A 125,331-nucleotide genomic window follows, 5' to 3' on the forward strand; every position below is an offset into this window, starting at 1 on the left:
TTAAAAAACATGTCCTTTACACTGGGGACAGAGGTGAAATCACAGAGCCTGGCTCTCCCATCGCTGCAAACGACATTTTGGATGAATCTTCCTTTGTCACTTTAAAAGTAGCAGCAGCAGGAAGCAAACCCAGGGTGCTAGAGATGAAAACCGCCTGAGCAATGGTAGCGCTTAAGAGACTCAGAGAAAATAATAATGATCTGGTTTTGTGTCAAGTTTAACCTTAACATTTTTGAGAAACCTAGTTATTGGGGATTTTGAGGAAATAAAGGAAATTTGACTTGGTGTCAGGTTGAACCCTAATCATTTTGAAAAACCCAGCACTTAAAAAACTGAGTAACCCGTGTGACACACCCTGCAGACCTGTGGATACCAAGCTGCTTTATAAGTGGTAGCCCACTTCTGAACTTCCAAAAGGTCCCTTTTGTAAACGAATAAGTGCCAGGATAGCTACCCGGCATGCTCTGAACACACTGTGAGATACTGACCATCTGGCCGGCATATTGGAAAAGCTGCTAATGGTATTCCATAGCCGGTTCTGACAAATCTGTTTAAAGCACCTCAATACATTTGTACTAGGGACATGGACTACTTTATAAATTGTTTGCAAAAGGTAGCCGAAAATGTGAGAACAGGTAAGGGTGAGAGACATAGTGGTAGCGACCCGGACCAAGATAGGTGATCAGTGCTGAGTCACACCCTAGAACTTCTGTATATTAAGACTGATAGAGAGTTGTCCAGGATTTTTCCTCCTGGCTATGACATTGAAACCGTTTGGGTCGACCGGGAGAGTAGTTGCATGGTGTCTGAACTTCACCGAACAACCTCTGACATTCCGAGCCGGCACCACGATTGGAAAACAAATATTTGCTATACACATAAATCTCAACACATCGCATGTATAACAACTATAGTATAATATAAAAAATAAAGAGCACTTAGTTGTGAGTCAATCGCTACAATATTTTATGCAGATAGAGATCTGCTTTCAAAAGCTGATTGCCTTTAATTTTGTAACTGTTGTAACCCATTATTATCACTGCTTGGATACGGTTATATTCTAAACTTAAACTGTTTAGCTCTCTCAAGAGTGTAAAAGTAAAGGGTGGAAAGCAGATACTTTACACCGCTAACACTTTTTCTGATGTAGTACTCACTTAGGTAAAACCTGTGTTATGGCTCTATGTCTAGAGTGCTTTTCTGTAGCTTCAGCACTCTAGAATGGCATTTGACTAGTATTTTGACTTGCCATAACGTTAGCCTGCCCTCTTAAAACTCTCTTCATAAGCCAACTCTATTTGACTATTACACATTAGATATGCAACTACTCCATAGAACATTTGATGTTGTATAAAAGTTAGCAGGTATACAACTGCAAATTAGTTTTTAAATTGAACTTACCGAGGAAAAGCAGCCTAGAAGCTTCTTGAAGGTATTCTTTTCTACATCAGAATATGACTCAGGAAGTCAGTTCAGCTCAAGGAGGCGATGCATGAATGCGATCAGCTCTTCTGCTGCGCATTTATGTTTAGTAAATTGTTGTTGCAAAAATCAATTTTTATAAGTTGTTGTCAAGTGTCTAAATGATGAACTGCATTGTGTGTCAGGAAAAAATCGAACTTTCAATTTATTCTTGAGATAATGTCTTATAAAGTAATATCATAAAACAATTTCAGCATTTTCAATAAACCATTGATGTGGTATCCAGCCAGTTTCAATGAAAAAAGCCAACATGGCGGATAACTATTTCAGCTTGATTGAAAGATTGTAGTAGTTTGATAATGCTCAACCGGTTCATTCAAAATTTTTTAATTCTCTTTGAAATAGAATGAATGCGACTGATGAGACTGTCAGCATGAAAAAACTTGTGACAGTTTCACATTCAAGTAATAAGAGGAAACAGTCAATTAGTCCAAAAAATTACTTTCTATATATTTAAAGTCATCAGCTAGCCTAAGTTATTATCTGCTAGTAAGAACATAACACATGCTTTTAGATGGCTACTTGAAAACCTAATTAAAACTACATATTATGAATATCAAGCAGTTGTACAAAGTTGAGAATTGTTATTCAAGTTGGTAAGGTTCATCTACCTAGTTTTAGATCAGTAAATTTTTAAGGGTTTCAAATTACTGAATTTGTAAGATAAATGAGGGTAAAAAATATTAGTGTCCGTTTGAACTAGTTTGAAGTGTTTGATCTTTTTAAAATGATGTTAAAGCAATATAATAGTAAGATATTGCTATATTGAGAGGTTGTAAAGTGATAATGCCAAATTTTGAGACGAACAATTTTTAAAAAAATCAATAAAAAAAACTATTACATGGCAAGTTATAACAGTTAAAGCACATTTAGTATGAAAATTTGGTAATGATGAAAATAAGTAAAAACTCATTTACTTTAAATAGTTCAAGTAAACATGCTAAAATAACAAAAATAAAAAAAAACACAAAATATTTGCAAAAGGCGTGTCAAATAAAAGTACTACTGAAAGAAAAGCAGGAATAAAAGTACTACTGAAAGAAAAGCAGGAATAAAAGTACTACTGAAAGAAAAGCAGGAATAAAAGTACTACTGAAAGAAAAGCAGGAATAAAAGTACTACTGAAAGAAAAGCAGGAATAAAAGAATAAAAGTGAAAAATACTGGGCTAAGTAAGAAAATAGGGAAATAAATGAGCTTAACGAGGCAGAGACAACTTAACAAGGCAAAGACAACTTAACAAGGCAGAGACAACTTAACAAGGCAGAGACAACTTAACAAAGCAGAGACAACTTAACAAAGCAGAGACAACTTAACAAGGCAGAGACAACTTAACAAGGCAGAGACAACTTAACAAGGCAGAGACAACTTAACAAGGCAGAGACAACTTAACAAGGCAGAGACAACTTAACAAAGCAGAGACAACTTAACAAAGCAGAGACAACTTAACAAGGCAGAGACAGCTTAACAAGGCAGAGACAACTTAACAAGGCAGAGACAACTTAACAAGGCAGAGACAACTTAACAAGGCAAAGACAACTTAACAAGGCAGAGACAACTTAACAAGGCAGAGACAACTTAATAAGGCAGAGACAACTTAACAAGGCAGAGACAACTTAACAAGGCAGAGACAACTTAACAAGGCAGAGACAGCTTAACAAGGCAGAGACAACTTAACAAGGCAGAGACAACTTAACAAGGCAGAGACAACTTAACAAGGCAGAGACAACTTAGCAAGGCAGAGACAACTTAACAAGGCAGAGACAACTTAACAAAGCAGAGACAACTTAGCAAGGCAGAGACAACTCAGCAAGGCAGAGACAACTTAACAAGGCAGAGACAACTTAACAAGGCAGAGACAACTTAGCAAGGCAGAGACAACTTAACAAGGCAGAGACAACTTAACAAGGCAGAGACAACTTAACAAGGCAGAGACAACTTAACAAAGCAGAGACAACTTAACAAGGCAGAGACAGCTTAACAAGGCAGAGACAACTTAACAAGGCAGAGACAACTTAACAAGGCAGAGACAACTTAACAAGGCAGAGACAACTTAACAAGGCAGAGACAACTTAACAAGGCAGAGACAACTTAACAAGGCAGAGACAACTTAACAAAGCAGAGACAACTTAGCAAGGCAGAGACAACTTAGCAAGGCAGAGACAACTTAACAAGGCAGAGACAACTTAACAAGGCAGAGACAACTTAGCAAGGCGGAGACAACTTAACAAGGCAGAGACAACTTAACAAGGCAGAGACAACTTAACAAGGCAGAGACAACTTAACAAGGCAGAGACAACTTAACAAGGCAGAGACAACTTAGCAAGGCAGAGACAACTTAACAAGGCAGAGACAACTTAACAAAGCAGAGACAACTTAGCAAGGCAGAGACAACTTAGCAAGGCAGAGACAACTTAACAAGGCAGAGACAACTTAACAAGGCAGAGACAACTTAGCAAGGCAGAGACAACTTAACAAAGCAGAGACAACTTAACAAAGCAGAGACAACTTAGCAAGGCAGAGACAACTTAACAAAGCAGAGACAACTTAACAAAGCAGAGACAACTTGACCGTCGTACAAAACAATTTCTTGTTTGACAGTATAATAACTAGAATAAAAAACTGTGATAGAGCATGCTACAGTTAATAATGAATATATATACATATATATATATATTCATTATTAACTATAATGGACTATTATTAACTAATTGTATATATATATGAATATATATATATAAATATATATATAAATATATATATATAAAATATATATATATATATATATATATATATATATATATATATACATATATACATATATATATGTATATATATATATATATATACATATATGCGTGTGGGGATGCGTGTGAGACTTTTTTTGCCCCGAGTGCGGCAGGAGTCTCCAGACGCGGCGCTCCGGATGAACGAGTTGACGAGTGCGAGGCGATTAATTGTGAAGCGATTGAAAGCTAGGCAATTGATTGCAAGGCAAGTGCGAGGCAATTGACTGCAGGACAAGTGCGAGGTGATTGAAAATGTGAAATGGTCATTTGAGGATATCTGGATTTGTGATTCATGTCTACAGATGCACTAAAGTGACAGTGACAGTTCACTGAGACTATTGAAGTGAAAGAAAAAGCCAAAGTTTTCTATAAGGCTGTCATTAACGAGGATCTACCGATACATTGTGTTTCATTCTAGATGACCTGCAAGGGATGAGATAAGTTAGAAAAATGGTAGATGCCTCTGCGATTTGGTTTAAATGAGTTACAAGTTGTGTGCATGTTTTTATGAATTAGAAAACTTTCATTTTATACAATTGCTAATTAGAACCTCTTACTTCTTACTTAACTTTTCTTATCGCTGATTTCTTGCTTACCCTTCCCATATTCTCTGAAAGAAAAATTTGATTCATTTTTTAAAGCAGTATTATTATTACTGGTGATATAAACAAATTTAGATGTAGAAATATATGTTTTCTAAAAGGAAATATGCTCAAAATTATCAACAATTGACAAAAACATATAGAACAACTGTCTTTCAAAGTTTGAGAGTAAGTAAAGAGCATAAAAAGCTGTTTCTAATATAATAACAGCAATGAAAAATATAACTTGAACAAATTCAGAGGAAACTCAAAATGGTATCACTCATGTATATATAAATTGCATGTTGTTATATACTGAGAAGTGTATAAAACAGCATCTTGATAGTCTAGTAAAAGATAGTCAATATTACCATCAAATATGGTACTAACTTTGGAACTATGCAAGGAGCAAAAATAAATGTAACATATAGCAAATTTACAGTTCCTAAAACATGGCTCCTTATAATCTCCACAATATTAGCTGTGTACAAAAACCACTTGCATAATGTGAGAGATATTAGAAATGGTACCAATTAACAATGTACAAAAGCTTCTCCCCTTTGCATAGATGGTGTTCTAAAATAAAGGTAGTTGATCTTTCAAACATGCATTTTAGTTACTATTTTGCAAGTCTAAAGTAAACCTTAAAGTAAAAGTAAACACATAATTTTAACATCGTTTTATCTGATTGGTAATGCATGATACTATGTTAATTGAATGAGAAAACAAAATTTTAGCCAATATTTCTACTAGTTTAGCAAGTTAAAAGTTGAAAATATATTTTAGTGCATTTACGTCGGACTATCACTGAATCGTAATAAAGCCGTTACCGGTAAAGATTTCTTTACTTATTCGTTAGTAATTCAACGCATTTTATTTTCTTTTAACCACAGTCAGTTAATTATGATGGGTAGATGTCTCTTTTCTAGTTGTGAATCTGACACTAGAAGTCGCAGCATAGCCTTTTTTAGAGTTCATGTCTCTCAGTCGCCAAATTTAGCAAAACTACGGCGGTCTAAGGCAAAGCGTGCCGACTTAACTTTTCGCAGACTACCTGCTAGTGCGGTCGTGTGCATTAGGCACTTCCATAAAAGCTAGCTTTATTCAGAGCAATTTGGGACGACTACAAGATTAGGAGTGAAAGAGGGAGAGGTTCCATTCCCTAATGGTGTTGTACCATACAGCAAGAGAGCATCGTCAAACAGGAAAATCTCAACCGTAAGTAATTTATGAAGGCTTTTAAATAAATATTAATAACAAATATAGTTATTTTATAGTATAAATATAGTAAGTCAAAATATGTAGTACTGTACATTAGTACAAAGAAATGATTTGATATGACTGGGTGACAATGAAACTCGGGCTGAGTTCCATAGGCTACGTTTGATGTTAACCTGATTTACTTGAATTAACTTGGCTAACTGAGTAAAAGTTAGTAAGGGAATTTAAACTTTCTGTTCGGTATGAATTGTCAGAAATGCTTTAATTGTTCATAGAATATATGAATAACATTATCATAAAATTTGGATTTCATTATTATTTTTATATTCATGCTACCATTTCTAATATAGGCTTTACAGATCACTTGAAGCGATTAGCCCTCATGATTATATTTGTAGTTTTTGCGTTGTTTTGTAATGTTGTTTCATCAAAAGAAAACCTAATTTTTACGATCTAATTATATAATAATAAATTGCAGATTTAAATTAGGCCTCAGTTTGTTATTGTTTGTGTTGGTATTTATTTTTTCCTCTATTATTTTAGCAATCATTTCATGCAAGTATACAAACCATGTCGCTAATATTCACAAAAGCTTTCCAAGACACAACAAGTTCATCCAGTGCTCTCAAGAACCAATTGATCCATGAGTGATGAAAAAATATATTATTTATACCCAATGTTGGCATGAAAGCTGTATGTTGAATCTAATAATATATTCAGAAATATCAAAGCACAGGGAGATGTGTAATATAATATTTTATATATCACTTAGAATGCCTTTGGTTTGTGATATAAGAATATTTAGTCATTTGTTGCATAATATTAAACAGAAATTGTACAAAGGGTTAAATATTCTGCAGCTGGTTGACATTTGAATAAACAAAAACTTTACAGATTTATAATATCTTGAAAAATTACAACAAATAATTTGATGTTTACAGAGAAATGAAAAAAAGGTGAAATGGTTAATTCCAGGAAGTGCAGGGCACAAAGTCCTTTGTGATGCGTTAGGGCAAACGAGACTGTTAAACACATTGCGTCTGTTGAACCATGATCAACACATGGGTGCTTTATAAAACCTCCACAGCCTCATATTAAGTTATGCACCAGAGTGAATAGACTTTGATCCCCCAGGATATTTTACAAGAATTAAACTAGCAGTGATAGATCACAACGCGAATGTGGGAAGAGAAGTTCTGACTGGTAAGCTGTATCTGCAATAAAATCATACATGGATTATACTACTCTTCAGTAAAAATACAACTTTCACAGAGTTCAACTTATTCAAATTATAAATATTATGCAGTTCTTCGTATAACACGATTTAGATTTATGCATCGTAAGCTGTTAAATGCGGTGTTTTTATGTCATGGCGCAAGTCAAATGATTGAAATATAATTATTTCTCAAACTATACATTATTCACTTATTCACTGTATAAGTCATGAAGATCAGCTAAGTAACGTTGCTGTCAGATTCAGTTAAAAGATTAATAAAAACCATATTTTGCTCAACCCACAACTGAACTTGAGTTCAGTTGTTCAGTTAATGTTCAAACATTAATTTCCTTCATCCATAATAAGAAGCTCCACTTCATCTGCGTCATTCTGATCTTCATCTTCCGATTCCACATTTTTGAAGCCTACATAACTCTCATTTGAATCAGGTCACATTGTGCGTATGTAGGCAACAACGCATGAAGGAATAACTTTCCGGTTTCTTCTTCCAAGGTATCCATAGACGAAATCTATATAGTTTTTATAAGCATGGTGCCTGTAGTTTAAATTAGTCATGTTAGTAAACAGAAAAGCATCTTCTCTGAAGCCAAGATACTTTTGATGCTTGAACCATGAGAGTTGTATGGCAACTTTCCCCAATATCTGATGTATTAGTAAATTAGATCGCAGGATGCAGCTATTTATACCGGGGATATACTGACCATCCTGAAAGTTTGTATTAGCCAAATTTTCAGTGTAGCAACATACTTTTTCAATAGCTGTCGGCAAGTCAGAACAATTGCCACACTTGCAAAAGTTTTCTGGAGTTGGTAAGACATCAGTGGAGGTAGTTGTAGGCAAAGCAGTTGTAGTTGAAGCAGTAGTAGTAATAGTAGTGCTCATGGTCGTTGCTATACTAATCGTTGTTGAACATGACGATGACGAATCTGACTGTCTGTTTTACTTGCGCTCATTGAATAGTTCACCACTGATATATTTATATCTTTGCCCATCTTCAACTTCATTATCAATTGGGTAGCTTCTATAAGAAGTGGTTATTTTAGCTGTGAGTCATTTAGTCATTGTATTGTGAACGTAATAGAACAACGACAGGAATAAATTTAAGTTGAAATATTTTAGCGATACGTGTATTAGCAAAGGGGATCCGTTAAGAGCAGCACTCTGAGGTAATTCAATTAGAAGTTTTACGATGTTTTACGGTACATTGTATATCACTATATCACTCACGCTTTTTGAATGGATACTTATTGAATGTACATGTATTCTGTGTTTAGGTCAAACGATTAATAGTTTCTCTGCATGACACGATAGTGTTTTAGCTAGGACAACGTATACGTTTAATTACAACAACTTTTAAGAGGCTTTAAACATGAGTGATATACAATGTACCGTAAAACCTCGTAAAACTTCTAGTTGAACTACCTCGGAGTGCTGCACTTAACGAATCCCTTAGCAAAGACGATCAAAGACGTGTTCTAAATGTGCACTTGTTTCCGGATTGTCACAACTGCGGGAGGCGTGCGATGTCCATCATATTAGATCACGATTCAAGTTAAACGCTACGTGTCTCGTAATTGGATGATTGATTAAGATTTAGTGTTCCCAGTGGCGAGTCCGTTTCACACTCCTTTTCGCAATGGCGTTATCTATCCGATTTTTGCAAAACATGCCGTTGAAAAAAGACTCTGTACTCAATTATAAGTGAATGCATGGGCATTTTTTGTTTTTAAAATATTATTCCGAGTATTTATCTGTTGTAATAAACAATTTATATTCTGCTAAACGCAGTAAATTACACAAAACAAATAGAGTAAAAGTTGGCCTTCATCAGTAAATTGTGTTATTTTCTCTCCACTGCTTTCATAAAATAAACCGTTCAATACAACCTTTATCCAACAACTTCATTGCTTAAGATTTTAATAGGATACTGTTTAGCTAAACTGATTTAAATAGGTATTGAACCAGAATGGGTCAAACAATTATATTTGTTGATTAAATGTAATAAAGAATTTAACTTATATTACCTCGTGTAACCTCACCACTGACTAAAAAGCAACACAGAGAGGTCATGCCTTTGTCTGGTCAATATATTATACAAATATTACAAAGATTTAAAAATAGGTAAACATTTAGGTGAAAAACATTTCTTCTTTTTTATGTTACATAAAGATTAATTATGTTACACTCAAGATTTAAAATAGCTTATAAACAGTGAATAGTAATATAGTGGCCACTGGCTAAGTTTATGTAGCCACTGAACTTGAGAAACCAAAGCTAGTAACTTAGAATAATATTTAATCTGTAAATGTAAAACTGAGCGTTTGTCTGTCGTTGTTTGTATGTCCAGTAAATAGCTATTGGTTGAAACTTTTCATTTGCAGTTCAGTACTTCATAAGAGATCATATGTAATGACTATGTGCACACTTATTATAAATTTGGCATGGTGTGGGTATATGGTTTAGGAGTAGTGTGCTTGGCTTTGCATGAGCGCATCTAAATCTATGTGTTAGATTCCTGTGAGATGAAATATTTTTCTAACCCCATTAGTTCCCTCCGAACAAATCGGCGCTTTAATAGTAAAGATTAAAATATTTGTTCAAAGATTTACTGGCACAAAATTTTTATTTTATTTTTTCATAAAGTGTAGATAATATTATAACATTTGCAAATATTTTTAGCATTTGAGGTGATATAACTGCTAATATGTTTCAAAGTTTGGGATGTTTAAAGTGGGGTATGGGAAAGAGTCATCGAGCAATAAATATACAGTCTCTTCTGTAGCCAATCGTCAGTACAAATCTTTTATTTAGGTTGTAATAAATTTTATCGTTAACAAACTAGTTGTCTATTATCTTGAAGATTCTCGCTGTTGAAGAATTCACTACATGCGGTTAGACTTAGAAAAGTATGGCATTAGCAAAAGCAAAGATGATCTCTCAAGATGGAGGGTGTTTTAGTTTACTATCCTGTCAATACTTGAGGAACAGATGTAGTAATACTACAGAGTCATGGAATATTATAGGATAATTTACTGATTTACTGAATAACACTCTACTTCAATCCAAATCTCCTTCGATCACTCATCGGCATGATCTTTTCAATAACAACATAATGACAATCTGACCTCTAGTTCCAGCAGAGATGCCTCAGAATTTTTTAAGTGTTTTGTTATGAAATATTAGGTCAGACAGCAAATGGGTAAAGCTAGCCGGCGTTTTTGTTAATTTTTCAAACAGTTTTTGAATTTTTATCGTTTCATCGAGCTATAATAAATTATCATGAACATGTTAAAGGGATGTAGTAACAAAAATCTAAAGACTTTTGCTTAATATTAATAATGATTGTCTTTAGTATCAATTGATGTGTAAGATTTTATGCAACTATTAATCAAATATTGTTGGACCTCATTTTATGTCTAAAGACTCGATTTCAACTTTAATGAGCTGACAGCTTCAACTCTTGGCTATGGAGCTAGTTTAGATCATTGTTAAAACTCAGGCTAACTTCTCACTTATAAAAGTTTGAGGAAGATGTATTGATAAATGCTCACTTTTGAATCTCAAAATCATAGCATCCAACTATTGGCTTGAACTGCTTATGTTTTTGTTAAACATGTGTACATTTTGTAATTTTTCACTATCAATCTATCTAACTCCTAAATTGAAAGCTTACAGTAAATACACGTTAGAATAAAAACTAAGAATCAGTAGATTTCAGTTCCATGAGTGAGCCTTCATCAAAGTACATGTAGGTTTTTGTAAAATACAGTATGCATATATTGCGTTTGTATTTTAATAAAATATGTTTATGTTTTTCCATCTGCAGAGCTGTGGTGCCAATGTGGAAACTTCATGTACCTTGTATGGATATAGAAAGAGAGGAATGTATGATGTGCAACCAAGATAGTAGTGGCTATCTGTTTTTTCAGATAGGTCTCAAGTCTTTTACAGAAGTTGGGGAGCTTAAAAACCTTATAACTTTTAAAATCAGGTTCATTGAGAGTGACCTATTATAACTACCGACACTAAATGGTAAGTTTTGTAATTATATAAAATTGTATTGCAACTGTTTTCACTAGATGTTATATAAAGTCCAAACAACACCCAATAAGTTATCAAAAGGATGTAGAAATTTAATATTTTGTTGTCACCCTTGTATCCAGATGCGTGAGCCTGAAGCCAGGGAAAAGACCGAAGAAAATTTGATGTACAACATGGTGTTTAAAACAGAAGAAATCATGCACCTGCAGGACATTGGCATTTTAGACAGACACAAAAGGATTTACAAGAGCAGACTGGTGGCCACTGCCAACTTGGGTATACAACATTGTGAGAGCTACTTATCCTAGGATCAAAGATGAAGAATATATAGATACAACACAAATAAAATTTGAATTTACTTTCATAGAGTAATTTTTCTTATTGTATGATCTTAAATTATGTCAATGGCCATGACTTGGATACATTTTTTTAAATGAAAATCTTTTTTCTGAGATAAAACCAGTTTGCTTGGTAAAAATTATCTAATGAAATAATAATGTTAAAAATAATGTCAAACATAATCTTTAAATTATCAGGCAAAATATCAGTTGCTCAACCATGAGTGAAAAATGACTTTCAAAATTATCAAATGCATTTTTGTCCCGTTGCCACCTGTGCCCAAAACTTGTCTGATAGATAGGTTTAGGAAATGTAATCAGAGCTGTATTGGCAAATACTTTTGCATAGCTCAACTCAATTTCAACCAACCAAATATTAAGAGCTACTAGAAAAATTCTATGCTTCACATTGCTAAGTGAAAACTAGCAAGTCCGCACCACAAAACCCTAACTAGGGGCAAGAAGAGCTTTATTAACCTTTCACCAAACAAATCTATTTTCAGAGTTGAATTGGTGAGAAAATTGATTTAAAAGAAAGTGACGTTGTTTTCTGTGTTCACTATTATGCTCAACTCTGAAAAAATATTTGTTTTGTACTTTATCAACTAATCAAAAGGGATAAGTGGACATTTTTCAACAAATTGACACTAACAATGACAAAATAACTTTGATTATACGTGACTTTTCAGGGATGCAGATGGTTTCACCATAAATTCGAACATATTCTTTTTGAAAGCGTAGCTTGTTAATTTTTATTTAGTAGTTAGTTTCTTGTGTTGGGAGCAACTGAGAACTTCACTGATACAAAGGATGAAGTAAGTTTACTCAATGACCTAATCACCATTGACGGACAGAATCGAAGTCTGATACTGATATGTTTACACAGTATTTAGAAGAAACTTAAGGGACATATTTTAATTAAATTATTTGAGACATTTTAGATAGCTATAGAAATATATATTTAGCTAGATTTAAAGTTATTTCAAATCTTTAACAAATGTGTAGCATAAGAAGTGAAAACTGTGTTTCAACGATTTGCTTTAGTTTAACTCGAGCTTTAAAGTATTTTAATTATGCTTTGGTTGGACAGACACCAAAATAAATAAATATCTTGACTTGACTATTGGAATGTTAAATGTTGTGTATGTTAATTAAAATTAAACTTTTTCTGCAAAACCATTTTGTATTACCCGTGAAACTCAGGTATTTCCTTAGTTTTTACTATAATAACAGTTGTGTATGTTTGAAGCCAGTCAAGACTGTTATGAAGAAAATTCAGCTCACTTTAATCAAAACCGTACATTTAGATGCACAGATGTGAAACCAAGCGCACTTCTAGTAAGTAATGCAGGCCCCTTGAAACACATAGGAATATCTGTACATATAATCATCACATGAAATCATATTTCACGGCGCACTAGTCTGCAAGCCTACAAGCAGGCGTATGTCGTAGTCGTTATTAACTGAGCATAGGAGCATAGACAGACAAACACTTGGTTTTGTATATGTAGATTTGCTTACAAAACTCATAGAGAAGTGCCTGATATTACACCAATGTACTCTGAGACTATCAGAGTACTATCTGTACTATAGAGACAGACTGAGTACAGCTAGTAACATAGATGTTTTTGGTGAATGCACTGCATACTTTGCAAGTACAAACAAGCCTTTGCTTACGACTTCATCAACTTAATTGATAAATAATATAGCTGCAGTTTCAGAGCATCAGCTTACACGCATATAGGACAAGTAAGAAGATTAGTAGCAAAAGCAGTTATCTTCTCTTACAGTTGCAAGGTTAAAACAACTCTCGAGGTAATCATTTTGTTATATTCCTTTGAATACTGACTGCATTATTTCTAACAATGTTCATTATTCTTTCTACTGCAAGTAGTAATTAAATACTATGTGCACACGCTGGTGAAAAAACAAGGGTTTCACTAAGGTCTCTGCTGTTCCATACTGTAGGAACATTGTTGGCAAATTATGCACTCTATGAAAGTAGAGGCACTAGCATATTTTAGATTTCATTTATTAGCAATAAAACAGAAGATTTTTAATCTTGATTAGTACTCTAAAATTGCCAACTTATGTATTGCCAACTTATGTAACTCGTGTATATATATATATATATACATGTATATATATATATATATATATATATCTCAAAGTTTGTCTTCTGTCGTCCTTTGGTATGTCTACCTATAGTTATTAAAACTTGGAGTTAAAATTCTGCATTGTGAAGAAAATGAACTCACAGAAATCACTACCGCAAGTTTAATATCTAGACGTTTTATTACTGAGTCATACAAGACATAATGATTCGTGATGTTATCATATTCGATATATCGTATCCACATGATAATTATTTCAGCACTGCGCCCACACGTTACGATGCCCCTGTTAATAAGTTTTTTTTATATGGCTTAATTACTATATCTGGGGTCAAGACCAATTCCGCTCACCCAAACAATTATATTATCTCTGTAAGAGAAGCCTCGACATTCTTTCTCCACTCGGTCAGACAAAGACAGTACGATATCTCATTTTTATCTTTGTACCAGTATCGTCGTATTCTAAATTTTGATGGATAGCTTCTGGTGGAACAGTAACATTTTTATACACAGACATTTCTATGCAAGAATTGTTATTATTAATTCAACATATTCAGGATTTGATTTTTTTTCTCAGTTCATATTAAATGTATCATTACCGAATCATCTTTTATTGTAATCATAGCAAAACAGACTTAATTTAGCTATTACTTGCTAAGTATTTTACTATTATATCTATACTCTTTTATAATTGTTTTATTTTTTTTAATTTATTTGACATGCACAAAACAGGTTCTTCTTGATATGAACTTTGAAAGTTGCAGTTGTTTGACAAAGCTTGAAAACCTTTACAGTTGTTTTTTTTCTTATATTATTTCAAGTATGCAACACACTTTTCTCATGATATGTAGTTTTAAAGTTAAAATGGCAAATGTTGTTTCATGTTAAATACAAATCAATTTGTTGTGCAAAAACTTTTTTATTACCCAGGCAACGCCGGGTGGTACAACTAGTGTGATTATATTTTACATGTAAGTTTGGTCATTGCCAGATATAAGTATCGACACTCTGCCTTATCATACAGTGTCAAGATAAACAGTAGTTGTGTTCTCCTGTAATAGAATGAGTTTTAATGCAAGCAGCATTCACTTGTTAGTTATAAAATTAGAGTGCTGTTTAACAACTGTTTTACTAAGTACAATATTATCTTTGCAGTAAGTTGAAGTGGACAGCATAGCTAATTCCTCAATACTATAGCTTGCACTTGCGTAACAAATGTTTAAATATTACTTCACATACAAAATAATGATCTCATAATATTTATCATACCAACAAGGCTATTAAGTTAGCATTGTGTAACTGATCTTTGAATATTTTTGCTAGCTTAGCAGAATATGTTTATTTCTCCATTCACAAACATTGGCTGACATCTAATCAATTCAGAGAAAAGCAGTTGCTCACATTTAACAATTGATAGTAGATCACTTTTCTATTCACAACTGTGTACTCAAATACTATAAAATCAGGAATCTCATTGATCAGGTCACAGCATGGATGTATTGAGTACTAACTGACTAGTAATACTGGAAAAAAAATTTCCGACATGCAACATCAACAAAAATTTCTCTCGAAATTAAAATTTGACGGTGTGTGCACTGATTGCGACAAAATAACAAAAACGTTAGTATCCTATTTGCCAAAATACCTCCCAAAACCCCTGAAAAAGATGTATGCTGCTTGCTATCTTAGTTCATCATTATCATTTTAGTAATATTGGGATTTTTACAGCACTCTCTTCAGATGAACAAGAAAACGAAAGAGCTGAGATGCTAAACAAAGCTTTAACATATGACAAAAGTCACTAAAAACCAAAGCCAGCCAAGTAGAATGGTGACCAAACCTTTGTGCTGAGGTAGTCATGTAAAATTGAGTCAATAAATACTATGAAGAACACAAAGGTAAAGTAGACAGCTATGGGGAGCAAATGGATCAACCGGACAAGTTGTTTCTTGATGGTAAGGATTTTGTGACTTGCGAAAAAAAGCAGCAATATATCTTACCTAAGGCAGACCACACCACTAAACAGTAAATTTACCCGATCTACTATTAGCGTTATATAACGGATAAGTGATCAAATTTTTAATTTAAAGTTTGAAGTTTAGTAAAATACAGTCTAAAACTCCCTTTAAGTATGTGTTCAGTAGTCTAAACTCATTTAAATTGGATTCAGCCTTCATGTTACACGCCTGTCTTTTAATTAATTAATTAAGGTAGGTACTCCCCATGGTATGTACTGCACATAGTGCAGTGTAATGTTACATTATTTTGCAGATCCTAACCACAAAATGCACTAAAGTTATTATAGGAAACTTTTGACATATTGTTTTGTTACAAATTTTTAATGATGATGATTTGATGATTTTTACCAGGAGGTGTTTGAATTAGATAATTACCATGTGTTTCTATACCACTCTATACAATATTTTTGCTTTTTGAAGCCAACACTGAAACGAATTAAAATTAAATGATTGTGTACTAAATAATTTTTCAACGTAATCATAGCAAAACAGACTTTATTTAGCCGTCACTTGCTAACGGTTTTACATTTACAGTTAAAAACCTTTACATTTTTTTTTTTCAATTTATTTTAATAAAACACTTCTTTCATGATATTAAATTCAAAAGTTACAGTTGTTTGAAAAAGTTTGAAAACTCTTACAGTTGTTTTATTCTTTCTCTTAATTCATTTGAACTGCACAAAATGCTTTTTTCATGATATGAAGTTTAAAAGTTAGAATGGTAGGTGTTTTACATGTTAAATAAAAATAAAATTTTTGTTCAAAGAATTTTTTGTTACTTGAGCAGTGCCGGGCATTCAGCCAGTAACTGATTAGTAGTGAATAGTAATTGAGTACTCAAATCATTATTCAAAATCAGGATTTTCAGTAATCAGCGGCATGAATGTAGTGATGTACTTGCTTGCCAGCTAAAATAATAAAAATAGAAAAAAAGTTGCTATTACAGTTAGGTTTTAACTACTTATAACAAACTTGATGTACAATTGTATTAAAAAAGTGAAACAAGTTACTTTAAATTTTGCGAAACAATATATAATTTTAGATAACCTCAGAAGTGACAAGCATTACATTGTTTACAATCATTAGCTTAAAATATTTCAACTTTGGTTAATTTCAAAAAGTTTTAAAAATAATGGTAGTACTCTATGTAAATTAGATAAAAGGTTATATTCTAATAAAAAATTTCTAAGTTGGCGATAATAGAAACTGCCAATTAAACCTTTTAGTATGAAGGTCTTTCAAAAATTGCAGAGCATTTATTTTAAGATGCTAAGTGCATTTGCCAAAATAGAGCAAATTTCTAAAGTAAATTTTTACGAATTGTGTATTGTGAACAACATATTTTACATTAGTGTACAAACAACTTGAGATGCACAAAAAGTAACGTACCGCAAGCTACACTTTCACGCTATAACAATAGAAATTATAGTTTGCTATATTCAAGTTTGAGGCATAAAAATATCAAAATCACTGTATAGATTAGTTTTTCCTGACCATCTGTATTCTAGCTAACTTTTCAACCAGTTTTATGGCACTGCTAAGAGTGTATTTGGATTTGCATGTGAAAATTGCATGAGTAATGAGTAAGGATGTGATTTTTATATTCGCATAACATATTAATTGCAAAAAGTGGCAGCAATCTTCATGAATAGTGAAGTATATGAGATGATATGATGATATGGGATAACTGCATCGCTGCCCTTTTTCTGGGTGAGTGTAAAGAGTTTGATGCATCAGTAAAATGGTGATTCCAAAACAGTCAGTCTTTCTGAATTTTGGCCATTAATTAACCATTTGTATGAAAAGAATGTTCTATATATGCTAAACAGTTTTGCTACATTTGGTGGTGAAGCATTCTCTAACTGAATGCTCTTTGTCTTAGGTCGAAAACCTATTTTTGGGTATTTTTAGATGTCTGAAAAAGTTAAAAAAATTTAAGAAAAACAAACAGAGTATTCCTTGACTATTGAAACTGGTATGTGACACTTTTACATACTGCTTTTATTCAACCACTAAAGGAGGTACGAGCATGTCGACCCAGTACTATTATCTACAACACCATAGTTCTTTCTCCAACACCAAAAACAGCCGTGTTACCTCAATAGTCTTTTGACTCCATTGCAAAACTTCTGGTTTAACACCATTTGGGCAAGTTTTATCTTTTATTAACAACTAGATTATATACATGTAATTGGTTATTTATGTTCGGTTGATGGGACAATATTAATATGGTAGCAGAGTGGCATTTAATTACATTTTGTGAATATGAGAGTTTAGCGTCCGATTAATCTTCTGTGAAGCCTTGTCTTTGATTCTTTGATCTCATAATTTTGCAAATCCTTCAAGTATTACTTGGCTGACTTGATGAAATTATATCCTTCAATTGTGACTACTTTGACTTTATTAGTTGATTCTCTACATTTTAACTAGTTTATGATTAAAAGGGTCATAATACCTTTAGAGACTGCGTACAGTATATAACTGCCATCAAAATCTGTTTGTTAGCATATTTTAACGTTGTTAGCAACTGGACTAACTATATCCTATATAGTAGAATAACTGAATTAAAGTTTAAAAACAAATTTGCTAAGAAATATCACAAGCAGCCTGTCTGCACAATCTCATGCAAAACAATTTCAGTAAACATAGCTTAGAATCAATTTAAGATGCAAAACTTTTTTTAGGTTTTTTTGGAAATGATCAATTTTTAACTACTTATAGGGGACTTACAATGTTGTTTTCACAAAATCTATTTCCTCTGATGTTTAGTTGATAAGGGCAAGTGTACACACACTTGCTGTACCGTGTGACAGCAAGCTGTTTTACTGATTATCGATTCCGGAACATTTATTCTTATCTCAGACTCTCTTAATGTCATAAAACATTTGTTCAGACTCTTATCATTGTTGACAGTTGTCATGACACAGCTACAATAGCAAACAGTATTGCTGATATATGCAACATGATAACACTAATTTAAATACATATTTAAAACCATTTGGCAAAAACACCTTTAGTTTGTGATTTATGACAGCTAAACTCCTAAGTCTATATCATGATAATGAACTATGACCACAGGGCAGCTTCCACAAGAATAGCTTAATTTAGCTATTGGGGTAACAGCAAACAGAAAAAGAATGTCAGGTAAGCAGCGAATAATTTCAGTGATTTATCCTAATTTCTTACAGCAATAATAATTTTTGGTGAACACAAATTTCTTCTGTGGCGGAGTGTAGGGTTGAGATCTTCTTCTTTGTGTCACAGTTTTGTATTCAGTTCATCTTTTGCCAGTGGTATGATCTCCTCAGTCGCTTTTCTATTTTTTTACTTTTAAACACAAACTGGACTGACAAGTGTTAAAAGATCTATCTCTAACTTATCTATTATATTACAACTTTCATTCCTTTAACCACAAACAGCTCTTCTTGTGCTGTTTAGATGGAATTAGTTTTGTGTGGTAGGACTGACTCACATGCGCAGTTGAGAAAGCCAAAGAACTTGAAAAATATCTTTGTTAATCATTTGGCATAATCCACACAACCCTATTTTGTATGTTAATATTTGTTTTAACAAGTGCATAAGCTTGCTTACTGTTAGTCATTAAGAAGGTGATATAATCTAATTTTCATATATATGGCAACAAACACCAGTCCTTCATGCCTAACATGAATAGTGGTCACACGTTAGATAATCCTGTTAAAATTTCATTACTAACTCAAATATAATTATTATAAATCACCAATATTATTAAGTTAAATCTCAGTAAATACACTGAGCATTAGCTAGACTTTTTAGTCTTTATTTTATATACTAGTCTGTATGCAATACCACACAATTTATATATATAACACTGCATTGGTTATTTGTCTAAAGGTGCTCAAGTTAAACTTGGTATTGGTCCTATATCATTTAAAGTTTTTGATTGCTCTACATTGCATTGTTTGTCAAATAAAAAGGGCTGTTCTTGCATACTCACCTTTTCAACATGTGTTGTTCTGTTATTCTCAGTAAATAAAATGAGTCGCTTTACATTGTGTCTTGGCTCAAATAATACGTTCTTTAGAATTTATTAGTTATGGAGAATTGCTTCATTACATTCAGAGATTTCTATTCTTTAGCAATATACTTTCCCAAATTGCAAGAAGATTTCTTTATTATTATTGTAGCTGTATTTGCAGGGGTCTTATCATCTTACAACATCTGCAATAAGTTATCCTGCACCTTGGTCATGATTAGATATGCAAGTCATTGCTTGTTCTAACGGTTCTTACCATTTATATCATTCTTATCTTAGCCATCTCACTGAAAATGATTTATATGCAAGTTATAAATGGGAATGATTGTTTAAGAGCAACTTAACTGTAGTAAACTTTGTTTTCTTGTTTGAGTTTAAAGCCTTTAGCTTGTTTAAGTCTCTCAAAATGTATGGTAAACCCATGCAGCTTTTGTTAAAAATTATAAAAAATCTATTAGTCATAAACAAACTCTATCAATATTTATTGCTTTAACATAGATTTATTGATATAAGCTAGTTTTTGTACTCAAAAATCTATTCATATATGTATAACAACAACTTTCTGTGTATGGTTATGCTTTAAAACATTGATTTCAATAAAAACCAATAGCACAGTTATTCCACAAGTTATTATTATGTGTTCCCTTTGTGACAGTGATCATCTTTGAATTAACAATTATTTCCTCTTTTGAAATATTTTTGGACAGATAGTAACTTTGTTCTACCTATATGTAGCTGTAGAATGTTTCAAGACTATCTTAAATTTGTATTGATGAATTTGTATTAAAGATAATAACTTCTGCTCAAGTGTGGAGGCTCACTAACTCTGTCAGAAATAATTACTAATGCTTTCCATCTGGATCGCGTTTCTGTTTTTCCAATTTTTTTGTTGATTGCAAAACACAATGCACCCTTAAACAATTATTTAATATCATTGAAAGTAAAAAACTGCATTGTAAACAATATTTAGGATTTAATGGCATTGATATCTTTCTCCAATACTACTAGGCGATAACTTTATCAACTTCTGTTAAAAATGACATAATGTCGTTTGCCCACACAGTCTATAAAAACAGTTACGTTATTTTCCCCCATCAATTGGTTAGTAATATTAAAGTATTTCAAAAAACGTGCAAAATCTAGCTTCATTTGCATTGTTCAATAAACATAAAAAAGTGTTAATTTGACCTACGATCAGCTCAAAGTTTCAATAAGATGAAATATCTGTTACAGAGCCAAGAGATTTGAAGATGTTTTTTGAGACATGGAAATACTCGCTGTTTACTGATTTCTCGAAAAAGCAAGTTGAGAGGCTAGGCACAATGCCACTAGATGAAGATATGTGGTACACTGATGCTAACTTTACCACAGCAATATTTATTTTAAAACAAGAATGGGGAGCAAATTTGCAGCAATACATCGACATCGCTCTACAGAAAAACCCAAAAAGTATACACGCATTTTGTAACCAAGGTCTCTTTTTTCTTGCGCAACAACCTCCTCACTGCGGAAAGGCAAGACAAGCTGCAAAGAAGATAAAACAACTTCTCAAAGAAGACAAGCCTGCAAAGGATGCTCAGCTAGAACAGGCTTATTGGCTGCACTCTCATAAAAGGTCTAAAGAGTGGAGAATCAAAGGACTGCAGACATTCAATGAATCACTCTCCGGAATCCCACCTGTTGACTACACACACCACTACTACTATATCAAGATGCTGAGAAGCGAAGAATTGGAGTGGTTCCACGGAGAGAAAAAAACAAAGATTAGACAACTTATCATTGACCAGCTCACCTTACTTCAAGGTGCCGAAGAGCCAGTGTATGAGCTGGAAGTGTGGAGTTGCCTTGCCGAGTTGCTGCGCCATCAAAATGTTTGGGAAGACCTTGAACTTTCAAGCTTGCTGGAAGCACTTGAACTTGAGTCTGTCAGTTCTATTGATCTTCTTCTATGTGCTGATAAGATGATCAAAATTATGGAGAGTGGTGATCAATCTAAAATTTATTCCAACTATTATGCGAAAGTCGGAAAAGCGTTTTTACAGCACTCACTTGGCATGAACAAGAAAGAGGAGCGAGTTGCGATGCTAAACAAAGCCCTAGTGCATGGCAAAAAGTCACTAGAAACCAAATCCAGTCCAATAAAGAGAGGACCAAACCTTTGCGCTGAGGTATTCATGTGGAAATGGGCCATTCGATACTATGAAGAACACAAAGATGAAGTAGAGAGCTACGTAGAGAGAATGGACCAACCGGACAAGTTGGTTCTAGATGGTAAGCAATTTGTGAGTAGTGGAAAATAGCGGCAACATCTATATTAAAACGAAAATGACTACCACACAAATCAGCAAATGTTCAGTATGTACTGGCAGTGGTTAACCATTAGAAATTTCTGTGTCGTATTTGACATCAAAATTTGTTGATCAGCTCTAAGCAATGCTTCTTCTCTCTTCTCAGAACTTAGTATCTGCTTGAGAAACCTTTTACACCAAAACAACTGATTAAATGCATACTCTTGTAGAGGGCGATGCAAGATACTGGAGTTATCTTGTCAAGTGTTTCTATACTTTGACTCCAGATAACTCCCCTACAACAAAACCTTATCTTGAAAAAGCCAAAGAATTTATAGAGGTTGCACAAAGACCGGGTTATAAATTTGCTCCTATGTTTTACCCGAGGATACTAATGCTGCTGGGAAGCAGCCATGAAGAAGTGGATTGGGCTTTTGACGAAGTCTGGGTTCGCAAATCATTTAAACAGTTGCTTCAAAGTGAGAAAGGGCTGTTCTATGAGACAATCGGAGAGAAGGAAAAGGCCAAAATTTGCTATAATGCTGTCATTAAGGCGAATCGACAAGGACATCGTTTTTCATATTGCCCAGCCAGTAATGGAATATTTAGGTTAGAAAACTTGTAGATGCCTAAGCCAATCCATTTGACTGAGCTGAAAGGTTTGTGTCACTTTTAATAAATAGGGAAATGCCTATTTTAGACAATTGCTGATTACAGCTTCTTTTTAACATTAAAAACGTAATAAAGTTTTTATGAAGTGTTATCACTAATTATGATATATACAAGTTTAGATATCCAAATAAATGTGTTCTAAAATTAAATCTTTCCAAAATAGCAGCATTTGGCATATTACAAGGACAACTGTATTCCAATACTTTACAGCAAATCAACAGCAGTAATAGCTGCCTCTCAAATACACAGCAATTGTAAACATAGCCTTGGCACCTTCAGAAGCAACCAAATGTAGTATCGCGCATGTATATATACATATATATATTTATGTATATATATACATATATATAAATATATATATAAATATATATTTTACTATGTAAGGTGTGTATATGTTTTTTGATGTTTTTATTAAATAATTACTATGAGTTTCTATACCCCTGAACACAAAATTTTACCTTAGCATTGCCAAGACTGAAACAAATTAAAATTATGTGGCAATGGTCTACACATGTATTAATCAATATTACTTTTTGCCTATAAAATTTATAGATAGCCCTGTGTGGCTATCTGCCCTTTTCGCTTTGCAAATATTATTGAGCTTGAGCTATTTCTGCTTCAAACAAAAAAAGAACAGACAAGTCAATTTGCAACATGATTGAAAGAGTTATCTCATTTCTAGCATTAGGATTGTCAAGTGCAGACAATCGCTAAGTGTCAAGTCAGTTGCTTCAAGTAAGCATAAGTCTTGCGTAAGTTTACTTCAAGTGCTGACCTATATCACTTGTATGTAACATAAACATTTTAGCAAGTGAATATTAAAAGAGTATAGTCGGCAATCGCCAGGTTATTCTTTAGGAAAGAAATAGTAGTTGTTATTTTGCATGCCACCCTTTAGGGCAACACTGAAGTACTGAAGTACCCCAAATTAATTCACTATACTCAAACTGCATTTAGCATTACTGTGTGGAGTTGGCAAGAGCATCACAGATTGTCTTCTAACGTGAGTTTGCAAGAGCATCTTCTTCATAGACTTCTGGAACATCCTGCCAACTATCATGTGCAAGAATATGTATATTAATAGTAAACTGTGATGCTGATGATTGCATGCCAGTTTTTGTTATAAATCTCTATCAAAAGACAAGACATATGGCCTCTACTTAAAATGGTAAACATAACTGCTAGACCATTAGCAGTTATGTTAGTTAATGCAGTTATGTTAGTCAGAGCAAAAACAACTGAATGAAACTTGTAAAGGTTGCTTAAAATGTAATCAGTCAAAGCAATGAAAGATTTTCCTAATCTATAGTACAGTCAGAAAACAGCTAGTTCATGGCTTTTAACCATTTTTAGTAGAGCAGAAAATACTAAATTCTTTGTAAACTATTTGTGAGACCTATCCTAAATGATGGACTAAAACTTTTGATTAATAATTTATTTCAAAGTCTATAAAAACCGTCTATAACATTATTATGGCATTTCAGCTTTTCAAATCTCATAAAGATTTGTAGACTGGCAAGTTTTGTATGTTTTTATTACCTTTAACTGAAACATGGGTACAACTATCTATCATACCATTTCTTCACTTTTTTGAATAATCTGCAATAATACTTGTGCTCTCTTTGGTTTTGTAAAAAAATCCTCATGGTAGTTGACAAATTAGTTAATGCCTAACCAGTTAACTAGCTAAGTCAGCTCAAATAGCTGGTACGACCAAAGGACAAGCCAGCCTGGACATGAAACTAGTGATGATTAATTTGGGCTCTTACTAGAGAGCGGATCTTAGCAAGTTGGTTGCTAATAAAGCTCAGGTCTTGCTAGTAAGCAGTGTAAGCATTTGTTCTTTTATTCACACCGCCTGTACTGCATTGAGTAATCTACAAATGTATTCTTTGAAGGTTTAATTGAAGTTATTCTAGAGCAATGGTGTAGCCAAGTAAAGAATCATGTTTATTTCTTTAATACTGGTGGCAGAAGTGAATTCGCCTCTTAGTACTAATAGAGGGTTGCTTGGGATGGCCCACCCCTTTTAACCAGTCTGAACTACTCAGAACCAAATGGTCGGGTAATTGCTAAGTGTCTCAACTGCACCTTGTAGCATCTGACAACATCTCTGTTGGGTGGAAAACCAACAGCTGGATGATCCAAGACTGCTACAATAAGATAACAATAAAATTCTGACGTTGAAAGAAGAAGTTAATAAAAATTGCTCCAGCGCTCGCAGGTCTTGTTTCAGGCTGTGCAACCAAATCGCCAGGAATCAAACAAGTCAGAGATTTGCTGACCTACTGAACCAATATGCTCTGTTTTCAGCATAACTGATAACTAAAACAGACCACTAAAATAGAGCAGTCTCAAAATGAGACACAACCGATCTGGCAACCCCATCAGCTCAAACTGGAAAAAGGAACTTGAAGCCACAAAGCAAGTGTAGAAACTTCTGAAAAAAGGCCGTATCAAACCCGCTGGAGGGGCCTAGGTTTTCTTGATAGTACCAGTCTAAAAAAGAACAAAAAAAGAGGTCTGCATTGGCTTTTGACAGCTGAACACTTTCACAGAGAAGGGCGTCTGTCTTCTTCACCAGATAGATGACAGTCTAGATGTATTATCTGACAGAAAGTTTGTCACCATGCTCAATTTGGCAGGTGCTCCTGGACACAGAAACCCAAAATAAGTCGACTTTGAAAAGGGAAGGTCTTTTCATTCAGGCTGAAATTAGCCCTTGCTACCTTCAAAAGGTCACTGAAGTGCTTTTTACTTGGACTCAACTGATGCATTTTCTTATTGTACATATGGATGCTGAATTACAGCATTGTAATTGCACCTGACTTGGAAACACACTTTCATACCCTCAAGGAAATTTTTCAAAAGCTAGAAAGAGTCAAATAAAAGCTGAAACCCACCATGTACGAAATGCTTCAGCTGATGTACTTCAGCTCATGTCATGTGCTTATACCACATCATTATTAAAGACAGAGTATATACCAGCCCTCTAGAGTTGAGGTAGTGCAAGACTAGCTGGTTCTTCAAGAGATATGGGAACTGCAAAAAATTTTGACTACTGTTGGCTATTACCGACTGTAAATCTCTAAGTTTGCTACCATCACCAGACCTTTGCACAAATTAGTGTCAAAAGGAGAGCCCTAGAATTTGTTCAGCAAAAAACAGAGGGCTTTTATGCAACTCAAGAACAGCATCACTTCTACGGAATATTTTGGACACTGATGCAAATAGGTGCAGTAGGGGGGGGGGCAGTGATGTCCTAGGCACACGAGGGCAAAGAGTGAGTAATTGCCTATGTTACCAAAATTTTGGATATTTCTGGAACAACTCTGTTGCATCACGCATAGAGTGTAGCTGATGGTAGTAAAAGCTGTAAAACGCTTCATCCCCTTCCAATATGGCCAGGAGTTAATTTTACAGTCCGATCATCCGTATTTCCTGTAATTTTTTGATATTTTCATGCGTAAGAGAACCCTAGTAACCATTTCTGTCTATTACTAACTCACAAATTTTATTGTTCTTTGTTAATTAAAACATTGTTCTGTTCGGGTTTAAGGTGCCACGAGAGTTGGTTTAATGTGTTGTGTGTTCAGTCAACTGTGCTGGTGGTTTAGAAGTTGAATCAGACTGTCTTCAGTGTGGCCGGCCCTGTGTCTCGATACGTTTTTACTTTTGGTAATTATCCTTCATCCAAGCTTGGCATTATGATTTTAGAATTTCAAAAAGTAACACGCAACTGATGATTTAATAGACAATTTTTCTGTTCAGAACGTTTTAACATTTATTGTAAATTGGTTTCATTGGATTACTTGATTTAGCTCTGTGAGTGTTTTTAAAGACGGCAAAAGGTATGTGTCGATAACTCTCTATGTTTTATAACATCATTATTTTTTGTATTGCCGTGGAAAAACTTGTAAATATGTTGTTCAATTGTAGATTTCACGATTTCAGTGTTGACAGAATAAAACAGCAACGAGTCATCTCCAAATCAGTGAATTAATTCCAGCTCAATACACTTGCAAGCTACAAACCTATTGTAGACCATTATAATGTGCATCTTATCTACAGGTCAATGAACTAGGCATTTAATAAACTTCTATCAGAGACTTTCTAACTATTTGTAAATTTTTAATTTAAAAAGATTTGCCAAACTTTAGAAAATGATGAAATAAAAAATATTAGATGACCGAGTAAAGACAGAAATTTTCTATGTTGATATGTTAACATAAGCAACTGTTTGTATTGGTTATGCTCTTTTTTCAATATTCCAGAAGATTTGCCACACTTTAGAGAGAGCCCTCTACAGTTGACAGAACATGTAAGCCTAAACTGTAAAAAGTTAAACTACAGTTAGAGGTGCAAAGATAGGTGCTGATCCTTTTTTATATTATCATAATGAAAACCAATTAAAACTCATTATGTAATGGCGTATTTGTCAATGACAGCCTACCCAATTTACTCAATGATATTCTAGCACCTTTTTTGTCATGTCAAAGTTAACAATGTTTATAAATTGACAAGTTTTTGAGAGTTTGTTACTGAGCTGCAGTGAGTTATAGTGATTTAGCATTAGAAAGAATTAATAAATTGGTTTTATTGTACTATTTCCTAATAAATTGTTATTATTAGACTACCAGTATGTATGTTATTTCTATTCAGTATCAATCAAAATTATTAAAATAAATACTAGGCGTAACCTACGCTAAAAGATTGAAGACTTACCATCTGTGAAATATAAAATAATTTATTTTGAAGAAAAAATAAAACAATTATTTTTGTATGTTATGGTTTGGTGAACTTTCCACTTCCAACCTACACTTTGAGAAAAATCATGTTGTCTGAAAACATATGATAGTGTTAATTAATTTTAGAAGGACTCGAAGGGAGCGTAGTAATAGTTACACTCATCATAAAACAATTACATAGCTAAGTTAATACAAAGTTGTATTTAATCAAGATGAGAGCCTGGTAATTCACTGAACTTTTCTTTAAAGATTGATTTGCAACAAAGTTTACATTGCAGTTATTTGGTATCAAAAGGTGCACCATGTTTTACTCTGCCGTGTTGTACATAGGCACAAAATATGTGGAAATGTGATTAGAAGCTCTTAAAAGCTTAAAAGCAAACAGTTAATCGTAGCCATCACAAAAACATTGTAGGTTGGAATCTTTCTCCAAAACGGCTCAAATTTGACACTGTTGAACACAATGTGCTTCTGTTTAAACTTTCATGCAAACACCTTCGTCGAAATATTTTCACAAATAAACTTCACGCATTTAATAAAACTATGTCTATAATCCTTACATGTCTGTTTCATTAATTATTGTAATGCTGTCACTTTGGGCACTGATATTAAAAACCTAGCTTGAAAATTAGTTTAAATATTTAACCTTAGGTCGAAGGGATGCATATCATCCTCTAATAAACATGAGAAGCCTGTTGGTCACCTGTGATGGTCGAAAAGTGCTGCTGAAGAATTTGTTCACACCATTTGGCAAAAAATACCGGTCACATGATCAGATTATGACTAAATGATTAGACCAAGCTGAGACATAACTGAAAAGTAGTGAGCATCTATCTTTGAAACAGGTTTTCCAGAAGAACTCGAAGTGTTTGTCATAGACTAGAGCTACTAGAAGTGTTATATTGAGCATTTTATTGACCTTTCATTTCACGTGATAACATTATGTGTCAAAACAATAACCAAGTCGAGTTGAGTTTGTTATCAAAATAAAGGGATTCCAAAATAAAGTCGTGTTTTTAACTGTTCCTTTTATAGCTTTTAAGAGCTTGTAATCACATTTCCACATACTTTGAACCTACAACATAGCAGAGTAAGACATGGTGAATCTTTTGATACCAAATACCTGTGATGTAAACTTTGTTGCAAATCAACCTTTAAACGTGAAAGCAGACTTCTAAACATAATCTTCAGTGGTTGAATTTTGTACCGTCGGACTTGCTATAAGAGTGTCAAATTTTAGCAAATCTGACACGCTTAAGTCGTTTTATTGAATTGGAACAACATAATTAAGCGCATATAAGATGATGCAGCCTAATGACAATAGTTTTATTAAGTGTGACATATCTGGTGCAATATAGGGCACAACTAGGGCCTAATTAATATAAAACAGCATGATGTAATTAAAAGTAAAATACATCAGAAAAAATATTTCAAGACAGTATCAGTAATTGCAAAGTAGTAGAATTGAAGAAATCTGTCTGTAAAAGCTAATTGCAGCATGCAATCAAAAACAAATTTAAAACCAAAGGCGCTTTGCATAGAAATTTTTTTTTATATACTCAAATAGATCAGAGATGCTTGCTATTAGTAAATCTTAGATATCTATCATATCTTATTAAACATGTAAAGATAATTTTAATAGCCCTGCATTTTTTCAAAGAAATTAAAAATTGCAAATTTTTTGCATTGCTCTAAAGTAATGACTAAACAAAATGAAAGATAACCTTAGAAAATGAGTTCATAGTTAGTAAAATGGATAAACACTTTATGATGAAAAAATACCAACTACAGTGACTGAATTTTTAGTTTCTGTGGCCCTTGCAACATTTATAAAAACTTGTTAACATTTTGCTTTCTTTTTCTTGTGCAACGCAACAAACACTTACTTCTTGTACCATTTCTTTTATAGCATTTCCTAACATGCTTCTATTTTCTCTTAAAGTTTTGGAGTTCACTTTCTTCTTTTTAGGAATGAGCTATCTATCTCTATGATGATAGATACCGCATAGCCAACTGTGCCTATGCTGGTCTAGCTGTCTCAAGTAGTGGCTTAAATTCTCACTCAGCTAGCTCTCATCATTTGCAGATGCTGTGTCAAATGAAATAACTTACTATGTTAAACTGTATGGATATGACTGAACTTTTGTCTTCAAAAGACGCTAAAATAAATTGTATAAACCCAAAAAATATATGTGCGGTATTTAACGAAAACAATTAGATCTATATTGAAGAAGCATCAAGCCAAATATAAAGGTCTTGGGTATAACCTTAAACCTGCAAAACAATAGCCAGAAACAAAAAACAAAAAACTACACAATTGTCAGAAACTTACATAAACCTTCGCTCAACAGATTAAAAAATTAGCTATACAAGCCATAAGAAATCTGTTAAATACAGAAGCAAACAAAATTAAACGCAACTCATAAAGCCCTCATAGAAACCTAAATATACATATGTAAAGTATAAACCGGCAAATAATAGCACATGTCCAGCTACGCATCAACAAAATACGGCAGCATCTGCATACTTTAGAAAATTTTCATATTCTACTAACCACAACTGAGCGCAATAAATAAAAAAAGAATTATCTTCTCTCTGCGAGCATGTCAAAAGGTATCTTTTCAGGAAAACTCAAATACAAGCGCATTAGCTGGTCTATTTTGGTCATTTGCACCAAAACAAAATATTAAATTATTTGCCACTTGTTACCAAAAATCATTACCATAGTTAGTGGAGAAACAGTATTGTAGAGACTTTCCGCTAACCATTTGTTTTTTTTACCCATATTGTTGTTAAAGAAATTGCATAGTGTATCTGTTATTAACAGATACACTATGCAACTTTAATAACGAATCTATAAAGACAAACACTGTTCCAAATTTAATGAAAGAGTTTCACCTCTTTTCAAAAATGGTTCTCACGACAAATTTGAAAATTTCAGACCAATTTCAATTCTTCCAGTTTTTAGTAAAGTTTTAGAGAAACTGATAAACCAGCAGATTTTAAACTACTTAAAGACGCATAAATTGCTAACAATCTATCCATACGGCTTTCGAAAAAAATTAACTACTACCGATGCAGTCGTAAATTTCAAAAATCAAACTCTTGAAGCTTCTAACCAAGGATATACTGCACTTGGGATTTTCATTGATTTTAGTAAAGCTTTCGATACTATTGATCATAACATTTTACTGACCAAGATGAAATTGTCGGGTTTTGGCAAAAATTACATTACATGGATAAAGAGTTATTTGACAGATCGCTCCCAAACTACATTGATAAATTCTACTTATTCAAATTGTAGCAATATAACTTATGGAGTACCGCAGGGTTCAATTTTAGGTCCAACGCTGTTTTTATTATATATTAACGACTTATGCTCTAACCTAAAATTCTTAACGCCTATATTGTATGTTGATGATACTAGCTTATTTTACAAATCAAAAAACTTAAATGATGACTGTTATGTTTCTGCACAGAAGCAATTAAATAGAGTATTAAATTAGAGGAATGGTTTATTGCACACTCCAGAGACAACTGATTTGATAACAGAAAACCCAAGTATTTATATGTTTGGTCATAGAAAAGCTTTGTAAAAAGCTACAAGCATTATTAATAGCTATAATGAGACAGTAATATATAATATTAGCTTGTATAAAGCTTTAGCTAAAAAGCATAATGTTTGTTGGCAAAGTACCAGTAATACTTGGCACTTGCATGACACCTCCTCACTAAGCTAAAGGTTCTTTCTGGTTCTCTTAGACCTTCGGGGTTTGTCTCTGCTATACTCATCTCCCTCAGGTAGACGAGGGTTGCGTGGTCTTCTTCTAGACGGAGGTTGCTCTGTTACAGTTGTAGGGGCTGGTAGTTGCCGTTTTGTCTCCTCTGTTATATCAGGTTTATCTCCAGGGTCTAGATCTTCTTCTGTTGAGTATCTTGGTCTGAGTTGTTCAACATGTCTTCTCCAAGTAGGTCCCTTTGGTACCACTTTGACATTGAGACTACGAGTTCCATATATCTTAGTAACAATGGCAGGAACCCATCTAGGTTGTCTGTTGTCTGCTAGAGCTGGAACTCCTTTGGTAGGTCCTAGAAGTGTGAGAAGAGGTCTGTGGTCAGTTACCAAGATAAACCGTCGACCATACAGGTACTGGTGATACTTCTTTAGAGCAAATATGATTGAGAGAGCTTCTTTTTGTATTTGTCCATATTTCCTCTGTGTGCTGGTCAGTGTTTTTGAAACATTGGCTATTGGTCTCTCACTTCCATCAGGATAACGATGAAATAGTACAGCTCCCAGTCCAGTTTCTGAAGCATCACATGAGATTCCAATGTCAAGATCTGGGTTGAAGTGTGCTAAGACACTATCAGTTGATAGCATATCTTTCAGTTTGTTGAAGCTCTTTTCTTGCTCAGTGCCCCACTTCCAGGTCTCTCCTTTGCGTGTCAGTTTGTGCAATGGTCCTGTGAGTTGTGACAGATTGGGTATGAACTTGCTGTAGAATTGTGTAGCTCCTAAGAAAGATCTTAGCTGAGTTAAGTCTGTTGGGACTGGCATCTGTTGTACTGCATCTGCCTTCTTTCCTTTAGTGATTTCCTTTGAAGTGAGTTTGTGTCCCAGATACTCTACTGTAGGTTGAGCAAAACAGCACTTGTCTTTTCTACATCTGAGCCCTCTTTCTTCTAATCTTTGAAGAAGTCGACGTAAGTTTTGTAGATGGCTCTCTGTATTGGCTCCACTCACTAGTATATCATCTAGGTATACTGCTACTCCTGGGAGGTCTTGTGTCAGTTGCTCCATGATTTCTTGAAAATACCCTGGTGCTGAGCTTATGCCAAAGGGCAACCTTTTCTGTAGTAGTACTCCTCGGTGTGTTGATAGTGCTAGTCGTCGTTGACTTTCTGGTGCCAACAATATTTGATTGTAGGCATCTGCTAAATCAATCTTTGTGTAGCAATAGCCTCCACCTAGTTTTCTGATTAGATCTTCTGGTAGTGGGATAGGTTTCCTATGTGTTTCTAGCTGATTATTGATAGTCTTGGAGTAGTCTCCACATACTCTGATCTTCCCTGCAGCTTGTCCTGTTGTAGATTTGCGTACAGGTACAACTGGTGTTCCATACTGGTTGAATTGAGTTGGTTCCCATATGCCTTTAGCTACACCTGCTTCGTATGCTTGGTTGAGCTCTTCTGTCAAGGCAATAGGAACTGGTCTGGGTCGGCAGAAGACTGGCTTTGTTGAAGGTTTGAAGTTTATCTCTAGTTCAAAGTTCTTGAGACATCCTAGCTCGTCTTTGAATATTTCTGGAAATTCTTTGCACATCTCCTTACACTTGATTTGTAACCTCCCATCTGGCTGGTTCTCTGTGATTGTTGATACAAGGTTCTGTTGTAGCTTGTCATCAATAGAGATGCCTAGTTGCTGTATAGCAGTTCTTCCTAGTAGGTTGAGATCTTGTACAGCACTAATCACAAATGGTAGTCTGACTTCTTTCTGTGCATCCAATTGGGCAGTTAGCTCACATCTGCCAAGCGTCTCTATGAGATGTCCTGAGGCTGATTTGTAGTTAACTGTAGTAGGTTTTAGGTTTGGCTTTCCTAGCTTCTCCCATATTGATTTACAGATGAAGTTGTCACATGCTCCAGTGTCCAGTTCAAGTGTGAAGTTGTCTCCCTCCAGTTTGATGTTTTCAGCAAGTTTCACCATCTTGGTTGATGTGCATTCTATCATCTTTACTGGTTTTTCTGCTGCAGATGATTTCTTTTTCTTGCATGCTCTTTCTATGTGACCTTGTTTAGAACAAAAGTTGCAGGTGGCTGCTTTGAATCTGCAGTCATCGGCTGTATGGTTAGTTCGGTCACATCTGTAGCATAGCTTTCCTTCCTTCTGCTTGTCAGGTGTAGAGTTGTTTTTCTGGATTGGTTTGTATCTTGATTTCTGTTGAGCAACCTTGTTGACTTTAGACGAGTTTCCATAAACTGTCTCTTTGGCAACTTTAGCTGCTTCTTCTGTTTCCTGTGCTACCTGTATAGCTTTGTTGAAGTTGAGTTCATTGTCCTTGACCTTGAAGAGAGATTTGAGAACTGCTTCATTGTTTACAGAGCAGATAAATCTTGTTCTGAGAGCCTCATCTAATGGATCTGTAATGTCTATGAAGGCACATGTAGTTGCATCTTGACGAATTCTGGCAGCTAACTCTTGAATAGTTTCTCCAGGTTTCCTCTGCATGTCACTCCAATACTTGTAATGCTCTCTAACAATGAAGCGCTTAGGGTCATACTGGTCTTTGAGAAATTCCAGTATTTCATCCATGTTGAGGTCGTTGATCTGCTTGGGTGTTGAAAGCTGAGCTGCCATATTACTAAGCTGCTTGTAGAGTGTAGGCTGTTGGTTGGTGAGAAAAGTGCCAGCAATCTTGTCTTGATGAATAGAATTTGCTGCAATGAATGTGTTGAATCTGTCTATGTAATCTGTTAGTAGCTCTGCTGTTGGGTCAAAACCTGGGAAGGCTGGAACAGCGGTTGCAGCTGTTTCTTGTTTCCGTTGTAGGTTTTGTAGTAGTAGCTCCATCAGTTTCTTATTCTCCTCCATTCTTTCATCTTGCTGACGTCTGTATTCCTCTTGTTGCTGCTTGAACTCCTCATGCTGCTGTTGTCTATGCTCTTCTTGCTGACGTCTGTATTCCTCTTGTTGCTGCTTGAACTCCTCATGCTGCTGTTGTCTATGCTCTTCTTGCTGCTTTCTCTGCTCCTCTTGCTGCTGTCTCTGGTCCTCCTGCTGCTTCTGCATTAGCTTGATCAGGTCTGCTACTTCTGTCATTGTAGTGGTGCAATTTTGAACAGTTACTCTTGTAATAAACTAGAACTCTTTGTATCGATTTTATCAATGATAAAATCTGAACAAAACTCTTTGTAACTGTTCAAGAGAGAAATCCTTGTCGCCAATTAGCTTCTGTTATGTTTCTGCACAGAAGCAATTAAATAGAGTATTAAATTAGAGGAATGGTTTATTGCACACTCCAGAGACAACTGATTTGATAACAGAAAACCCAAGTATTTATATGTTTGGTCATAGAAAAGCTTTGTAAAAAGCTACAAGCATTATTAATAGCTATAATGAGACAGTAATATATAATATTAGCTTGTATAAAGCTTTAGCTAAAAAGCATAATGTTTGTTGGCAAAGTACCAGTAATACTTGGCACTTGCATGACAATGACATTAACCTTATAAACACTGCTTTGATAGAATATACAAAATGGTGTCAACAAAACAAATTAATTATCAACATTAAGAAGACCAATTACATTTTTTTAAAGAACCATCAGAACAATTTTAAATTAAACGAAAATTCTCTTTTTTTAAATGGTGATACAATTAAGAAAACAGATAGTATTAAATTTCTCGGAACAACTATTGACAACAATTTAAACTGGAAATTAGATATAGAAAGCTTATTAAAACAATTACGTCCACTTAGTGGTCTATTGTACTGATTATCTTGTCATTTACCACAAAATATTCTAATTTTACTTTATAACTCATTGATCAATTCAAAAATTTAATATTGTATTAAAGCCTGGGGGAATGCTCCATTAATTTATCTTGAAAAATTATTTATTTATCAAAAAAGAGTAGTTCGCATTATTAACAAGGAAACTTTTTATTTCTCGACTCGGGATCTATTTAAAAAATGCAACATTTTGAATGTTAGTCAGTTGTTTAAATTTTGGACTTTGCTTAGAGTTCATATATCTTTTTACTCATCATATTCTCATCTCTCACAGCACTATTTCACTCGAAATTCCAAATTCAACTTACCTCTACCTAAATCATCTTCCGCTGCTGGTCACAAAAGAACAATTTATCAAAAAGACAAATTTATCAAGACAGTATGATATCTCATTTGTACCAGCACCAAGAGGTACCGGTATTGTCTTACTCAAAGTTTTGATGGATAAATTCTGGTGAAACAGTAATTTTTTGTATACAAACACACTTTTACGCAAGAATTGTTATTATTAATTCAACATATTGGGGAATTTTATTTTGCGCTCTCAGTCCGTACTAATCTTATCATTACTGAGTCATCTTTTATTGTAATTGCAGCAAAACAGACTTAATTTAGCTATTATTTGCTAATTATTTTACATTTAAATTTATACCCTTTCGTAGTTGTTTTACTTTTTTGTTTATTTATTTGACCTGCACAAAAGAACTTCCTCATGATATCAAGCTTGAAAGTTACAGTTGTTTGACAAGGCCTGAAAACCTTTATAGTTGTGTTTATTTTCTCTCTTAACTTATTTCAGGTTCACAAAACAATTTTCTCATGATTTGTAATTTGAAAGTTAGAATAGCAAATGTTTTATATGTTAAATACAAACCAATCTGTTCGAAGACCAGATTATTGTCCAGGTTTTTTATAACCTGGACAGCTTCTGGTAGATCAGCTAGTATATATATTATGTATTATGCGCATTATATATGTATTATATATATCCTACAGTAGAATTTTTGTTTTCAATTGCTTTGGTTCTCGACCATTTCGGTTTTCAGCCAGAAAAATTGAGATTTGTTTGTCTCGAATCTCAAACATAAATTTGGTTTTCAATCAAACCAGAGCATGCGCCTTAGAATTTAACGTTCAGAACAGCTCCGGAAACAGAATGGAATCATCCGTTAACAAAGGGCGAAGCAAGTTACACTTCACATAAATTCTTCACAAAAGGAAGAAACCATCTGGGATGATGTCCGTTTACCAAAGAGATTTGCTAGAATTGCTAGGGAGACCTCTCCTCCAGTTGAGTTACCCTAAATTGTTTTGTAGGAGAATTCTCCTTCAAAGATGTGAAGCAAACGTGCCATTCTCTATATTTTTTACACGATTCTGATGTGACTGATCTGTTGTATTTTTCTGTTTCATTATCAATTTTTGCAATTTTTGGTATTGTATCGTAATGTGGAATCTTTTCGATGTTTTATGAGCAAAACATACAAAATGTTTACTTTCTGTTTTCATTCTCATACATGTAGATAGAAAATCTTTCATTAAAAATAAACAAGATCTATATCTACCGTTTTTATTTGTAGTATGTAGTAAACAGTATAGTTTATGGTGTAAAATGTTAAAAAAACTACTTTACTGAAATTGATATTTCAGCTTAGAACAGATTAAAGTTTACATACATTAGTTCAAATGGGAATAACTATTTCGGATCTTGAACAACTTGGTTTTCGAACAACTTTGTTGTCGAACAACCTTCTGGAATGAGTTATGTTCGAGAACCGCGATTCCACTGTATATATATTATACATATGTTAGGTATTATATATGTTGTATATAGTATATAAATATATGTATTTTTGTGCGTGCTTATTTGCAGATATTATAGATTAACGGCCTTTAGTTGTGGTAAAAGGTGTCACTACCACAAGCTCTTTGGTCCACGGCACTCTTGAGCCCGGATGGTAAGACCCAGTCGTCACCCAGCAGGTGCTGGCGCCAGCGGTGAAAAGTGTGCCAGATGTGTCCTCCCACTACCCGATCTAGCTGGATGCTCAGTTTTGCCTCTGCTTGGCGGTAGGCTTCTCGGTGCTCGGCAGGCCCAGTCAGGGTAGGCAGTTAATACACTTGCCCTCGAACATTAGGTGCGCAGTGCCAGAGTCTTACGACTCCCATTAGGGGAAATTAACACCTCAATTCGAGCCAGACTCTAGCACAGGAGGGGTGGGGTCTGGCTCGGGTTGTACCCACCCCCCTCCTCCCAACACTGCCTCCTGCAAGTTGGCCGACAGAATAGCACCTACCATAGTCCCGGAACATACGTCATTAGCCCAACCACCGTCAAGCGTGCGACATGATAAGATGTAAAAATCATGGTTAGTAAAACCCAGAGCACGCAAAAAACCTGCGCTAGCCGGGCTCACACCTCTTCTCCAGTTGAGGGTTGCACTGCCAAAAGAGACAGTGACCTCCCCGTTTTCATTCCTTGCCCATTGGGTGACCTCCGCGCAGTCATACTTCCTGTAGTTCTACTCATGTGCTTTATCAGGATCCCATCCATCTCTTGTGATGGCTGTATCCACCACAAATGCTTGTTCATTCTGCCAGGCTACTAGGTCAGGTTGAGGGAAAATTTGGGCAAAGGGGATGATGGACTCCTCTCTGCAGAGGTAGCCCAAATAGTGCAACTTCCAATCGACGTACTCTGTTACGAGATTGTGTCTTCTTACTCGCAACCCATGTGTGAGAGTGCAGTTTTGCATCATATGACCCAGAATGGCTCAATGACCGGGGCTGCAGTGTGGGCAGGTGTCAGAAGGAAAAAAGCCAATACAACACCACCTGGCCGGAGTTGGCACTAGGTTCATCCTTGAAAGGATTCCCCTAATAAAGTGTGCACTACTCTGGCCAACCACACTGTTCAACGACAGCCATTGCTGAGCCTGTGGTACTAGCCTGTGGCATATCATAACTAGCTATACCACCCGACATTGCCCAGCTAATAAAAATGTCTTGGGACAAAAATTGATTTTTATTTAACAACGTTTCCCGTTTTTACTTTCAAACTACATATCATGAGAGAAGAGTCTTGTGTAGTTGAAATAAATTAATAGAAAAATAAAACAACTGTGAAGGTTTTAAAAGTTTGTCAAACAACTGTAACTTCAAGCTATTAGCCTGGCATACTGCCAATAGAAAATTCCACTAAGCTAGTTAATAAGGCTAGGCTTTTAATGAAGGTACTCCATGACGTTACGCCAGCATTGTCCAGCTCTGTTGTTCTAATAATAGCTATAGTCGGAATGACAGACAGACGAACTTTGAAAATATATATATAGAATATATATTCGTAATCTACTATATAAATGGCAAAAAATCTGTCTGTATATTTGTGTGTTTGCAATTGTGTGTGTGTGCGTGTGCGTGTGCGTATGTGTGCGCGTGTGAGAGTGCGTGTGCGCGCATGTGTGTGAGTGTGTATGTGTGTGCATGTGCGAGTGTGAGAAAGTAACCTGTTTTTACACCCTATAGTAAAGCTAATCTTAACAGTTTACATTACCTTGCAGTATTGCTCAAACTATAAAATAATATAAATATGAATATTTGGCTTTTAATTGTCTCATTGTGTTTATAATTAGCAGCAGCTTTATTAAATAAACACAGAAGTTGGCATTTTGAAAAGTTCTTGAAATTTGGTTTTGAGTTCAGGCACCTGCTGAAACCTTTGATTTAGAAGAATAGTCATATACATTACATATATTTTTACCAACATTGTAAAGTTGAACCTACTTGTACATGTACATCATAATATTCCACTGTAACAGTTAGTTTTATCAAACTCGGTGTATGTGTATGTATGTCATTTTTTTGTTATTGACATGAAATATCCATTGATTATGGAGACTTCAGTCAAGGCCCATAAAATCAAATACTTGTAGTTATGGGTGATTTTCTTTGCAATCAGTATAAAAGCTAACAACCTGCTTTTTATCTTAGCATGTTTGGTTTAGTTATATTTTGTTATAGATTTTTGTTAAAATATCGTTTGGTCTGCAGTCAAAATGTGCATTGTGCTAAAAAATGTTAATAGTATTTTATGTTTTTGGCAGACATAAAGGCCTAGACCTAAACTTCTAGTTATAAACTTTAGTATTTGGTTTTGTACCATCGGACTTGGTAAGACAATAGCAATTGCAATATGTATGGTATAAACTAATAGCTTTATTAAACTCAAACAACATATCAGATAATGCCTTCAAATGACAATAAAGAAGTATTTATTAGATATGGTACATTTACTATAATATAGTGTTTAGCTAAGACCTAGTTAACACAAAACAACACGAGACAAATAAAAGTATAACACATATTTTATCTGTTTTGTTCTACTGTTGCACAAATCTTTGCTCCTTGAGAACATATCAGCAAATATAATGTTGTTTGACTCAAAAACCATTCTTAAAGGCAAATTGTGGTTTACTGATACATATAAAAATATAGCAAATGCTAGACATTATAAAAGTATCTATAAATATAAGAAACCATTTAAAATAAAAATAACAATAATAACAGAAATAGGAATAATCGCAATGAATGAATTTAAAGTAGGCATATAAATTAACTGTAACTGAAACAAACTCTCAAAAAATCTTGTTCATGAGTTTTTTTTGCAAACTTTTGAGTTGGTTTCAAATATTACATGAAAAGGTAGTTATTAGACTACTTATCATTTTTTGCAGAATTATCGCAAAAACTAATAAAAATTGCATCAAATTTTCATAATTGGTAAAATTAATTTTACCTGCTCAACATGCAACAACTATTTTATTTACCTAAATTTCTTTAAATGTAGCACTTTAAACATATAAAAATAATAATAACACATTGGAATTATAGATATAGGCTTATTATTTCTCATAAAATTAAACAACACTTTTTAAACCGCTTACTCATGAGGGTTCACTTTTTGCCTACAAATTTTATTGAATGTAGATTTAACTTTCTGCACATATTCAGGGTTTATAATTCCATACAATATAATGTTTCCAATACCATACAACGTGTTGAAGTTTGAACCACACTGAATGAGCACATACAGTATGACTTCTTGTGTCTCATTAGTAACAAACAAGTACAATGGCAGAGCAGCCAGAAAAGGACAAGCTGAAACATAAAACATAATAATAGTTCCAATTACATAACGTGAGTTTTTAACTAATATATTATCTTCCTCTTGTAAACTTTTTTTTTCCATTTTTTTAATTTCTCGATAAACAGCCCCCAACCAAAATGTTGTCAGTGCTAGTGATAATACAATACTTGCAAGGGAAACAACTACAAACACAACACCAGTAACACTAGGAGTATCATGGAGAACAATTCCATGCATCACGCATGAGAAATCTGGCAAAGTTATGGTGATAACGGTTGAAATTACTACAATAAAGAACCAGCCAAGCACCAACTTTTTTCCAATGTTTTTAAAGATGGCAGTCTCACTGTACTCAAAAGGTTTGCAGACTGCGTAGTACCTGTCAAAGCTAGCCAGTGCCAGTAGGTTATACCGACCCAATAGCATAGTTGCCGCTACCACTTGAGTGATAACTTCTTTGATATGTTGTTGGCGCTGAGTGAAGCTTGTTGCTCGTGGACTGTAGTTGCCTATGTAGGCGATGCTGGCAAGAATGTCAGCAAGGGTCAGGTGAATAAGAAGTAGAAAGTATGATTGCTTGTTTTCTTTGCGCATCGATTTTGTGGTAGATAATACGTAGAGGTGCATAATATTTATGAGTAGAACAACTCCGCTTAACAGTATGGCCGGGATAGTGTAAGCAACAGGATGTTCACCTTCACAGAACTCTTTAATGGTTTCATTATTTGCTGACTGCTTGTCTGAAGTATTCATGGTCTACGTACTTTTAACTCTTTGCTTTAGTCACTAGGGAGACCTGGATTCCACTTTTTCTGCATTAAAAAAGCAAGTTGGTAATAGCAGACAGACAGGCAGACTAATGTTTAAATAAAAACTTTCGGTATTTTAGGTATAAACTTTAATATTAGACTTTGTGACTATAAAATATGATACAATAACCAAAATTAATGTCATTTCCTTGTATTAGCATTTATGAACGAACTTAAAGCGACTGTCCAAACATTGAAATAGAGCCGCTACATTCACTATTTTTTGAGAAAGCTCCAAAATTTTACTCTGATAAAATTCAATTGTGAATAAAGCTAGCAAGCTTTTGTTGAGACAATAGGTATGAAAAGCACATGCTAAGTTTTCAAATACTTTTCTTTTTGAGATGTTCTATTTTATGAATGAACCCAAATTTGAACTTAAATTATTGTTATTGCCACTCACTATTGCTAACCTTGGAGTATATAAATATCAAAATTGTCATTTGCAAACTTATCCTTGCTTCTATAAAAGTCTACGAATAGCCGCTAAATGCAAACAACTTTCAATTCAACAATCCTGTTAACATAATTTCACGTTTACCCAAACCTTTACTATTCTAATCTGACTCTGTTTATCGGTTAGAGTTTTTAATATTTTATGTACAATGAATACAGGTACAAGCTGAATGTAGGTGTAAAGTAACCATTTGAGATAAAAGTGATGCTACCTGAATGACCGTGAAACTTAATGAGATTACAAATACAGCTTCTGTTTATAGAATGTTTGTTACTGTAAATACACTTTGTCCCAATGTGATACAAAACTGTCTTTGGTTGTTACTAAACTAGTGAACTTAGTGACTGAACCTTCATCAGTCTCATTTTATGCATCTTAAAAAGTTTGCATAAAATCATAAAATTCTTATTATGTGAATATGAAATTTTTGTCCTATGGAAATTTGAAAAAATTATTATCTGAATTAGATTGTAAAGTAAACCTCTCAAGAAACCAAAACATAAGAACGAACAATATTTACATACTATTAATATACCAAATTATCAAGTTGATAGAATGAAAATATTAGTCAAAATGCATGATTACCATAGATATATATACCTAGATTGGCCAATAATAGCTAGCCCCATTGGTGGCCTTGTCAGACTTAAATGCCATGACGCAACGTAATCATATTGTACCTTACGCTTGACTGACCGCAAGATTCATCATTAGTTTACAATGGCTGAAGCTGAGAAGGGGGTGTCAGCTGCTACTAAGGTGAGTTTTTTACTACTTTTAATATCAAAGATAGGCTTGGAACTCCTAAATATCAGCTTTAAGGCTTTATAGTAAAAACTAGAACAGTTTTCATACCAATAGTGGACATATTTTCCCCATATTTGACACTTTGAAAAAATTATTGAAGACAATCAAATCAGCAGACATCATTGTTTGTCAAGTTACTATCAACTTCAATTTGTTTGATTCATTAACTGATTGACTCTCTCTTGGAAGGTTTCCTTAACTTTGCCCAAGGAGCTGCTTGTGTAATACTGCTACTTTGTGATGCTTGAGTCATTAATTTGGATACCATCTTGCTATAAATCACTAAGTCAGAATGGAATTCATATTCATTGCTATTTTGGCAGCGATCTCACCATTATTCATCAAGCTCACAGTCATCTGAGAGGACTAGTAAGAATTGCTGCGTTGCTTTTGGATGTTCCAATTATCCAAGAAAATGCCCAGAGAAAAGCTTCCACAGGTAGGACAATATAACAAACATTCACCCTGCTAATCGTTGGGAGAATTCATGAACATACTACATGAGCATGGCTTGGAGCATGGTTATCTTTGGCTATAATCAGGCTTAAAAGTTTCCATTATTTGACAAGGTTAATGCTACACTTCTCAAAGGCAAAAAGTCAATAATCCAATGAGCAAAAAACACCACTAATTGTATGTATCTTTTATTACTTGTTAAGTTTTGCTACTGCTGCTGATCGCAAGGATGCCTGGATTAAAGCAGTGAGACGAGAACAGTGGACCCCAAGTAAATCTTCTGTACTTTGTTCAGACCACTTCACTAGTGAAAGCTACCAAGTATCACCTGGTATTGGGAAAAAAGCTAGATTGAAGGCCAATACCATACCAACATTAGAGTTTGTCTTTTAAGACATTGATAAAATTCAAATTTATCAAAGACAACTGTTGTAATGAAGGATAACATATATCTCCCTCTCTCGCAAATGCTAGCATTAGCTGCTATTGTATATATTTAATTTTACATTTTAAATAATCACATTTCCTTGTATTATTTTTTGATTGTTGCTTTTTGAAAGCATGTGGTAAATTATGACAATAACCAACATCTTCTTTCTGTTACAATATCTTGTTTTGAGTGTTTTATTTGCATTTTTAGAGTATGGAAGCCAAGCAATATATATTTAATTGTTTGATATGTAAATAAATTGCACCAACATGCGAGTATATTAACATACGCGCTCAGTCTCGGAACGCATTAAGCTCTTAAGTTGAAGTATGACTGTATAAGTTTTTAGCTTTTAAGAGCTTGTAATCACCTTCTCATATATTTCACACCTACAACACAACAGAGTAAGGCATGGTGAATCTTATGATACCAAATAACTGCAATGTGAATTTTGTTGCAAGTCAACCTTTAACTTGCTTTTGCATACTGTACAAATAACTTGGTATTGCCCTTTCGTGACTGGCTTCTTAGTGGTGGCAATTAGTGCTAGTCTGGCAAAGTTTTTCACCAATCCAGCACTACTAAGCAACACTCTTGTCGCTTTCTCGCTGTGGTTGCAAACCTCAATCACCACAGGCGAAGACAAAGTCAAGCCACCCTGATTCTTAGCTGTAATTAGGGAATTCGTTGCTTGGTTTACATCAACGTTGGTAACATCCACGATGCTAGTGATACAATCATTACACTTCAGCTTTGGTGACCTAGCCAGCTGTAAAATAATCATTCTGTCTCATTTTTGACTTCAGACATACTTGCATACTCGTCATATTTAGTCATGTTTAGTTCAGCATATTAGTCTATTTACCTAGCCAAGGTCTGGCTCTTTGAGTGGGTGGGCTATTTCCCCTCCCCTCTCCATTCCCCTTCTCTCTTTTCCCCTTCTAACTTATTCTTTGGAGAAGGGGAAAAGAGAGAATGGGGATAAGAGAGGGTTGCAAATAAAGCCATGATGGCTCATGATTTGTGTGCAACAATTCATAGCTTTTATAGTTTTAATCTATGGTGGTTATCAGATATTATCACAGAATTGCTTTAGTTTACTGGATTATGTATACAAGAAGGTTTTTATGTGAAAATAAATGTAATTTTGTTACCTTCTTCCCATTAGATTCATTGTAAACAGCAGTGCAGTCAAGCGTGAGGTACAATACAGTGACGTTGCGTCGTGCTATTTTGGTCTGACAGGCTTTTTCCCTATTGGCCAATCTAGGTATATATATCTATGATGATTACACTTGTCAGTGTATGCAGAGTATGTTCTTCTACTTAAATTAATATTTTAACTTTGATACAAGGCAAAAAAATCTAGCTACACAGCTACATGTAATAGCAGTATCCGTTATAAAATAGACTTCAACTGTTTGACAAACATATATTGTAGTTAGTTCTTTGAACAAGTTTGTGAATAAAAAATTTACTAATTGAATCGAAAATGTCGGCTCATGTTTTTTTATGCAATTAATTTTTTGTAGTAGTCAATTGTTTGCTTAAAAGCACAAGTATGTATTTTTGTTCTAGAGAGTAAAGTTTTGCTTTGAGATTTCTTATGGACGAAAAATGTTAAAAATGCAATGATTTTATATCAATGATGAGTTTGAACTATTGAAAAACTCAAACAAAACTTCATGAACTTCATAAACTTCAAATCAAAAGAATTTGCACAATAAAATATTTTAAGAGAGCTCTAGAGAATTCTTGCCTAAATTGGTCTCATATCTGTTGTTATCCATGTATGGATTTATTTCAAAACTTTGATCAACTCATTTAAAGATTTCACAAGCTGAATTTTTCAGAATACAGAGCTTGTTGAGCATTGAATTAATCAAACTTAGTAGTCAGAGACTGCTACTGTTTTTAGCAAAGTGTCAATAGCTGGAACGTAGTAATGTGTTACAATAATTGCTTTGAAAATGAGCTAGCAATGTAATCTGACAATGATAGTAAAATGAGTTTTTTGTGGTATATAAAATAAAAATAATGTGTACTCAATGTCTGCAAATATATTGTACCACTTGTTTAGACATGTAAAAGTTACAATGTTTGTAGATTGACCGGTGCTTGAAAGTTGACAGCTGAGTTGGAGTAGCTGCTGGCACCTTTTATAAAACAGAGCTAACCAATCAATGTTTATTGTACTGTTGTTTTTTTATAAAAGAAAACTGTTATTAATAGACTGCAACTATAAATTTGAGATATTGAATTAAAGTTAGACGTATTTTTATACTCTAAAGCCACCTTTCCTGTGCTTTTAATATACAGGCATTTTACAGTTATTTGTGTCATAACTACTCGACCTATAGCCTCCTTGGTCTCTGGTAATTCTTTTAAAGAACTGACAATCTTATCAATTTTTAACTTTGCTTAATTTATGTAAGTCTTCTAATTCTTTTCATGTATTGAACAACCAAAACACAAATAAAATGAATATTTACCCGCAGAGTGTCAAGAAATTTAAAAAATTGTTTGCTAAAATAAAAGGTTTGCCAAATGGAATCATTTGGTATAATTCCCGCTCGGCTCACTCAGCTCACTTGACGACCAGACAAGTATGGGAAGTAGGCGTGGCTATCAGTGGTGGCAGCTTATACTCTGAGGCACAGGGATGAAAATACAGGAGCCGAGAGGAGAAGGGGAGCTAGTGAGCTTAGTGAGTTATAGCCATTTGCTTCTGCACCCCATAGTGACCCAGTTCTCTCACAGAGGCACAGTGACATTTCTACTAAATTTCTACTACATTTCTACATTTAGCTGACCTGCCAAACCTGTTGTAGTCAGTGGAGACAGGAAAGGGAGAGGTGTTGGTCAGCTTGATGAGCTCAGATAATGCTCTCCATGTGTTAGAGCACAGGCCTGGGTATCTCTGATAGTGCAGCAAGACACCTGACAACCAAAAGGAGTGCTCTGGCCAGGCTGTCTCTCCAAACAAATACATGTATGTTACTCACAGAGATGGTTGAGTCGAGCCACACCTAGTCAGCCCTCTAACTACCATTGACCAGATGATACTTGCCTGTATAGTGGCTTTTAAGACTATGCCAAGTAGCCCGCCAGCCAAGACAACCTTAGAGATTTACAAGCCTCATTGACTGAGTAGGTGCTCATGAATCTTTAATATTTTGCCTGCAAAGCCTGCACAGCCACCTCTGAGAATCTGAGAATAAATCTGGTCAGGCTACCAGCCGAGTCAAAAAAATGGGATTGTATTCAAAAATGCTACATCAGTGGCGACACTGGGAACGAATTGGTGAGTCACTAAAGGAGCCCGGCATGTGTGGCCTGTGGGGTATAACGACAAGTACACATAGGAGCCGGCAGCGCGTAATGCAGCATTTTGCTGTTTACGTCTGTTCCTGCTAGTACCAGCACATATCACGAGATCAGTTGATGAGTCACATGTATACACAGGTATACCTGTGTATACCTGTGTATACTTGTATACTCGCAGGTGAACACCGTATATTGTGATGTAGTGTACTTGATTGCCCAGGCCTTACGGAGGTTCTTTTTGCGTGCTAGAGGGTGGCCAGCCAACCTTGATTTGCGACCCAACAACCCAACGCTGACTGTAGTTGACTGCTTCCCCTGGAGAGCCATTGGCCCAGCTAGCTGTCATGAGCATGATGACCTAAAAAAGGGAGCAACCAGCTAAAGAGATGTCGGAACCCAACTCGACTCAAAGGACCCAAGCTGCTTGCTGTAGCACGACCAAACTTGCACAGATCCTCCAAGTTTAGAGCTGACAGCCCGTTACCCCTGAAGAGACAAGCCTCCTAACAAGAGACAAGCCTCCTAATCAGGAGTCACTTTCACTAGAGCCACAGAGGAGTCGAGCCGCAGAGTATTATGCGCACACTCTCTGCATGCTTGTGAATGGTTTCTTGCTATTACATTCATGTGCCTTGATATATATTTGAGAAATTATACGTAGCTGTGCCTTTTGGTGTGTGCTTATTTCTGTCTTGTGGAGAGTGAAGAAGTAGGCAGATTTCTTTACATGTATATATATATATATATATATGAATATTTATATAAAATATTTAATGTCACCGACTATTGTAAAAACTTGTAACCACAAATGTTCTCTATAAATACATGTATTTCACAAGCAGTCACAAAAATTTATGATATCATATGCTATTTACTCTTCAAGAGATTGAATCTGATTTGTATAATTAAGTTTAAATAATTTCTTCACTCTTTTCACATAATCAGAATTAAAAAACGCATACAGCCCAATGTTACCAACACTTTAGAAAAACTGTAAACAGAGAATGAGTTGTACAAACACATATTTCATAGTTTCCTGGTTATAAGGGGAAACAAAGTAGGCAGGCATTCCAATGCAAATAGAAATCACAGTGATGTAAAGCATTGCAATGGTTCCAATAACATAGTAAAATGTTTTTATCAGCCCTTTGTCTTCCGGGAGCACAGATCTTTCTTTCATTTTTTTAAGTTTTTTTAACACTGCAGTGAGGCACACGATAGTTATAAGTAAAGATCCACAAACATTCAGAATTCCAAAAACTATTGCAGCAATTCCTTCAGAGTTCGGAGAGCCAGGATGATCTTTACCATTTATAAAACATACTATATCTGGAGATAATGATAGAGCTAATGAAAAAAACAATTCAGCTACCCAAATAATCACAGATACTTTCCCGATGTTGTTTAGCAGCTTTGAATCGTCGTACTGAAATGGTTTACAAAGAGTGTGGTACCTGTCAAAACTAGCAAGTGCCAGCAAGTTGTAGCGACACTGGGCAGGTGTAAATCTAACTTCTTGCGTAAAAACAAAAAGGATATCAACCGCTAACATACATAAACTTGGTAGAAGTTGGCTGTAGTAAATTATGTAATGAAAAACTACCGTGATACCACTTATGGTAAAGTTTAAAAGAACAATAAAGTAACTCTGTTTAAGTTGTTTAGCAGTAGTACTCAGGATGTACAGGTGTAATAGATTTAAAAAGATACATATGGCATTGGTTAAATTTGTCATGTAACTATATACAACGTTGTGTTTTGCAACACACTATCTCAGCAATGTAAATTTATCATTCAGAAAGTGGTTGTTTTGATGGTTCATGTCTCAGGTTAGTCTTCCAGGATTTTAATCGAAATAGAGATGAGACTTGCTGAAGCTGTTCTGAAAAACAGAACATACAAAAAGAGAACATTGTTTAGATATATATTACTAAACCAAAGTTTAAGTAGAAATTTATAAGTAATGGAAACTATAGGCTTTAAATTTTATATAAAAGATATGCTTAGATATAAACAGTTAAACGAAGCAAACCAAATTACATTCACAAAATAATTTTTGTCTAGTCCTATTATTTCAAAATTGCCATATATAAAGACAGATTTGAATAAACTGAGATGATACTAGTAATGTGGTTGGAGCTAGCCAGGTGAACCAGCTGAGCTCACTAAAAATTAGCCAGCCAAGTTATTACTAACCAGTCACATGTGTGGTCAGCCAAGTCAGTTATCAAAGCCAAGCCAGCACAGTTATCATTGTACGCCAAATCAGTCCAGTTTGAAGGAGGGAGCCTACTCCAGAGCCAAACACATGAAAAGGAGTGCACCTGATCATTAAATTAAAAGTAGCAATTCTCGTGCATTACACTTTTACTATGTTAGAATTAATATACTTGTGCACAAATATATGTTCTATTATTGCGACGATCAGTTATTATTGCAGAGCTCTAAAAGCTAGTGGCAATTGTAAAGTGTCTAGATTTCCAATTTGGTTACGTTAGAAAGTATGTCTTTTACACTGGTGACAGAGGTGAAATCACAGAGCCTGGCTCTCCCATCGCTGCAAACGACACGTTGGATGAATTTTCCTTTGTCACTTTAAAATTATCAGCAGGAAGCAAACCCAGAGTGCTAGAGATGAAAACCACCTGAACAATGGTAGCGCTTAAGAGACTCAGAGAAAATAATAGCAATCTGGTGTTGTGTGAAGTGTAACCTTAACATTTTTGAGAAACTTAGTTCTTGGGGACTTGGAGGAAATAAAGGGAATCGGACTTGGTGTCATGTTGAACTCATGTTCTTTTGAAAAGCCCAGCCCTTAGAAAGCTGAGTAACCCGCGCGACACACCCTGCAGACCTGTGGATACCAATCTGCTTTATAAATGGCAGCCCACTTCTAAACTTCCAAAAGGCCTCTTTTGTAAACAAGTAAGTGCCTGAATGACTGCCAAGCATGCTCTGAGCACAAAGTGAGACACTGACCATCTGGCCGACACATTGAAAAAGCTGCTGATTGTACCCCATAGCGGATTCTGACCTATTTGCTTAAGGCACCTCAATACATTTGTACCAGAGACATGGAGTACTTTATAATTTGTTTGCAAAAGGTAGTCAGAAATGTGAGAGCAGGTGATGGTGAGAGACATAGTAGTAGCGACCAAGATAGCCAGTCAGTGCTGAGTCACACTCTAGAACCTCTGTCTGTTTAGAGTACTTTAGACTGATAGACAGTTGTCCAGGATTTCTCTTTTTGCTATGACATCGAAACCACTTGGGTCAACTGGGAAAGTAGTTACACGATGTCTGAACTACGTCAAACAACCTCTGACACTGCGAGCCAGCACATTGATTGAAAAAATAAATATTTGCTATACACATAATGCTCAACACACCATGTGCATAACAAATATAGTATAATATAAAATATAAAGAGCACTTAGCTGTGAGTCAATTGCTACAATTTTTTATGCAGATAGAGATCTGTTTTACCAGATGATGACCTTTAAGTTTGTAAATGTTGTAACTCATTATTATCATTGCGTAAATACGGTTATATTCTAACCTTAGTGTGGTTAGCTCTCTCATGTGTGGAGAAGTAAAGGGTCAAAACAAATACTTTACACCGCTAACACTTGCTCTGTTGTAGTACTCTCTTTGGTGAAAACATTTTATGGCTCTATGTCTAGAGTGCGTTTCTGTAGCTTCAGCACTCTAGAATGGCATTTGCCTAGTACTTTGACTCGCCATAATGTTAGCCTGCCCTGTTAAAACTCTCTTCATAAGCCAACTTTATTTGACTATTACACATTAAATACACAACTACTCTATAGAACATTTGACGTTGTATAAAAGTTAGCAGATATATATCTGCAAATTAATTTTTAAATTGAACTTACCGAAGAAAAGCAGTCTAGACGCTGTTTGGAAGTATTCTTTTCTACATCAGAATATGACTCAGGATGTCAGTTCAGCTCAAAGAGATGATGCATGAATGCGGTCAGCTCTTCTGCTGCACATTTATGTTTAGTAAATTGTTGTTGCAAAAATCAATTGTTATAAGTTGTTGTCAAGTGTTTAAATGATGAACTGCATTGTGTGTCAGGGAAAAAATCGAACTTTCAATTTATTCTGAGAAAACGTCTTATGAAGTAATATCATCATAAAACAATTTCAACATTTGCAATAAATGACTGATGTGGTAACCTGCCAGTTTCAATAAAAAGGCCAACATGGTGGCTAACTATTTTAGCTTGATTGGGAGATTGTAGTAGTTTGAAAATGCTCAACTGGTTCATGTAACATTTTTGAATTTTCTTAGAGTCAGAATGAATGCGACTGATGAGACTGGCAGGATGAAAAAACTTGTGACAGTTTCACATGCAAGTGATAAAAGGAAACAGTCGGTCATTACTACAAATTGCTTTCTTTACTTTTTCAAACTATCAGCTAGCCCAAGTTACTATATGCTAGTAAGAACAACACATGCTTTCCGATAATTACTTGTAAACTTAATAAAACTAAATTTTATTAATATCAAACAGTTGTACAAAATTGGAGAATTATTATTCAAGTTGGTAAGATTTCCCTACCTAGTTTTAGATCATTAAATTTTTAAGGCTTTTAAATTACTGAATTTGTAAGATAAATGAGTGTAGAAAATATTAGAGTTTTCTTGAACTAGTTTTAAGTGTTTGATCTTTTTAAAATGATGTTAAAACAATATATTAGTAAGATATTGCTATATTGTGAAGTTGTAAAAGAAAGTTTTGAAGCATGAACATTTTTCAAAAAAATCAATAAAAAAACTATTATATGGTTATAACAGTTAAAGCACATTTAGTATGAGAATGTGTGAGATGTAGTAAGGATAAAAATAAGTAAAACACATTTACTTTAAATAATTCAAGTAAGCATGCTAAAATAACACAAAACAATAAAATTTTTGCAAAAGAAGTATCAAATAAAAGTACTACTGAAAGAAAAGCTCCAAAAAAAGAACTAAAGTGAAAAATACTGGGCTAAGTAGAAAGGCGGAAAATAAATGAGCTTAACAAGGCAGAGACAACGTTATCGACAAAAAAAACATTTCTTGTTTGACGGCATAATAACTAGAATAAAAAATTGTGTTGGAGCATGCTACAATTAACAGTGAATATATATTTATATATATATTTGTTTATATATATAGATATACATATATATATATAGATATACATGTGTATATATATATATATATATATATATATATATATATATATATATATATATATATATATATATATATATATAGCGATGTGAGAGTTGACTAAAAAAGCTTTATTACTATTAGTTTCATATACAAATGTACAATCCTCAGATAAAACTCATTTACTAGTGACAAGCAGGTAAGATGTACCTTGGACAACCCCACTATAGGATTAAAACATAATTATATGAAAGCCATGTTTTTAAGTATATGGCTAGATTATATTACTGGATAATAAGAATTTTCTACCGTGGCGACATGTAGAAGTCAGTTCTTGTCTCTTATTTAGACTGGCCTTATCTGGATGCATAATTATATAACATTTTTTTAACAAGCATATTCTGCATATTTGTGAGGTGTTGTCATATGCTTTCGCTTGCTTTACTGCATTCCATTTGATGGTATACCCTGTGTTGATCCTTTCTTTTTGTGTCGTTTTTGAATGATCCTTTATGATGCCTCAACAACGACAAAAAAAGACACGCAACAACGCTCAGCACTTATATTTGGGAGCTGAAAAGGAGCAACACATGGTATACTATATATGTGCTTCGATTGATCCAGCTATAGCTATTAAACTCTTGAAATTAAAACTTACCAATTTGAATGACTTGACCTTGAGAACATAATTGCAACCGCGAGTTGTAAATAAACACGCTGTACTACTGAGCTATACAAGGCATATTGATCACAGATGTTATCATATAAGATATAGCGTACGCACACGGTCAATCATATAAGGTATAGCGTACGCACACGGTGAATCATATAAGGTATAGCGTACGCACATGGTGAATCATATAAGGTATAGCGTACGCACATGGTGAATCATATAAGGTATAGCGTACGCACATGGTGAATCATATAAGGTATAGCGTACGCACATGGTGAATCATATAAGGTATAGCGTACGCACATGGTGAATCATATAAGGTATAGCGTACGCACACGGTGAATCATATAAGGTATAGCGTACGCACATGGTGAATCATATAAGGTATAGCGTACGCACATGGTGAATCATATAAGGTATAGCGTACGCACATGGTGAATCATATAAGGTATAGCGTACGCACATGGTGAATCATATAAGGTATAGCGTACGCACACGGTGAATCATATAAGGTATAGCGTACGCACATGGTGAATCATATAAGGTATAGCGTACGCACATGGTGAATCATATAAGGTATAGCGTACGCACATGGTGAATCATATAAGGTATAGCGTACGCACATGGTGAATCATATAAGGTATAGCGTACGCACATGGTGAATCATATAAGGTATAGCGTACGCACATGGTGAATCACAAATTATTTGAAACTCTATAAATTTTACTTACTCTATTAACATGATGCCTTTTTGTGTTTTCTTCAACTTCTATTTTTGGTTTTATTCAAAGTTCAATTGCTGGTGGACAACTGTATTATCTCTGTTAAAAGGGCCTAGTTGTTCTCTTTCTGTTTGTACAAAGACAGTACAATATCTCATTGTTACATTTGTACCAGTATTGAAAAGTACCGGTATTGTCTTATTCAAATGTGTCTGCATTTGTGTGCATGTGTGCATACATGCATGCCCGTGCGCATGCCTGTGTGTGTATACATTAAATATTTTTTCACCTGCATTTTAAATTTTACCTGCATTGTAGTATTCCACAATAACACTTAGTTTTGTTCAAACTTCTGTATGTGTATGTCATTTTATTGGTATTAACATGAAATATCCACATATTATCAAGATTCCAGTGACGGCTCATATAATTAAATGCGTGTATTTACAGGCGGGTTTTTTTGCAATCAATAAATGAACTAACTATCCGCTTTTTATCTAAGCATATACGATTTGTATGTCTTTTATTATAGATCTTCTCTGAAATGTTGTTTGGTCTGCAGTCAAACTGTGCTAAAAGATTTTTATTACCATGTTATGTTTTCTGCAGACATAAAGGCCTAGACCTAAACTTCTAGTTATAAACTTTAGTTGTTGGTTTTGTGCCATCGGACTTGGTAAGACAATGGCAACTGCAATATATATGGTATAAACCAATAGTTTTAACCAAAAGTACACACATATCTGATAATGCAGTCTAATAATAATAAATAATTATATTAAATGTGGTTTTCCGTAATAATTATAGTGTTTAGCTAGTTAATATAAAACAACATGCTATAAATAAAAGTATAACACATTTTTTCATCTTTTTTGTTCTACTGTTGGAAAATTCTTTGTTCCGTGAAAACATATCAGCAAATAGAAGGTTGTTTGACTCAAAAAACTATCCATAAAAGCAAACAGTGGCTTACAGAGATGAATAAAAATATAACCCATAAATTAAAATATATCTATAAATATAAGAGGACATCTGAAATGACAAATAATAATAATGACAATAGTAATAATAACAATGACTGAATTTAAAGTAAGCAAATAGATGTAAAACACTCTCATTACAAAAATCTTGTTTATGATTTTTCAGGCAGAGTTTTTATGATGGTTCCGAATATGACATGGAAAGGTTGTTATTAACCTGCTTACAATTCCAGTTGCTGAACTTTCATTTTTTACAGTGATATCACAGAAATTAATAAACAATGCTTCAAATTTTTTATAATTGACAAAATAAATTTCACCTGCACAACATGAAACTACCAATTTATTTACTGTAATTTATTTAAAATAAAACACTTTACATACATAAATGTAATAATCACACATTTGAAACATCAGTATAGGCTTATTCTTTCTTAGAAAATCAAACTTGTACCTAATTTTAAACCGCTTACTCATGATTGTTCACTTTCTGTCCACAAAATGTCTTAAACGTAGATTTAACTGTCTGCACATATTCATGGTTTATAATTCCATATAATATACTGTTTCAATACTATACAACACGTTTAAGATTGACCCAAATTGCATGACCACATTCAGTATGATTTCTTTAGTCTTATTAGAAATAAATAAGTACAAGGGCAGAGCAGCGAGCAAAGGACAAGCTGAAACATAAAACATGACAATAGTTCCAATTATGTAATGAGAGTTCTTAATTAATATATCATCTTCCTTTTTTTTCATTTTTTACGGCATTATCACAAAAATTAATGAAAAAATGCGTGAAATTTTCATAATTGATAAAATGCATTTTCCCTGCTGAACATGAAACTATTATTTTGTTTACTGTACTTTACTTAAAATAAAACACTTTACACACATAAATGTAATGATCACATATTTGAATCATTAGTATAGGCTTATTCTTTCTAAGAAAATCGGACAATTGATTTTAAACCGCTTACTCATGATGGTTTACTTTTTGCCGAAACATTTTCTTGAATGTAGATTCAACTTTCTGCACATATTCAGGGTTCATAATCCCATACAATATAATGTTTCCCATGCCATACAACGTTTGAAAGCTTGAAGCAAACTGCATGAGCACATACAGTATGACTTGTTGTGTCTCATTAGTAACAAACGAGTACAATGGCAGTGCAGCAAGAAAAGGACAAGCTGAAACATAAAACATAATAATTGTTCCAATTATGTAATGAGAGTTTTTAATTAATACATTATCTTCCTCTCGTAAACTAATTTTTTTCATCGTTTTAATTTCTCGATAAACAGCCGCCAACCAAAATGTTGTCATTGCTAGTGATAATACAATACTTACAATTGAAAAAACTACAAACACAATGCCAGTAACACTAGGTGTATCATGGAAAACAATTCCATGCATTACACATGAGAGATCTGGTAAAGTTATGGTGATAACGGTAGCAATTACTGCAATACAGAACCAGCTAAGCACCGATTTTTTTCCAATGTTTTCAAAGATGGCAGTCTCACTGTACTCAAAGGGTTTGCAGACTGCGTAGTACCTATCAAAGCTAGCCAGTGCCAGAAGGTTATACCGACCCATTAGCGCAGTTGCCGCTACTACTTGAGTGATAATATCTTTGATGTGGTGATGGTGCTGGGAGAGGTTGGTTCCTTGTGGACTATAGTTGCCTATGTAGGCGATGCTGGCAAGAATGTCAGCAAGGGTCAGGTGAATTAGAAGTAGAAAATACATTCGCTTGTTTTCTTTGCGTAATGATTTAGTCATAGATAGTAGGTAGAGAAGCATAAAATTTATGACTAAAATAACTCCGCTTAGCAGTATGGCTGGGATAGCGTAAGCAACAGGGTGTTCACCTTCACATAACTCTTTCATGGCTTCATAATTTGCTGACTGCTCGTCTGAAGAATTCATGATGTACGTTTAATTCTTTGCTTTGGTCACTAGAGAGACGTGGATTCCACTTTTTCTGTGTGCCTAATTAACAAAGTAAAATAGTGATAACAAACAATCTTTTATTGTGTTGGATAAAAAACTAGGTTTAATTTTAGTGTCTGTGGCTATAAAAGACGATACAATTACCAAACTTTAAAGTCATGTTTTCGTTATTAATTTCTATAAACATACTGAAAGTGACTCTCCAAGCATGGAGGCAGAGCAGCTACATCCATAATTTTTTGTCAAAGTTCCACACAGATAAAATGTTGACTATTGTAGATAAAGCTAGCAAACAGCAAATCTAAAAGGAACTCATTAAACTTCTTAGAGATAATCAATATGAAAACCAAAATATTTTACTTTTGTTTCTATTATACATTTCAAAATATCTTACTCTTGAAAATTTTTATTTCATGAAAGAACTTAATTTTGAACTTAAATAATTATTCATTGCAACTCACTATTTTCAAGCTTAGAATATATAAATACTGAAACGGTTATATAAAAACCTATCCTTGCTTCTATAAAAACCCTAGATATAGTAAACTCTAGATTGGCGAATAGCTATCATTACAGTGAAGCAAAAGTGAGGCCTATATTTGGCTGTTGTTCTCACGGCATTACGTTGCAGTGATGTGCATCACGGCAACAGAGCCTTCAGCTGAGCAGTGAGTTTAGTAGTGAAAGCATGCTTGTCCTACTAGTTTGTAAATCATATACATGTATGTTACAATACGACCAAATTTTTGGTGAAATGTCATCAGAGGAGACTACAACACCCCAAGTATGTGAATCCACAATAAAAATGTTAAGTGCTTGGTAAACTTAACCTTTTCCCATGTACTATATCATTGGTTCACGCTGTAAGTTAGTACTGGAAACAAACTAACTACCAACTCAACTGAATTTACTTGTCTTATCATGGTCTCATAACAACGAACATACCTTTCTATGATTATTCTGAATTGAAAGGGAAGTAAATGAATGCTTTGGACTATCAAAAGAAAGAGTGTATAGACTGATTACAACAACACATATTACAAACTGGTCTCTCAGCTGATAGGGTTATAAACTAGCTTGGCAAGACTGATCAAATGCCTTTTTGTCTCATTCCAAGTAATGTAATGATATTCATTCTACTACGTGTAAGTGTGTATTGTTAATGTTTAGGCTGAGAAAGTGTCAAGCCACAGCTGGTCCTGTGCCTATGGCTGTTCAAGCAATCTTGAGAAATGTCCAGATTTGGTGTTTCACAGCTTTCCAAATGAGAAATGATCTGAAACCCGTAATGCTTGGGTAAAGGCGGTGCAAAGAATGGATTGGTCTCCAACATCAAGCTCTGTATTATCCAGTGGACATTTTCAGAAAAACTGTTACAAGGTTCCACCAGGTATTGGAAGAAAACCAATGCTAAAATCTGACGCAATACCTACAATATTTACAGTTTCTCCAACCTACCTTCAGCCAAAAGCTGTGAAAAGATGGACGCTAACCATAAGAACAGAAAGTCTGCCGAAACGTGGAAGAACATCTCAGACAGCAGCCAACACCAAAATACCTGATCCTGAAAATACTACACCTGGTGATACTACTATCCATGATGATGAGCAACCTGCAGCTTCTGACAATCAAGACACACCTACAGCCTTGACAACAAGCTGACAACGAGGTGGTAGACCTAAACAGCCTGCTGTCACACGTATCTCAATATTAAAAAGAAGAATCAAAGCGCTACAGCAGAGAGTCTGTCGAATAGAGCAGAGGAATAAGATTCAAAATAATTTGATCACAATACTGAAAAAGGACAATAAACTCAACCATATAGCGCTTACATCGATGGATGGATGTCTAGGAGAATTATTGTCAAATGAAGCCACAAACAAAGCTAGAAAGACTAAAAAGACTTACAGCAAAAAGGTAAAAGAGTTTGCCATAACATTGTTCTATTATTCTCTCAAGGCTTATGAATACCTGCGGACACAATTTACATTCCCAAATTCATGCACTATCCGATCATGGTTTGAAACAGTACAGTGCCAGCCTGGCTTTTTGACAGATGCCATCAAGAATTTGAAGAATGCCATCCGCAGATAACTGATTCTAAATCTCATTTGATTCATTAGTTTGTTATTCGTTTAATTTCTATTTGGTCAGTCTTTGTATTATCAATGATATAGAAGCTTCTAAATCATTGGTATTATCCATTACCATGTGTGTAAGATTCTTGCCTTTCTCATCCAAAGTCAGTTTTATATATTATCAATAAAATATGCAGTTTCACATGCGAAAAAATTGGGCAGTTTTTAGTGTTAAGTCAATAGGAGCTCAAAAAACTAAAACTGATGTATTACTAAACTAAAACTAAAAATTATGTATATTTTTAGTACAAATGCATCTGATGAGTGCCTCGCATGAAACAAATTTGTAGCACAATTACTAAATGTTTATTTTCTTCGTAATATTTTTTCATATATATATTAAAACAGTTATCTAAAGACTTACTTTTAGCTTTGTGATAGGAGTTTCACCAATACAGTTCAGCTGCAGCTCACCTACCGAAATGAACAAAGTCTAATATTGGTAAATGTAATCACCAGTAATATTGATTATTAAGGTATAGTCCTACATTAATTATATTGTCTCAATAGTAATCAATGAAATGCTGAAATATATGATATCTCTTACTTCAGACAGCATCCGTTTTAGAGACACATCATTATCTGTCACCGACCCTTCAGTTTGACATTACATAATGTAAGGTTGATATTTTCGTCTTAGCCACAACTCGAGTATAAAGACACATTTAGATGTAAACATTACCTGCCTAATAACCACCTGTCTGACTTTAATTCGCTGTTCATTTGATTACCTTATGACTTTCCTGGATAATTTTTACAATGCCTAGAACAACAAATTTTACTTTAACAGATTGAAGCATATTATTTCCAAAATTCAGTTTTTGTCAACAGACATTTTTTTAGTTACGTTTAAAAAAAAGCACAAAGGTCATAACCTCTACCAACCAGTTTGCTGTATTCTTTTTGATGCATGCTATTAAATACCACCTAACATTAGTTTGTTAAAACATGCATAAATTATTTGTCTGTATGGCATTCAAATTCTGCAAACAGCCGCTAAGTACGGGCAACTTATGCTTCAAATTCTAATCTCAGTCTAATGTGACTTTTTAGTCACAGTCAAAATGACTAACAAGTCAAAAACCCCTTTATGAAACCTTAGTTGTGAGGTATCTAAATATTTTAATAAGCAACTGGACAAGCCACTTGTCAGTGTGGAATCATCAATTGAGATAATACTTTCTAAAGCAAGTCGCTGCTGATTAAACCTACAGCTCTCGTTCAGAGAAGGTTTTGCATTCCAAGTCCTTCAACACAGACTTTAGTTTTGAATAAGCTTACTTTAGTCATCTGTGACAGCGTGATTTTTTCCTGACGCTCATTGCTGTTCTTTGGTAACTCCTGATTAGTAAGTTTAGGAATGGCCAAAGCTCTATGCTCAGATCAATAATAATTTATTGCTAGAGAAACTAGGTAAAAAGGACTCTTTAAAAATAGGCAGCACTCAGTTGTATACATAAGTAACAGATGATTGCATCAAAAATGTATAAAATATGAAGTTTCAAGCAAAACACAAGATACAGAAAACTAGCGTGATACTAGTATTTACATTAATTTTAACCGATAGAATCACAGACAGGAGTATGTAAGAATACAGCTAATTACTACATGACAGCCCCGTTGTAATCGATCGCATGAAAGTTCGATGAGCTAGAAAAGAAGCAGATGGAAAGGCAGAAGAACAATCGGTACATATAATTAACATAGTAATAGAGCTGAAAAAGAGGATACATATTGCATGGCATAGTTAATGTCTTGTTTGGTTATGATGACTCTGAGATTAGCTTCATGTATCTCATGTGTTTCGTTCAAACAAATTAAAGTTGGTGATAGACATTAGACCCCTTATTTTGTCTAAGAAAGTCTAAGCAGCTAATAAAAGTTTCTGTTTCATCTCCATATTTAAATATTTGTAGAACATCTTTTAAATAAGTGTAAAATGTTTCTTATTTCTCTAAGCTTTGCAAAACATATTCTTAGATTGATAGAAAGGTAGGAGGTTTAACAAAACAAAACTTCAAGAATTAAACTGAATTTATATTAAATAGATTATATAAAATAAAATAAAAAATGAACTGAAATAAAATGAACTAGTTAACTATTAACTTATCAAAGAAACAAAGCAAATAAAATAATAGTACGCTTAAGACTTGAAAATGCTGAAAAATCTTGAGTTAATAACGAATTTATTTTAAATATTTTGTTGCCAGTTCAAGACTTTGGTTTAATAAAACACCTAAAACCAAATATTTATGTACTTTTAAAAAAATGTGCACAGATTTATCATTTGAGGGACTAGTTGAAATAATGAGATAAACTAGTTTACAATGAACAGAGTTGTTTGCGTAGTAAGCGCTGAAGTTTAGATGCACCCTCTCAGCAAAGTACTTACACTGTTAAGTTAATTTTTGATTTTTTTGCAAGGAGTTACACCTTTTTAGTCAATATGATGTACTTATTTGTGGATTGATAAATTAGTAAATATCTTTTCAGCTAACTAATACTCTTGTTCTAGTTGTTGTATGAAAATAAATACATACAATACTTGCTCTATACGTTTTAGTAAATGCGTAAGGTTGTTTGCTTTTTGGTACATTTATACAAATTTGTGAACCTAACTTGTAATGTATATCTTTCAAAAATATATCAATACTTTGCACCATTAACTTTTTGTTTTTCAGAATGAGCTGATTTTAATTGGTATAATGTATATAAACATGTCTAGTGATGGAACCTCTTTATCCTATCTACGTAGAATGACTAGAACAAAATCTATATTGATTATCAGGTTATAAATTGGCAACTGAATATCACATTCTACTAATTCAAGAGTTTATAAACTGCAGAGATCATTTAAATTACAGCAAAAAAGTATTCACAGACACACACAGGTACTGGGATGACATGCACTTGCAGTCATACACAAAAATGGCAGCAAGAAATTCTCAAGACCACTATTTATTAAATCAGTTATTCAAGTTCAAGCTGATGGCTGTCTGTGTACTCTCTTCCATTTATCTATGTATAAATATCAGTGTTTTCTTGTCATCATTTGTCTGTCCAGTTACGGCGAAAAAGTTATAGCAATGAAGAATCACCTTCTTACTGGTTTTGAACTTGCGACATAAAAATCTCAAGTCTATTAGCCAGCATGTGTAACCACAAGGCTAAGCCATTCCTATCATTCCCATCACTCTTACCATATAATGCATATTCTTTTTTCAAATTCCATCATTTATTTTATAAATGTTACAAAATTAGATTTGAATGCTTAAAATATTCAAATAATTAAAACTATTTTTCTAATTTTTTTGCTTTAATATTGCAGTGAAATACATGTTACAGTAACCGACTGAGCCAGTATGCAATAACTGCGAGTTACCGACTGAGCCAGTATGTAATAACTGCGAGTTACCGACTGAGCCAGTATGTAATAACTGCGAGTTACCGACTGAGCCAGTATGTAATAACTACAAGTTACCCACTGAGCCAGTATGTAATAACTGCGAGTTACCAGCTGAGCCAGTATGTAATAACTGCAAGTTACCAACTGAGCCAGTATGCAATAACTGCGAGTTACCGACTGAGCCAGTGTGTAATAACTGCAAGTTACCAACTGAGCCAGTATGCAATAACTGCAAGTTACCGACTGAGCCAGTATGTAATAACTGCAAGTTACCAACTGAGCCAGTATGCAATAACTGCGAGTTACCGACTGAGCCAGTGTGTAATAACTGCAAGTTACCGACTGAGCCAGTATGTAATAACTGCGAGTTACCGACTGAGCCAGTATGTAATAACTACAAGTTACCCACTGAGCCAGTATGTAATAACTGCGAGTTACCAGCTGAGCCAGTATGTAATAACTGCAAGTTACCAACTGAGCCAGTATGCAATAACTGCGAGTTACCGACTGAGCCAGTGTGTAATAACTGCAAGTTACCGACTGAGCCAGTATGCAATAACTGCAAGTTACCGACTGAGCCAGTATGTAATAACTGCAAGTTACCAACTGAGCCAGTATGCAATAACTGCGAGTTACCGACTGAGCCAGTGTGTAATAACTACAAGTTACCCACTGAGCCAGTATGTAATAACTGCGAGTTACCAGCTGAGCCAGTATGTAATAACTGCAAGTTACCAACTGAGCCAGTATGCAATAACTGCGAGTTACCGACTGAGCCAGTGTGTAATAACTGCAAGTTACCGACTGAGCCAGTATGTAATAACTGCGAGTTACCGACTGAGCCAGTATGTAATAACTGCGAGTTACCGACTGAGCCAGTATGTAATAACTGCGAGTTACCGACTGAGCCAGTATGTAACAACTGCGAGTTACCAGCTGAGCCAGTATGTAATAACTACAAGTTACCCACTGAGCCAGTATGTAATAACTGCGAGTTACCAGCTGAGCCAGTATGTAATAACTACAAGTTACCCACTGAGCCAGTATGTAATAACTGCGAGTTACCAGCTGAGCCAGTATGTAAAAACTGCAAGTTACCAACTGAGCCAGTATGTAATAACTGCGAGTTACCGACTGAGCCAGTGTGTAATAACTGCAAGTTACCGACTGAGCCAGTATGTAATAACTGCGAGTTACCGACTGAGCCAGTATATAATAACTGCGAGTTACCGACTGAGCCAGTATGTAATAACTGCGAGTTACCGACTGAGCCAGTATGTAATAACTGCAAGTTACCGACTGAGCCAGTATGTAACAACTGCGAGTTACCAGCTGAGCCAGTATGTAATAACTGCGAGTTACCAACTGAGCCAGTGTGTAATAACTGCAAGTTACCGACTGAGCCAGTATGTAATAACTGCGAGTTACCGACTGAGCCAGTATGTAACAACTGCGAGTTACCGACTGAGCCAGTATGTAATAACTGCGAGTTACCGACTGAGCCAGTGTGTAATAACTGCGAGTTACCGACTGAGCCAGTATGTAATAACTGCAAGTTACCGACTGAGCCAGTATGCAATAACTGCGAGTTGCCGACTGAGCCAGTATGTAATAACAGCGAGTTACCGACTGAGCCAGTATGCAATAACTGCAAGTTACCGACTGAGCCAGTATGTAATAACTGCAGCATGCATATCATCAAACCTATTATGAAAGATTATTATGAAAGATTTTGTAAGCATCTTCCATGCATGAATCAATATCATTCTTGCCTGTTATATTTTCATAAAAGCATTTTATATTCATATCTAATAATATCTTCAGAAATATCCAAGCACAGACAGGTGTGTAATATAATATTTTATATATCCCTTACATTTCCTTTGGTTTGTGATATAAGAAGATGTAGTCATTTATTGCATAATACTAAACAGAGATTGTACAAATGGTAAATATTTTGCAGCTGGTTGACATTTGAATAAACAAAAACTGCAGATTTATAATATATTAAAAAATAACAACGAATAATTTGATATGTTTACAGAGAAATGAAAAGGTGAAATGGTTAATTCCAGGAAGGGCAGGGCACAAAGTCCTTTGTGATGCGTTAGGGCAAGCAAGACTGCTAAATACATTGTGTCTGTTGAATCACGGTCAACACACTGGTGCTTTAGAAAACCTCCACAGCCTCATATTAAGTTACCCATCAAAGCAAATAGACTGCATTTATAGCATTTATATTGCATTCATACCCAGAATCATCCTTAAAGTTTGGATCAGCCAATTTTCAGCATAGCAACATTTTTTCTCAATAGCTGTCGGCAAGTCAGAACAAGTGCCACACTTGTAAAATTTATCTGGAGTTGGTAAGACGAAGCAATTGTAGTTGAAGTAGTGACAGTGGTAGTAATAGCAGTACTCGCGGTCGTCGCTATACTAAACGCTGTTGAACATGACGATGATGAATCTGACTGTGACTGTCTTTTGCTCTTGTGCTCATTAAATAGTTCACCACTTATATAGCTATATCTTTGCCCATCTTCAATGTCGTCATCAAGTGGGTAGCTGCTATAAGGAATAGCTATTTTAGCTGTGAGTCTTTTAGCCATTGTATTGTGAACGGAATAGAACAACGATAGAAATAAATTATAGTTGAAATGTTTTAGCGAGATTCGCAATGACAATCATAGACATGTGTTCTTAATGTGCACTTGTTTCTGGATTGTCGCAATTGCGGGGGACGTGCGGTCTCCCTCACATTAGATAATCTTAAATCAAGTCAAACGCTACCTGTCTTTTGATTGGATGATTGATTGAGAATCAGTGTTCCCAGTGAAGAGTTCGTTTCACACTCATTTTCGCAATGGCATTATTTATACGATTTTTGCAAAGTATGCAGTGCTAAAAAAAGGTTTCATACTCAGTTATATGTGGATGCACAAGCATTTTCCCTTTACAAAAATTGTTCCGACTATTTATCTGTTGTAAAAAATAGTGTATATTTTGTTAAACGTAGTAAATTGCACAAAACAAATAGGGTAAAAGTTTTCCTTCATCAGTAAATTCTGTTCTGTATCCCTTTAACAGAGAAAGGTATGTTAGCCACTATTACATTTTGCTGCATTTCGATGCATAATATGGCATCGCAAGCAATCTCATGAGTTTAAATAAAAATTTGTGCAAGAACAAAAAAACCATCAAGCATGATATACTCATTAGCAAACCGTATAACGCTGCGTGATGACAAAATGCACAACATGAAGCAGTATCATAATGCTTTAAGCTACAAGGCTTGTGATCAGGCACTAAATATATAACATGGTGATATGAACTCTAACATTTCTGCTATAACAGTAGGCTGAAGGCTTTTGCTTTATTTTTCTAGAAAAAGGAAAAGTTTCTGCATTTAATGATGTGCAATAAATAGTAACTGTATTAACAGGCTTCAGCAAGGGTGCCATCTCATAGATATCTCATCAGCATGGGTGGTCACATAATTTCTGGCAGCACTGTATTGTGGCGACCACCAGCTGGCCCCATTTTTGACACCAGCTTGACAGAGAAAAAGGCAGCTCACCAGCAACTCAGCTTAGTCGCACTAAATGACCAATGGCTAAACTCAACCAGACCGAGATACAAATGGCTCAGGCCAGCCGGACTGAGAGGGCTACGGCATAGGCCAGCGTAACTGAGGGACCAACAACAGCCAAAGCAAACCAGCCTGTAGCCGGATGGAGAAAGAAATACCAGCTGGTCCCCAAAACAGATTGGTGGAACTTTTGAGTATGACCCACAAGCGCAAAGCTAACTCATTAGAGCGTTCAAGCTACTGTTGCTTACATTGCAAACCCTTTAATATAACGTTACTATTATTAATATTATTATTATAATTACTATACAAACATACTTATTATTCACAAGCTCGAAGTGGCTGGTGAATAAGAAGACTAGATTGGAGAAGTAAAGGGTCTGTGGATAGTTTACAGCATGTTAAACCATTTATTTTATTGATTAACTGTAGTCCTTTTTATGATTCTTGTATGGCATAATTTTTTTAATTCTGTTTAAAATGGAATTGTTGCCAATAAAATAATCAAAAAAGCAAAAATAGTTCTGCATTTGGGTGTAGCAATGCTTTATTATACTCAAAAATCCTTTATTTTTTGTTTAAAACATTTAACAAAAAAAACTTAAATTTTTAACAAATGAAATAGAAAATATGCTAGCTTATGTACGTAGACCATTACGACAAAAATCTCTAAAAATCTCATCAAACTGAGTTGTTAGATTGAAGGAAGTAAGGCTTTGTTTTTGCCATCTATTAATTCAAATATAGCACCTTTAATAACAAAATATTCCTATTCGTAACAAGAAATATAACATCATATATACATGTGTGATTATTAGCATTCTGAAAAACAACGAGTCCTTTTATTTATTAGTTCTGTCTCTACTCATCATCGCTATCTGGATGCGGAGTGATTCCCGCATTTTTGAACAGCTCAGGTGGGCTGCATCCCAAGAAGCTAGTCAAATCACAAACAAACTTGTACACGTATCGTCTACCAGGGGTTTTACGAATTATGTTTTTGTCATAATAATAACGCAGTCCTCGGCTCAATTTCTCATAGTTCATTTTTGGTTTGTTCTTGCGTACGCCCCAGCGTCGAGCTACTTCATCAGGGTTTAATAGTTTAAACTCCCAGTCACTTCCTGTCCAGCATATATACTCTTGGTGCCTTGTGTCAGTTAGTAATTCCAGAAGAAACTGCCACAGTTGAATATTTCCTCCTAAACACAAAATACGGCTTGTTTCACATTTTCCTTTGGGTTCAACTCAAAATTTACACTCAGAAAGACTCCATTACATAATATATTGAGTTTGTTAAGAGGCTTCAATTTTAGTTCAGTTCAAAAACACATTCATCTTGATTTAAAACACTGATTTAAAATGGCAAAACATGAATGCAAATCAACCACTATAAAGAAGGCATTAAAACGGCTGATTTCAATAGCATATGTTTTTAAAATGCGATTAAACTCTCCTTGTTGAGTTTTGCCCCAACATACCATCTCGGTTGAATGTATTAGAACACTAATTTAAGGTTATCCTCTCCTAATTTGTGAGATTAGCTGTCTAATTATATACTATTGAAGAACTGTTTGGTTATACGGTGTACCTGTTATTTTGTTGCTATAATGCGTAATAAAGCTCGAATAGAAATTGAGAAAAGACAACTTTTCAAAGAAGCTATAATTTATGAATAATACGGCAAAATTACTCTTTCATGTCAATTGAGGTATGAATTATTTATATACAATTATAGGGCCTCATAACATTAGTTGCAGCTCGAGGTGGTTATTTAAAATAGCAAACACGAAAATTGGTGTGAGTGCTTGGTTAACACTCATTTCAAATATGCTAAATTTTTATTTTCAAGTATGACTCTATTCATGCATTTAATTATATTATAAAAAGTGACTTAAAATTTCAAAGTTATTATGATTTGTTGCTATGTTATGGAGTTCCCAATAGAGTACTAGTCATGCAAACAGAGTACTAGTGATGCCAATAGAGTACCAGTGATACCAACAGAGTACTATTAGGGCCAATAGAGTGCCAGTGATACCAACAGACTAATATAGGAATAATAATAAAGTAGTAGTGGTGCTAATAGAGTACTAGTGATACCAAAAGAGTACTAGTGATACTAATAGAGTACTAGCGATACCAAAAGAGTACTGGTGATACCAATAGAGTACTAGCCATAGTTGTAGAGTTTTAGGAGTACTAATAGATTACTAGTGATACTAATACAGTACTGGTGATACCAAGAGAGGGAACCTTATACTATTAAACTACTGGTGGTATTGCTGTTCTGCTGCACTGTTACATCACTTACTAAGATTATAAGAATATACTTGCCTATGTAGATGAAAGGGCACTGTATTTCACTGCTATTTGTTGTTGAACAGGAAGCTGTCTCAGAACGGGCACTGATGGTACAGTTGTTTTTACTGCAACTCTTACGTGAGCCCGTTACCTCATCTACAATTATAGACAGTGAAGGTGACAAATATTTTTGTGGCAGGCTTTTGCATATTTGTACTCATCAGGACATTCTATTCCGTAATGTTCTTTTTCTTCAACATAATTACTGTGAAAATGCTCACAGAAACGAAGCTGCAGGTAGCAGGTTTTCTCATCAGCAGCTGCGGATGGGTTGATAATGCATTATTGTTACTAGCATGCTTATCAGTACTAGCATTATCTTACTAGTATGCATCATGAAAGATCATCATGATTAATCAGTACATTTGTAATCACCCCGCAAGGTGGTAAGGAAACCGAGTAGTATAGCGGCCTCTTTTTTCTAATGTTCTTAGCTTGGCTTCAGACAGATGGTCGAACAAACTCGACTCTTATTATAGTAAAAAAAAAGAGTCATATTTATCATTACAGGAGTTCTTTAACTAGAGGTGACAGCGGCAGTCAAGAAAATTTAAAAATACATTCACATGACGCGACTTTGTTTTGGCTGGAGTAAATTCTTTGGGAAATAATATCTAATCATTTTGCATTCATGTATAAAAGCAAAGTCACAGGTCAACAACAATTGAAATGGTTTTTTTTCCCAGACACTTATTTGCTTAACTGAACAAACTCAATGTTTATTACCATTGTATGTTATGCATGCATGTCATTTTATTTTTTCAAATCCAGTTGACCAAAGTCTATTATTTGTAAAAAACAGTAAATCTGGTAGCCAATGTAGTTATGAGCGTTTAGTTACAGCCAATGAGTTCTCAGATACAACCAATAAGCGCTTACTTACAGGCAATGAGTGCGTAGTTACAGCCAATGGGTGCTTAGTTACAGCCAATGAGTGCTTGGTTACAGTCAATGAGCGTTTAGTTACCGCTAATGAGTGCTTAGTTACAGCCAATGAGTGTTTAGTTACAGCCAATGATTGCTTAGTTACAGTCAATGAGTGCTTAGTTACAGCTAATGAGTGCTAGTTACATCCAATAAGTGCTTAGTTACAACCAATGAATGCTTAGTTACAGCCAATGATTGCTCAGTTACAGCTAATGAGTGCTCAAGAACATATTACTGCAATGTTGAATTATACGACTTCAGATGTTTACCATTATGAGCAATGCTGTATTCTTATTGTAATACATTTGAAGTCAGCAATATTCGAGTGTAACTTTTGTCAAGTTTGTATGGATAATGCCAAACTGGCATTTGCAAAACTTTATTCTTTGCTTTATTAAAAGTTTGACAAGCATTTTTTTCTGTTCGCACATGTACAAATAAGATGGGCTGCGATGACAACATTAAAACTGCTTAGTGAGTGAAATTTAGCAAAGAGCTGTCACTCATGGGGCAATTTTAAAAAAACAAACCCTGACTTTGTCCAGCATAATTACAAAAAGAAAATAATTTGTTACTACAGCATTTCTTTTTATTTTTTATGTCACTATTCAATATATTTGAAAGTGTTGATAAAAATCTTTCCATATTATTGTTGGCCATGTGCATCCATTCGTTTGCTTTTTCAGCCAAAAAGCACCATTTATTCTCTAAAGGGCACTTTTTATCAGGCTCCAGGAGGTTAGTTCAGTGGGTTGGAGTGCCTAATAAACAGAATTCCATGGGTTGGGGCAACATGTTGGCCAGTGTTGTTATTCGTTTCGTTAAGAATTTTATGATTGCGTAAAAGTTGGCACATTTAAAACAACTGCTATTGTACCACAAAATAAAATACTTCGATGTTCATGCTGTACTTTTTCATTTATGATAATTTAGCAATTATTCAAAAGTCACCTTTTACAATCGAATTTTTTATACCTGTGAGTTTTCTTAAATGAACACCAAATAAACTGATTTTAGATAGAAGGAATTACAATGGCAATTGTAATCTGTCCAATGAGGACTACTCATTTTAATGGATGAAATATAAATAGATTATTTGTCATTTGTCAATTGTAAAAGCTTATGGATAGAGAGCGTTGTAGCTATCATTGAAATTGACCAATGGTAATAAAGGAAAATACCTTGGCTAATCTTTTCTGTTTTTCGTTTAAATGTAAACAAGCTGAATGATAGAAATAGTTATTTTGGCACATTTGTCAGATACTTTTTCATAAACTTCTATTTTTATTGAATATGCTTCTATAAGACAGAGTTGCTCAAATATGGGTAGGTTTATATTACTCTTTTATGACTTGGGTTAGTATAAGAAGCTAATATATTTGGAGTTGTCTTATTGAAGTAGTGCTTGCTTATCATTGATATCTAGGAAGTGCCGCATCGCGATTCTAATAGAAAAATGTCGGATTTCATACAAGTTTTCTTGTCCATAACTGAAAAGCATAGTCAGTAAAAAAAGCGTGAAATTATGCCAATTTATGCAAAATGATCTTTACACTATACACCATTTTAACCTAAACTCCCAAAAGTAAAATTATTATTGAGAACTTATATCAATAAATTCTCACCTTTTTTGAGGATCTGTGATAGTCCAGCGGCATTTTCTCAGTTAAACTATGAATCAGTATTTGTTATATTTTCTACTCTTTTTAGTTTTGAAATCATGAAAACAGGTTTCCTAACTAAAATCTTCTCCTTCGTCCTAAACTAGCATTATACCCAGTTTTGCTTGAGATCTTTTTATTATTTTAATTGTGTAGCCTTCGGGTGGGTGCTTAAAAGGCTGGTTTTCAGAAACCAAATAAGTTTATAGGTTTATATGTTACACAATATACTGCTGACACTTACGTGTACCTTGTTTAGTAGCCACTAAGTGATACCATAACACTTCTGTAACATCATTGTGTTTTGGCAACAGGCCGCAGAACAGCCTCTTTCCCATTCTGAGAAGCTCCCGCCCTGTGTATTGAGGGTAGGTACTGGCAAGAGATGAGCTAGATATTTCTAGGCGCCTCATAATCCACTGTGTCCACTTTTTACTTTTTCTGTGCTCCATGTTTTTGGGTCTAAAATTAGTTCATACAGTAGTTGCAAGGCATGCACTAGCTGAAATACATTACTGATATCCTAAAAATCTGTAGCATTATTGTTTGTGTTACAATCATCATTACTTTATATTTCACAAAAATGCGTAGATTTTAAGCTAAATTCATAATTTATGTTGTATTAGTTTCTATTGAATGCCCGGCGGTGCACGAGTAATAAAAATGGTTTCTGCGTAGAAAATCTATTTTTAATTGACTAAGTTTCTTTACCAAATCAATTCAATTAACTTAAGCTAGTCTAAACTTTTGCTATAACAGGGCCTGTGTCCGCTCCTCTGAAGCCAGTATTAGGAAAAAATATTGCATCATGGTCTCTTACTCAATCATTATCTTCAAGCACACTAGCTGAAGCTGGAAGGGTGCTATTATAATCAATCAGCATTAAAGATTCGCTGGTGCAATAAGTATGATGTGCACAATTATTCCATAGTATGGCCAGTTAAACTCGCAGTGTAATAGATAGTATGCTTATCTGCAAAAGCGGAGGTTCTGAGTTCAAATCCAGTGTACAGCGAAATTCTTGTTCCAATAACTTTTTCGCTATAACTTGACACACGAATGAAAAACAGATGACAGACAAACAAACACTGAAATATATATGTATATATTTATGTTCACATCAAATATTGCTCATAGCTTCCCACGATTAAATATTAGTGGTTGTCTTTTCATGTTATCGATCGTAACATTTTACGTGTGCAACACATGTACGAGTATAACTCAAACTATTTTTACTGAGTGTTGTACCATGAGTAGCAAATAGCTCATCACATGTGGTTGTGAGTTAATATGATTGCGTAATAAAGCTTCATTCAACCTCCCAAACATCGATCGATCAATTAAACAATCTGTGTCAATGACAAACTTTTCACAATTTTTCTGCACAAGCCAAGTTCCAAATCAAATTCAATTTGGTTTGTTTATTTTACACCTAATATAAAAACCAGATTCTCAAGAATCAAATATAAGTTTCCCATAATTCTATCGCATGCTATTGTAAAAAAAACAATCAAATGAGGGATTTTGACAACCATTACAGATCTGTCAATTGTTTTAGGGTTTCATACCCACCTTCCGGCACCATATGCAGTTGTCTAAACTCTGAGGCTAGCTGGGTAGAGGATGAACTTGAGTAATGACTCATAAAGTTATGCTTGCTGCTAACATCACTAGTACACGTGGAAGCACTAGGCAGCATCTGTTTTTCTCTGCTTGTCAACTGGGAGTTGTGTACTCTTTCTGCAAAAAAATATATTTTTGTATGTACATGTATGAATAAAATTGTTTGGATAAATACTATCGTTTCAGAAATCTATATCATATTACAGCATATCCTTGCATCCTTTTACTCTACCTATGCTGAATGTTTATTTTAGGTCAATTTAAGGTTTCAAGATCTTTCATAGTTTGTGTCCTCTTTTGTTACATAACAGTTACAGGTTTTCAACTTATTTCAATTTATTAGACATGAACAAATTGCATACAAACTCTAACAATTAGATGTATTTTGAAAATATTCTTGCTAGATGCTTTAACAATCTTCTAGATAATATCAGTTCTTTTAACGGCTAATATTAATATAATATAGATAATATAATATAGATAATATAATATAGATAATATAATATAGATAATATAACGGATAAAGGTATTTTAAGGTATTTTAAGTGATATTTGTCAAATTATTTATTTGATTTTATTGGCTAACTGTTGCGCTTTTTTCGTCTTTGTTTTATGATTGTTGTGTGGCATAATTTGAACAACATTTCAGTTTAAAGTAATATAATTGCCAATAATATTCAGATGTGGTTTGTTTGGGTGCTGAACAATTGGCCAACGTGTCACAGACTGTTTTAACAATTATCCGTTGAGGGTTATAGTCTCACAGAATCAGCTTACCATTGGGCTCTGGACAAAAATAACGCTTTCTATAATGATAAAACATATAGAAGGAAATCCTTGTTAACTGTGTTTTTACAGTTTGATAAATAAAATATTACTTATTTTAATAGTGTAGTTTCTTTTTGGTTGTTTTCCACTGATCTCTAGATTGTAAGCGGTTCATTATGTTAAAGGTTTAAGTTTAAAGATTTTTGCAAAGTAAACTGTTCTAATATTTCTTACATCTAAAGAGCAGACAAAATATAAATTGAAACTTGATTTGTTCTATAATTTCAGATTTTTGCTTCCAAAGAGTTTTGGTATTTGTAATTGTTTCTTAAGGATATCTTGAAGATATCTCATAAAAGTGAGGAAATTGTTTAAGCTCTATTTATGTTTTTTTGTGTTTCTGTTATTTTATTACTATTTTGTTATTTTTGTTTACATATTTAAACAGAACTATTGACAAAAGTGAAACATGAAGGCATTCTAATCGGCTTGAGTAAAGCCTAGAACAAATTGTATTGCAGTATGTTGGAGTTGTCCTCTCAGTAATTATTTGTAGGCCTTGTGAATTCATTTACAATCGCATCGCAGAAGCAATGTAGATATGAAGAGCAGCATGGCAGTTCTCAAACCACCCAGATATTTTACCATGCATCCTCGACAGTCGGTGTATTTTGCACCACTTCAACGATGGTGATTGGCTGTCACATATTGCGCGACCAATACTTCCCTTCATAATAGTTGCTGCGAGACTAGTATCTCATCATTTCAGCGCCCACATCTTATAATCAAAACACTATGTTGCAGACTATTCACTGATGAAAACCCAGATGGGTTTGCAATAGTGTAAACGCTGTTATCACAATTATCACTGGCGTAGAGTGGAATTAACACTGACAAACTGTGATACAGCGGGTACCCGGCTTCAGATGAAAGCGTAGAAATACGGTGGAAACAAACTCATATCATTAGCCTAAGTTTGTCAAAATCATTCTAAGAAGCTAAGTGATAAGAAAAGTAGCTATGTCATGTCTTAAATTATTGCAAAAGTGTATATAAAGAAGTAAAAGACTATGTTTATTCATATTTTGTTATAGAATGAGATTAAAATCTTTAATAGGAACTTGGAAGCATTGAAGCAAAAGGAATCATACTGACGATATGGTTCTCAAGCTACAAAGAGACCCAAGGAGATCATGTGTAATATTTTATGCATTTAGATCGTTTGTCGCTACAATTATGAAAAATTTGGAACATACGAATTCTCAACTCGCTAGATGAAATAGGTATTCAGCAATCGATTCTCAATCACATAATACCCTCTCTCTCATTAATTCGAGGAAGATTACCACATATTTGATGATTTCAGAGCGCATGACAATATATCAGCATCATTGATGCATCACCGATAGCAAGTGTGTCCGCACCTTAATGACACATCTTTGAAAAATGTAGCCTGAGGCGAACCATCCATGTTTAATGTTATTAGGCTACACTTACTGACCGCATGTCAAGATGCAAAGGTGTGGTCAGTAAGTATTAAAATAGCTCTAGTGTGCTTTCTTCCCCTAGAGTAATAATGACATTTATTGCTTAACATTATAAGTGGAGTGAATAATAATTTTGAATTTAGGGAATTTCAAAAGCCTCTATAATCGCTCCTCATATTCTCTCAGCTCGAGGCAGAAATTATTCATTTGTAACAAAGAGGTATGGATATGCATAAAAAATCTTAAAGGGCATTTAAACAAAATCAACAACATGGTAGATGCAGAACTTTTAATCTGGATCAAACCACTTCCCTTCCTTGAAACAAATAGGTATGTTTAAAACCCTTGCGAGTAAGAAGTTTTTTATGCATTTGTTTTTGAAGAAGGAAAACTTAACAAGCACAAAGTATGTTGTGAAACAGTTCTTATTAAATTGTACAAATCCAGTGAAAGTATATAAAACTTGTTACTTGTTTTGGAGACCTGTATTTTACAGTTTATAAAGTTTAAAGCCTTCTTAAAGGTGAACACCATTGAAGTGATGCGAATGGAAGGAAACAATATTGATGTAAAGATAAAAAATAAAGCTTCAAGTTGAAGTAATTTTTGAATTTGTATACCTACTCAGTTGAGACATATAATAGTTTGAATGAGATCCTCTCTTGGAATGCTCAGATTCAGGTAGAAGTGTGATTATGATGTCTATAGCTGCACTTTGGGAAAGAGACCAACAGAGTAGAGGTGCGTGACGCTAGTTGTACTTCAGCAAACAGAACAGCAGAATAGAACTCAATAGCCGGTATCAATAACGATAAAGACAGGAAGCCGCTCAACTAGTGACGTTATTTCAGCATGTATTCTTAACATATATCTTAACGCAGCACATTTTAATCACATTAAGGTTTTGTTAATCTCAATCTTGAAACATCCTGACAGTCTAACCACCTCAAACATTAAAATTAATCACAAATGATAGAAAATATCGATACTTTCAGATAAAATATACTAAAATTTTGTAAAAGTTCATATTTGATTACACTAAATGTTGGTTTAAACCACACATTGACTTATAGACACTAATTATTGACTTATAGACACCAATTATTGCTAGCTTACCATGTGTATGGGTGCCTATTAAATATCTCATGCATCACTTAATAGGCTAGTACACCTGAGAGAGCTTGTCAGTTCCCACTGACTAGACTGACTAATGTAACACCTGTCAGGCAATGTCAGTTTGTGTGAATATAAAGTTTGGTGTCCGTGTTTATTTAAATGAATGTAGCCAGCTCTATATTCTAGCTGATTGGATGTAATAGAGTTACAGAGCTAGCGCTTTGTTCATTTTATACACTATGACACTAACCTTTTTATTTGTTCTTTATCTGTTTTTTATATTCTCAAGTGTTTCATTTGCCTGATAAAATGCACCAAATGTTTGTTCAAGTTCTTTTTTTAAAGCTCTTATAGCATTTATGGTAGTTATAATTTTTCATGAAAGCCTCTTTTACTTAGCTTTCCTTTAGTTACTCCAACTTCTATTCTTGTAGAATTGATACACAGTGGACCCGCCATATGACATTAGTTTGTTCCGATGTTGGCATGTGAGGCGAAAATGTCGTACATAGGGTGTAGAAACTCATAATGATTATTTAATGTAAACACCCTTTGGTAAAAAACATTAAAATTTTAAATACATTCTTTACATATTAAAAATTAGTAGCATTAAAGGTTAACATAATTAAAAACTATGTTAACCTTAGTAACTATAGTTACCTACAGTAACTAGTGCATTTAGTCGTTATAATCTGCAATAAAATGTAATATTACTATATACAGTACGTACTGTATAGAGCTCTTACCTTCAAGACAAACACATAGCATAAACTATCAATTTTACCTAAATAAAGTTAGCTCACTAAATAGACTACACACATTAAGGCTAAGTTTTAGTATGCATTTTACTAAACAAAGTTTAAATTTTGTCATCGTTTTAATCTTTGTTACTTGTTTCCGATTTTGTTTTCACTATAACTTATAAAGAATAATGCTAAACAGAGAGAGCAAGCATTGTATTGCATGTGAAGGTATTTCGGCAAATACCATATTGTTATGTTTGTTATTCCGACATATTCAGCACATCGTCCGCCTAATTTGAATTTCAAGAGACGCTCTTGTTGATGTCGCATGGTGTAAAAAATGTCGTAGAGAGGAGACAAAAAAACATAATGTTTAACATTGTAAAGCGAAAAAAAAAACCGTAAAACAGAGGCGCTGTAACCAGGGCTGCACCGCGCTTTTTTTACCCTATCGCTCTGTTGCATTACAACAACTAAAAACTATTCACCTATGTGAGGTTTTAGGCGAAGAATTTGCTTTCTTATGCAGAGTCTTTTTGCACACGAATGGAAGCATCACTGAACTCACAAGCAAAGATTTCACACACAGACACACATATGTAGAAAGTAGGACATAAATACCTCTAGTGTATGAGTTCTGAAGCTCTGGTTGGTGAAGAACCGAGCTTGGCAACATATTTGAAATAGACTTTGTACCATAGCACTGCCTTGATAATGTTTGGGGCTCATAGTTCCCATCCAACTTAAGAGGCATCTCATTGCTTTGATAAGAGTAGCAGGGAAGAGGTGAAAACTCTGCACTGTTTTGAGAATGCTAAAACATAATATCGACAAAAACTAATAATCTACCAATAAAATAAAACAGTATTATGTAATATAATTACATAAGCTTCAAATACAAAAATCTGTTCTCAGCAAGATTAAAAAATCAATAGCTAAAAGTGTGTTTAGCTGCTTATGAGTAATTTATCTAATGCTGCCGAGATATATTGGCTAGAATTGCATTCACGTGAAACAAAATGTAGCCACGTGAAACCAGTCAAGAGAAATTAGTCAGCCATAATAATGTTATGAAGTTAAGTTTATGCCGCAGCCATTGTTCAGTGGGGAGGATGCCAACTTAGGATCAGTGCGTGGTTTGAGTCGCACAAAGACTATTGGTGGTGTTAGGGAGATCATCCAACCAACATAGTCCTTGTGATACAGCAGTCAAAAGTCTGTAGAACTTTACCAAAAGGCTACAAGTAGTTTTAATACAGGGCCTCAGACTATAATCAACCCTTGAGTTTTTATGCTTAGTGTACTCTGTTGCTTTTATTGAATCTGTCTAAAGATTTATAGATTCAAATATATCACGAATGCATGCAGTTTTAGCAACAGTTTTGTTTACTAATTTGAGTAGCAGACTTTAGGTGTACATGTGCAAATGATCATATGAGTCTCCGTGTCACTTTAGGTGTACATGTGCAAATGATCATATGAGTCTCCGTGTCACTTTATGTGTACATGTGCAAATGATCATATGAGTCTCCGTGTCACTTTACATGTACATGTGCAAATGATCATATGAGTCTCCGTGTCACTACGTGTACATGTGCAAATGATCATATGAGTCTCCTTGTCACTGACAATGTTTCAATGAGACATTGCGACGTGACATGGAAAACAATTACTATCTCTAAATATCACCCATCAACATACTATAAACTTTTATCAATGTTGACATATCATTGTTGTTAACACATTAATGATGTTACCATATCACCACTGTTAACATATGGCAGCTGTTGACATGTTTTTGTGTTCATGTGACACCACTGTTAGTATATCATTTCTGTTAACATATCTTTGCTGTTAACATATCATCACTGTTAAAATATCATCACTGTTAGCTTATTATCACTTTATTCTATTTTAAAACCAAACTACTCAACTTCTTTGGTGAAGTCTGACAAGTTGGAGAGAAGAAATATCATAATTGGGGAAATATTAAAATGATTTATCCTGTTTATATAAGTTATTCTTTATGAAGTATGGTTAGCTAAAAACCTTGGTAGTAAAACCGTTATGCCATCAGTGGTTGGTCAGGCTTTAACCTTACCATGACCCTCATTTAAAGATAAACATTCATTACAATATCTATAAGCCCACTTCATTGACAGACCATCGCCTGGTGCAAACTCGGTGATTACAATCCTCAGGTTATGCGCTTTCTGACAATTGTAAACACTTAATTGTCTTTAAGTGTTTTGAGCCGAGCAGAAGATAATCTCAAGGTCTTCAGGTTCAAAGGCGCATGTGATTATATTCTGAAATTGTTACTGTTCGTTTAAAAAGCTGACACTACTCGTATTTTAAGCTGTCGAGATGGCTTCAATGTATTCAAGTTCTAAATTTCTTGAAGTATTCTTCATCTAAGGTCATTTACACTGGTTTGGTATTATGGCAGCAATAACGACAATACCAACAACATCTGTCACTACTAGGTATTTGAATAAAGTATGGAACTGTTAATACACAGAGTTTTGTACATCAGTCAGTCAGCACACACGCTGCCCTTTGCTAGAGTCGGGTTAACAAGTAAAAAGCACAAATATACACCCAAATGAGACCGTTATTCATTGTATTCAGTAAAACACTTTGAAGAGGAATGAGGTGGCCTTGTGGCTATTTCAATTAATTGAGTTTTGATATCTCCAGTCTATTGCACTGAATGCATGTGCCCAATTACCATATCCTATAGCCGCAGGACAATATGCAATTTTGTTTGCATCTTTGATAAGCTTCTCAACATTTGGTCTTATGGAAACGGCTGCCTTTGCGTTAAATATGTTTCAAAGCCAATTCTAAATATATGCGTTAAATATGCAAAGCCAGCTCTAGATCTTCGATACGTTAGGCAAATTCAACATGTACATAAATATATTACTTTGTATCTGAGACTTCAGGTTGCAAACAATTTTAACTACAATTTAATTTGGTAATTCGGTTGGCTACTGTAGGTTTGCTATGTTGGCCTTTATTTGAAAGCTTTTGCATTGATGATGTCTCATTGGCTAAATCTGTTTAAAATGAGTTCAATTTTCATTTTTTCAAGTCACCAAAATTGATACGTAATTGTTGGCAAGAATTTTTTGGCAACTGATTAAAATCGATAAGACAAAGACAGATATTTTTACCGGTCTACAAAAGACACGTCAGCTGTTATTAAGAAATCATAGTTCCACTGAAAGCACAACAGTAGCCAGTGTGCTTAACATGCATGTAGTCATTAACACCTCAAAGAGGTACCTCCCGTTATAACCTCGGTCTGCATAGCCACCTTTTAAACTGACATAATAATAAACGAGATAAAAGTTGTATTAAAATCTTTTAATTATTGCTAGTATTATGTCATTGAGCAAGTTGGTTTCTTTGTATATTAACGAAGTCAAGTTGCCTCAAATCTCGTTTTGGTCTGAAGCTATTGTTAGGAAACAGACCACAGAGAAAGTAGTGCCATGTTTTTGACTTATCAGTAAGTCTTAACTGACTTAATGATATAACTAGATACAGATAAATATGAGACACACATCTATATAATGTAATAGAGAACATGTGTAGGCTTGGTATGAGCTGTCATAGAACTTACTTACTTTCACTGATTGGTGAAACATTGTAACAGCTGAAACATAGTCTAAAAAAGTCAAGTTCAGTTTGTTACACACCGAGTTTGAATGTTAAAAACAAAACATTTGTTGTCAGGGAAAACTATGCCTGTAGTTTTAACACAAAACTAACTTTTATGACACATTTAGCAAGTATTTTGAAACGGGCTGCAGTTGAAGACAATTTTTTTAGCGTGTGCATAATGGTTTCTCATTAGTTTTTAATTAGAAACTACCAATGAGCATTAGTTATTTGTCCCTGGATTTTAATATCGTTATATTTAGGTAGTTTAGCACACTCACTCATCTCAGATACAAATGCAAATTCTGTGTCATTCACAGCTGTCAATCAATCAGTAAGGGCTTTTAGTAGCACACTACGTATTAGCTCTATGACAATAGAGTTATTACCTGTCTTTGTTGTTTATCAATAACCAGCCTTTTATATATAATACTGATCTCTATGAATAGCTCTGATATGCTTCAATTCAGTTAAAGTCTTGATAGCAAAATAAATAATGCTCTTTAATCAGCACCCCTGGCTTTATTAACATACCAGTTTTGCTTTGAGAACATAATGTTTCGTGCAATTAGGATTTTTTCCATTTAATAATCAGTTTCTAAAACTTTTAAATATTGGCTGTTTGGAGTAACAAGCCGCTCATTTTTGAGAAAGTTAAAATTTTACAACAATATCCAGAGCAATAAATTTGTCCAAATAACACAGATGTCTGGTTTTGCTCACTGTTTGGCTGATTTTAACAAAACCAGCCAAGCAGGTGAGAAAGCTTAATGTTACTCAAGTAAATTTAGTCGAACTTTTTATTGGCATGCTGAAAGCTACTTATTTGAGAGAAATGTTGAAGTTGTGTCCCATGGATTCAACCAATTTACTGGATGCTAGCGGTAAGCTCGGTGATGCCAGGGATAGCCCACAGGTCAGTCCTTAAAAAGCCTGTTTCTTAAGAACCAGATGGAGTCTTGAAGCCAAATTTATTTAGTGGGCTGGCAGATGACATAGAGCATATATGAGTGATGTTTGGATGAAAATGGCCAAAAAATATCGGAGCACATAGCATTCATATTTTTTCAAAAATCTTCAATTCTGACTGTGAATAAACTCTATAAATTTCGAACTCTCATCGCGTCTCATCAATTATTCTACAGCCTTAAATCACATCGCATTCATCAATATTCCACTCGCTGCTCTTTCTTAAATCTAAAGCTACCTCTCTCTAAATCTGCTTCGGGTCATCGCAGAATGTCATACCAGCAGTCAGCACAATGGAACGCTCTGCCTGATGAACTGCGTAGGGTAGTGAGTAAGCCCACTTTTAGACGTGCCCTCAAGCTGTACCTGTTGAGCGGTGACTAAATAGTTTCTGGCTGCTTGCTGTTAACTTGTGGCCCAGCGCCTTGACTAGCAATGCTACTGCGCAGTTTGGGCCTCATCATTATTTCTTTTCTTTTTTTTCTGTTTTCATATTTTTTGATGAAATAAAACAAACAAACAAAAAACATATTAACTAGCACATTCGCTTGTGCATGCCCACACATGCGCATACACATGCACACGCACGCACGCACACACACACACACGCACACACACACATGCACGCACAAATGTACACACACATGCACACATGTGCGTACATGCACACACGTACATACACATGTGAATATATACACACACACGCATACACGCACACACCCGCACACACACAAACAAACACGCATGTACGAGCATACACACTCACAAGCTCTAATGAGCACACAAACGTACTAATAGGCACAATCACACACACAGGAACAAAGTAGGACTTAATCAATTTGTATGTAAATCAATTTGTTTGTTTGTTACAAGGGAGTGAGTTGTTCTGCCACAGACATAGAGAACTGCAAAGAGTTTGCAAAAATTAGCAGTTCACTCGGGTTTGCACTATTTCTTGATGACTTCATTACAAAGTCTTACATGCGGTTTGTTTCACCACAAGCTGCTTGTCTCTGCAAAGTCAACCTTGCTTTCACACAGCACTTGCTGTTAACCTCTCTTACATCAGCTAGGATGGTGACTGTAAAATGTTAATCCTATCAACTGCTCACAATTAAACCCTTGTTTAGTTCAGTTGATTAAAGCTAAAAGGTAATCTCTAAAGATTAATAGATTAGCAGGGCATCAGTGTTACTGTAGAAGCTGCTACATGTATTTCTCAAGCATAGATCTTCTATTTAACTGACAGACGCTGATGATAGTCTAATACTTAGCAAACAAGACTCTCCTTGTACTAATATTAAGGCTGGTTGCATTTAGTGATTTATTATACAACAATGTGTTTGTTAACATTAACAGTGGATATGATCACAAGGAGATGTTTAAAGTCAAAAATCAAAGTGAATAACGATGAGAATTTGATGATTCTAATGTCAAATGGCTTTTTAGATGTCTTTGCAGATTAACATTAGGTTTATAGATTGCTAAATATGACGCTTAAACAAGCATCTCGTATATTCAATAGTTTTAGATATGCCAGTATGCTAATAAAGTATGTTAAAATAACAAAGGAAAGAAATTAAAATTTTCGTTTCTAGGTAACTTAGACCAAGCTTTTTCCTGGTGATCTGTGATTAGCATTCATTTAAGAATGACCATATCATACTGACTGTGATTGTCATTCTGAGGCTATGAGTTTGTTAATAAAAGCAGGTTTAAAGTAAGTTTGTTTTTAATTTGCAGTTAAAATTAAACTCTAGATTTTTTCTCAATTAGCATGTTTGACACGCATGCTGACAAAACGCTAGCGTTAACAATAGCGCTAAATCAGCAAAAGGAAATCCCTTTATTGTAAAGCTCACAGCAGTCTCCCTATTGCCTCTCTAAGATTTCCATATTTCATAACTCATCAAGTTTGTGCAATTACCCACAATGCACTTTCAAACAGTAAATTTTTCAAGGTAGACTAGCTCTTACTTACCTTAAATTCCTGAAAACCGGTGCCAGACTTTTCATCCTGTTCATATTCAGGCCCTAAAGTGGAGGGATGTTGTTGGCTAGTGTTTCGGTACATGCTGATTTCTTCCCACGCAGACAGATTGGCTGTAACTCCGGCACTGATCAACATCCTACCTGATTAACGGACAAGCAAATGCTAGAATTTAATGAGAGACATTGTTGTCTAAAACTAGCAACAGTTGTCCGTGCGTCATGACAAACTCTCAAACGAAGCAAGGACTTAAATAATTATGCTAGTTAATCAATCAGGTCTCTTAACATTCCCTTTCTTCTCCAGTCGTTTGATATCCGCCGACAAATAAGTTGGAAATGACTTTAGCGCGACAATAACCTTATCTAATTACAATGAGTTTGGGCATTCCTTTCAAGTTATGTTGATGTTTATTGTCTCGGTGTGATTTGTAAGGATATTGAAATTAGCTAACTTGTTGTTGTTGAGCAATTACACATCATTAATGTTGCTTTACTACCAGGTTTCACAGTTTGATCGCCTTGTAGGGTGTACCTACATGAGCGCTATATGCTCAACTTGTCTGATAAAAATGCGGTACCTATGGTATGCGTTTATGATTGACACAAACTTAACATTCGTAAACTCATATACAAGAATTTTGCCTACTTACAATTCAAAATTTTCTCCATTAAATGTGAAATTATTGAAAACAGTTTTTTCCCATTTTCTGTGTTGTTTCAAGCACATAAACAGCTTTGTTTGTTGCAATTCATTAATTATAATCTATTTTACTAACGATTATTAAAATATATTATCATGGATTATTGATATTTTCAATCAAACTTACAATGAGTGAATGACTAGCTGTTGAAAAAATGGTAATTACTGAGAAAGTATGAGTTGAAAACTGTTAATTGGATTCGTCTACCTCTGCTTAGGAAGTTTAGCAAGATCATTTAAGCAAGCGAGGTTGCTCTGTGCAGCCATTACATTATAGCGACTCCAATTTAACATATTGTCAGAACTGTCTCTGATACTTCAGGCAAATTCAAAGATTTTAAATTAACTCAAAGTCGTGAAGAGGCAAAGGAACTCATTTCAGCAGTAAATAAATCTACAATATTGTGTTTTTCTTCAAATCTGCAACTCATGCCATCTACTTGAACTAGAAGGTAGACTTTATTCGTAGTCTAATTGATGACTTGAAGCTATCAGTATCTTTCCTTATCACGCTGCCCTACTAATCCCCTTAACCCACTGGAGTCCCACTTTATTTCATCCAACTCCAAGGCCTTCTGTTTGTTCTTTACTTTGAACACCTAAAGTTCCAAATCTCTTGTGACGTAAAGCTTTAGATCTCATGGGTGTCACCAGAGCTTCTAGTGCAGCTCAAAGGCTTACAAAATGGATAATAAAATTATATCCGTAATTTAGTTAGTGATAGATACAATTAACTGGGACTTGTAAGTCTCAATATTTCATTTTGTCATTGGACAAATATTGCAGATTGCTTGTGAGGCCTGTGGTTTCACTCTACTTAGTTGGTGCCATGCATACCCTAGCGCTCTTACAGCCTGGTTGCCATATACGCCGCAAAACCCCGGCGACCCCACACTGCAGGCTGTCAGTGATGAAATGTAAACCTACACACCGGGTACCGACGAGTAACGCCGGTAGTTGCCAGCGGTCAACGCAAGAGTTTAGCGTTGTTCAAATTTCGCGAAGAAAAGAGCCACAGGCAAAACCTTCCCGAAATGCACTGTACAGGTGAAGGTCATCATTATCGAAATGGCCCAGCGAGCGAATATTTTTATGCGGTTATTAATGATGCAGCTTTATGTGAACAGAAGCCGCCGAGACTAGCGTCGCAACGGTTTTGCTGCGCAAGATTACCACCGGGGTCTCGCAATTGATATGGGAATCAGGCTTAACCTGGGATGGATTGAACTCTAGAGATTTGGCGAGTCAGTCTTAAAGGTTTGGTTGAGATCTTTGAAAGGCGACAGCAAAGTTCACACTGATTTGCAAGGTCATGTTTTTATGCAAAGATATTTAATTTGTTGTGCCTTCATGCGTTGTATTGTTTTTTGCCTTAAAGCACAGTAATATTAATGCAGTTTATTTTGCGCACTAGTAAAATATATACTTGTTTTGAATGTGAAAAAGATTTTATTTTGTTTTTCAATAAAAAAGGGGTTTTCTGAAAGTGTATATGAAACTGGTGAGGTTCCATATGTTGAACAAGGTCAGAAACCACTGCCCTAAATGAATATTCACGCATCTATAAACTTGAAGTTATTCTCTTTTTGCAGCTTTTAAGTTGTATAGAGGAATCAGCTGAGCAAATTTCAAAAAAATGCTTGTGGTGGGTAAAACACATGTTAAGCATTTTTTTAGTTTATGCATAAATTTATAAACTGGGTGCCACTTTAAACAAACGGCTTTCAATAAAAAAAGTTCATAATACGATAGTTGCTCCAGTGTTGTTCCTTAATTTAGTCCAATAACACCCAGTTTGTAAATATTAAATTAAACGCATAATTAGCAACAATTGAACTCACAGCACAGAATGAACACCATTCTAATTGTTATAATATAAGTTTTGATTATTGTAGCCTTTAGACTTAAAAATATTTTTGAAGATTTTGGGCTATGACTTTTTTTAATCATCCGCTGTGCTTGTCACAAATTTTGCCTAATCTGGTTATTGTGCATTGCATACTTTAATGAAAGCAAATGCTACTAAGTTTTTTTGAAACTCCCAAGGGCACACAAATAGAATTTGAATGCCTTGTTTGTGACAAGGCGTTCAAATTCGTAAAGGGCACCTAATTGGGTGCCCTTTACGCTGAGGAATCTGGAAACGCCGTAAAAGTGCTAAAGGTGATGATGAAACCTATCATAACTCTTCTTCATAACTGTTTATTTTGTAGTTTCAACATTCACATTGTGTTGTCAGCTAACTAATTTACTCTTAAAAAACATTTAAAATCTTTAAAGGAACTTTAGTATTTAAATTTTTACAAATATTATGTGAAGAGTCATTGACCTTCTCTTCAAAACTAAAAACTGCCAATAGCATACACTTGCTAGTGATGGTTTCAACTGTCAGTAGCAAGTGCACACTACAGCATAGCATATAGCCTATGCTACACTATATATCATAGTGTAGCATATGCTATATGTTATATACTATATGCTATGCTATATGCTATAGCATAGCATATAGCATATGCTATTCTATATGTTATAGCGTACACTGGCACATAATCTGAAGATTTAAATCCCAGCCTACAGAATATGGTCATTGTCTTATTTCAACATAGCCCAGCCATTTGGACACAGACGATATTTGTAGCTAAGCTAAGGGTTAGAACTGTGTTGGTTGTTTTAAAGATGAGCGTACACATAATTTTAGTAGACTTAATCAGTTATTATTAGTATTTTTATATTATTTCAAATTGTTTGGTTGTTTGAGGTGATCTGACTCCCAGGATGTGTCAAGATTAAAATCAACAAAACTTAATCCTGGTTGAAATGCTCATAAAAAAATGCGTGCAAATTGACATCAATAGTTGCTCAGTTGCCTATCTCTCATTATTGATTATGGCTATTGCATTAAAATTATAGCGTTACACAGCTATTAGACGTCATAATCATGCTTTCTAAAATCTGAGAGTTTCAACGCGACATATTTTTGGTCAATTTTAATCTCCTCAAAATATTCTGGCAGTCAGATCCCCTCAAACATCAAAAACAAATGATAGAGCAATACTAATAACTGATGGAATCTAGTAAAGTTTAGGCTAAGTTCACATTTAAGAGCCAGGTGTGGGTTGAAACTTTTTAAACTTACAGAACTGCAACTAATCTGACTGTCGAAGCAATCATAAAGTAATATCGAGTCAAATAAAACCAGCGTGCAGTCTTGGTTTTGTAACCAGGTTCTTGTACTATTGCTATCACTGAAGCTGGCTGTCAATATACAGTAGCGTGTAAGAAATCTTTTATTTGATAATGTTGCCACTCTTCTAGCAATATTTGTATACTCTTAACAGATTGTTGTTTTTGCTGTTGGTTTACCCTGTTTACAGCATATCATTGTGGCATACCATCCATAAACCGCAATCATCTGTAAGGATTGCTCATTATGTAGGTAAATAACAAATAAATTAAATCAAAATTTTAAAGTATTTTTAAAATAACTGATCAATGTGAAAACAGTGTGAATCATCTAGAACGCTATAATATCTGCGTAAAGTTAAAGGAAAGAAGATCCACATGTAAAAAGTGAGTTCAGTAATTCAGGGTGATTGCAGACTCTGCAAATGTAGAAGGGGTATGCATAGGGGTATGCGTAGGGGTACATTTAAGGGTATGCATAGAGGTATACATAGAAGTACACATAATGGCACACGTAGAGGTATACATAGAGGTACACATAAGGACATATTTAGAGGTACACAAAAGGGCATACATGGAGGTGTACATGGAAGTATACATAAGGGCATACATAGAGGTATACATAGAGGTACGCATAAGGGCATATGTTTGGAATACATAAGATGCGTTATAATCATAATCATGTACTCTTATAGTTTTAGGTCAATTACAGTAGTTTTCACTGTGAATGGATTACATCATAATACAATGATAGCTGAGTTGCATAGAGTCCACTGATAGCGGATAAGCACAGCATCAGCAAAGGCCATGGCCGGGAACCTTAAAAAATGGTGTGATATTTCCGGCTAATGATGGTAAAATGCGTGAAAACGCCTAAAATGTGTTAGGCAGATGCCAAAAGTGTTTACCATATTCATTCACAGGTCATCAATATAGGAATTACTGTATCAATTGCATATTGCCTAAAGCAGGATATAAGATAACTCCAAGCTCTAAGCAAATGCTTATTCCATACTCAGTCCATGATCAAAATTATTTTTATATTCTATCCTTGAAAGTCCACGTAAAAATCAAAACGTCCACTAAAGCGTTTAAGTTTCCATAATTCTGCACTAACTTGCTCAGCAACAGATTAACAGCCAGTGAGGCAGCGAACATAACATTCATAAGTAGCCCACTCACCCTCTGGCAGCTGATTATTACCCTGGTAACTTACCCCTTGGCACAGAGCATTGTCCTTCGCACCCTCCGGCTTCTCTGAACACAAGTGATATGAGATGAAGGCTGCCAGTCATGAAGTCATGCCTACAAAGCCTAAACAATTGCAGGCAAATATAGTAAACAGCAGGTCAACCATATGCGCTAGCATTGCTTTTCATTGTTTCAGGGGGACGTTGCAAAGAAAACATTTTTCGCTACATAGAAATAAGCTTTGAGCACGCTTGGGTTTCAAGTTTATGAATGACAAAGGTGCTGGCCTGCAAACATTTGAACATTCCTAAAGATTTTAACTTTGTCATCAGTAAGGGTAGGCTAATATTGAAATTCCGCAGTTTTTAGATGACATCAATCATAGCACGGTATAATAGAAATTATAAACTAATATGATATAATATTTACATTTTAAATAGGGATATCGATAAGCTTCATTATAATAGGAGCCATGTTCAGAGGTTGGGATGGAAGATTGCTTTGAATGGGTTTCAAACTCGTTACATTCAGCTTGGTATACAGACACTATCACACCTTCGTCAATAGGCCACCTTCCAGCCTCTCAGAATATTTGTGCATATAGTTATTCTCCTGTGCCTTATCAGCATACATGACGACCTTTCAAATCACATCACGCTGCCAGGTTATTAATATTGTTGATATTCCTAAGGCTCAAAGTCTCTTCTAAAACTTGTTTAAGTTTGTAGCCTGATATGTGTTGGATTACTCGGCCTTCCATCAGGTTATTGTTAGAATTTTACAGACTCATTCACTAGTGTTACATGCTACGAATTTTAGATCTTCGAAGTTGTGGTTTTGATCATAGGAACGAGGAGTATGAATATACATTATAGGTAGGAGTAGTCGCACAACTCGAAATTATTCATAGCTGATGAGTTTAAGTGCTACGAAGAAATTGTCACACAACTCCGCATTTTCTATTTTAGTCTGTTGCGCTTTTATCTACAATGGGGCGCATCATTTATATTGCGGCTGGCACTCTTAAAATGCGTCTAAAATCAAACGTCAATGTCAAAGCGTGTAAGAACTGTTTCTTTAAATTTCGGAGTTAATATTCTTTATTTTGAAGATAATATTTTTATAACACGTGCATTAAAACCAGAGATGCTGTAAGGACGTCACTAATGAACACGATGAAAATCCAACCTCCTATCGCAAAGATTTGTGCAATAATACGAATATCGATGTTTACATGATACGCAGTACTTCGTTGTTGTTACGATATTCAAAAATACGCACCCTTGAAATGGAGGTTTGAATCGCTTCGAAGATTTAAAGATTCGACGTTTTGAACCATTTACATGCTATGAAGATGAAAAATACAACAAAATTTCGTAGCGTGTAACACTAGCGATTGATGAACCCAGAAGGACCATTTGTCATAAATGCTCCAAAATTGTTATGCGGTAAGTACGCAGTGCACCATCCTTTACCTCTGATGGAACTATTTGTAAAAATAATAAGGCATAAAAATATAGTTTTTTACTAATCTTAGGTACTAAAGGAAGTTTTGTAGCAATTTTAAAGCAAGAAATTTATTGCTTTAAACTCAACAACCTCAGACGTTAGACCACAACCTCTAGTCTGAGCTGACGGTCTTATAACAGCTGTGTTTAAGTTGCTATCATCTGAGTGTGTATTTAAACCTTTAAGCCTTCTCGGACTTGAATATTGTTACTTTCTGAGCTGGCTGTAAAAACATTAACATGGATACAATTATACCCTGGTAAGCATGATGATCCAAACTTTATAGCATGGTTTCAGTCAAGCGCTCTCTTTGATGACATAGCAAAGGCTTCTTATGAGTTGAAAATGAGGAATGTCTTATTCAAACTTACCTGATTAATAGCCTATTGCCTCATGTCATGATTCAGATGATTTTTGGCAAAGTCATGCTTTCAAAAATTATATAAAAACACTCTGTTAGTTGCGACACATATTCTTACAGTTGTTGGTAACCCTCTGTTACTTGCTCAATTTTATGCTCTGTAAATAAATGCTTTTAAGTTTTTATGTGCGTGGAAATACTCAAATAGTTTTGAAAAATAAGTGTTTACCGTTGATTAAAAGTATTAGGTGTTTTGTAGTAAATTTTAAATTGACTCTGTTTTGTGACTTTTAGGTTACCTGACAGCACAAATTTCTATTGCGCTAACAGCAGTACATAGCATTACAGATTGGTATTTGAATAATATTTATGCGTATTTTTGACCAAATACCAAGTTGTGTCAACATTTTGAAATTATAAAAATGGGCGGAAAGATTCGTGTTTTTAGAAAAATATCACCAAAAAAACAGCTGTGACGCTATATAATTATTTTATATTTAGCTGTTTTTGAACCAAGTTATCTTAAATTGTCTGCTCAGGATCTTTATTCTCAAAATTGGAGCACGGGCTAATAGGTTTTACATAAAAATATGGTTTCTGAATATAGCTAACTTTTGTAAAAAAAAAGCATCTTTAAATTTTGTTTGTTTAAAGAAAGAATTATGTGCTAGGACGGTCTAGAAGGCAAGACACACATGCCGATTTGTGTAACTCCATAATCACCTCTTGAAAATTATGCATTTGTGGAATCTATTTCAACCTTGTGTTATAAGTATCTGCCATTTTGGGTAGCCAATACAAAACTGTAGTGAGACAGCTAAATGGGAAAATGTATTAAAACTGTGGCAAACAAATGCATATTTGTCTCATATTCACAACTTGGTTAATCATCGGCGTTGAGATTGTAATCCATATAACTGTGACTTAAACACTTGAATCTATACAATTGTGACAACTGTGCTTTGACTTAAAAACAACATTCTGTGTCACAACATAGAGACGACACCACGAGAGCACTGCTAAAACTTCCTTCAGTAGCTAAGATTAGTAAAAAGACTTATATTTTTATGCTTTATTATTTTTACAAATAGTTCTATCAGATGAAGAGGCTTTTTTACATTAAAATCATTGCTAAACATTGAAACGCCTTAATTTCATATTTTCATAAATAATTGTCAATTCAAAAAGCTGTAAATTAACTTTTAAATAGTGATATAAAATTTCCGGTCAGGAGATTTTGAATAACCTTGAGGCAATCTTTATATTCAATCAGACCACATTCCATTTATTTGCGTTCACTATAGATGTTTCTTCATTAAAACATAAAACATGGGTTTCAGGTTTTTCAGCTTTCGGTGAATAATCGTTTTCCTTATTCATTTTTTTTATTCTGAAGAATTCATTAAAATACAATTATGCAAGCACTTAATGAATGTCCCAGGTTTCTGTGTCAAAAAAGTGTTATTTTTCAATCCTGACACAAATATTTTGCTTTATGATTAGTAAGTTTAAATTCTATGCATGAGACAAGACGTTACAGAGTAAAAGTGCCCTAATTGTGAATACCTTGCTTTTTCCTATGAAATTACTTAATACAACTTGCTGTTGTCTTTACTAGGTGGCCTGTTTGTAAATCACATACATGTATATGATGGTAGAAGCAAGTTTTTAAGATGGGTGCAAAAGCAATTTTTAGCCTTAGACGAGGTCATGTAATTATTTAGGCCAATTTACATAAAACCTCCACAATCGCAAATGAAGCTGGCATAGGAACAAGGTCAAAGACATAAATATTAAAGCCGTTAGTTGTTAGTGCACTTAAAAACCTTTCAAAATAAATATTTTGCCTGTTTGAGGGTCAAAAGGAGTGGTTTTATTGAAAGCTTCTGTTTATATCTGGAGGACTCATCGGTGCATCATTAATTTTATGCTAATCAGGATAATTTTAATCAGGCCTATAAAAGGAAAGTTCTCTGTGATAAATTTTTATGTTAATCACTCTGATGCATTGCCTACCATGCTCACTAACAATGCATACAAAACAATAATCACATAGCATTGTTTCAAGGTGTTTATCGTATTTGACTTGATAGATTTTTAGCTTGTCTGATGCATTGTATTGTCTCGCCTCAAAGTGTTATGAGCCGCCGAGCTAGCTCATTATTCTATTATGTATATGCAAAATATTTCACACATTTTTCTATGAAACCAGCAGAGCTGGTGCCAGAGGCCAGTGCCTGACTGCCATAACTGAATACGACAGACAGCCAATAGCTTGCAACCTTTTTTAAACCCGCACGAATCTTAGTACGACTTTGTTGTCTTCGGTGAAAATTCTTTGTTGATTGCTGAAGCTGTCTAGTGCTAGCGTCAGCTGAACAGCTTCAATGATACCCTCAACATATTTGCACTTATATATTTTATTTCCCGTTCTCTAATTATCTTTAAAAGGCTTTAAAATATGATACTAATATATACAGTTTTTTATTGGCTGTGGTATTTTAGTATAGATGGATATGAACCTTATTATTACCAGTGACTACTTTTCAAAACAAATTAGACCGTGAAACAATAACAAAATAAAGATTAGTAAAGTAAAATCATGCAAATTGAAAGAAAACACTTTTTGCATTTTATACACATACTTCCAGTTATCCATCTAAAATTTAAAGCGATATCGACATTTACCTACAGCTTGTTTTTTGTTGACTTTTAAAGACATTAGAGTTTCTTAGAGTATCGTCATAGCAACAAATAAAAACATACTTGCATAAAATAAGAATGACAATAAAATATTGTGGGAGGAATAAATTATCAATTTCTTTTTACTTGTATCTCTTTCGTTGAACTAAAACATTCTTCAATTATTTTGACCAATGTTGAGGAACGACCAAAACTCAATAAATACTACAAACCTGACCAAAGCTACATCAAAAGTCACAGTCCCTTCTGCTAACAAGAGGTAAACTACAGGTCTATTGCTAATTGCCATATCTTTTTAATACTTCAATATCTAGTGTGTATTATATTTACGGTATTTAAAATAATTGCATATTTCATCAATTTTTTGATTAAAACTTCATACATTTTACAGAAGTGTGAGGGAGCAGCTTACTAGATTGATTGAAAATTATAGAAATAGAAACTAGTATGAGAGCCTGAACCTTTACTATCCCCTGTCTGAGGCACATTGATAAACTCAGTCTACTGTCCGGGCACCTGTTGCTATCACAAACATTTTATATTAGGAGATACATGTGTTGCAGCTCTATACTATACTAATGCTTCCTGTTAAGCTATCAGGTTTTAGATATGATATGACTCTAGAGTTTCATCGTGGTGTGAGGTCAAGGTCAACTTGTCAATGATTGCGTTGAGTGCAATCACACATGATATGAGGTGATGATGCCGAACGCTATGCGTGTATATGTATGCTTTATAAAAGTTGGCTATGGACAGGACCCTAACTCCTGACATTCAGCTAACGAAACTAACACTCTGCCAACTGAACTAATCTGAGCACTATTTAGATTCAGCAAACAATCTTTACTATACTAGAAATTTCCTTGTCATACATCCCACGACCAAAGTGATATTGGAAAAAAGAAAGGGTACTGATGGTTGAGAAATGCAATATTGGCAGTCAAATGGCACTGCAGTGCAATAGGTGAACTGCAATGGTAGCTGTAATGTGCTGGGTGTTATTATGTACAACAAACAGCAATAATGAAAGGAAAAGATTATATATATATATATGTTTATATCTCTCTTCCGCAATAAAAGAAATCAATATTAGAAGTAAAATGCATTGATAGTATTAGAATAACCAGTATTATTAATATAGTAATACAGTAATAATAGAAAACCAATGCACAATTTTGTTTACATTTCAAAACGTCCTTACTAACAATATCAAGAAGTTGTGATATTTATATACATTTTTAGAAAATCTATTTAACAAAACTAATTAGAAAAAATAACAACAGTAACATATTGCCCAACATCGGTCACTACATATTTTGATCTTGTAAATTCGAATGCTTATTCTTATAATTAAGTCTTATAATATTGAATAATTATTCTTATAATAAAATCTTATAAAATCAAATAATTATTTTTATAATTAAATACTGCAATAATTTCATAAGAATCGCTAGAAAAATTATCATTGTCATTTCCTTTTCTTTCACTGCTTTGGACACCAGCTGGAATACCAAAGTACTCATAAGTGTCCAAAATGTCAGTTACTTTGAAATCGGCAAAAAAGAAACGATTACTTTTCAGTATATCTACGTTAGTTACAGAAACCTTCGGCAATTGGACCATGCTATAGACTGTTGAAATGTGCACGTTTTTTTTGTGAAATGTGCACAACTTAATGGTTCTATTCTTTGTCGCTCAGCATTTCGTTTGCCGGTCTTAATGTTGATAAAAATAAGGCTTGTCAAGTTTAAATAACGATTTTAGGTCGAATTAATCTTTCTATTTATGTATAATCCGATCAGATGGGTAAGGTTTAGGAAATTTTCTACAAATAATAAAAACTTGGTAACATATTTGAATTGGTTTATATGTATTTTGTATCGTTATTATACTTAAACGACTCCATTGAAAAATAGTTAAATTTGTTGATGAGATTTCGGTACAAGGGTTTGCGACAGCCATTGATGAATAACTTTCGTGAGTTGTGTGCACATATGCATTTATCATAAATCTCCCAAACAATCGCTTTGCTCGTGTTTGGTCGTGAGAATATATATATATAATATTAGTATATATTTTAATATATATACATATTAATTTTTGTAGCTTGCTCAAAATATATATATGAGTAAGTATATATAAAGAAGTAATGATTGCAGACTTGATAAAAGGAGTTCTAGGATATGAACCTACAACAGAAACAAAAGAATGATTTTTCTCATTCGAACCATTTAAAGTACTATTTTTAGGCACATCTAAAATTAAATTGAATGAGAGCTGACGGTTGCAACATTTTATAATATAATCAGTAGATACAGTACTTTGTGTCTAAATTGAGTCCATAGCAAAACTATACGCAGTTCATACTATATGTACATGTGTCATATATGCTATGTATAGTATTATGTACAGTACAAAAGAAAAGGATTGCTTACAATCACACATTTCTACCAGAGTTCCAGGGCTCCGAACAGGTTAGTTCGAGTGTAAGGACTTCATGGCATACATGCTCTGCAACGGATGCAGTTTTGAAGGAAATGAGTGTTATCTATAACAACCACATAATTCATGTCTGATATCACAAGACTGTTGATTCTTTCATCACCATGTATTTTATTTTTTTCCATATTATTTGATCATTTTCTAATTTCTAAGGCAACTGAGACTGATCTCATTTTGATTTGATCTACATGTATTTGACTGTTCTGGAGCGAAGACAAGCTGAAGTACTGAAGTAGAAAAATTACGTCAATTCTGGCAGCATAGTAAACAAATTGGGCCAGTCATGCTTTACTCCATTTATAACAACTGTACTAAGTTTTAAAAGGGTTAATTTTAAATGCTTTTGAGAAGGGAAAAAATTATATTTCAGAATGCCATTTGTTGTTGTAGCATACCCAGCTTGTGCTTTCAGATAAATCATGGCTCATTTATAGCCCTCATAAGGCGTTACATGGTGATGAGGGTGCACGTGGGTGCACTGACCAAGACAACATTTCATAATCAAATGTTGGCTGGCATGTAGTTGAATCCGTCTAATGATTGATGGGAAACAGTTATAGTGTCAATAATACATTGTAAAGCTCAGCTTCTTCTCTGCCAGAAACTCTGCAATTAATGGCATATTTGTGTTTAATATCTCTTACGCAGTGCGATCCATTTTAGTTTTTCTGGTCAGTAAAATTTGTTTCCTGATGAACTCAACTGATACAATATTGATATTTTGACATAGTAACTCTTTTATTACAATTTTCTTTGCTTGTTTTGACAGAATTAAACCATGCAAAAAGATTTTCGCTGCCATTCGCTCAGTATTTTTGCTGCAGAAAACAAAGTTTCTGTCACTGAAGTTTAATCTGCAGCGTTTTTGGAATTAAAAGAAAATAATGCACAAGAATGCATTTGACAAACAAAAATTTGTTTACTTAATTTTTTGTATGGTGTAAAAGAAAAACACTATCATTTTTGTAACTTGCCCCAAACGCAACCCCACTATTTTTCAATATAAAAATATAGTTATCAGAAATATCCGAGCACTATCGTTGAAGACTTTCGCTCGCACAAATGTCTTTAGATCACTGTATATAATTTTTCTTTTCCTCCTTCCTAAACCGAAAATAACTAAAATTTGGAAGTTGCAATATTATGCTGTGAATTCTGAGTAAAAAGGAAACTAACTGGTTTGATTTTTGACAAAACGATAACCTAATATCCTAAATTTATTGTGGCAAAGTTTTAAATCTGTTAGCTCTCTGATCTGTGATCAATGTTTTTGTATCGATACAAAGGTGGGCCATTATTAAGGCTTCCGGCAGATTGAATGATATACACAAGCCATTATAAAAGCATTCTGTAGCGAAAGAATTAAAAATACAGAGATTAACCCACTTGATAAGAACAGCTGTAGTAGGCCTACATCAACATTCTAAACATATAACAATGCATCACTGGAACTAAGAGGCTAATTTGGGCTGTCAGGAATACATCTGATCTCTAAACCTAATCTTATCTTTAGTAGCTTCTTATTTTACCTGCTCATTCATAGAGCAATCAGTTTGGTCAGACAACTTCAAGGTCTCACCACATTCTAGTTTACTTTGACAGACAGAACTACAGGGTATCATAGCATGTGGTGTAAGTTTACACACTAACTCAGTGTCACGCCACTAAATATATTGTTAGGCATTAAAAATAAACTTACATAAGTATTTTATAAATTTTATAAGAAAGTAACAGTATTCTTTTAGCATTCGCAGTTGTTTTTGATGTTTCAAGTGATCTGATTGTCAAAATGTTTCCAGATCAACATCAATAAAGTTTAATGATGATTAAAACAATCAGAAAAAAAATGTGTGTGAAATGAAGTCACTAGTTGTTATCGTTATGATAGTTGATATCAGCTATTGCGCTGAGGTTGAAGCGTTACCCATATTTATTCTATTGGTCTCTTTGCAATTATAGAAGTCATAATCGCACTTTCATTTGGTCTGAGTCTTTTCATCATAATCAAGTTTTATCCATTTAAATCATCAGACATCCTGGCGGTCAGATCACCTCAAACATCAAGAACATAATAAAAAAACTAATACTTTTTGATAAAATTTACTAAAAGATTTGTGCAGTTCATCTTTAAGGGTACCAAAATGCAAGCTTCTAAATTTTTGAAGACTGTCATACTGCCTTGTCAATCAGGCACCATAGTTTTGGCTAGGTTCAAAATTCCAAATGTTTGAGCAATCCCTCGAAGATCGAGGATGATGTGTACTTGGTTTACTGTTTGTGTGTGTTTTTTAAACGCATGGTTGTACAAACAATGGCTTTGTGATCTTGGCTGAACATGTTTGAATCCAGTGGCCAGTAAACCGCAACAACTAAATAAATGCCCAATTCCAGATATAGTGAATATGTTAGATGCTATAAAAGAAAACATAACTTCATGATGTGTAGAGCAGTTCATAGAGTTGAAATGTAATTCCTTTATACTAAGCATCTGCTAGTTCTGCAAGAGTTAATATATGAACCAGCGCTCACACTATACCAACTAGTTACTTGAGCATGTTAACAGAAACATTAATTTATCTACTATGCGTTATATAAAATGGTTTTTAGAACATCTGAAAACAATATTTCAGCATTACTCTCATGTGAGGTTAGATTTTGCGGATTTCTAAAGATTTATTACATTTATACTGCCATTAAATGCAGCTGAGTCACGAGTCGGCAGAAGGCTTGAGCGCTTTTTAAGCTCCCTAGCAGACAACCGGCAACAGCCAGTCACTTGGCTTCCTTTTCTGCCTGCACAGTACAAATATCGGTCAGCCCTTTTCAGAAGTTGCTGCAAATGTAGGTTTATATTATTTTTAACTTTTTGAATTGGTTTTTCAACACATCCTTTTTGAAGCTAGGTTATCTCATAGTTAGCATCTATAAGCAAAAAATATTTTCTTTCGTTAAGATGTTTTTGAAATAGGACTCTGCAAATAAAACTTAGGCAGTCTTTTTTAACAAAAAATCTCTCTTGCTGTCAGCCGAGGTGACCAAGACTGTCTACGGTTGTGGTTTCTGTATGATATCAGATTTCCAATCAGCTCGATTACGAGCAGTTGTCTGTCATGAGTCTGTATTGAGTTAAACTTGCCATATTTTATAGAACTGCATGCAAATTTTCTCAAGTGATATCCCCATTGATAAGTGATGAGTTTTTACACGTCAATGTGTCTAAGTGGCAAATTTTCAAGTGACTCACTGGATCGGAGTCACTCTCTAGACAAGAAGGAAATGGTATCCAGCGGGCAAGAATAGGTCAAGACATGCTAGTATTTCAATCCTGTTGCAGTGGCTGTCTGACATATAGGTTTATTTATCCTCACTTTGTAGTTGCTGCCAGGGTGCATCACTAGTATAGCACAGTGCTTTACATATGTTGTTTTTGGTTTTGTAAGGGTGTCCAGTTCACCCCTCTTCGATTGTATCAAGGTTGAGGGTTTAAATGCTGTCGGCCCGGCTGCAACCAAAAATCTGAAAAGGCTAGACATAAAAGCTTAAGTAAGAAGGGGGGTGGTAATAACAGAGCAGTTTGAACTTAGGCAGTGTCTGTATGGAGTCCTGTGATCATGTTCATGTGAGTCTTGCTTATATTCCATCATCTCATTGGGTGTTGTGATCAGCTGGTTTTAATACTCAAAGTTAACATTTCAATTACATCCGAGTTATTATGTTTTTCATATTTCAGTAGCCAGTTTTCAGTGTCTTTTTGTTTGGAGCTACGCTCAGAGGTTAGCAAATAAATGCTTTTGATAGAATTAAAACTCAAACTTTCAGCTTGCTAAACTGATGCTCTAACAACTGCATCAATCAACTACTTTCAAACTCACTGGAATTGAAATTTCCAACTTTAAATTTTATCAACTCAGCTGATGATCTTTCACAGCACACTAAACTGCTAGTCTGTCTGTCTGTCTGTCTGTCTGTCTGTCTGTATGTCTGTCTGTCTTAAGCCATAGTTAGAAGTTGGAACAAAAGGCTTTGAACAAACAGCATTTGGCTTTGCACATCTCTACTCTAGCATCTGCACCAATCAACCACCTACTAAAATTGCAGAATAATTGTAAATATAGCTATTACACCTGGCGATCTCTTACAGCACACTAAACTGCCAGAGCAATAATAATGAGAACTATATACTAGTAGACTAATACTAGTAGAGTAATAAATTAAACTATTGATCATATATCATATTGTGGTAGAAAAGATTTGTTCAATGTAAAATCCAGAATTCAGAAGTGGTATGACAGAATACTTAATTGTAGTATAATACTACTCCAGCCAAACAATGCCCAAATAGATCTATTAAACTATGTAACTAGTCTAACAATAAAACTAAGAAAATGAAATTTTGGAGTTATCTTTTCTCCTACTCAAACTTTAAACAATAATGTCAGTGACATTATCTGGTCTTATGAATTAATTGCAATTATTTGGTCGTCAGTATACAGGAATGCTACTATAAAAACAACAAGAATTATTATGAATAGTACGAGCTTGTTAGACAGTTTACTTATTGCGCCTTACCTCTAAAGTTAGGTAGTCAATCATAGAGGTTTTCTCAAAACTGCATAGTTTTGCTTAATTAAATAAAGTCTTTGTTTTATTTAGTAGAAAAGACATTTTAAGAAGATTATGAACTTAAATATAAAACACACACTAAGTATTAGGTATGCCATAAAACCTTTCTAAATTAGACCAAGTATTATGACACAGCTTATTTGTCAAATTAACAAGTCTATACCATGTGGAAAGTCTGAGATTCTTACAAATCCTTTAAAGTTTATGAACTATCACAATCAAATTCGTTTATCAATGCAAACATGTTGAACAATATCGGATCTGTTTGGGAGACCAATTGAGTGAGCGAGAGTTACTTAAAAAGCTGCTCGAGAAAGATAAACTGTAAGGTTATAGATAAGCAACTAAACAAATGCTTATCATGGGCACACGAGTTCACGAAAGATTTTCTACTATATTTTGCTTTGGGTTCCTTTCCAGAGAAGGCATAAAAATCAGAAAGCACCATGGGCTTACAATCAACCAGAAAATCTTGTTAGCAATCTAATTCCTGAACGATCACCAATGTCTCTGGTTCAACCATTAACAGCCTATCTAAATAGCTGAGACTACGATTTATGCTCTGCTTAAAGAGTAAGCTAGCCACCATCGGCTCAATACCAGAGTACTGCAGGATGACAATAAATAACAGTAAGAGATATTCAAAAGATTTATTAGTAACAAATAGGTGACAGACATCTTATAGCAGATGAAAAGATGTTTGCATCAGTATTCGAGAAATCATTTGTGCATTATAATGTTTTTTTCATTCCAATACTTCAAACATTATTTTTCAAGATGATATGCGCTTAGCTAGGTTAGAGAGTTGTGGAGTGCAGTAAGGCTGGGTAGTTGAGCTACTAGATTAAGATATGCTCTCAGCAAAACTGACTGCTATTAAAATCTACGGTGCCAGATTTCTTGTCTAAAATGCCAGATATCTGGTTTAAAATTTAGCTACTTAGATTTGAGTGGTATTAATCACTATTACTAGTTATTTGATTTTTATCAACAAAAGTTTATATTTTTTCTGCAAACGAAATTTAGAGAAAGCAAAAACTTCCAAAACAGAAAACAGAAATGTGAGCTTTGGTGTCAATTTCAGTATCAACATCATCTACATCAATACGTGACAATATTAAATAAAAGTATCATGGTACGTGTAGATATCATGTTACGTGTAGATATTATGGTACGTGTACTTATCATGGTACATGTAGTTATCATGGTGCGTGTATTTATCATGGTACGTGTAGTTATCATGGCATGTGTAGCTATCATGGTTCGTTTAGTTATTATGGTACGTGTAGTTGTAATGGTATCTGTAGTTATCATGATATATGTAGTTATCATGGTACATGTAGTTATCATGGTACGTGTAGTTATCATGGTATGTGTAGTTATCATGGTACGTGTAGTTATCATGGTATATGTAGTTATCATGGTATGCGTAGTTATCATGGTACATGTAGTGATCATGGTTCATGTAGTTATCATGGTACGTGTAGTTGTTATGGTATGTGTAGTTATTATTGTACATGTAGTTATTATGGTATGCGTAGTTATCATGGTACATGTAGTGATCATGGTTCATGTAGTTATCATGGTACATGTAGTTATCATGGTAAGTGTAGTTATCATGGCACGTGTAGTTATTATGATACATGTAGTTATCATGGTATGTGTAGCTATCATGTTACGTGTAGATATCATGGTACATGTAGTTATCATGTCGCCTTGACCGGAGATTGTAAAAAAGTCTTTTTCAAACAATTTTTTACGTATTATTTTCTACTAATGTTCATGTGGCTCAGCTGTTAGTAGTTACACTTTGATGTCCGGGAGGAGATTCAGTCTGCTTTACAACACTGTCAATAATCAGTTCATTTCAGATTTACAAGCTAGCATCATAATGTAAAAAATATTTAGCAAATTGATTTCACAAGATTATTGTCTTAATGCTTGCTACAAACAGAAAATATATAAACCATAGTTTTAGCCATACTGCATTCGCAATGTGGCTTCAAATGAGCTACATAAAGCATGATGTCTCACCCAAATTTTAGCTTCTGGATAAGTAGCTGTTTTGCTTGCAGATCAGTACTTGAAGGTGATCTTCAAATACTTATGCAGCTAACCATTTAAAAGTTGAAAAAGAACACAAACTGCCAAAAGGTTTACCATTTTCAGAACTATCCATTGTACTGCTATTTTGTACAGCTTTTCTAGATTTCCTTAAGTTTTTTACACTCAAGTAGCTGTATTTTCATTGGGTTCAACAAATTTCATTGAAGCCATTTCGCTTGCAGTTGTCGGCAGTTGTCAGTTTTGTCTTTCTGTTCATACCACGCCAAACTTCATTTGTCTAGATCAAAAATAGAATAATAATTTGGACAGCTTTGTTCTCATTAAATGGCATAGACATCAGCTAATAAGTATGCTTCATTAACTTGCTAGTGGTTTGACTCAAAAACCAACGGCTTTAGGCAAGTATTAGTCTGTCGCATTAAGTACGACTGACTATTAAGCTATTCCATGAGTTTATCTTCTTTTCACAAGAGGTTGGTAAGTTAAAGTGAGTCTTGTTGCTGTAGCTTTTAAGACTGGTTCACACTATATCGCCGTATCTCAGCGTTGGTTCCACAATACTTCGATGACCATCGATGATAACGATGTTCACACTATTACAAACCGATCCCGTTTGCATCAGGATGTATTCCGTGATGTAGTGTTCCCTTTCTTTTTAAATTTTTGCGAATAAATCTCTTTGTTTTCGCGTGCTGGAATTAAATACTTGGAATAAATTACACTATTCGCGACTGTGAATTACCACCGCTGAAATAGTTCACATTTGAAAAGTTGTTGTTGATGTTTGGCAAAATATCAAGAAAATCTGACAGACTATTTGGATATGTCATGTCCATATAAACCTTTTGAGAAAAGCGCAGTTGAATGTGTGACAGCTCTTTGACCTTGCATAGAATGTTTTGTTTGTAACTTTAGCAATTCCAGCAGATCACTTTTTAATGCTTTTCCAACATTGTGTTCAGAAGTTTTTTAAGGACAGTTATTTATGCACTGCTCTTTTAGAGGGTTTTTGCTTAATGGTCAGAATTCCTCTAAAAAACGTTTCAAGTCAGCAATTAATATGTTCTCTTTTTCAGCGGTTTTATGTATCAACCAATTAATTTTTTTTGCTTAATCTTGCAGTAGAGAAAAGACAATTCATAAAAAAACTCAAGCAATGAATTTGCTAGTGGAGTCAAGTTAATCCTTTCAATGCGAGCTGAATTCAAGCCTGTAAGAGCTGTACTATCATGTTTGCCGGTAATCACTTAAACCCAGCAAAGTATAGTAGGTATGGAATGCAATTAATATCATCTAAGGTTAGCTAATCCTTAAACAAAGATAGAGCCGTGTGAAGAGTTAGTAAGAAGAGTGCTGCATAGCAACAACGGTGATGCAATGCAATAATGGAGTGCTTAGCAACCACTGCAAATTATATTTACTGTTCAGTCTTCCATCTTCACTGTCCCTAGCATAGAAAATATAGTGAAGTTGTTAGTGCATTAGAACTGGTTTGCTAGTACCTTACCTGGCAGTTTATGAAACTCTATTAAAAATATGTGAACTAGCGTAAAATTCTATGTAGCTTTGGTTCCAAAATCTTTGTTTTATTGTTGTAGATAGAAGTAAGTGCATGTAAAAAATAGGGTCTTTTAGATAAAGTTTAAGGTTGTGAGGTCTAGCTATACTCAAAATTTCCTGGCTCACATGAAGTGTAACAACAGCTAGGCAGTCTTTTAAGATCTCTTAAGGCTTGTATAGCCTACCATAAATAGCGAGTTAGTCACTTTGTACACCAATTTATATAATTAAGTTGGCATGTTAGTCAGTGTTTTCAAGGCTTTCCATAATATTATAGGTGGTGTGTAAATTGGCTTCTCCTAGTCCTTTGTATCAAATTTTGTGTATTTATTGTTACTTAGTTTTTTGTGATATGGAAGGCGGTATAAACAACTCATTTTATATATAAATTGTCATAAGCATTGCTAATCACGTGTTTTGTGTTTGTGGTACCTTTCGTCGGTAGTTATGAAGCTATATCAAACAAAACTTATTAAAATGAGCAAGTTATTTGAGATTAACGGGTTTATTGTTAACACATAAAAATTTATCCTAAGAATATCATAAGAAATTCAGCCTGTTTGAATCTGAAGCTGTTATGTACACATAGGAAAGCTGTAATGGCTACAGATGTAAGACCGTGTGACCAGCCAAGTGTGGCAGAGGCTTTCTGAGGGATATTTCATTTCCAATTGGCATATGCCAGTGTCGAAAGCAACCAACGGCAGTCGTGTGCACGGGTTCTGTTCAGTGAGAGCAAGGGGAATTCGCATGTAAAACGGAGTGGCATTCTATTCACGTAGCTAGCCATGAGTGTTGGACACGCTGCTTGGATATGCTTGGCTGTTATGGTTACTCGATCTATGGCAGTTTATTATTTTCGTAAGTAATTTTTACCATGTTCTGTCAATAAATGCATTTATTTACTTATTTGCAGTTATGCTAGTTTATGTTAGAAAATTTGATCAGTGTACCTAACTCATAGACCTCACCAACTCACATACAACTACTGTCTTACTGTCAAGGAGGAACTTGCAGATTTTATGCCAATAGAAGTCTTTGAGGTTTTAGTTGTACCTCTCATCTCATATAAATTCATAATAACTAAAATTACATCAGAAGGCATCGTATAATGATGAAAGTTTATTAATTTGTTATCTGTACTGTAACTGAGCAGAGGGTGAGTTGAAGCTAGATAAAACATCCAGTTCTCGCACCAGAAATTGGCTGTGCTTATACTCGTGACTTCTTTGATGATTTTGTGATTTGGTGATTTTGTGGATAATGTCGGGTTGTTTCCTTACCATTGAACTGGAAACTTTGACAAGAATATTATTTTTGTAATACTCAAGTGAACATCACAATAAATTAGTTTGTGATGTTTGATGATTTTTGGTAACAGTAAATAAATAACTGCAACTTTGAACTATTGATTTGTTTGTAATTTTTTTATTCCTTGCTAAATTTTGGTAGTTAGCTAAGTTATATTGGCTTAAAATTTGATCGTAGGTTTTAGATACTTGCCATAAATTTGGGGTAAATGAATTGTTCTGATTTTTGTAAGAACTAAATAAATCCGAATTACATTAGGAGATATATGGATTGTCGTCAAAAGAAAAATTTATTAAAAACCAAAGCAATAAACTGCTGTTAAAACTTTAGTTACTGTTAGCTTGAGATGCGTGACTCCCTACGCAAGGTACTTGTACACTGTTAGCTTGAGATGCATGACTCCCTACGCAAGATGCTTGTATACTGTTAGCTTGAGATGCATGACTCCCTACGCAAGGTGCTTGTACACTGTTAGCTTGAGATGCATGACTCTCTACGCAAAGGGGCTTGTATACTGTTAGCTTGAGATGCATGACTCCCTACGCAAGGTGCTTGTATACTGTTAGCTTGAGATGTGTGACTCCCTACGCAAGGTGCTTGTATACTGTTAGCTTGAGATGCGTGACTCCCTACGCAAGGTGCTTGTATACTGTTAGCTTGAGATGCATGACTCCCTACGCAAGGTGCTTGTATACTGTTAGGTTGAGATGCGTGACTTCCTACGCAAGGTGCTTGTATACTGTTAGCTTGAGATGCGTGACTCCCTATGCAAGGTGCTTGTTACTGTTAGCTTGAGATACATGACTCCCTACGCAAGGTGCTTGTATACTGTTAGCTTGAGATGCGTGACTCCCACGCAAGGTGCTTGTACACTGTTAGCTTGAGATACATGACTCCCTACGCAAGGTGCTTGTATACTGTTAGCTTGAGATGCATGATTCCCTACGCAAGGTGCTTGTATACTGTTAGGTTGAGATGCGTGACTCCCTACGCAAGGTGCTTGTATACTGTTAGCTTGAGATGCATGATTCCCTACGCAAGGTGCTTGTATACTGTTAGCTTGAGATGCGTGACTCCCTACGCAAGGTGCTTGTATACTGTTAGCTTGAGATGCATGACTCCCTACGCAAGGTGCTTGTATACTGTTAGCTTGAGATGCATGACTCCCTACGCAAGGTGCTTGTATACTGTTAGCTTGAGATGCATGAGTCCCCACACAAGGTGCTTATAAACCTTTTTCTATAAACTGACCTTAGTACTTGATCTATTATTTATTTGTAACATTTTCATTTACTGCTCTAGTTATATATATATATATATATATACATATATATTTATATATACATGTACATCATATATATATATATTATTTTATCGACAACCATTTTGTTCTAAACAGAAATAATTTCTAAATTATGTCATTACAGCATCATAAAAAGAGCAACAGTTCACTTTAAATTATTGTTATTGTTATCATTTAATATTCTTATATTATTTCACTTGATTATTACTAATTGTTGATTATTTTAATTTAAATTTTTACTGTAATATGCTTTATTTGATTTTGTTTACTGTTTTGTTTGTCAGAGCCAGTCGTATACCAGATATGTGATCTAAACTTCGTCAACACAACAGTACCTATGGGAACCCATGTAGAAATACACAGCCCTAGCTGGCCAGCGGGATATCAAGGACCATATGACTGCTCGCTTACTCTAGTGTTACCTGAATTCTCCTGGATTGGATTTTACACTATCGACTTTATGCTGGAGCAGCCGGCATCAGGCTGTAGAGATAAGGTGACAATCAGAACTGACGGCAAACCAGAGAGTTTACAAACTCATTGCGGGAATATCACAGCGCACGATTTAGTGTTTCATGATTGGTCACTCGATGCTGAAGAAAATGTAGTCATTCGATTTGAAGCTGGTCAATATTTAGAAGGAACTACCCCAGAGCAGAGATTTGATGTCCAATATACAGGTAAGCAATTGACTTGCGGCTCATTATTAAACTATATGTATATGGTATAATCAAACACCTACATTTAAAGATGTATGCGACCATACCCTTACTTCTTTAGTCAATGAAGATTACATCTAATCTAATAACGGTTAAGCCTGGTTCCTGTACACACCGCAAGCACCAGTGACATCATTGCAGGATTATTAGCCGTGAAATGTGAACCTACACGTCAAGTATCGCCGGTAGTTGCCGGACTCAGCGCAAGATTTCAGCTCTGTTCAACTTTTGCCAAGAGTCGCAGGCAAAACCTGTCTGAAATGCACTGTACATGTGAAGGTCAGCATTTTTTAAACAAAATGGCGAACAAGCAATTTTGGCATGACATGGCGAGCAAACAGGAGCCACCGAGCCTAGTGCCGCAAATGTTTTGCTGCGCAAGATCACCGCCGGGTCTCGCAACCCATATGAGAACCAGGTTTTACATCAAACCTGTACTATAATAAAAGCCGTGCTCATCTGTCCTAAGTCACAGTTGAAAGTTGAAAAAAGATTGCATCATGCAGGATTCAGACTTACAACTTTTGGTATGGCAGGCCATCGCTCTAGCAACTCCACTAATCGACCATTTCTTTAAATTGATGAATAACTGTACATATAGCTATTACACTAAATGATATCTCACAGCATACTAAACTGCCAGAGTACTAGCTTGTCCATCAGGTTACAGCGATGGTTAGATTCTGAAAAAAGCATTACATTATACAGGAATTGAACCCACGACCTTTAGCTTGAGAAATTGACATTCTAACACCAGCTTCAATCGCAATAATTATTGAGGTGAATAGGGATTTTTTGTGTTTTAACAGCACACCTGACAATTTCTCATGGCATGCTGAACTGATAGAGTACTAGTAACAATAATTTCATCTGTTATAAGTTATCTGTTAACTGTTACCTATATATACATGGGCTGAGGACAAGTATACTGTAGCAAACATCTTGAAATGTTGGTGGTAGCACATTTCTTCCTATCCTATACAAAGCATTTCAGTATTAGAAGCTTTAGTTAATTGTTTTATCAGCAATAGAAACTAACCTTCATAGAGGACAGTGAGCCAATAGTCACACCTGGTTGCTAGTTTGATGAGAGTTAATCATGGCAACAGTATCCTAGGGTTGAAACTTCCGAAGTGGAAAAGATATTTTATGGGTTTAGGTACTCGCTTAGTTAGCTCGAACAATACAGTTTTTGCTTTTTAAGATTTCAACTTAAATAGTTCTTGCCCTTGTGTAAGGCACAGCTGATGCAATCAGGTAGCACCTATATCAAACATACCACTAACCGAACTCATGCAAGAGTTAAGTCTGAAATGGCAGGTTTAATAAGCTGCTGAGAATTCAGATAGAAGTTTGTGTTCTGTTAATATCAATCTAGCAGGATCATTTAATCAGTCTAAAGTATACTTGAACTTAGAAGAGCATACAAAAGAAATGAAACTGTTAAAGCTGAGCAATAACTAGAAAAGGCAAAGCTAACCTTTTCATTCCAAAAATAGATGATACCAATATGCATTCTTAGCCCAAACCAACAGGCCAATTCTACATCAGAAGGTAAGCTTTTGCTATAGCATGATTTTTGCAGCCACATCAACTGACTACTGCTACAGCATCAAATCTCCACAAACATTTGCTAACTCTATGATTAACATATATGCTAACTCTATGGCTGATATTTGCTAACTCTATGACTGATGATTAAAATCACTTATGCAATGTCTAGCTATTCATTACAGCCTGTTGTTCCTATAGTAAAAATACCTTTATTTGTTCACCAAAGTTATAGAATGCTTTTTGGTAAGATTGACTAGAAGTGGGCTAACATACTATTAGTGAATGACTATCGGTGGTTAGTTTTGAGACAGGAAATTATACATTATTCTCTCTTTTACTTTTTAGCATCATAAAAAGTAGCATGTTCGTCTTTTTTAATGTCTGATTATGTTTGGTCAAACACACTGCGATAAGAGCTTTGGGAACATTTTGTGTTTTACAGCCTTTTGTTTTATTTTAACTCAAATATTAATTTTAATATATACGTTTAATTCTTTTGATTCAGTGCGCTTTGAGTCAAAACTTCAGCTGTGTGTAAAGGAAGTTCAAAAGGCTTTTCACAGTGCACCACGTCAATCTCTATCAACTGATCAGTGGTATTCAATCTATATAAATTCCAGTTTTTGTCATCCATTTGTTCAATTATAGTAATAAAGTTTTAAGAACAAAAACCTGTCTTGCACTGGAGTTGAACTTGAATCCTTCAGTCTGCTGGAAGACATTTTATCCACTGGACTACACGTTTAATTGACTGCAGTGATAAATAATTGTGGTCATATTCATTACACCAGTTAAAATTCGCATAACAATGTTGTGTAACCTCACACAAGCTAGTTTTATGAATCACAGCTTCATAGTTGTTAAAGAGGTTTAGCAATGTAAGCAAGCTTAAGTTACTAGCACAAGTTGCTCAAATTAGTCAATTTTATTAATGCATAAAAACATTAATGGTGTCAGTAACTTCAGTAGCCATAGATTAGCTCTAGCTGTATGAAGATACAAATTAGAAACTAGTGAAAGGTTTATTTTATAAGTACATTATCTTAGATTAATGCAAACATTTCTGTCTCAACAGTTTATGCAAAGCATAATGTTTGCTAGTGACACTTTTTATCAACACTAGTGCCATGGCAGTTCAGTGTGCTGCGACTTCCCACTTTGTCATTTTTTGTATCTGTTTGTCTGCATAACCTCTAGGAGTTATTTCCTTTTTGGTCTGGTTTCAGCCAGACTTTACACACATAGGCCCCAGGTCTCTAGGTCACAGGTCACTAGGTCACAGGTCATTAGGTCACAGGTCTTGCTAGGTTGCTAAAAGTATTTGTTTTTAAAACTCTATCTGGTTTTTGAAAATTGGCCGCTTAAGCTCCCACCTGCAATTAAATGTTTGACCGTTTGTTAACCTGTTTGAAATAAAAATAAATATCAGGAATCGCAGGTATTATTGCAAATTCATAAAATATGTGTTGTTGTTTTTTAGTTTGTACCAGAAAAGTAACCCAAAATTTTTAAAATACATTTAGTCCCATGGTTGTGTCTGTTACAATATGATAAATAACAATTCAGAATACATCTCTGATAGCCATTTCAGAATACAGTATTGGCAAGCTGCCCAAAATCCTTTGTGGTCTAGTCAATTGTTTTATGATAATAAATAACTGTAATCCATGAATTTGTGGGAATGAACTCCTAACACTCTTCATTCTCCCATCTGCACCATTTTATTTTAAAGTCAACTTTCATATTTGACACTCATTGTCATGTGCCATGTTTCATAAACTTGTCTAGGCCTGTCAAAAACTTGACACTTGTAATGGTTTAGTCCAAGCCAGTATTACCTTAAATCACGTCTACAGTTTAATTTTTATCCTTTGGATGATGTTTGGTTTAAGTTACTCCAAGTAGTTACTAGGGGCAACTAGCAAAGACTGGCAGTGAAGCTGTAGTCATTACCATGTGTATATACTCTGGGTTTCATTCTTTAAATGGGTCGGGAGTTGCTTCCACTCCGAATCATAGAAATGGTAATATCTGAACCCAGTTGACTCCAATTCACTTCGCTAAATTTGTGCAAAGGTATTCGATAAAAATTGTGTTTATTTCAACATGTCTTGTTTTGAGGGATACGTTACATATATCTGAAAGATCTGTATACTCCAAATCGTTAAAACTGTAGGATGTGGATTTTTCGGCAGTGGGCAACTCCGAACCCATTCGAAGCATGGAAACACAGTGCTAGTCTCATTTTAACTGCGTTGAAACTGAACCCTGAATATAATTTAGGTTTCTAGTTTTGCAAGATTTGATTAGGTAAATAGGTAGTGCTGTACTAAGTAAAAATGTCTGTTGTATGGATTTGCATCCAGCCTTGGAACTTAAATTGCAAAGGTTGGTGTCATGAATTTTTCATAAATTGTCCAGTTCGAATTTCCAGCTATGAAAGTTTTGACACAAATTTTCTGCTTGCTATCAAGTGCTAATGCAGCCTTCACCCAAAATATCAAGACTATATTATATATAATTTTAGCACACTAGCTTAATTATGATTGATTCTCTTTTGAGCATTGTCGATAAAAGTGTCTGATGTTATGAAAAGTTTTATATATGATTGCGGAATCTGTCAATACCTATATAATATGTCATCTGGGTTCAGCAGCCTATCAAATGTTCCTCAGTTTTCACATGTCTAATGCTGACTCATAAAGGAAAAATTCAGCACTTTTCAGCTAAGTCTTCTTTTATCATTTCTACTAAATTTCTGCTTATTTTTTCAAAGATGATTTTTAAAACTAAATTTATGATACTCATTGTCGTATTGTAAAATACAACCTTTCATAAAGTTATACGAAGGATCGAATTTTAATAAATAAAATGAATTTATTTATAAAAATAGTAGAATTGTGTAGAAGCCCAATTTTTGTTAAGTTTACATAAACTTTACTGATGACAAACACTTTTTATTGAAGATTATGTGGTCACATGATGCTTTTTGAAGTTTTACAAAATGGCCGACTAAGAAACATGCTCCAGAGTTGAACAGAGGCCAGCTATCCAATTTTTTATACCTGAAGGGTGTGAACCCAAAACAATTTATAAGAGTATGGTGTATGTTTATGCAGGAGGCAGTTTTAGCATATAAAAGATGGCTAAAGTCTGGTTCCCATATCAAATATTAGACCCGGCGATAATCTCGAGCAGCAAAACACTTCCGACGCTATGCTCGGCAGCTAATGTTCACATAAAGCTGCGTCACTGGTGATCACATAAAAAAGGCCGTTAGCCATGCCGTCTCGAAAGTGCTGACCTTTATCTGGACAGTGCATTTTAAGGAGGCTTTATCTGCAGCTCTTTGCAAAAGTTGGACAGCGCTGAACTCTTGCACTGACCACCGGCAACTACCGGTGGTACTCGGCGGTACTCGACACATAGATTCACCGCTGCTAGCTCTGCGGTGCTGTCACCGGTGCTTGCTGCTAATATGGGAACCAGGCTTTAGTATTTAAATGCTTTTTTATTAAATAGCAATAAAAAAGGGATGTAAACACTATAATTTTATGTTTTTTTGTCGTAAGAAATCATTAAATTGTCACCATTTACCACACATAGGTTGACAAAATAAGAGGATATGTTACAAAAAGGCTAATATTAACAGGTGCTTGCTATGACAGGTGCTTGCTATAACAGGTGCTTGCTATGATTTTCCTTATTGTGTTTCTTATTGCAGTTGCTGATATAATCTATCCAGGAGTCAACCATAACCGCAGCAAGCCTGTCGTGCTGAATGATCACGGGTATATCGTGAGCCACAACCAATACGGTTCAAAAGACCATCACTATGACCCCTTCATCAACTCATTTTTTACTCTTACGGAGCTGCAGCCAAATACAGTTGTAGAGATATATTTCATTGCCTTCCAGCTACATCAGAGTGAAACTTGTGCTGACAAGTTGACGATAAGTGGCATCAGCGCTGCCCTTAACAACAATAATCCGTTAGAGCTGTGTGGAGTCAGAGCCCACAATACCCTTTATGAAGTAATAACGATAGGAAATTCCATAACGTTTCATTTTAAAACGGATAGTTTGAGTAGTAGCCAAGGATTTTATATACAATACGATGTGAAAGGTTACTGGGATCCTGGTGCTGGTTACCCTCCAGATAGTGACATCGAACAGGAAAAGAATAAAGGCACTTCCCCTTCCTGTGAGTTGCCAGTTGTGTTTAAATGAACTTACATAAGATTTTAAAAAATTTTATCGCTTTATCGGAAAGTTTCGGTATTTTTCCATCATTGTTTTTGATATTTGAGGTGGTCCGACTGCCAGGATGCTTTAAGATTAAAATGGACAGACCTGGATCGCAGTTAAATTGCTCAGCTCCAAGCGAAAGTGCAATGATGATGGCTGTAGTTGCAAAGAGACTGACAGAATAAACACATGTAATGCTGCAACTGGAACTCACTAGTCGATATCAATAACGAGAGAGACAGGCAGCCACTCAACTAGTGACTTCATTTCAACACTTATTTTTCTTCCGAGCATTTTAATCATGATCAAGTTTTATCAATTTTAATTTTGAAACATCCCGGTAGTCAGATCCGCTCAAACATATAAAACAATCTCAAATGATTAAAAATTAACTTTACTTTCTGAAAAAAGAAAACTTCTGATAAAGTCTACTAAAACTTTATTTAAGTTCATCTTTAAGGTTTCTCATGAATTTTGTTATTACATGTAACTGGTATGATATGTTTAGCTCTCTCATTTGAGTATGTTGCTCACAGTATACCTATATCATCCAGGCTAAGTTTAGGATGTAACCATTACATGCTATATGTATCGAATACATATAGCATGCATATAGGAAATTTCAATGCGAGTAGTACATGCAAATATATACAGTACATACAGCGTGTATATTATACACCCAAACAGTACGTTTTACATACAGATGTATATGGTACATACAGATACATATAATACCTACATGTATATAGGATGTGCTTGCGTATGTAGTACATATTGATATGTAGCACAAACATAGATATATAGTATATATAGTACATACTTAGCCTATTTATGGTATATATGGCAAATATATTGTACATACAGACGTATATAGTACATGCATATACATGTATATGCTATATTTACAGCAAATATATTGTACATACAGACGTATATAGTACATACATATACATGTATATGCTATATATACAGCAAATATATTGTACATACATACATATATAGTACATACATGTATATGCTATATATACAGCAAATATATTGTACATACAGACATATATAGTACATACATGTATATGCTATATATACAGCAAATATATTGTACATACAGGCGTATATAGTACATACATATATATGCTATATATACTGCAAATATATTGTACATACAGACGTATATAGTACATACATATATATGGTATATATACTGCAAATATATTGTACATACAGACATATATAGTACATACATGTATATGCTATATATACAGCAAATATATTGTACATACAGGCGTATATAGTACATACATATATATGCTATATAATACTGCAAATATATTGTACATACAGACATGTATATTACACACATATGTAGTAGTAGATATAAATGTATGTAAAACATACCACTCATACATAGTACATACAAAATGTAGTCTTTAGCAGACGGGTTTTGATCTGTGCAAAAATTGCAAACAGCAGAACCATAAACCCAAAGTGTAAAACATGGACATTCCACACTGTAAATACAAAGTCTGTTTTAAATGTTAAACTAGCAGAATTTTCGGCGTTGCACAGGTATTAACTACCAGCTTATAAACAATGAGAGGTAATGTAGTTGCCTGCCGCTTGCTATTAGCCTGCTACATTGCCAATGAATAGTTTGAGTAAGCTTACTAATAAAAGCTAACTACTTGCTCTCACGAATGAACACGCATAAAATTACGCTACCACCATCCCTGATGGTGAGTCCTAACAGAGAGTGTAGCGTATTTGCACCCGTATAATGACATATATCCCCTAATGAATCCATCAAGCTCATGTGGTGTAATTGGTAAGGTAGTTGGTGCAAGCGGTGGGTGCGTGTGAGATTCCGGCCAGAGTGTTATACTGTTGTCCTGTAACTTTTGTTTATTGTTATTGCTGTTATTAATATCATAGTGTACCTTATTGTAAGTACGTATAACCATAGTTTACTCTCTCGTGTATACTCTATATGTATACTGTATCATACTGTAGCCTAGGAGTATATGTATGAGACAATATAGCTTGTTTTATGTACAGTACAGAACTGTACAGCCAGACTTGGAGGATAATGTCTGGTTCAGTCTGTATAAGCTCAAACAAAGGAGAGTTGTCTGTAGTTTGTTGTTGATAAACTTCATATCCTGCTAATGAGTCATACTTTCAACTAACTGATACATAGTCAAAGTGTGCTGCGTTTGTAAACTTGATGGAGATTCGCTATTCCCATTCTGAGTAGAATAGCAGCCTGAAGAGAAAAGTAACTTTAACGATTTAACAGCGGTAGCGCACAAAATCAACAAAGAAATATCTGTTTTTGTTTGAATCATTTCCTTATAATCAACATCAACTTGTGTGGGAATCATAAAGTGTTCTGACGCTTATAACAGCTAACTGAGGCTGTCATTTAGATGCCTAAAAATAGCTTTAACTTTGTTACTTAAAAATTGATTGTAGCCACTTCGAAGTCAAAGAAGGCAAGTTCTTTATCGGTGAATTATGTGACAGGCACTACCCCCAGAAGTTCTTTATCAGTGAATTATGTGACAGGCACTACCCCCAGATACCAGAAGTATTTAGCCCTTGGTATTGGAATCATTGCAGGAAATTGTGTAATTATTTTCACGCTCGTCATAGGTATTGTCTGCTTTATCAAGAGATGGAAGAAGGGGTAAGTCCTGGTTTTTTTGTTATTTTTCATTCTCTCTTGGAGAAGTTTTAATAAGACTTGATTTACTTTTGGCTTTTCTGTTTATTTAATGTAATGTTGTTAATGTTATTTATTTAATGTAATTTCATTGGGATTCTCACATTTTTGGTTTCACTAATACTTGTATATATATTTTTGGTTTCAGTTTAATACTTGTATATTAAAATCTCGTTTATTGTCGATTTTGAAACAAAACTTTCTAAAATGTTTGGCATATGTTTACTTTGAATTTTAGACAGTTGTCTAGAGATAACAATAAAGTTGGTTTCACTGATTCAACACGAAGCGGTCCCCTGCCGTCTCCGAATGAATATTTGTATGAAAAGGAAAAAGGTAAGGCACACTTGCCATGTTAATGATATTCAACTTGGCACTAGTAACTCCCTCCAGCATCGAGCTAGTGGAAAGAGGAAAGACCATAAATTAGCTTTTAATGGTTGGTTTTGAATGATTGTGGAGAACAGATGAGAAACATACATTTTATTCGGAAGTGACATGATACACAGCCTTGACACAGCTGGTTATTGGTTAGAACACAGTCTGTTTTGTATTTATGTTCTGCTAACTACCCGCAGTGTAGTTAGCGGAACAGCGGGTAGTTACCAGCGATGTATGTGTTTTATGTAAGTGTTTTATGTAAGTGTTATATGTAAGTGTTGTGTAAGTGCTATATTTAAGTGTTATATGTAAGTATTATATGCAAGTGTTATGTGTAAGTATTATTTGTAAGTGTTATGTGTAAGTGTCATATGTAAGTGTTATATGTAAGTGGTATATGTAAGTGTTATGTGTAAGTGTTATATGTAAGTTTTATATGTAAGTGGTATATGTAAGTGTTATGTGTAAGCGTTTTATGTGAGTGTTATATGTAAGTGTTATATGTAAGTGGTATATGTAAGTGTTATATGTAAGTGTTATATGTAAGTGTTGTGTAAGTGTTATATGTAAGTGTTATATGCAAGTGTTATATGTAAGTATTATATGTAAGTGTTATGTGTAAGTTATATATGTAAGTGTTATGTGTAAGTATTATATTTAAGTGTTTTGTGTAAGTTTTATAGTAAGTGTTATATGTAAGTGCTATATGTAAGTATTATATGTAAGTGTTATGTGTAAGTGTTATGTGTAAATGTTATGTGTAAGTGTTATATGTAAGTGGTATATGTAAGTGTTATATGTAAGTGTTATGTGTAAGTGTTATATGTAAGTGTTATATGTAAGTGCTATATGTAAGTAGTATATGTAAGTGTTATGTGTAAGTGTTATATGTAAGTGTTAATTGTAGGTGTTATATGGAAGTGTTATATGTAAGTGTTATATGTAAGTGTTATATGTAAATGTTATGTGGAAGTGTTATATGTGAGTGTTCTATGTAAGTAGTATATGTAAGCATTAAGTGTAAGTGTTGTGTTTAAGTGTTATATGTAAGTGGCATATGTGAGTGTTATATGTAAGTGTTTTATGTAAGTGTTATGCGTAAGTGTTATATGTAAGTGGTTTATGTAAGAGTTATATGTAAGTTGTATATGTAAGTGTTATGTGTAACTGTTATATGTAAGTATTATTTGTAAGTGTGATATATAAGTGTTGTGTGGAAGTGTTATATGTTATATTAAGAGACCAGACTTTGATTTTGCACAATATATTATAGGAGTCTATTGTAAGTTGTAACAAACAGAATACAGCGCCATATTGAAAATTATTAATTGTATAAATGGAATATAAGGTCTGTCTACGCGTCATCAGTTTGGTCTACAGCATTTTAATCATACTTAATCATAGAGACAAAGGAAATTTTCATCCATTGTGCCAGAAGTGACTATACACTCATTTTTACTATTTATTCCCACTGTTTTTTATTTAGTGACATTTTTTTAACTAGGTTCAAGTCTATCATTCTCTAAAAAATTGTGTCAGTCAGTCTGATAAACTTTCTATTGTGAATTATTCATTAACCCTTTTAGTAGTATATGAGTTTTATTGTAGTACATGCATTTTATATAGCTAGCAGAAATACCCAGCATTGCTCGAGTCAGCGATATAAAACGAAATTCACATGTGACTTACTTTTCCACTTTATTCATCAATCACATCGTATTCTACAATAATTTCTAATTCAATAGCTCATTTAATCTGGCTATAAAATCATAATTTATAATGACATAACACTTGAAATAACATTTCCAGATTTGAATCTAAGACAGTACATCTTTATGGATAATATTCTTTGTTTTTTATTTGCTCCTTTAAAAATCATTATAGCCTTCAATGAATATAAGCACAAGTCCTAGATATACTTTTGAGTAAAGTGGTACTTATCAATAAAAAACTATAAATAAAGCTGACATCGCAAGATTTTTCCTTTAATTACTTTTCAAGAAACTTTTAAAAGGATCTTGAAGAATGTGAAATAGTAATTTATCTAAGAGAGATAGTACAATTATTTTAAGGTTTATAAAAGTGGATGATTAGCTCAGTTGGTAGGACCATCAGCCTATGAATTCACACTTAGCATCATCTTCATTTTACAACACGTTGTTTGGCCCTGACACTCATTATGCTTGGTGATCGAAAAGAATTTTGAAGGTTTACTCGCAACAAAATTCACAATACAGTTATTTTGTATCAAAAAGTTCACCATGTCTTACTCTGCTGTGTTGTAGGTGCAAAATATGTGGAAATGTGATTACAAGCTCTTAAAAGCTCAAAAATGAACAGTTGATTGCAGCCATCACGAAAACGCCGTAGTTTGGAATCTCTTCATTTTGATGACGTACTCAACCATTGTGGTTATTGTTTTGGCACGTGATGTTATCACGTAAAATTAAAGATCAATAAAAGGATCAATATAAAATGTCTCGTCTCGAAGCATTAGTTTATGACAAACCCTTCGGGTTTACCAGAAAGCCCGTATCAAATATAGATGCTTGCTACTTTACAGTTTCGTTTCAGCCTGGTCTAATCATCTAGTCGTGATCTGATCATGTGACCCATACTTGTTGCTAAATGGCGCAAACAATTTCTGCAGCATTTTTCAACTATCAGAGGTGACCAACTGGTTCGTCATGTTTATCAGAGGATAATATGTACTCCTTCGAGCTACGGTTAAAAAATTAAACAAATTAGGGAAATAGGGAACAAATAGGGACTTGTGATATCAGTACTCAAAGTGACAGCAATGCAACGATGATGAAATAGACGTGTGAGGACAATAGACATGGTTTTATTGAATGCGTGAAATATATTTGTAAAAATTTTCTGACGAATGAGGTTGCATGAACATGTAAACAGAAGCCATCGTGTTCAACTACATCCCATTTGAGCCGTTTTGGAAAGGAGTTCCAATCTACGGCGATTTTGTGATGGCTGCGATTAACTGTTCGTTCTTTAGCTTTTAAGTGCTCAGTGACAGCCAATGAGTGCTCAAGAATGTATTGCTGCAAAGTTTAATTATATTACTTCAGAAGTTTACCTTTACGAGCAATGCCATATTGTTATTGTAATACATTTGAAGTCAGCAATATTTGAGTTTAGCATTTGTCAAATTTGTATGATTAATGCTGGAATGGCATTGGCAAAACTTTTTATTCTTTGTTTTACTAAAAGTTTGACGAGAATTCTTTGTCTGCTCACACATATAACATGGGCTGCGATGACAGCAGTAAAACTGCTTAGTCAGTAAAAATTAACAAAGACCTGTCACTCATGGAGCAATTTTTAAAAAGACAAACCATGAATTTGTTGAACATCATTAAAAAGAGAAAAATTTTGTTACTACAGAATTTCTTTTTAATTTTTTATGCCACTATTCAATATATTTGAGAGAGTTGCTGAAAATCTATCTATATTATCGTTGACCATTTTGCATCCATCCGTTTACTTTTTTAGCCAAAAAGCACTTTTTATTCTATAAAAGACACACTTATTGTCAGGCTTCAAAAGGTTAGTTCAGTAGGTTGGAGTGCCTAATAAACAGAATTCCATGGGTTGGGGCAACATGATGGCCAGTGTTGTTATTCGTTTCGTTGAGAATTTTATGATTGCATAAAATTTGGCACATTTAAAACAACAGCTATTGCACCACAAATTAAAATACTTTGACGTTCATGCTGTACTTTGTCATTTATAATAATTTAGCAATGATTCCAAGGGCACCTTTTACAATTGAGTTTTTTATACCTGTGATTTTTCTTAAATGAACCCTAAAAGAAGCTGACAAATAAAAGTAATAATGATGGATATTGTAATCTGTCTAATAACGACAACTCATTTCAACTCAAATAAAATATTTCTATAAATAAATTATTTCTCATTCATCCATTATGAAGGCTTGTAAAAAAAGCGAACTGTAGCTATAATTTAAAAAAATCAATGGTAATAAAGAAACATACTCTGAATAATCTTTTCTGTTTTCATTTTAAATATAGACAAGCTGAATGATAGCGACAGTTTTCTTGGCGTGTTTGTCAGGTTCTGTTTCATAAACATCTATTTTTATTGAATATGCTTCTATAAGACAGAGTTGCTCAAATATGGTTGGGTGTATATTACTCTGAGGTGACTCGGGTTGATATAAGAAGCTAATATATTTGGAGTTGTCTTGTTACTAAGTAGTACCTGATTATCATTGATATCTAGAGACTGCCGCATTGTAATTATAATAGAAAAATTTCAGATATCGGACAATTCTTTTAATCTATAACTGAAAAGCATAGTTTGTATAAAAAAGCATGAAATCATGTCATTTCATGCAAAATGACCTCTACACTATACACTGTCTCAACCCAAACTCTCAAAAGTAAAATTATTATTGAGAACTCATAATAATAAGTTTTCACCTGTTTTTTGAAGATCTGTGATAGTCCAGAAGCATTCCCTCAGTAAAATTTTTTAATTTTTTCATAAACTATGAATTAACTAGTCCATTTTCTCAGTAAAACTATAAATCAGTGTTTGTTATATTTCCTATTCTTTTTAATTTTAAATTAATGAAAACAGGTTTCTAATTAAAATATTACTTCTTCTTCATCCTAAACTGGCAGTATACCCAGTGCTGCCCAAGATTTTTTGAAATTTTAATCAGGTAGCCCTCAGGTGGGTGCCCTTGGGTGAATGCTTATGAGCATGGTTTTCAAGAAGCAGATGAAGTTTTGAAGCCTAAGGTTTTAGCAACTTTTGCAGAAGGCAGAGAGCATATGCATGAAAAGTTTGAAAAAAAACGGCTAAAATTGTGAATACGCATTTACGCAGACCAACCAAAAACAAACAATGACAAAGTGGAGTTGCTAACATAGATTTAGTACAATCAATTTGATTGTAAATTTTTCAGTTATAAATAAAAACCTTTATTTTTGTATGCCAAAAAAATGAGTTTAAACCACAATTTTAATGAGCAAATAGTAAGTCATGCTTCTTAGTTTTATGTAAATCAAAGAAACAGTTGCTACCGGTTTATGTTTTACACAATATTCTGCTCTCACGTACATGTACCCTGTTTAGTAGCCACTAAGTAATTGTAAAATCTATTAACGTAAAGTAGCTAATAATGCCATTGTGTTTTGGCAACAGGCCACAAAACAGTCTCTTTCCCATTCTGAGCAGCTTCCGTTCTCTGTATTGAGGGTAGGTACTGGCAAGAGATGAGCTAGATATTTCTAGGCACTTCATAATCCACCGTGTCCACTTTTTTACTTTTTGTGTGCTCCATGTTTCTGGGTCTAAAATTAGTTCATACAGTAGTTACAAGGCGCATACTAGCTAAAATACATTAATGGTACCTTGAAAATCTGTTACAGTAATGCTTGTGTTACAATTGCCATTACTTGATATTTTGCAAAAATTTTTAGGCAAAATTTTAGGCTAAATTCATAATCTGTGTTGTCGTAATTACTAAATGTATGCACGCGTTGCATGGGTAATAAAAATGGATTTTGCATAAACAGTTTATTTTTAATTGGCTAATTTTTTTAATCAATGAATTTGATGAGTTAGTCTAAGTCTTAGACTAAGTCTTTGGTATAATAGAAGCCGTGTCCGTTCTTCTGAAGCCAGCGTTACACAAAAATACTGCATCGTGATCTCTCATGTAATCATCATCATCAATCATGCTAGCTAAAGTATGAAACTAGTATGCTTCATTTTAACCAATCGAGATTAAAGATTGGTCAGTGTAATAAGTATGATGTGCACAATTATTCCATCGTATGGCCAACTAGACACAGTATAATGGATAGTATGCCTATTTGAAGAAGTAAAGTTCTGAATTTAAATCCATTGTTAGGGGAATGTTTTTTCCTAAAGCTTTATGGCTCTAACTTGACACATGAACAAGAGACAGATGACAGGCAAACAAAAACTGAGTTATATATGTATAGATGTATGTTCATGTCTAATATTGCTCATTAACTTCCCATGCCTAAATCTTAGTTGTTGTCTTCTCATACTATTTATTGTAATGTTTTACTTGTGCTATACATGTATATCTCAAACTAGTTTTAGTGAGTATGGAACCGGGATTAGCAATTAGCTCATTCCATGTTGTTGTGAGATAATCTGATAGCAAAATAAAGCATTTTTTTACCTCACAAACATCAAATGATTTATTGAACAATCTATGTCAATGATAAATTTGTCATGTTTTTTGCACAAGCCAGGTTCCAAAATTGTTTCAATTTGGTTTGTTTATTTTGCTTTCATTATAAAAACCAGATTGTCAAGACTCAAATATAACTTTCCCATAATTTTATCACACGCTATTGTCAAAAAGAATAACATTGAAATGAGTTATTTTGACAACCATTCCATATCTGTCAACTGTTTTAGGGCTGCATACCAACCTTCCGGCACGATATGCAGTTGTTTAAACTCTGAGGCTAGCTGAGTAGAGGATGCGCTTGAGTAATGACTCATAACGTTATGCTTGCTGCTAACATCACTGGTGCACGTGGAAGCACGAGGCACCATCGGTTCTTCTCCGCTTGCCAACTGGGAGTTGTGTGCTCTTTCTGCAAAAACAATTATGTTAGTATTTATGAATAAAATTATTTGGATAAATGCTATCGTCTCAAAAATATATATTATATCACAACATATCTTTGCATTCTTTTACTCTGTCTATGCTCAGTGTTTATTTTACGTCAATTTAAGGTCTCAAGATCTTTCATGGTTTGCGTCCTTATTTGTTATGGGATAGTTACAGGTTTTCAATTTATTTTAACTTACTTGATATGAACAAATTACATACAAACTCTAACAATTATTTTAAAAATATTATCGCTAGATGCTTTAACAATTTTCTACCTAATATCCGTATTTTAGTATATAAAGGTATTTTAAGCGCTATATGTCAAACCATTCATTTGATTTTGGTGGCTAACTGTTGCCTTTTTTTCTTTTTTTTATGATTGTTGTATGGCATTATTTGAACAATATTTCAGTTTGAAATAAAATAATTGCCAATAAAGTGATATTCAGATGTGGTTTGTTTGGGTGTTGAACAATTGGCCAACGTGTCACAGACTGTTTTAACAATTATTCGTTGAGGGTTATAGTCTCACAGAATCAGCTTACCATTGGGCTCTGGACAAAAATAACACTTTCTATAATGGTGAAAAAGCATATAGAAAATAAATCCTTGCTAACTGTGTTTTTACAGTTTGGTAAATAAAATATTACTTATTTTAATAGCATCGTTTTTTCAGGGTTGTTTTCCACTGATCTCTAGATTGTAAGCGGTTCATTATGTTAAAGGTTTAAGTTTTGAAATCTTTGCATATTAAACTTTTATAATGTTTCTTGCATCTAAAGAACAGACAAAATATAAATTAAAACTTGATTTTTTCCGTAAGATCAAGTTTTTACCTTCAGAGAGTTTTGGTATTTGTAGTAGTTTATTAACTATTTTGTTATTTCTGTTTACTTATTTAAACAGAACTAGGGACCAAATTGAAACATGAAGGCATTCTTATCTGCTTGAGTAAAGCCTAGAGCCAATTTTATTGCAGTATGTTGGAGTTGTCCTCTCAGTAATTATTTGTAGACCATGTGAATGCATTAACAACGGTATTACAGAGGCAACGTAGACATGATGAGCAACATAGGAGCTATCAAACTACTCAGATATCTCACCATGCATTTTGCACCAGCTGTCGAGGACAATGTTTGGCTGCCACAAATTGTGTGACCAATATTTCTTTTCATAATAGTTGCTGCCAGACTAGTACCTCATCATTTCAGAGCCCAAATCTTATAATCAGAACAGTATGTTGCAGACTATTCATTGGTGTAAACCCAGATGGGTTTGCGATAATGTAAACATTGTTATCACAATGATCACTGATGCAGTGTGGAATTAACACTGACATACTGTGATACGGTGTTTACCTGGCTTCGATGAAAACGTAGAAATAAATTATGGTGAAAACAAATTCATATCATTAGCCTAAGTTTGCCAAGATCATTCTAAAAAGCCAAGTGATCAGGAACAGTAGCTATGTCATGTCTAGAATTGTTGTAAAAATGTATATAAAGAAGTAAAGAAGTATGTTTATTCATATTTTGTTATAGAACGTAATTAAAATCTTCAGTAGGAAGTTGGAAGCGTTGAAGCAGAAGAAATCATACTGATGATATGGTTCTTAAACTACATAGGGACCCAAAAAATCACATCTAAGATTTACAGTAATGCATTTAGAAGGTTTGTCACAAAAGTGATGAAAATTTTTTGGATCATACGAATTCTCAACTCACAACATCACATAGGAACTCAGCAATTGATTTTTAATAACATAATCCCCTTCTTCGCATTAATTGTAGAAAACTTACCACATATTTGATAATTTTACAGTGCATGGTAATACATCAGCATCATTAATGCATCGCAACAGCAAGCGTGTTCACACCTTAATGACGCATCTTTGAAAAATGTAGCTTGAGGCATCCATTCATGTTTAATGTTATTAGGCTACACTCACTGACCCCATGTCAAGTTGCTAATGTGTGGTCAGTTGATATTAAAATAACTTTAGTGTGCTCTCTTCCCCCCAGAGTAATAATGGCATTTATTGCTTAACATTAAAAGTGGAGTGAGTAATAATTTTGAATTTAGGGAATTTCAAAAGCCTCAGTAATCGCTCCTCACAATCTCTCAGATAAATACAGAAATTATTCACTTGTAACAAAGAGGTATGGATGTGCATAAAAAATCATAAAGGGCATTTAAACAAAATCAACAATGTGGTAGATGCAGAACTTTTAAATCTGGAACAAACTAGTTCCCTTCTTTGAAACAAATAGGTATGTTTAAAACCTTTGCGAACAAGATGTTTTTTTTATGCTTTTTTTAGGAAGGAAAACTTAACAAGCACAAAGTATGTTGTGAGACAGTTCTAATTAAATTGTACAAATCTAGTGAAAGTATATAAAACTTGTTACATGTTTTGGAGACCTGTATTTTACAGATTATAAAGTTTAAAGCCTTTTTAAAGGTAAACATACACCATTGAAGTGATGCCAATGGAAACAATATTGATGTAAAGATAAAAAATCAAGCTTCAAGTTGAAGTAATTTTTGAATTTGTAGACCTACTTAGTTCATAGATATAATAGTTTAAATGAGATACTTTCTTGGAATGCTCAGCTTCAAGTAGAAGTGCTTATAATAGTTGGATGTCTATAATTACATATAGCTATGACATCCATAGCTGCACTTTGGAAAAGAGACCAACAGAGTAGAGGTGCGGAATGCTGCAATTTGAACTCAATAGGCGATATCAATAACAAGAAAGACAGGCAGCCGCTCAACTAGTGGTGTTATTTCAGCATGTATTTTTAACATATATCTTAACACAGCACATTTTAATCGCAATACGGTTTTATTAATCTCAATCTTGAAACATCCTGGCAATCAGATCACCTCAAGCATCAAAACAATCACAAATGATAGAACAAACCAATACTTTCAGATAAAATATACTAAAATTTTGTGAAAGATCATTTTAATTTAGATGTTGGTTTAAACCCCACATTGACTTATAGACACCAATTATTGACTTATAGACACCAATTATTGACTTATAGACACCAATTATTGCTAGCTTACCATGTCTATGGGTGTCTATTAAATATCTCATGCATCACTTAATAGGCTTAGCACACCTGAGAGAGCTTGTCAGCTCCTATTGACTGACTAATGACACACCTGTCAGGCAATGTCAGTTTGTGTGAATATAAAATTTGGTGCCTGTGTACCATAATGATTATCTAATGTAAATACCTTCTGGTAAAACCCATTAAAATTTTATATTCATTCTCTACATATCAAAAATTAGTAGCATTAAAAATTATGTTAACCTTAGTAACTATAGTTATCTACATTAACTTAAGTGCATTCAGTCGTTATGATTTGCAATAAAATGTAACATATGCAGTACATACCGTATGGAGTTCTTACCTTCGAAACAGACATATAACATAAACTTTGAATTTAACTTAAGTAAAATTAGCTTTCTAAACAAACACTTTCAAAGCTGTTTTACTATGCATTTTACTAAACTTGGGTTTTTGTCATCGGTTTAATATTTAGCACATTTCCGATTTTGTTTTCACAGTAACC

The 125,331-nt window shown here is 34.4% G+C and overlaps 2 protein-coding genes across 3 annotated transcripts; one reads left to right on the plus strand and one right to left on the minus strand.

The window, feature by feature from the left end:
- Positions 1 to 70,373: 70,373 nt before the first annotated feature.
- LOC137388125 (uncharacterized) lies at positions 70,374 to 87,641 on the minus strand. Its single transcript, XM_068074636.1, has 5 exons — positions 87,563 to 87,641; positions 82,453 to 82,604; positions 76,455 to 76,647; positions 71,669 to 71,836; positions 70,374 to 70,558 (listed from the first exon to the last, which is right to left on the minus strand). Exons 1-5 carry the CDS (start codon positions 87,639 to 87,641, stop codon positions 70,506 to 70,508), a joined length of 645 nt encoding a protein of 214 aa, XP_067930737.1. The 3' UTR covers positions 70,374 to 70,505.
- Positions 87,642 to 103,549: 15,908 nt separating this feature from the next.
- LOC137387361 (uncharacterized) lies at positions 103,550 to 121,679 on the plus strand. 2 transcript variants are annotated; one of them, XM_068073763.1, is made up of 6 exons: positions 103,550 to 103,723; positions 105,761 to 106,156; positions 111,474 to 111,953; positions 114,467 to 114,680; positions 114,955 to 115,052; positions 121,542 to 121,679. In XM_068073763.1, the coding sequence occupies exons 1-6, from the start codon at positions 103,651 to 103,653 to the stop codon at positions 121,580 to 121,582; spliced, it is 1,302 nt and encodes a 433-aa protein (XP_067929864.1). In that variant the 5' UTR covers positions 103,550 to 103,650; the 3' UTR covers positions 121,583 to 121,679. The 2 variants fall into 2 exon arrangements, with proteins under 2 accessions (XP_067929864.1, XP_067929865.1); XM_068073764.1 differs by having other exon boundaries at positions 114,467 to 114,581.
- Positions 121,680 to 125,331: the final 3,652 nt, after the last annotated feature.

The sequence above is a fragment of the Watersipora subatra genome, chromosome 2 (genome assembly GCF_963576615.1).
Source record: "Watersipora subatra chromosome 2, tzWatSuba1.1, whole genome shotgun sequence".
NCBI lineage: Eukaryota > Metazoa > Bryozoa > Gymnolaemata > Cheilostomatida > Watersiporidae > Watersipora > Watersipora subatra.

What these genes read in the sequence shown, in the direction of transcription:
- LOC137388125 (XM_068074636.1), bottom strand. Translation starts at nt 87,641, where the DNA reads ATGACTGGCAGCCTTCATCTCATATCACTTGTGTTCAGAGAAGCCGGA. An exon ending in ACAATGCTCTGTGCCAAGGG is followed by an intron (nt 82,605 to 87,562) that starts GTAAGTTACCAG and finishes TCCGTTAATCAG; the next exon opens with GTAGGATGTTGATCAGTGCC. An exon ending in CCGGTTTTCAGGAATTTAAG is followed by an intron (nt 76,648 to 82,452) that starts GTAAGTAAGAGC and finishes ATTATGTTTTAG; the next exon opens with CATTCTCAAAACAGTGCAGA.
- LOC137387361 (XM_068073763.1), top strand. Translation starts at nt 103,651, where the DNA reads ATGAGTGTTGGACACGCTGCTTGGATATGCTTGGCTGTTATGGTTACT. An exon ending in ATCAAGAGATGGAAGAAGGG is followed by an intron (nt 114,681 to 114,954) that starts GTAAGTCCTGGT and finishes TTTGAATTTTAG; the next exon opens with ACAGTTGTCTAGAGATAACA. An exon ending in TTTGTATGAAAAGGAAAAAG is followed by an intron (nt 115,053 to 121,541) that starts GTAAGGCACACT and finishes CAACTGTTTTAG; the next exon opens with GGCTGCATACCAACCTTCCG.